The following is a 144,179-nucleotide window of genomic DNA, read 5'->3' as shown; positions in this document are numbered from 1 at the left end:
ATTTTGGCAAGGGTGGTTGGCGAGAAGGCTCCTGAAAACTGTTCCACGTAAGGCTCCTGAAAACTGTTCCACGTTGTTTTGTTACATGGACTCGATAGGCGAGGCACACAGGGCATACGGAGGCCAAGCTTGGCTCCGGTATGACGAGCAGTTTAGACAGAGGAAGGTGGTCCGTCCTTCGATTCGCTGGGATCAGAAGGACATCGGTTTGTGGCTGCGGGTTTATGGCGCCAACGAAATTTGGCCATTCTTTTCAAGGCGGGGCCGGGACTGCCGGCCACTCCGCATCGCAAGGAAGTTTTTCGGGGTCGGGGGGTCAGTCCGGACAATCGGGAGGTCAGAAGCACGATTTGTGCTGGCAGTTTAATGACGGCCAGTGCAAATTCGGAGCTACTTGTAAATTTAAGCACGTGTGCTCGCACTGCAGCGGTTCTTCCCATGGAGCCGCCAAGTGCTTCAAGAAAAAGGGAAAGCCAGAGGGCAATTCAAAAGGGGGAGACGCCAGTGAAGCTGGACGCGATGGTCCCCTATCTAAGTAGGTTCCCGGATAGGGAAAAAGCGGAGTTGTTGTTGTTGGGTTTCAGGGATGGTTTTCCTATACCTGCTCCTCCTTTCGGTATCCCTCGGGTTTTGAAGAACTTGAGATCAGCTGAGTTGCACGAGGCGGTGGTATCGGATAAGTTGCATAAGGAGGTTTCGTTGAGAAGAATGTCTGGTCCTTTTCCTGTTCCGCCGCTAGAGGATTTGATAGTTTCGCCATTGGGTGTGGTGCCGAAGAAGGAACCGAACAAGTTCAGGTTGATTCAGCATTTGTCTTACCCCAAAGGGAGGTCTGTGAACGACGGGATAGACCCGGAGCTTTGCTCCGTGGTTTATTCGTCCTTTGGCGAGGCTGCACGCTGGGTACGTAGTTGTGGGAGGGGCGCGCTGTTAGCTAAGACTGATATTGAGTCGGCTTTTCGTTTATTGCCCGTCCATCCGGACAATGTGAGGCTGTTGGGTTGTTATTGGAACGGTGGATTTTACATGGACAGATGTTTGCCGATGGGTTGCTCGTTGTCTTGCGCATACTTTGAGGCTTTTAGTTCTTTTCTCGAGTGGGTCGTTCGAGAGGTGACGGGTTTGGATTCGGTCATTCACTATTTGGATGACTTTTTGTGCATCGGGCCGAGTCAGTCCGGAAGTTGTGACATGGCCTTGAGGACGGTGATATGGGTAGCGGAACGTTTTGGTGTCCCGCTGGCGCCAGGAAAAACTGAGGGGCCTTGCACGAGTCTTTCGTTCCTGGGCATTATTATTGACTCCGTTAACTGGGAATTTCGGTTGCCTGAAGAGAAGGTGGTTGGATTGAGAAACGAAGTGGCTCGGGCGCGTCGCTTAAAGAAGTTGCCGTTGCGGGAGGTTCAGTCCCTCCTCGGCAAATTGAATTTTGCCTGCAGGATCATCCCGATGGGGAGGGTTTTTTCAAGGAGGCTGGCCAGTGCCACGGCGGGGGTTAAGGCCCCGCATAATTTTGTTCGCCTGTCTAGCGAGCATAAGGCTGATTTGGAGGTGTGGGACAGTTTTTTGGCACGGTACAATGGCCGTTCATTATTGATGGAGGACGTAGTTGGCAACGCTGATTTGGACTTGTTTACTGATGCTTCAGGCGGTGTTGGTTTTGGTGCCTTTTTTGGTGGCAGGTGGTGTGCCACTAGGTGGCCGGATGAGTGGTTCGCGTCCGGGTTGGTGAAGAACGTCACTTTGTTGGAAATCTTTCCTATCCTGGTTGCAGTTTACTTGTGGAAGGAGGATTTGCGCAATCGGAGGGTTCGTTTTAATTGTGACAATATGGCGGTTGTGTGTGTCATAAACGGTTTGACGGCCTCTTCTCCTCCGGTTATCAGGGTTCTCCGTCAGTTGGTGTTGTTCTGCATGTCTATCAATGTGTACATTACGGCGACTCATGTACCCGGAGTGGAGAATTCTGTGGCTGACTCTTTGTCTCGATTTCAGTGGGAACGGTTTCGGTCTCTGGCCCCCGACGCGGAGGAGACGGGTCTGGACTGCCCGCCGGAGCTTTGGAATGTGGTATCCGGGCTGCAGGACCTTTGATTCGCGCGTCTTTGGCACCCAGCACGTGGTCGGCGTATCGGTCGGTATGGTGTGATTGGGAATCTTGGATGGCGTCCTGTGGGGCTACTAACGGGGGCGAGGATCAACTGGGCGCTTTGTTGTTGTGGTTAAGACGCGGCGCGGAAGAAGGGTGGTCGGCTTCAAAGGTGGATAGAGTTCGGGTGGCTTTGGCTTTCGGTTTTCAGCTTCGAGGATTGCAGGATTTGACGAAGTTGTTTTTGGTACGGCAGGCGATAAAAGGTTTTCGTAGAAAGGCGGGGCGAGGTGATCTTCGGCGCCCAGTCTCTTTTGGTGTGTTAGAGCAGGTGGGCATGCGTTTGAGGGACATTTGTTTATCCAATTTTGAGATATCTCTCTTTTGTTTAGCCTTTTCCCTGGCGTTTTTTGGAGCCTTGAGGGTTGGGGAGTTGGTGTCTCCTACCACGTTTAGGCGAGGGGGGCTCTGGGCCAAGGATGTGGTGCTTATTGGGAGTCGTTTACATTTCTGGATATGTCGGTCTAAGACTGACCAGGCGGGAAAAGGGAAAAGGGTTGAGTTGGGCTCGGTTTGTGGTTCGCTCATGTGCCCTGTTCGTTGTTTTCAGGCGTTTGCTAGCCTGCGGCCGGTTTTGGATGGTCCTTTGTTGTGTCACGAGGATGGTTCCTTTTTATCCAAATTTCAGTTTGTTGCTGTTTTTCGAAAAGCTTTGTTGGAGATGGGCTTGGACGCTTCTCGTTTTGCGTCGCACTCATTTCGTATTGGGGCTGCGACTGAAGCGGCTCTCGGGGGATTGGCCCCTGAAGTGGTTCAGAGGATAGGGAGATGGGAGTCTGGGCGTTACAAGAGCTATGTTAGACCATGAAGGCCTTGCATTTGTTTTTATCGTACGCCTGTATTTTGTCGTGTCATTGTTTTGGATTTTAAGTTGTTTGTATTTTCTAGGTTGAACCCCCATGTTGGTTTGGATCGTCGGCCACTCTTTCGTCTATTGGGGCGCAAGGCGAGCGGATGTTCGGCGATACGGACGTCAACTCGGTTTTTCAAGGGACGTGGCCGTGGTCAGGTGGCTGAGTTTTAGGGGTTTGTCTTGGAGTGGCGTTATGCAGGAAGTGCATAAGGGTATTGGGTTGGACAGAACTCCTGACATTTTAGTTCTTCACGTGGGGGGCAACGATTTGGGGGTTCGCCCTTGCCGCGAATTGATCCGGGATATAAAACACGATTTGCTGAGGCTGTGGGTGTCTTTCCAGGATTTGTTAGTTGTGTGGTCAGATATCGTCCCGAGGAGGTGCTGGCGACACGCCAGATCTGTGGAAAGGATCGACAAAGCCAGAATTAAGGTGAATCGGGCTATATCTAGTTTTGTCGTTAGAAACGGTGGTCTGTTCATCCGTCATTTTGAATTGGAAAAAGGGGCAGATGAATTTCTCCTGGGAGATGGTGTTTATTTGAATGCGGTGGGCATCGATTTGTGGGCTCTCGGTTTGCAGAGCGGTATTGAAAGGGCCATAGCGGTCAAGTTTGGGGGGGCCTCGGGTACTTGAGGTGTTCAAGTACCTCTCGTTGTGGCGGTGGGAGGGGTCCTTGGAGTTGGTACTAAATTGGCCTGGGGGATCCGTCGGGATACGGATTCTTCAGTTGGTGTAAAGTTGGTTTCGGGTCTGGTGGTTTGGGGGGATCTTGGCAACGGTGGGCCGGATTCCCAGGTGTCAAGAGCAGGCCGGAGCGAGCCGTCCCCTCCCCCCCACAGACGGCGTACGTGCAGGCCGTCATGACAGAGGTTTGGAGAGGGAGGATAGAAGGGGTGGGAACATGTTTAGGGGAGGGGGATAGTATGCATTAGGGGGGGTTATAGGGCTAGGTAGGGGGTGGGGTTGGCCAGTTCCCGCTCTGGAGGCCAATAGTGAGTTCCCGCCCGCCTGCCCTATTTTTTCCGTTTTTTCTCTTTTGGAGCGTTTTTTTGGGCTAAGTTGCTCCGGGTCATGGTGGCTGGTAGCGGTGGGAGGGGTCCTTGGAGTTGGTACTAAATTGGCCTTTGGGATCCGTCGGGATACGGATTCTTCAGTTGGTGTAAAGTTGGTTTCGGGTCTGGTGGTTTGGGGGGATCTTGGCAACGGTGGGCCGGATTCCCAGGTGTTAGGTGGACAATGGTAGCCCTTTGGGGTATTTTGGTGCTCCCGAGCCAGGTGGTTGCGGCTGGGAGTAAATTATGGTCTGGATTTTCTGTCCACTCTATATATTATGTTTTACCACCAGTTTGGAGCTTCAAGGACCTCCCCACGTTACTTTACCGTTAATGTTTGTATGTTTATAATAAAGGCCACTGTGGCCAATTATTATCCAAGTTTTGAATCCTGTCTTTATTGGGGTTTATTTGGGTACCTGGGAGGGGGCCTGAAGATGGGAGGATCCGACTAAGCTATCGAACAATACCAATGTCATGTACACATTAAATATTTATCTGCAAAAATTGCTATGAAAAAAAGGAAGGTACTTCGCGCATAAATTAGCCAATGTATGTGAGCCCAATTGCCATGTCAAGGCGTTTTTTGTAATTGGGTCCCTGTCCTGTTTTGTCACCTCTCCTGGGCAAAAAAGCCTACAATTTATGGGTCAGGCGTAGACCAGCTAACTACTTAAAATCACATGTGGCTATTGGGAGTGGGAGTGCACATGTCCAAGAAGGCTTGATACAAAAAGAGAACAAGACCAGCACATCCAAGCCAGTGTGAACAGGCGCCAACCCAAAAAAATATACGTTGAAAAACGATAAAGGTTGCATCATTATAAACCACGAATGATTACTCTAGAACATTGAAAATGCATTACTGCCATAGAAAATAGGAAAAAAAGCGCTATATAATGTACACATGAAATACTTATCTGCAAAAATTGCTATGAAAAAAGGAAGGTACTTCGTGCACAAATTGGCCAATGCATGTGAGTCCAATTGCCACATCAAGGCGTCCTTCGTAATTGGGTCCCTGTCCTGTTTTGTCACCTCTCCTGGGCAAAAAAGGTTGGGTATCAGTTAATGTGGGTATAACATTGTTGAATCCACAAATCCAGCTAAACCAACAGTCCTTCTAAGGTTGGGGTCACACTTAACGTATTGAAAATCTGTCCGAGTCTTCCTGCTAAGAGTCGCACAAGTGTTCCCAATATGGTCATCCGTGTGTGATGCGTTTGCAATGCGATAATGCGATTTTCTCACACCAATATACCTGTATGACATCTGTATGACATGAGTATGGCTTTACATTTCTCACTGCTTTTCACTATTGAATTTAATGGCTCAATGGGCTGAAATGAGGAAAATGGTTGTGTATTTCTCACAAGTAGGGTTGAGCGAAACGGATCATTCATTTTCAAAAGTCGCCGACTTTTGGCACAGTCGGGTTTCACGAAACCCGACCCGACCCCTGTGTGGGGTCGGCCATGCGGTACGCGACTTTCGTGCCAAAGTCGCGTTTCAATGACGCTAAAAGCGCCATTTCTCAGCCAATGAAGGTGGACGCAGAGTGTGGGCAGCGTGATGACATAGGTCTTGGTCCCCACCATCTTAGAGAAGGGCATTGCAGTGATTGGCTTGCTGTCTGCGTCACAGGGGCTATAAAGAGGCGTTCCCGCCGACCGCCATCTTACTGCTGCTGATCTGAGCATAGGGAGAGGTTGCTGCCGCTTCGTCAGAAGCAGGGATAGCGTTAGGCAGGGTCCATTAACCACCAAACCGCTTGTGCTGTAGCGATTTCCACTGTCCAGCACCACCTTTTGTTTGCAGGGACAGTGGAAGCTACTTTTTTTTTTTCCTCAGCGCTGTAGCTCATTGGGCTGCCCTAGAAGGCTCCCTGATAGCTGCATTGCTGTGTGTACGCCGCTGTGCAAACCAACTGCTTTTATCAAAGCACAAATCCTGTTGTTCCTTCCTTTCTGCACAGCTATCTTTTTTGCTTGTCCACACTTTTGATGTAATTTGTGCAGCAGTCCACTCCTTCTTATTGCTGCCTGCCATACTTTGCTGAGATTACTGCAGGGAGATAGTAATTGTAGGACAGTCCCTTTTTTTTTTTTTTTTTTAATTCTCCCTAAAAAAAATAAGCTGTTGGAGATTAAGATTGGCATTTCTGCTTGAATGCCAGTCCTGTGCGTGCCATCTCTCTTAAATAGTGGGACATAGAAAGCCTTTTATTTTTTTAATTTGGTATCTAAATTCTCCCTGAAAAAATAAAAAAAAAAGTGGGAGATTAAGATTTGCCTTTCTACTTGTCTGCCAGTCCTGAGTGTGCCATCTCTCTTAAATAGTGGGCCATATAAAGCCTAGTTTGGTTTTTTTAAATTTAGTATCTAAATTCTCCCTGAAAAAAAAAATAAAAACAGTGGGAGATTAATATTAGCCTTTCTGCTTGTCTGCCAGTCCTGAGTGTGCCATCTCTCTTAAATAGTGTGCCATAGAAAGCCTATTTTTTTTTTTTTTTTTAATTTGGTATCTAAATTCTCCCTGAAAAAAAAAACAGTGGGAGATTAATATTGGCCTTTCTGCTTGTCTGCCAGTCCTGAGTGTGCCATCTCTCTTAAATAGTGGGCCATAGAAAGCCTAGTTATTTTTTTTTTAAATTTGGTATCTAAATTCTTCCTGAAAAAAAAAAACCAGTGGGAGATTAATATTGGCCTTTCTGCTTGTCTGCCAGTCCTGAGTGTGCCATCTCTCTTAAATAGTGGGCCATAGAAAGCCTAGTGTTTTTTTTATTTTTTTAAATTTGGTATCTAAATTCTCCCTGAAAAAATAAAAAAAACGTGGGAGATTAATATTGGCCTTTCTGCTTGTCTGCCAGTCCTGAGTGTGCCATCTCTCTTAAATAGTGAGCCATAGAAAGCCTAGTGTTTTTTTATTTTTTTAAATTTGGTATCTAAATTCTCTCTGAAAAAATAAAAAAAAATGTGCGAGATTAATATTGGCCTTTCTGCTTGTCTGCCAGTCCTGACTGTGCCATCTCTCTTAAATAGTGGGCCATAGAAAGCCTAGTTTTCTAAAAAAAAAATTTGGTATCTAAATTCTCCCTGAAAAAAAAATAAAAACAGTGGGAGATTAATATTAGCCTTTCTGCTTGTCTGCCAGTCCTGAGTGTGCCATCTCTCTTAAATAGTGTGCCATAGAAAGCCTTTTTTTAAATTTGGTATCTAAATTCTCCCTGAAAAAAAAAAAAAAAAAACAGTGGGAGATTAATATTGGCCTTTCTGCTTGTCTGCCACTCCTGAGTGTGCCATCTCTCTTAAATAGTGGGCCATAGAAAACCTAGTTATTTTTTTTTTTAATTTGGTATCTAAATTCTCCCTGAAAAAAAAAAACTGGGGGAGATTAATATTGGCCTTTCTGCTTGTCTGCCAGTCCTGAGTGTGCCATCTCTCTTAAATAGTGGGCCATAGAAAGCCTAGTTATTTTTTTTTTAAATTTGGTATCTAAATTCTTCCTGAAAAAAAAAAACCAGTGGGAGATTAATATTGGCCTTTCTGCTTGTCTGCCAGTCCTGAGTGTGCCATCTCTCTTAAATAGTGGGCCATAGAAAGCCTAGTGTTTTTTTTATTTTTTTAAATTTGGTATCTAAATTCTCCCTGAAAAAATAAAAAAAAACGTGGGAGATTAATATTGGCCTTTCTGCTTGTCTGCCAGTCCTAAGTGTGCCATCTCTCTTAAATAGTGGGCCATAGAAAGCCTAGTGTTGTTTTTTTTTTAAATTTGGTATCAAAATTCTCCCTGAAAAACAAAACAGTGGGAGATTAATATTGGCCTTTCTGCTTGTCTGCCAGTCCTGAGTGTGCCATCTCTCTTAAATAGTGGGCCATAGAAAGCCTAGTGTTTTCTTATTTTTTTAAATTTGGTATCTAAATTCTCTCTGAAAAAACAAAAAAAAAACGTGGGAGATTAATATTGGCCTTTCTGCTTGTCTGCCAGTCCTGACTGTGCCATCTCTCTTAAATAGTGGGCCATAGAAAGCCTAGTGGTTTTTTTTTTTAAATTTGGCATCTAAATTCTCCCTGAAACAAAAACTGTGGGAGATTAATATTGGCCTTTCTGCTTGTCTGCCAGTCCTGAGTGTGCCATCTCTCTTAAATAGTGGGCCATATAAAGCCTAGTTTTAAAAAAAAAAATTTGGTATCTACATTCTCCCTGAAAAAAAAAATAAAAACAGTGGGAGATTAATATTGGCCTTTCTGCTTGTCTGCCAGTCCTGAGTGTGCCATCTCTCTTAAATAGTGTGCCATAGAAAGCCTTTTTTTAAATTTGGTATCTAAATTCTCCCTGAAAAAAAAAAAACAGTGGGAGATTAATATTGGCCTTTCTGCTTGTCTGCCACTCCTGAGTGTGCCATCTCTCTTAAATAGTGGGCCATAGAAAACCTAGTTATTTTTTTTTTTTTATTTGGTATCTAAATTCTCCCTGAAAAAAAAAAACTGGGGGAGATTAATATTGGCCTTTCTGCTTGTCTGCCAGTCCTGAGTGTGCCATCTCTCTTAAATAGTGGGCCATAGAAAGCCTAGTGTTTTTTTTATTTTTTTAAATTTGGTATCTAAATTCTCCCTGAAAAAATAAAAAAAAACGTGGGGGATTAATATTGGCCTTTTTGCTTGTCTGCCAGTCCTGAGTGTGCCATCTCTCTTAAATAGTGTGCCATAGAAAGCCTTTTTTTAAAATTTGGTATCTAAATTCTCCCTGAAAAAAAAAACTGTGGGAGATTAATATTGGCCTTTCTGCTTGTCTGCCAGTCCTGAGTGTGCCATCTCTCTTAAATAGTGGGCCATATAAAGCCTAGTTTTTTTTTTTTAAATTTGGTATCTAAATTCTCCCTGAAAAAATTAAAAAAAACGTGGGAGATTAATATTGGCCTTTCTGCTTGTCTGCCAGTCCTGAGTGTGCCATCTCTCTTAAATAGTGGGCCATAGAAAGCCTAGTGGTTTTTTTTTTTAAATTTGGTATCAAAATTCTCCCTGAAAAAAAAAAAAAACAGTGGGAGATTAATATTGGCCTTTCTGCTTGTCTGCCAGTCCTGAGTGTGCCATCTCTCTTAAATAGTGGGCCATAGAAAGCCTAGTGTTTTTTTATTTTTTTAAATTTGGTATCTAAATTCTCCCTGAAAAAATAAAAAAAAACGTGGGAGATTAATATTGGCCTTTCTGCTTGTCTGCCAGTCCTGAGTGTGCCATCTCTCTTAAATAGTGGGCCATAGAAAGCCTAGTGGTTTTTTTTTTTAATTTGGTATCTAAATTCTCCCTGAAAAAAAAAAAACTGTGGGAGATTAATATTGGCCTTTCTGCTTGTCTGCCAGTCCTGAGTGTGCCATCTCTCTTAAATAGTGGGCCATACAAAGCCTAGTTTTTTTTTTTTAATTTGGTATCTAAATTCTCCCTGAAAAAAAAATAAAAACAGTGGGAGATTAATATTAGCCTTTCTGCTTGTCTGCCAGTCCTGAGTGTGCCATCTCTCTTAAATAGTGTGCCATAGAAAGCCTAGTGTTTTTTTTTTTAAATTTGGTATCAAAATTCTCCCTGAAATAAAAAAAACTGTGGGAGATTAATATTGGCCTTTCTGCTTGTCTGCCAGTCCTGAGTGTGCCATCTCTCTTAAATAGTGGGCCATAGAAAGCCTAGTGTTTTTTTATTTTTTTAAATTTGGTATCTAAATTCTCCCTGAAAAAATAAAAAAAAACGTGGGAGATTAATATTGGCCTTTCTGCTTGTCTGCCAGTCCTGAGTGTGCCATCTCTCTTAAATAGTGGGCCATAGAAAGCCTAGTGTTTTTTTTTTTAAATTTGGTATCAAAATTCTCCCTGAAAAAAAAACAGTGGGAGATTAATATTGGCCTTTCTGCTTGTCTGCCAGTCCTGAGTGTGCCATCTCTCTTAAATAGTGGGCCATAGAAAGCCTAGTGTTTTTTTATTTTTTTAAATTTGGTATCTAAATTCTCCCTGAAAAAATAAAAAAAGAACGTGGGAGATTAATATTGGCCTTTCTGCTTGTCTGCCAGTCCTGAGTGTGCCATCTCTCTTAAATAGTGGGCCATAGAAAGCCTAGTGTTTTTTTTTTTTAAATTTGGTATCAAAATTCTCCCTGAAAAAAAAAACAGTGGGAGATTAATATTGGCCTTTCTGCTTGTCTGCCAGTCCTGAGTGTGCCATCTCTCTTAAATAGTGTGCCATAGAAAGCCTAGTGTTTTTTTTTTATTTGGTATCAAAATTCTCCCTGAAAAAAAAAAAAATACAGTGGGAGATTAATATTGGCATTTCTGCTTGTCTGCCAGTCCTGAGTGTGCCATCTCTCTTAAATAGTGGGCCATAGAAAGCCTAGTGTTTTTTTTTTTTAAATTTGGTATCTAAATTCTCCCTGAAAAAAAAAAACAGTGGGAGATTAATATTGGCTTTTCTGCTTGTCTGCCAGTCCTGAGTGTGCCATCTCTCTTAAATAGTGGGCCATAGAAAGCCTAGTGTTTTTTTATTTTTTTAAATTTGGTATCAAAATTTTCCCTGAAAAAAAAAAAAAACTGTGGGAGATTAATATTGGCCTTTCTACTTGTGTGCCAGTCCTGAGTGTGCCATCTCTCTTAAATAGTGGGCCATAGAAAGCCTAGTGTTTTTTTTTTGTTAATTTGGTATCAAAATTCTCCCTGAAAAAAAAAAAAACAGTGGGAGATTAATATTGGCCTTTCTGCTTGTCTGCCAGTCCTGAGTGTGCCATCTCTCTTAAATAGTGGGCCATAGAAAGCCTAGTGTTTTTTTATTTTTTTAAATTTGGTATCAAAATTTTCCCTGAAAAAAAAAAAAACTGTGGGAGATTAATATTGGCCTTTCTGCTTGTCTGCCAGTCCTGAGTGTGCCATCTCTCTTAAATAGTGGGCCATATAAAGCCTAGTTTTTTTTTTTAATTTGGTATCTAAATTCTTCCTGAAAAAAAAAATAAAAACAGTGGGAGATTAATATTAGCCTTTCTGCTTGTCTGCCAGTCCTGAGTGTGCCATCTCTCTTAAATAGTGTGCCATAGAAAGCCTTTTTTTAAAATTTGGTATCTAAATTCTCCCTGAAAAAAAAAAAAACAGTGGGAGATTAATATTGGCCTTTCTGCTTGTCTGCCACTCCTGAGTGTGCCATCTCTCTTAAATAGTGGGCCATAGAAAATCTAGTTGTTGTTTTTTAATTTGGTATCTAAATTCTCCCTGAAAGAAAAAAAAACTGTGGGAGATTAATATTGGCCTTTCTGCTTGTCTGCCAGTCCTGAGTGTGCCATCTCTCTTAAATAGTGGGCCATAGAAAGCCTATTTTTTTTGTTAACAAAATTTGGTATCTAAATTCTCCCTGAAAAAAAAAATAAAAACAGTGGGAGATCAATATTGGCCTTTGTGCTTGAGTGACAGTCCTGCGTGTGTGGCATCTCTCTCATTTGGTGCCACAGAAAACAGAGTGTGTAACATCGTGCCTGATTTTCCTTGCGGTCTCACCCACCTATAAAGGGATATCTAAATCATAAAGAAGTTAGAGTTCACCTTGTAAGTTGTTTGACAGTAACAAATACCGTTAGTTTGGTGACGTTTTTAAAACAATGAGGAAGTCCGGTGGAAGAGGTCGTGGCCGTGGGCGTTCACTGCCAGCTGGTAATGATGGTAGTGGTAGTGGAGCATCGGGTGGTCGTGGGAAAAAGAATATAGCACCTAAGTTTCGAGCTGTGGAGCCAGGTTCGTTGTCTGGCTACACAAGGCCTCGAACGCTCCCTTTTCTGGGAGTAGGAAAACCGCTTTTAAAGCCGGAGCAGCAAGAGCAAGTTTTGGCTTACCTTGCTGACTCAGCCTCTAGCTCTTTTGCCTCCTCTTCTGAAGCTGGTAAATTTAAAATCAGTGCGTCGTTAGTGGATGTTCACGGTCAGGGACAAGTCGCTTCCTTGTCCTCTTCAGCAAAAACAGCAACAGAGAAGGATGCAGCAGGCGACACAACGGGTTACTCCATGGAGCTCTTTACACATACCGTCCCTGGCTTAGAAAGTGAAACAGTTAACAGGCCATGCACATTACAAGTTTAATCCGACATGGAGTGCACTGATGCACAGCCACAGCCAACTACTATGCTGGTCCTTTGACTCAGACCACAACATTGCCCTCGCAGGGTACTGATCCAAAATCAGACCCTGATGAGACTATGTTGCCCCGTCACGAAAGCTATACCACCGACTTACACAGTGACACAGACGAAGTTGCACACGAGCTAGAAGAGGAGGTTATAGATGACCCAGTTGTTGACCCCGATTGGCAGCCATTGGGGGAACAGGGTGCAGGCGGCAGTAGTTCTGAAGCGGAGGAGGAGGGGCCGCAGCAGGCATCAACATCGCAACAGGTTCCATCTGCCGGGCCCGTAGATGGCCCAAAACGTGTGGCAAAGCCAAAACCTGGTATAGGACAGCGTGGCCATCCGGTTAAAGCTCAGTCTGCAATGCCTGAAAAGGGATCCGATGCTAGAAAGAGTGCAGTCTGGCATTTTTTTAAACAACATCCAATTGATCAGCGCAAAGTCATCTGTCAAAAATGTTCAACTATCTTAAGCAGAGGTCAGAATCTGAAAAGTCTAAATACAAGTTGCATGCATAGACATTTAACCACCATGCATTTGCAAGCCTGGACTAACTACCAAACGTCCCTTAAGGTTGTAGCACCCTCGGCCAATGAAGCTAGTCAGCAACGCTACATCCCTTCCGTCAGTGTAAGGCCACCATTTTCCGCACCACCTGCAGTATCTGTGCAGGTTTCTTTGCCAGGCCAAAGCAGTCAGGGTCAGGGAATCACCAGTTTCGTAGTAGGAAACACTGCATCTAGGGCACCGGCGGAAACAATACCGTCTCCAACCGTCTCTCAGTCTGCCATGTCCACCGGCACCCCCGCTAGTTCCACGATCTCCAGCTCTCCAGTCCAGCTCACCCTACATGAGACTATGGTTAGAAAAAGGAAGTACTTAGCCTCGCATCCGCGTACACAGGGTTTGAACGCCCACATAGCTAGACTAATCTCGTTAGAGATGATGCCCTACCGGTTAGTTGAAAGCGAAGCTTTCAAAGCCCTGATGGACTACGCTGTACCACGCTACGAGCTACCCAGTCAACACTTCTTTTCCAGAAAAGCCATCCCAGCCCTCCACCAGCATGTTAAAGAGCGCATCGTCCATGCACTCAGGCAATCTGTGAGTACAAAGGTGCTCCTGACAACAGATGCATGGACCAGTAGGCATGGCCAGGGATGTTACGTGTCCATCACGGCACACTGGGTGAATGTGGTGGATGCAGGGTCCACAGGGGACAGCAATTTTGGGACAGTTCTGCTTAGCCCACGGTCTAGGAAACAGTTGGCTGTAGCATTTCGCACCCCCTCCTCCTCCTCCTCGTCCTCCTGCAGAAGCGAGAGCTCGTCCACAGACCGCAGTCGCCCAACCACTCCATCCGCAGCTGCCACAGTTGCACACCAGTTGTCCCATTATGGGGCAGCTACTGGCAAGCGTCAGCAGGCTGTATTGGCTATGAAGTGTTTGGGCGACAACAGACACACCGCGGAAGTTCTGTCCGAGCTCTTGCAGAAAGAAACGCAGTCGTGGCTGGGCACTGTAGATCTTGAGGCAGGCAAGGTAGTGAGTGATAACGGAAGGAATTTCATGGCTGCCATCTCCCTTTCCCAACTGAAACACATTCCTTGCCTGGCTCACACCTTAAACCTGGTGGTGCAGTGCTTCCTGAAAAGTTATCCAGGGTTATCCGACCTGCTCCTCAAAGTGCACGGACTTTGCTCGCATATCCGCCGTTCGCCCGTACACTCCAGCCGTATGCAGACCTATCAGCGGTCTTTGAACCTTCCCCAGCATCTCCTAATCATAGACGTTGCAACAAGGTGGAACTCAACACTGCACATGCTTCAGAGACTGTGTGAACAGAGGCGTGCTGTTATGTATTTGTGGGAGGATACACATACACGGGCAGGCAGTAGGATGGCAGACATGGAGTTGTCAGGTGTGCAGTGGTCGAAGATACAAGACATGTGTCAAGTCCTTCAGTGTTTTGAGGAATGCACATGGCTGGTTAGTGCAGACAACGCCATAATAAGCATGAGCATCCCCCTAATGCGTCTGCAGATGCAAAGTTTGACGCACATAAAGGAGCAGGCGTCTGCAGCAGAGGAAGAGGAAAGCCTTGATGACAGTCAGCCATTGTCTGGTCAGGGCAGTGTACAGGACGAGGTAGCGGGCGAACAGGAGGACGAGGACGAGGAGGATGATGGGGATGAGTATTTTTTTAATGAGGAAGCTTTTCCGGGGCCACGGGAAATTGGTGGCGTGGCAAGGCCGGGTTCTGGTTTTTTGAGGGACACAAGTGACGTAGATTTGCCTGAAACAGCCCCTCAACCCAGCACAACCGCAGATTTGACAACTGGAACTTTGGCCCACATGGCGGATTATGCCTTACGTATCCTCAAAAGGGACCCACGCATTACTAAAATGATGAACGATGACGATTACTGGTTGGCCTGCCTCCTTGATCCTCGCTATAAAGGCAAATTGCAAAATATTATGCCACATGAGAACTTGGAACTAATATTAGCGACCAAACAATCAACTCTTGTTGACCGTTTGCTTCAGGCATTCCCAGCACACAGCGCCCGTGATCGTTCTCACACGAGCTGCAGGGGCCCGCAGACCAGAGGTGTTAGAGGTGCAGAAATCAGAAGTGGCGTTGGACAGAGGGGTTTTCTGACCAGTTTGTGGAGTGATTTTGCTATGACCGCAGACAAGTCAGGTACTGCAGCATCAATTCAAAGTGACAGGAGACAACATTTGTCCAGTATGGTTACTAACTATTTTTCATCCCTTATCGATGTTCTCCCTCAACCGTCATTCCCATTTGATTACTGGGCATCCAAATTAGACACCTGGCCAGAATTGGCAGAATATGCATTGCAGGAGCTTGCTTGCCCGGCAGCTAGTGTTCTATCAGAAAGAGTATTCAGTGCCGCAGGTTCAATATTAACCGAAAAAAGGACTCGTCTGGCTACCCAAAATGTTGATGATCTAACATTCATTAAAATGAACCACAACTGGATTTCGAATTCTTTTGCCCCACCTTGCCCGGCTGACACCTAGCTTTCCTATGAAAAGGTCTTGCTTGTGGACTACTCTGACTGACTTTTCCAATCGCGTAATTTGCAGCAGCTGATTGTCCAGCATACAACATGTTTACACCTCCCTAAATGGCCAAAATCCCCCCCACGGGGCCGTGGTCTCGCCACTTGGCGCAAGCACCCGTGACAGTGCCGTTTGTCTGAAGAGGTGGGTGTGCCCGCTTTTGGTCGACGGCACTGCCACTGTGTCCCTCATAGTACAATAAAGTGTCTCTGGCGGTGGTGGTGCGCACCCAACGTCAGACACACTGTTGTAACATGAGGGGCCCTGGGCCTGTACCGCCGGCCACAAGAGAGTTCCCCCCCCCAGCTCAAACATTGCTCTACCACTTGCACAATTATCTCTCACAGTTCCACCGATGTTTAGTCTATGCGCTGACATCATTCAATGCCTGGCACTGACAATACCAATGTGTTGACATGTATGATGGTACTTAACATAGTCAGGGGCAGTGTCCTATATTTACACCAGTAAATAATTAGCGCCAAATTACTAGGTCTAAAACTCAGTAGAGGAGCCCACCCCTGTACCTAAGTATTCCACCCTTTTGTGTTTTGGTTTTGTTGTAATGCAAGACATTAACATCTATTTATTTTTTTGGAGTACTAACTGGCAGACACTCATTACAATCGGCCTCCGCTGACAACACCAATGCTGCCTGCGTACCCCTGCAAGAGAATTGCAAGTGCCTACAGCCAAATTTTGTTATGTTAGGCCTACTACGCCTGTCTGCGGTCCCTCCTTCCACTAGTCCTCCAGTGACCTGTCTACTGCTGCCCGTGTACCCCTGGAACCAATTTAAAAGTGCCTACAGCCAAATTTTGTTATGTTAGGCCTACTACGCCTGTCTGCGGTCCCTCCTGCCACTAGTCCTCAAGTGACCTGTCTACTGCTGCCCGTGTACCCCTGGAACCAATTTAAAAGTGCCTACAGCCAAATTTTGTTATGTTAGGCCTACTACGCCTGTCTGCGGTCCCTCCTGCCACTAGTCCTCAAGTGACCTGTCTACTGCTGCCCGTGTACCCCTGGAACCAATTTAAAAGTGCCTACAGCCAAATTTTGTTATGTTAGGCCTACTACGCCTGTCTGCGGTCCCTCCTTCCACTAGTCCTCCACTGACCAGACCACTGCTGCCCGTGTACCTCTGGAACCTATTTTAAATTGCATAGAGCATCCATTTTTTAATAGTAGGCATACAAACTTTGTCTGTGGCCCATAATTGAAATTGTCCTCCACTGAACAGACCAATGCTGCCTGTGTACCCCTGTAACCTTTTTTAAACTGCATTGAGCCAAATGTTGTGTTTAAGGCCTACTACCTGTGTCTGTCTGGGCCACTCAATACAGCTGTCCTCCTTTTATAAAAGCTGAGCGTCAATAGTCTGGTTTTCAGCCTATAGGAATTTGAAAACTGCATTGGGGCTACTACTACTAGTTCGGTAGGGCCTACTAACGGTGTCTGCCGCTCCAAGGTGTTCCCCAGGTTTCCTCTCCATTGCTTCAATCTTAAAGCTCTTGTTTAGTAGTTGTTGAAAACAACACTGCATTCAACCTACAAGTTGGGTCTGGGGTGTAGAGACGGTGTCTTCCGCTCCAAGGTGTTCTCCAGGTTTCCTCTCCATTGCTTCAATCTTAAAGCTCTTGTTTAGTAGTTGTTGAAAACAACACTGCATTCGGCCTACAAGTTGGGTCTGGGGTGTAGAGACGGTGTGTTCCACTCCAAGGTGTTCCCCAGGTTGCCTCTCCATTGCTTCAATCTTAAAGCTCTTCTTAAGTAGTTGTTGAAAACAACACTGCATTCGGCCTACAAGTTGGGTCTGGGGTGTAGAGACGGTGTCTTCCGCTCCAAGGTGTTCCCCAGGTTGCCTCTCCATTGCTTCAATCTTAAAGCTCTTGTTTAGTAGTTGTTGAAAACAACACTGCATTCGGCCTATAAGTTGGGTCTGGGTTGTAGAGACGGTGTCTTCCGCTCCAAGGTGTTCTCCAGGTTTCCTCTCCATTGCTTCAATCTTAAAGCTCTTCTTAAGTAGTTGTTGAAAACAACACTGCATTCGGCCTACAAGTTGGGTCTGGGGTGTAGAGACGGTGTCTTCCACTCCAAGGTGTTTCCCTAGGTTTCCTCTCCATTGCTTCGATCTTCTGGCTCTCGTTTAGTAGTTGTTGAAAACAACACTGCATTAGGCCTACAAGTTGGGTCTGGGGAGTAGAGACGGTGTCTTCCGCTCCAAGGTGTTCTCCAGGTTGCCTCTCCATTGCTTCAATCTTAAAGCTCTTGTTTAGTAGTTGTTGAAAACAACACTGCATTCGGCCTACAAGTTGGGTCTGGGTTGTAGAGACGGTGTCTCCCGCTCCAAGGTGTTCTCCAGGTTTCCTCTCCATTGCTTCAATCTTAAAGCTCTTGTTTAGTAGTTGTTGAAAACAACACTGCATTCGGCCTACAAGTTGGGTCTGGGGTGTAGAGACGGTGTCTTCCGCTCCAAGGTGTTCTCCAGGTTTCCTCTCCATTGCTTCAATCTTAAAGCTCTTCTTAAGTAGTTGTTGAAAACAACACTGCATTCGTCCTACAAGTTGTGTCTGGGGTGTAGAGACGGTGTCTTCCACTCCAAGGTGTTCCCCAGGTTTCCTCTCCATTGCTTCGATCTTCTGGCTCTCGTTTAGTAGTTGTTGAAAACAACACTGCATTAGGCCTACAAGTTGGGTCTGGGGTGTAGAGACGGTGTCTTCCGCTACAAGGTGTTCTCCAGGTTGCCTCTCCATTGCTTCAATCTTAAAGCTCTTGTTTAGTAGTTGTTGAAAACAACACTGCATTCGGCCTACAAGTTGGGTCTGGGGTGTAGAGACGGTGTCGTCCACTCCAAGGTGTTCTCCAGGTTGCCTCTCCATTGCTTCAATCTTAAATCTCTTGTTTAGTAGTTGTTGAAAACAATACTGCATTCGGCCTACAAGTTGGGTCTGGGGTGTAGAGATGGTGTCTTCCACTCCAAGGTTCCCCAGGTTCCCTCTCCATTGCTTCGATCTTCTGGCTCTCGTTTAGTAGTTGTTGAAAACAACACTGCATTAGGCCTACAAGTTGGGTCTGGGGTGTAGAGACGGTGTCTTCCGCTCCAAGGTGTTCTCCAGGTTTCCTCTCCATTGCTTCAATCTTAAAGCTCTTCTTAAGTAGTTGTTGAAAACAACACTGCATTATGCCTACAAGTTGGGTCTGGGGTGTAGAGACGGTGTCTTCCGCTCCAAGGTGTTCTCCAGGTAGCCTCTCAATTGCTTCAATCTTAAAGCTCTTGTTTAGTAGTTGTTGAAAACAACACTGCATTCGGCCTACAAGTTGGGTCTGGGGTGTAGAGACGGTGTGTTCCACTCCAAGGTGTTCCCCAGGTTGCCTCTCCATTGCTTCAATCTTCTGGCTCTTCTTAAGTAGTTGTTGAAAACAACACTGCATTCGGCCTACAAGTTGGGTCTGGGGTGTAGAGACGGTGTCTTCCGCTCCAAGGTGTTCTCCAGGTTGCCTCTCCATTGCTTCAATCTTAAAGATCTTGTTTAGTAGTTGTTGAAAACAACACTGCATTCGGCCTACAAGTTGGGTCTGGGGTGTAGAGATGGTGTCTTCCACTCCAAGGTGTTCCCCAGGTTTCCTCTCCATTGCTTCGATCTTCTGGCTCTCGTTTAGTAGTTGTTGAAAACAACACTGCATTCGGCCTACAAGTTGGGTCTGGGGTGTAGAGACGGTGTCTTCCGCTCCAAGGTGTTCTCCAGGTTTCCTCTCCATTGCTTCAATCTTAAAGCTCTTGTTTAGTAGTTGTTGAAAACAACACTGCATTCGGCCTACAAGTTGGGTCTGGGGTGTAGAGACGGTGTGTTCCACTCCAAGGTGTTCCCCAGGTTGCCTCTCCATTGCTTCAATCTTCTGGCTCTTCTTAAGTAGTTGTTGAAAACAACACTGCATTCAGCCTACAAGTTGGGTCTGGGGTGTAGAGACGGTGTCGTCCGCTCCAAGGTGTTCTCCAGGTTGCCTCTCCATTGCTTCAATCTTAAAGCTCTTGTTTAGTAGTTGTTGAAAACAACACTGCATTCGGCCTACAAGTTGGGTCTGGGGTGTAGAGATGGTGTCTTCCACTCCAAGGTGTTCCCCAGGTTTCCTCTCCATTGCTTCGATCTTCTGGCTCTCATTTAGTAGTTGTTGAAAACAACACTGCATTAGGCCTACAAGTTGGGTCTGGGGTGTAGAGACAGTGTCTTCCGCTCCAAGGTGTTCTCCAGGTTTCCTCTCCATTACTTCAATCTTAAAGCTCTTCTTAAGTAGTTGTTGAAAACAACACTGCATTAGGCCTACAAGTTGGGTCTGGGGTGTAGAGACGGTGTCTTCTGCTCCAAGGTGTTCTCCAGGTAGCCTCTCCATTGCTTCAATCTTAAAGCTCTTGTTTAGTAGTTGTTGAAAATAACACTGCATTCGGCCTACAAGTTGGGTCTGGGTTGTAGAGATGGTGTCTTCCGCTCCAAGGTGTTCTCCAGGTTTCCTCTCCATTGCTTCAATCTTAAAGCTCTTGTTTAGTAGTTGTTGAAAACAACACTGCATTCGGCCTACAAGTTGGGTCTGGGGTGTAGAGACGGTGTGTTCCACTCCAAGGTGTTCCCCAGGTTGCCTCTCCATTGCTTCAATCTTCTGGCTCTTCTTAAGTAGTTGTTGAAAACAACACTGCATTCGGCCTACAAGTTGGGTCTGGGGTGTAGAGACGGTGTCTTCCGCTCCAAGGTGTTCTCCAGGTTGCCTCTCCATTGCTTCAATCTTAAAGCTCTTGTTTAGTAGTTGTTGAAAACAACACTGCATTCGGCCTACAAGTTGGGTCTGGGTTGTAGAGACGGTGTCTTTCGCTCCAAGGTGTTCTCCAGGTTTCCTCTCCATTGCTTCAATCTTAAAGCTCTTGTTTAGTAGTTGTTGAAAACAACACTGCATTCGGCCTACAAGTTGGGTCTGGGGTGTAGAGACAGTGTGTTCCACTCCAAGGTGTTCCCCAGGTTGCCTCTCCATTGCTTCAATCTTCTGACTCTTCTTAAGTAGTTGTTGAAAACAACACTGCATTCGGCCTACAAGTTGGGTCTGGGGTGTAGAGACGGTGTCTTCCGCTCCAAGGTGTTCTCCAGGTTGCCTCTCCATTGCTTCAATCTTAAAGCTGTTGTTTAGTAGTTGTTGAAAACAACACTGCATTCGGCCTACAAGTTGGGTCTGGGGTGTAGAGATGGTGTCTTCCACTCCAAGGTGTTCCCCAGGTTTCCTCTCCATTGCTTCGATCTTCTGGCTCTCGTTTAGTAGTTGTTGAAAACAACACTGCATTAGGCCTACAAGTTGGGTCTGGGGTGTAGAGACGGTTTCTTCCGCTCCAAGGTGTTCTCCAGGTTTCCTCTCCATTGCTTCAATCTTAAAGCTCTTCTTAAGTAGTTGTTGAAAACAACACTGCATTAGGCCTACAAGTTGGGTCTGGGGTGTAGAGACGGTGTCTTCCGCTCCAAGGTGTTCTCCAGGTAGCCTCTCCATTGCTTCAATCTTAAAGCTCTTGTTTAGTAGTTGTTGAAAATAACACTGCATTCGGCCTACAAGTTGGGTCTGGGTTGTAGAGACGGTGTCTTCCGCTCCAAGGTGTTCTCCAGGTTTCCTCTCCATTGCTTCAATCTTAAAGCTCTTGTTTAGTAGTTGTTGAAAACAACACTGCATTCGGCCTACAAGTTGGGTCTGGGGTGTAGAGACGGTGTGTTCCACTCCAAGGTGTTCCCCAGGTTGCCTCTCCATTGCTTCAATCTTCTGGCTCTTCTTAAGTAGTTGTTGAAAACAACACTGCATTCGGCCTACAAGTTGGGTCTGGGGTGTAGAGACGGTGTCTTCCGCTCCAAGGTGTTCTCCAGGTTGCCTCTCCATTGCTTCAATCTTAAAGCTCTTGTTTAGTAGTTGTTGAAAACTACACTGCATTCGGCCTACAAGTTGGGTCTGGGGTGTAGAGATGGTGTCTTCCACTCCAAGGTGTTCCCCAGGTTTCCTCTCCATTGCTTCGATCTTCTGGCTCTCGTTTAGTAGTTGTTGAAAACAACACTGCATTAGGCCTACTAGTTGGGTTGGGGCCTTCTATCTGTGTCTGCCGCTCCTTGCTGTTCTCCTACAGTGAACAAAGCTGTGTCGCCGGTTTACTACTGTTGCCAATTTTGAACTGCATTTAGAATACTTACTGATTTGGGCCTACTCTCTGTGTCAGCCTCTCATTCCAGTTGTCCTCCACTGAACAAAACAATGCCCCCTGGTTAGTCCTGTTACCAATTTTGAACTGCATTTAGCCCACTTTATTCTTTGGGCCCATATCTGTTTCCCCCTCATCCTGCCCATTGCCCAGCCAGTGATAGATGAGTCTGCTGGTACATTGACCCATAATGCAACATTCCCCGTGCACGCTACACTGCAAGATTGTGACCCTGCTGAAAGTCAGGTCCCCCTTCCCGCATACCATACCACCTTACACGGGGACAAAGAGGAAGGTGCAGATGAAGGTGCAGGTTCCTTCATCAAGTGAGGGGAGGAATACTCGTTGGCGACGTCACTGGCACAGGGCCCCTCATAGTACGCAAAAGTGTTGCTGCCGGTGGGAGGCGCCCGCGCCGTGCAAACACACCGCTGTACTTTGAGGGGCCCTGTGCCAGTGCCAATGCCAACGAGTGGGCCCCCCCTGCTTGCTCAGGATCACAGCACTTGCAAAGTTGAAATACTTACCTCTCCCTGCTCCACTGCCGTGACGTGGTCCAGATTTACTGGGCACACTAATTACTTGAACCAGCCCTACCCCCCACAACTTTAGCCAAATGACCCCCAATTTCAAATGCCTTACAATTATTATAAGCTAAATTAAGATTGACAAGCTTCAGTAACAAGAATGTATGTTTTTGCCATTAACATGGGCTCTGTACATGTTTTCCTGGCCTCTACTCACTGCCGACTATGCTCCCCCATTGACTTGCATTGGGTTTCGTGTTTCGGTCGATCCCCGACTTTTCGCAATAATCGGCCGATTCCACTCGACTCGACTTTTGAGATAGTCGGGTTTCGCGAAACCCGACTCGACTCTAAAAAGGTCAAGGTCGCTCAACCCTACTCACAAGTCACACAGATGGTCCATGTGGTGTCCGATTTTTTCTCGCACCCATAGACTTGCATTGGCGACACTCAGGCAACATCATCGCAGCATGCTGGGAGCTGCCCCCTAGATTAACAGTAGTCCGAGTGCTATGCGATATTTTCATAGCACTCGTCAGTTTTCTATGCTAGTGTGACCCCTACCTAAGGACTAATTACGGGGTATATAGATATCAGTGATAGGTAGGCAGGCATTGTATGTGGCTATATACACATCAGTGCTAGGCATGCAGGCAGTGTATTTGTGTATATAGATACCACTGCTAGGCAGGCAGGCATTGCATGTGGCATACTTTAATGCATAATGCAAGAGGGTCCATTCCATTACTGTCTGCTGCTGTCTATTACAAATATTGACCGTATATACATAGCCCCAGGTATCAGTGGCCAACAATAATTTGTTTTTGCATCTTAATCCTGATTATCTTATTTAAAAGCAATCCAGTGCACACATTTTTTTTTCTCCATTTGCTTGTTGGCACTGCAGAATACAGCCAGATCCATTCCATGGACAGTGCTAAAATACAGCTAATTTAACCCCTTTACCCCAAGGGTGGTTTGCACGTTAATGACCAGGCCAATTTTTACAATTCTGACCACTGTCCCTTTATGAGGTTATAACTCTGGAACGCTTCAACTGATCCCAGTGATTCTGACATTGTTTTCTCGAGACATATTGTACTTCATGATAGTGGTAAAATTTATTTGATATTACCTGCGTTTATTTGTGAAAAAAACGGAAGTTTGGCGAAAATTTTGAACATTTCGCAATTTACCATATTTGAATTTTTTATGCCCTTAAATCACAGAGATATGTCACACAAAATACTTAAGAAGTAACATTTCCCACATGTCTACTTTGCATAAGCACAATTTTGGAAACAAAATTTTTTTTTGTTAGGGAGTTATAAGGGTTAAAAGTTGACCAGCAATTTCTCATTTTTACAACACCATTTTCTTTTGGGACCACATCACATTTAAAGTCATTTTGAGGGGTCTATATGATAGAAAATAACCAAGTGTGACACCATTCTAAAAACTGCACCCCTCAAGGTGCTCAAAACCACATTCAATAAGTTTATTAACCTTTCTGGTGCTTCACAGGAATTTTTGGAATGTTTAAAAAAAAATGAACATTTAATTTTTTTTCACAAAAAATTTACTTCAGCTCCAATTTGTTTTATTTTACCAAGGATAACAGGAGAAAATGGACCCCAAAAGTTGTTGTACAATTTGTTCCGAGTACCCCGATACCCCATATGTGGGGGTAAACTACTGTTTGGGCGCATGGCAGAGCTCGGAAGGGAAGGAGCGCCATTTGACTTTTTAGTGCAAAATTGGCTGGAATTGAGATGGAATGCCATGTTGCGTTTGGAGAGCCACTAATGTGCCTAAACTTTGAAACACCCCACAAGTGACACCATTTTGGAAAGTAGACCCCCTAAGGAACTTATCTAGATGTGTGGTGAGCACTTTAACCCATCAAGTGCTTCACAGAAGTTTATAATGTAGAGCCGTAAAAATAAAATATATTTTTTAACAAAAATTAAATTTTCACCCCTAATTTTTTATTTTCCCGAGGGTACCAGAAGAAATTGTACCCCAAAAGCTGTTGTGCAATTTATCCTGAGTACGCTGATACCCCATATGTGGGGATAAACCACTGTTTGGGTGCATGGCAGAGCTCGGAAGGGAAGTAGCGCCGTTTGACTTTTCAATGCAAAATTGGCTGGAATTAAGATGGGACGCCATGTTGCATTTGGACAGCCCCTGATGTGCCTAAACATTGAAACCCCCACAAGTGACACCATTTAGGAAAGTATACCCCCTAAGGATCTTATCTAGATGTGTTGTGAGAGCTTTGAACCCCCAAGTGTTTCACTACTGTTTATGACGCAGAGCCATGGAAATAAAAATGATTTTTTTTTTCACAAAAATTATTTTTTAGCCCCCAGTTTTGTATTTTCCCAAGGGTAACAGGAGAAATTGGATCCCAAACATTGTTGTCCAATTTGTCCTGAGTACGCTGATATCCCATATGTGGGGGTAACCACTGTTTGGGTGCATGGCAGAGCTTGGAAGGGAAGGAGTGCCATTTGGGATGCAGACTTAGATGGAATGGTCGGCAGGCGTCACATTGTGTTTGCAGAGCCCCTAATGTACCTAAACAGTAGAAACCCCCCACAAGTGACCCCATATTAGAAACTAGACCCCCAAGGAACTTATATAGATGTGTTGTGAGAACTTTGAATCCCCAAGTGTTTCACTACAGTTAATAACGCAGAGCCGTGAAAAAAAAATAATTTCTTTTCCACAAAAATTATCTTTAACACCCAGTTTTGTATTTTTTCAAGGGTAACAGGAGAAATTGGTCCCCAAAAGTTGTTGTCCAATTTGTCCTGAGTACGCTGATACCCCATATGTGGGGGGAAACCACCGTTTGGGTGCATGGCAGAGCTTGGAAGGGAAGGAACGCCATTTGGAATGCAGACTTAGATGGAGTGGTCTGCAGGCGTCATGTTGCATTTGCAGAGCCCATGATGTACCTAAACAGTAGAAACCCCCCACAAGTTACCCCATATTGGAACCTAGACCCCCCAAGGAACTTATCTAGATGTGTTGTGAGAACTTTGAACCCCAAGTATTTCACTACAGTTTATAACGTGGAGCCGTGAGAATAAAAAAATCATTTTTTCCTACAAAAATGTTTTTTTAGTCCCCCAAATTTTTATTTTCCCAAGGGTAACAAGAGAAATTGAACCCCAGAAGTTGTTGTCCAATTTGTCCTGAGTACGCTGATACCCCATATGTTGGGGTAAACCCCTGTTTGGGTGCACGGGAGAGCTCGGAAGGGAAGGAGCACTGTTTTACTTTTTCAACGCAGAATTGGCTGGAATTGAGATCGGACATCATGTCGTGTTTGGAGAGCCCTGATGTGCCTAAACAGTGGAAACCCCCAATTCTAACTGAAACCCTAACCGAAACACACCCCTAACCCTTATCCCAACCACACCTCTAACTCTAATCCCAACCATAACCCTAACGACACCCCTAACCCGGACACATCCCTAACCCTAATCCCAACTGTAAATGCAATCCAAACCCTAACCCTAGCCCCAACCCTAACCCCAACCCTAAACGGAAAAAAATACTTTTTTTACATTTTTTTATTTTTCCCTAACTAAGGGGGTGATGAAGGGGGGTTTGATTTAGTTTTATAGTGGTTTGTTAGCAGGTTTTTAATGACTGGCAGCCGTCACATGCTAAAAGCCGCTTTTTATTGCAAAAAAATATTTTTTTGCGTTACCACATTTTGAGAGCTATAAATTTTCCATATTTTGGTCCACAGAGTCATGTGAGATCTTTGCGGGACGAGTTGACGTTTTTATTGGTAACATTTCCGGGCACGTGACATTTTTTTATCGCTTTTTATTCCGATTTTTGTGAGGCAGTATGACCAAAAAACAGCTATTCATTAATTTCTTTTTTTGGGGGGAGGGGCGTTTATACCGTTCCGCGTTTGGTAAAATGGATAAAGCAGTTTTATCCTTCGGGTCAGTATGATTACAGCAATACCTCATTTATATCATTTTTTATGTTTTGGCGCTTTTATTCGATAAAAACTATTTTATAGAAAAAATAATTATTTTTGCATCACTTTATTCTGAGGACTATAACTTTTTTATTTTTTTGCTGATGTTGCTGTATGGGGGCTCATTTTTTGCGGGACAAAATTACATTTTCAGCGGTACCATGGTTATTTATATCAGTTTTTTTGATCGTGTGCTATTCCACTTTTTGTTTAGGGTATGATAATAAAGCATTGTTTTTTGCCTCGTTTTTTTTATTACGGTGTTCACTGAAGGGGGTAAACTAGTGGGACAGTTTTATAGGTTGGGTCGTTACGGACGCGGCGATACTAAATATGTGTACTTTTATTATTTTTTTTTGGATAAAGGAATGTATTTATTGGAACAATATATATATATACAGTAAAGTGACAGAACGCTGATCTGACACTTTGCTGTGCACTGTGTCAGATCAGCGATCTGACGTGCACTGCAGGTAGGCTTCCCGGCGCCTGCTCTGAACAGGCGCTGATAAGCCTCCTCCCTGCAGGACCCGGATGCAGCCCCGCTGCCATTTTGGATCCGGGGCCTGCAGGGAGAAGAAGGTAGGAGACCCTCGGAGCAACGCGATCACATCGCGTTGCTCCGAGTGTCTCAGGGTAGCCCGCAGGGAGCCCCCTCCCTGCGCGATGCCTCCCTATACCACCGGAACACTGCAGGACGGCGTCCTCTTCTTTCCCTATTACTTTCATCTTCAAGGTCAGTTATGCTCTTGCATATCCAGTTTACCAATACCCTTTTGTCATATTTATTGATCCACTGCGAGGCTAACCTCCTCCGCTGTAGCCATCCTTTATTCAGCTGTGTCTAGGGTTGAGCGAAACGGATCAGACAAATTAAAAAAACGTCGACTTCGGCAAAGTCGGGTTTCATGAAACTCGACCCGATCATAGTGTGGGATCGGCCATGAGGTCGGCGATCTTCGCGCCAAAGTCGCGTTCCATATGACGCTTTCAGCGCCATTTTTCAGCCAATGAAGGAGGACGCAGAGTGTGGGCAGCGTGATGACATAGGTCACGGTCCCCTCCATCTTAGAGAAGGGCATGACAGTGATTGGCTTGCTTTCTGCGGCGTCACAGGGGCTATAAAGGGGTGTGCACGCTGACCGCTATCTTGCTTCTGCCGATCGTAGCATAGGGAGAGGTTGCCGCAGCTTCATCAGAAGAAGGGATATACTTAGGGAGGGAAGATTAAGCCCCGAAACTGCTTGTGCTGTAGAGATTTCCACTGTCCAACACCACCATTTGTTTGCAGGGACAGTGGAGTTTATATTTTTGTGCATCAGCTCTGTAGCTTATTAGGCTGCCTTATAAGGCTCCCTGATAGCTGCATTGCTGTTTGCACGCCGCTGTGCAAACCAACTGCTTTTTTAAAAGCAAAAATCCTGTTGCACCTTTCTGCACAGTTATCTTGTTTATTTGTCCACACTTTTGTGTGCAGCAGTGAGATTGAAATTGTACTACAGTCATTGTATTTTTTTCATATATCTTCCAGCCACTTTCTGCCACTTACATTGTGTTGCTTTATGCAATTTTTGGTTCAGTCTCTCCCCCCAAAAAAGTGAGATTCAAATTCTCACAAAGTGGATATACTTCTGTCCTGTTAGTTTGTCGTATATCAGCCAGCCACTTTCTGCCACTTACATTGTGCTGTTTTTTGCACAGGGCCTGATTTTTTGTTCAGTCTCCCCCCCAAAAAAAGGGAGATTTAAAATCTCAACACGTTTATATACACCTTCTACCTTGTTTTACAGTACCATATAACGATTATTATTTTGGTTAGATTTTCCAAAAAATGAAGAAGTCAGGTGGAAGAGGCCGTGGGCGGTGGTTGCGCGCTGGTACTGATGGTGGTGCATCTGGTGGTAGTGGCAAAAGCACAATAGCACCTAAGGCTGGAGGTGTTGAGCCAGCGTCATCCTCTGGCTACACAAGGCCTCGAAGGCTCCCTTATCTGTGTGTAGGAAAACGGCTTTTAAAGCCGGAGCAGCAGGAAAAAGTTTTGGCTTTCCTTGCTGACTCAGCCTCTAGCTCTTTCACCTCCTCTTCAGAAAGTTCTGTTCTGTTTGATGAATCCTGTAATAAATCACACTCTGTGAGTATCTCCAGGCTCTTTATTCACATCATGTCTCAACCTCCATTACATGAATTCAGTGTACAACAACATCCAACAAGTTCCAAACAAAGAATATAGAACACACATAAAAGTAGTGAGACCCCTAGAGGCCACATGAACATATAACATATTGCTCCATCCTTTCTCTTTTAACTAGAGGAACAATGAAAGATACTAAACTAATGTATACTATGACAAAGTTAGAAATTAACCTAGTACGTCCAGTTAGATATAATCTTTGAGGTGCGCCGGCTTTTTGCTAATTCTGCCAGCTCTGGTAATATAAGATGTGTCACTGTCTACATCTGGTACATCTGGTAGTTCTTCTGATATTGTCTGTCTCTGGCCAGAGTCCTCACCCTGATGGTCAGCTGTCACTGTTGGTGCCTGACTTGTACTTGCTGCCTCGTTGTCTTGGGTGTCTGGATACTGTTCAAAAGGCCATGAATCATCTCTTTCTTGCGTTTTCCTCAAATATCTTCGATTCCTCCATAGTCTTCTTCCATCGTCTGTTAGAATTTCATAAGACCGAGGTCCCAGTTTCTGGACAACCTTTGCCTTTTGCCAGTGTTTGTCAAATGTGGTGCTTGGCTGCAGCCGAATGTTGTCATTTCTCTGGAGCTCAGGCAGATCCTTTGCAGATTTATTGTAATAGAAAGCTTGCCTAGCTTGATTCTTCTGTAATTTAGCTTCGATGTTTCCCAGCAGCTTTGGCTCTAACAGATGACACGCAGTTGGTACTAGTGTCTTTGTACGCCTACTCATGAGCCTCTGTGCCGGACTGCTGTCTAGGCCTTGGGTGGGTGTGTTTCTATGATCCAGTATAGACAGATATACAGGTCCTTCTCAAAAAATTAGCATATAGTGTTAAATTTCATTATTTACCATAATGTAATGATTACAATTAAACTTTCATATATTATAGATTCATTATCCACCAACTGAAATTTGTCAGGTTTTTTATTGTTTAAATACTGATGATTTTGGCATACAACTCCTGATAACCCAAAAAACCTGTCTCAAAAAATTAGCATATCAAGAAAAGGTTCTCTAAACGACCTATTACCCTAATCTTCTGAATCAACTAATTAACTCTAAACACATGCAAAAGATACCTGAGGCTTTTATAAACTCCCTGCCTGGTTCATTACTCAAAACCCCCATCATGGGTAAGACTAGCGACCTGACAGATGTCAAGAAGGCCATCATTGACACCCTCAAGCAAGAGGGTAAGACCCAGAAAGAAATTTCTCAACAAATAGGCTGTTCCCAGAGTGCTGTATCAAGGCACCTCAATGGTAAGTCTGTTGGAAGGAAACAATGTGGCAGAAAACGCTGTATAATGAGGAGACCGGACCCTGAGGAAGATTGTGGAGAAGGACCGATTCCAGACCTTGGGGAACCTGAGGAAGCAGTGGACTGAGTCTGGTGTGGAAACATCCAGAGCCACCGTGCACAGGCGTGTGCAGGAAATGGGCTAAAGGTGCCGCATTCCCCAGGTAAAGCCACTTTTGAACCATAAACAGCGGCAGAGGCGCCTGACCTGGGCTACAGAGAAGCAGCACTGGACTGTTGCTAAGTGGTCCCAAGTACTTTTTTCTGATGAAAGCAAATTTTGCATGTCATTCAGAAATCAAGGTGCCAGAGTCTGGAGGAAGACTGGGGAGAAGGAAATGCCAAAATGCCTGAAGTCCAGTGTCAAGTACCCACAGTCAGTGATGGTGTGGGGTGCCTTGTCAGCTGCTGGTGTTGGTCCACTGTGTTTCATCAAGGGCAGGGTCATTCCATCGGCTGCTCACAGTGCCAAAACCACTGGTAAATGGTTTACTGACCATGGTATTACTGTGCTCAATTGCCCGGCCAACTCTCCTGACCTGAACCCCATAGAGAATCTGTGGGATATTGTGAAGAGAAAGTTGAGAGACGCAAGACCCAACACTCTGGATGAGCTTATGGCCGCTATTGAAGCATCCTGGGCCTCCATAACATCTCAGCAGTGTCACAGGCTGATTGCCTCCATGCAACGCCGCATTGAAGCAGTCATTTCTGCCAAAGGATTCCCGACCAAGTATTGAGTGCATAACTGAACATTATTATTTGATGGTTTTTTTGTTTGTTATTAAAAAACACTTTTATTTGATTGGATGGGTGAAATATGCTAATTTTTTGAGACAGGTTTTTTGGGTTATCAGGAGTTGTATGCCAAAATCATCAGTATTTAAACAATAAAAGACCTGACAAATTTCAGTTGGTGGATAATGAATCTATAATATATGAAAGTTTAATTGTAATCATTACATTATGGTAAATAATGAAATTTAACACTATATGCTAATTTTTTGAGAAGGACCTGTACATCAGCACCCGCCTGGTTTGCTTTCTGCATGAGTCTTTTGGCCGTTTTTACTGCTGACTCTGCTTTCCCATTACTCTGAGGATATCTTGGAGAAGACGTCTGGTGTTCAAATTCCCATTTCTTACTGAAAGTTTTGAATTCTTCCGACGTAAACTGTGCCGCATTGTCAGAGAAAACGATATCTGGAATGCCATACCTGGCAAAATGGGCCTTGAGTTTTTTAATCACTGTTCTCGCCCTTGTGTCCTGCACCAAATCAACCTCCCAAAAGTTAGAGAAATAGTCCACTGTAATCAGGTATTCTTTGTCATTCCATGTGAACAAGTCTGTTCCTATTTTTGACCAAGGCCTATGTGGAATTTCATGAGGTTGCAATGTCTCCTTTGGTTGCTTATCATTGCAGGATGCACATATTTCACATTGTGCTATGTAATTTTTTATGTGGTCATTCATTCCTGGCCAATAAACTAATTCTCGTGCACGACGTAGGCATCCTTCCATGCCTAAGTGAGAAGAGTGCAATGTTTTCAATATGTCTCTTCTGAGAACTTCAGGTATAACAGCCCTGTCTCCTTTAAAGATGATTCCTTGCTGCACTGACAATTCATCTCTTATGTGGAAGAATGGTGAGACTTCCCTCGGAGCATGCTGCTTGTATTTTGGCCAGCCCTGCAAGATGACAGTCTTTAAACTCTGGAGACTTTTATCCTTCTCTGTAAACGTCTGGATTTGCTTGACCTTTTCTTTTGACACTGCAAGGTAGTTACACATATTGATGGTTTCAATGTCTTCCTCCTCATCATTTGTGATAGGAAGGTAAGCTCTGCTTAGCGTATCTGCAATCAGTAAGTCTCTTCCTGGACAGTACCCGATGTCAACATCATATTTCTGAAGTCGCAACAGCATGCGCTGTAGTCTCTTTGGGGCATTTAGTAATGGTTTCTTTGTAATGCTCTCCAATGGTTTGTGATCCGACTGCACTGTTACCCGTCGACCGTAGGTGTACTGGTGAAACTTCTCCATCCCAAATACCACAGCCAGTAGTTCCTTCTCAATCTGCGCATATCCCTGCTCTGTTGTTGTAAGGGCTCTGCTTGCAAATGTAATTGGCTGTTTGTTCTGCATTAATGTGGCTCCAAGGCCTTTTCCCGAAGCATCACATTGTACCACCACTTCTCGATCTGGATCGAAATACTTTAGGGTTGCTGTATCTGCAATGGCATTCTTTACTGCTCGGAAAGCAGTCTCCTGGCTTTCTGTCCATTCCCAGCGCACATCTTTGTGGGTTAGCTGTCTCAGTTGCTCACACATGTCTGACAGATGTCTGCAAAATTTTGAGAGATAATTCACCATGCCCAAAAATCGTTGTACTCCAGAAACATCAGTAGGGGTAGGCAAATCTTGTATTGCTCTCACCTTTTCAGGATCCACTTTGACCCCAGTTGAAGTCAGTCGATGACCAATATAGGCCACTTCTGTCATTTTCAATTTGAATTTGTCCAAATTCAGCTTTATGTTTTTTTCTCTGCATCTGTCCAAAAATTGTATCATCTTCTGATCGTGATCCTTGATTGCAGATTCCATATTTTCACCTTCTCCCACTACTAGGATATCATCCGCTATTGACATCACTCCAGTAAGTCCTTCCAAAGCCTGCATCAATTTCCGCTGGAATATCTCTGGAGCAGGTTTTAGTCCCATGGGCATTTTCAGCCATATAAAGCGTCCAAATGGTGAAGAAAATGTTGTCAATAAACTTGAATCTTCAGTCAGGGCCACATGCCAGAATCCATTTTTTACATCACATACAGAAAATATTTTAGCCTTTGATAAATCTGGTAGAACATCATCTTCAGGCTGTGCTTTGTGAGCTCAGCAGCCCTGCAGATTTGCATACATTTCTCTAAAGTCATGCCTTCCTCTCTCAGTAATCTTTCTTTGAGATGACTGTCCTTTATGCCACACACCATTCTGTCCTTGATTAGACTGTCCCTGATCTCTGCAAAGCCACATGTTTCTGCAAGTCTCCTCAGCTCTGTCAGATATCTGTCCACATTTTCACCATCCTCCTGATGTCTTGTGAAAAACTTATATCTTTCCACTGTCTCATTCTTCTTTGGGTCACAGTGTTTATCAAATGCCTGCACAATGTCTACTAGGAGGAGGTTGTCTGTGTCTGGGAGCAAGGTGTGGGCTAATTCTCTGCCATTTTCCCCAATTAGGTAATAAAACAGCTTTACTTTCCGTTTGTCATCAGTGGGGCCCACAGTCAGATCCACATACAGTGTAAACTCTTCCTTCCAATGTCTCCAAGTCTGGGACAGATTACATGAAGTGACATCCAGTCTCTGAGGGGGCTTCAGACCAGTCTCCATTTTTCTGTACTGTCAGGGAATCTGTACTTACAGTTGCAGTGATCTGTGCAGTTCCAGCCTCATATAAGCTCTAAGAATTTGCAGGTTCTGTGCCCGGCTGTCACCATGTTCTGTTTGATGAATCCTGTCATAAATCACACTCTGTGAGTATCTCCAGGCTCTTTATTCACATCATGTCTCAACCTCCATTACATGAATTCAGTGTACAACAACATCCAACAAGTTCCAAACAAAGAATATAGAACACACATAAAAGTAGTGAGACCCCTAGAGGCCACATGAACATATAACATATTGCTACAAGTTCCAAATATAAAAGCAGCGTGTCGTCAGTGGATGCTCCCTGTCAGGAACAAGTTGCTTCCTTGTGTCCTTCACCCAAACCAAAAGTGAAGCATGCGTCAGGCAACACTACAGGTTACTCCATGGAGCTCTTTACACATTACCGTGCCTGGGTTAGAACGGGAAATTGTTAACTGCCCAAGATGAATCGGACATCGAGTGCACTGATGCACAGCCACAGCTAGATTATAATGCTGTTCCATTGACCCAGATCACTACATTGCCCTCGCAGTGTACTGAGCCAGAATCTGACCCTGATGAGACTATGGTGCCCCGTCCCGAACGCTATAGCACCTTATACGGTGACACAGAGGAAGGTGCACATGACATTGAAGAGGAGGTGATAGATGACCCAGTTGTTGACCCAGATTGGCAGCCATTGGGGGAAGAGGGTGCCGCTGCCAGTAGCTCAGAAGCGGAGGAGGATGATCCGCAGCAGCCATCTACATCGCAACAGCTGTCATCTGGCAGGCCCGTATCAGGCCAAAAACATTTGTCAAAAACAAAAACAGTTTTAGGACAGCGTGGCCATCCAGTGAAAGTAGCACAGCGTACAATGCCTGAAAAGGTATTCCATAGTAGGAAGAGTGCAGTGTGGCAATTTTTTAACCAAGATCCGAATGATCAGTCAAAAGTTATCTGTAAGAAATGCTCAAAGACCTTTAGCAGAGGGAAGAATCTTCAAAATTTAAATACAACGTGCATGCTTAGACATTTAACCAGCATGCACTTGCAAGCTTGGACTAACTACCAAACGTCCCGTACCATTGGTGCACCTGCTCAGAATGAAGGTAGTCAGCAATGCTACATTGCTTCCCCCACCGGTTAGGACACCACCAGCAGCAAATGTGGAGGTATCGTCGCAAGGCCAAAGCAGTCAGGGAATCACAAGGTTATTGGTAGAAAACACTGTATGTAGGCCAACATCGAGAATACCATCACCAACCCTCTCTCAATCTGCCATGTCCACCACCACCACCGCTAGTTCCACCATATGCACCTCTCCAGTCCAGTTCACCCTACAGGAGACTCTCGTTAGGAAAAGAAAGTACTCATCCTTTCTTCTGCGTACACAGGGTTTGAACGCCCACATTGCTAGACTAATTCGTTAGAGATGATGCCCTACCGGTTGGTTGAAAGCAAAGCTTTCAAAGCCCTGATGGCCTACGCAGTACCACGCTATGACCTACCCAGTCGACACTTCTTTGTGAGAAAAGCCATCCCAGCCCTCCATCAGTATGTCAAAGACCGCATTGTCCATGCACTGAGGCAATCAGTCAGTAGAAAGGTGCACCTCACAACAGATGCATGGTCCAGTAGGCATGGCCAGGGACGTTACGTGTCCATCACGGCACACTAAGTTAATGTGGTGGATGTAGGGTCCACAGGGGACAGCCATAGTGGGACAGTTCTGCCTAGCCCACGGTCTTGGAAACTGTTGGCTGTAGGCGTTCGCCACCCCTCCTCCTCCTCCTCCGGAAGCGAAAGCTCGTCCACAGAGGGCAGTCGCACGACCACTCCATCTGCAGCTGCCAGTGTTGCACACGAGGTGTCCCATTATTGAACAGCTAGTGGTAAGCGTCAGCAGGCTGTGTTAGAAATGAAGTGTTTGGGCGACAACAGACACACTGCGGAAGTACTGGCCGAGTACTTGCAGCAACAAACTCAGTCATGGCTGGGCAGTGTACATCTTGAGGCAGGCAAGGTAGTCAGTGATAATAGAAGGAATTTTATGGCTGCCATAGCCCTTTCAGAACTTAAACACATACCTTGCCTGGCTCACACCTTGAACCTGGTGGTGCAGTGCTTCCTCAAAAATTATCCGGAGTTACCAGCCCTGCTCCTGACGGTGCGAAGACTTTGCTCGCACATCCGCCGGTCGCCCGTACACTCCAGCGTATGCTGAACCATCAGCGATCGCTGAATCTTCCCCAGCACCGCCTAATAATCGACATTGCAGCAAGGTGGAACTCCACACTGCACATGGTTCAGAGGCTGTGCGAACAGAGGCGAGCTGTAATTAATTTGTGGGAGGATACACATACATGGGCAGGCAGTTGGATGGCAGACATGGAGTTGTCTGGTGTGCAGTGGTCGAAGCTCCAAGACCTCTGTCAAGTCCTTCAGTGTTTTGAGGAATGCACACGGCTGGTAAGTGCAGACGACGCCACCATAAGCATGAGCATCCCACTAATGCATCTGCTGATGCAAAGTTTGACGCACATTAAGGAGCTGGCGTCTGCAGCCGAGGAGAAGGAAAGCCTAGATGACAGTCAGCCATTGTCTGCTCAGGGAACTCTCCTGGATGAGGTGGCGGACGAAGAGGAGGAGGAGGATGATGGGGATGAATATTTATGGTAGGAGGATGCTTCACAGGGGCAATAGAAACTGGTGGCGTTGCAAGGTCAGGTACAGGGTTTTTGCGGGACACAAGTGGTGTTGATTTGCAAGAAAGTGCTCCTCAACCCAGCACAAGCACTGAATTGACACCTGGAACATTGGCCCACATGACTGAGTATGCCTTGCGTATCCTAAAAAGGGACCCCCGCATTATCAAAATGATGACCGATGACGATTACTGGTTGGCCTGCCTCCTGGATCCACGATATAAAGGAAAATTTTAAAATATCATGCCACATGAGAACCTGGTGCAAATATTGGCTACCAAACAAGCAACTCTTGAAGACCGTTTGGTTCAGGCATTCGCAGCACACAGCGGCGGTGATGGTTCTCACACGAGCCGTAGGGGGCAGCATGGCAGAGGTGTTAGAGGTGCACAAATCCGAAATGGCGCTGGACAGAGGGGTTTTATGACCAGATTGTGGAGTGATTTCGCAATGACGGCTGACACGACAGGTAGTGCTGCATCGATTCAAAGTGACAGGAGACAGCATTTGTCCAGTATGGTTACGAACTACTTTTCCTCCCTTATCGATGTTCTCCCTCACAGGTCATTCCCCTTTGATTACTGGGCATCTAAAATAGACACCTGGCCTGAATTGGCAGAATATGCATTACAGGAGCTCGCTTGCCCTGCTTCTAGTGTGCGATCAGAAAGAGTCTTCAGTGCTGCTGGTTCAATACTGACCGAAAAAAGGACACGTCTGGCTACCCAGAATGTTGATGATCTAACCTTCATTAAAATGAATCAATCATGGATTTCAAATTATTTTGCCCCACCTTCTTCTGCTGACACGTAGCTTGCCTGAAAAATGTCTTGCTTTTGGCCTCCTCTTATTGACTTCTCCAATTCCGCCATTTGCAGCTGCTGAATATCCACCAGAGGCCATTTTTATGCCTCCCTAAATGGGCTGACTCCCCCAACAGGGCCGTGGTCACCACCTGGCGCAAGCACCCGTGTGAGTGCCGTTTACCTGGACAGGTGGGTGCGTCCACTCTTGGGCGATGGCACTGGCACAGGGTCCCTCATAGTACAATGCAGTGTCTCTGACGGTGGTGGTGCACAATCAACGTCAGACACATTGTCGTAATTTGAGGGGCCCTGTGCCAGTACAGCCGCCCACGAGAGAGTGTTCCCCCCCAGCTCGAACAGTGCTCTACCACTTGCAATACTTACCTCTCCCTGCTCCACCACTGTGTAGTCTGTGTTGTTAAATCCTTCAATGGCACTGCCAATACAAATTTGTTGAAATGATAGATGATAGTTAAAATATACAGGGGCCCTGGCCTCCATTTTGACCAGTTAATACTTTGCGCCTACTACCACTGTCTGCTACTCAGCAGAGGAGCCCACCCCAGTACCTAGATATGCCGCCTGTTTAGTCCTGTCAGGGCCGCCATCAGGGCATTACAGCCGTTACTGCTGTATCGGGCCCGGTCAGCAGCAGTACACAGAGGGGCCCGCAGATCCGGGGCCCCACTGTTGTGCTTCTACTGATCGGGCCCCATCATGCACTAAAATACTCTGCACTGCGGCGCACATGTCGGCGCTGGGGCCCGGGAGCCGTTTTGGAGCTGTGCAGGCCGTCTCACCTAGTCGGCTGCACAGCTCCTGCTCGGCTGTAGCTAGAATGTATGGGCTCCCTGCAGGTCCTGACTACAGCCTATACATTCTAGCCGTCTCAGTAGTGAATGTGCTAGAATGTAGGGGCTCCTGTCAGGTCCTCTCAGCAGCCCATACATTCTAGCTGCTGCTTCACTGCTGGAAACACTAGACGCCCCGGGAACGACTGAGGTAAGTATAAAAAACATTTTTTGTTTTTTTTTAAATAGGTGAGGTGGGGAGGAGTGAGACTGCAGATGATGAAGTGTGTTTTAGGGAGTACTGCACATGATGAAATAATAGGGGGCTGCAAATGATGAAGTGTATTTGAGGGGGTACTGCACATGAAATGATAGGGGGCTGCAAATGATGACGTAAGGGGGACTGCAGATGAAGTGAAGGGGGGATAGGGGACTGCAAATGATGATGTGGTGGTGATGGGGACTGCAAATGATGATGTGGGGGTGATGGGGACTGCAAATGATGATGTGGGGGTGATGGGGACTGCAAATGATGATGTGGGGGTGATGGGGACTGCAATGATGATGTGGGGGTGATGGGGACTGCAAATGATGTGGGGGTGATGTGGACTGCAAATGATGTGGGGGGACTGCAAATGATGATGTGGGGGTGATGGGGACTGCAAATGATGATGTGGGGGTGATGGGGACTGCAAATGATGTGGGTGTGATGGGGACTGCAAATGATGTGGGTGTGATGGGGACTGCAAATGATGTGGGTGTGATGAGGACTGCAAATGATGTGGGTGTGATGGGGACTGCAAATGATGTGGGTGTGATGGGGACTGCAAATGATGTGGGGGTGATGGGGACTGCAGATGATGTGGGGGTGATGGGGACTGCAAATTATGTGGGGGTGATGGGGACTGCAAATGATGTGGGGGTGATGGGGACTGCAAATGATGATGTGGGGGTGATGGGGACTGCAAATGATGATGTGGGGGTGATGGGGACTGCAAATGATGATGTGGGGGTGATGGGGACTGCAAATGATGTGGGGGTGATGGGGACTGCAAATGATGATGTGGGGGTGATGGGGACTGCAAATGATGTGGGGGTGATGGGGACTGCAAATGATGTGGGGGTGATGGGGACTGCAAATGATGTGGGGGTGATGTGGACTGCAAATGATGTGGGGGGACTGCAAATGATGATGTGGGGGTGATGGGGACTGTAAACGATGATGTGGGGGTGATGGGGACTGCAAATGATGTGGGTGTGATGGGGACTGCAAATGATGTGGGTGTGATGTGGACTGCAAATGATGTGGGTGTGATGGGGACTGCAAATGATGTGGGTGTGATGGGGACTGCAAATGATGTGGGGGTGATGGGGACTGCTAATGATGTGGGGGACTGCAAATGATGATGTGGGGGTGATGGGGACTGCAAATGATGTGGGGGTGATGGGGACTGCAGATGATGTGGGGGTGATGGGGAATGCAAATGATGTGGGGGTGATGGGGACTGCAAATGATGTGGGGGTGATGGGGACTGCAAATGATGATGTGGGGGTGATGGGGACTGCAAATGATGTGGGGGTGATGGGGACTGCAAATGATGTGGGGGTGATGGGGACTGCAAATGATGATGTGGGGGTGATGGGGACTGCAAATGATGTGGGGGTGATGTGGACTGCAAATGATGTGGGGGGACTGCAAATGATGATGTGGGGGTGATGGGGACTGCAAATGATGATGTGGGGGTGATGGGGACTGCAAATGATGTGGGTGTGATGGGGACTGCAAATGATGTGGGTGTGATGGGGACTGCAAATGATGTGGGTGTGATGGGGACTGCAAATGATGTGGGGGTGATGGGGACTGCAAATGATGTGGGGGTGATGGGGACTGCAAATGATGATGTGGGGGTGATGGGGACTGCAAATGATGTGGGGGTGATGGGGACTACAAATGATGATGTGGGGGTGATGGGGACTGCAAATGATGTGGGGGTGATGTGGACTGCAAATGATGTGGGGGGACTGCAAATGATGATGTGGGGGTGATGGGGACTGCAAATGATGATGTGGGGGTGATGGGGATTGCAAATGATGTGGGGGTGATGGGGACTGCAAATGATGTGGGGATAATGGGGACTGCAAATGATGATGTTGGGGTGATGGGAACTGCAAATGATGTGGGGGTGATGGGGACTGCAAATGATGTGGGGGTGATGGGGACTGCAAATGATGATGTGGGGGTGATGGGGACTGCAAATGATGTGGGGGTGATGGGGACTGCAAATGATGTGGGGGGACTGCAAATGATGATGTGGGGGTGATGGGGACTGCAAATGATGTGGGGGTGATGGGGACTGCAAATGATGATGTGGGGGTGATGGGGACTGCAAATGATGTGGGGGTGATGGGGACTGCAAATGATGTGGGGGTGATGGGGACTGCAAATGATGATGTGGGGGTGATGGGGACAGGAAATGATGTGGGAGTGATAGGGACTGCAGATGATGAAGTGTGTTTGAGGGGGTTCTGCACATGATGAAATGATGGGGGCTGCAAATGATGAAGTAAGGGGGACTGCAGATGAAGTGACGGGGGGATAGGGGACTAAATGATGATAGGGGACTAAATGATGAAGTGGGGGGTGATGGGGACTGCACATGAAGTGAGTGTGAGGGACGTGGACAGCAATTGAATTGAAGGTGGGGGTGGGAAGAGCAAATGGTGTATTGAAGTTGGGAAGAGCAAATAATGAATTTTGAGGGTGGGGAAGAGCAATTGATAATGAATAGAGGGTGGGAGAGAGAGAAGACATGGCAATGAATTGAGGCAGAAGGGGCATGTAACTATAATGAATTGGGGTAAGGGTTAGAGCGGGAGGTAAATAGTGGGGGTCGTTGAGGATAAAGTGACTGGTAGGGTTGAGCGAAACGGGTCGAAATTTTTCAAAAGTCGCCGACTTTTGGCAAGGTCGGGTTTCATGAAACCCGACCCGACCCCAGTGTGGGGTCGGCCATGAAGTCGGCGATCTTTTGAATCTAGAATCGGAATTCCGATACCGATTCCCGATATGTTTAAGATATCGGGAATTGGTATCGGAATTCAGATTTAAGTGTAAAATAAAGAATTAAAATAAAAAATATCGCAATACTTACCCTCTGACGCGCCCTGGTACTAACCGGGAACCTTCCTTCCTTAGAATCAGCCTTCCAGGACCCTGCGGTGACGTCGCGGTGACGTCGCGGCTTGTGATTGGCCGCGCGGCCGCCCATGTGACCGCTCGCGCGGCCAATCACAAGCCGCGACGTCACCGAAGGTCCTGGAAGGGCTGATTCTTAGGAAGGAAGGCTGCCGGAAAGAAGCAGGGCACGTCCGAGGGTGAGTATACACCTAATAGGTATCACTTCTTTCTGCCAGGACTCGTCTCTGCATAAAATAACACAGTTATCTAGAGCACCGCTTCCAGAAGACATTCCCCATTTTTTCCCTTTCTTCTACACTACACATCTGACTACAGACGTTCACCCACCATTAATGTATAATTGGTTATTATGCAACCCACCATTCCAAATATAAATTATAATCCGCCACTGTGCCCCCACTATCTGTATATAGCCACTTTCCCCATTTAATATATAAATTAATTTGCACCTGTATTCTTTCTTCCAATTTATTACCAGTCACTAGGGTTGAGCGACCTTTACTTTTATAGGATCGGGTCGGTTTCACGAAACCCGACTTTTGAAAAAGTCGGGTCGAGTGAAATCGGCCGATCCTATAAAAAAGTCGGGGTCGGACGAAACTCGAAACCCAATGCAGTGCATTGGGTTTCCATGGTTCCCAGGGTCTGAAGGAGCGGAAACTCTCCTTCAGGCCCTGCGATCCATATTTTAGTGTAAAATAAAGAATTAAAATAAAAAATATCGCAATACTTACCCTCTGACGCGCCCTGGTACTAACCGGGAACCTTCCTTCCTTAGAATCAGCCTTCCAGGACCCTGCGGTGACGTCGCGGTGACGTCGCGGCTTGTGATTGATTCCTATTAGGTATATACTCACCCTCGGACGCGCCCTGCTTCTTTCCGGCAGCCTTCCTTCCTAAGAATCAGCCCTTCCAGGACCTTCGGTGACGTCGCGGGTGACGTCGCGGCTTGTGATTGGCCGCGCGGCCAATCACAAGCCGCGACGTCACCGCAGGGTCCTGGAAGGCTGATTCTGAGAAAGAAGTGATAGCGGTCTGCGCTGGATTAAAAAGAAACGCAAAGATGAAGGACTTTACCTAGAGACGTCACTGGTGAGTATGTTACCTGTACACTGACACCATACACTGTATACTGTATACAGAGCTCCTGTGTATAATGTCACTGGTGATCACTATATTATCTGTACACTATACACTATATACAGAGCTCCTGTGTATAATGTCACTAGTGATCGCTGTATTACATGTACACTGTATCCTATATACAGAGCTCCTGTGTATAATGTCACTGGTGATCGCTGTATTACATGTACACTGTATCCTATATACAGAGCTCCTGTGTATAATGTCACTTGTGATCCGTGTATTACCTGTACACTGACACTATATAAAGAGCTCTTGTGTATAATGGCATCGGTGACCACTGTATTACCTGTACACACACTGCATACTAAGTACAGATCTCCTGTGTATAATGGCACTTATGGTGATAGTATTTTTTTTTTAATTAATGATCAGTATTGTACTATTCAGTCACAATGTGGTGGTAATATGTTGTCCGGCCATGGTGTAGCGGTATTTGCTCCTTCTATGTGCTATTATTCAGTCACTGTGTGGTGGTAATATGTGGTCTGTTCATGTTGTGTTGTTATTTGTTCCTTGTATGTAGTTGGCCACCATGTGATGGTAATATGTGGTCTGGACATGCTGCGGTGGTATTTGTCCCTTGTATGTGATATTGTTCAGTCACTGTGGTGGTAATATGTGGCCTGCACATGGTGTGGCGGTATTTGTTCCTTGTAGATAGTATTATAGGTTACTATGTGGTGATAATATGGTGTCTGGTCATGGTGTGGTGGTATTTGTCCCTTGTATGTGGTATTATTGGTCATTTGAAAAATTGAAAAATAAATAAAAATACACCTAAATTGTATTGCATATTTTAACAAATGTTTAATAGGTTAGACTAGACTAGGGACTGGCCAAAAGAGTCTACCTTATTGTTGCCTCAGATTAAAAAAACCTTTTGGCCAAAACAAAAGCTGCTGGCTATGTGTTTGATCTGGTGATGGGAACTGTTAATGTGTGATTTGTGAGAAGTGGAGTTTTGGCAAGAAACACCGGTGGGGCTGTGGACAGTTCGAGGGGTGGAGGCGGGGCTGGGGTGGAGCCTGGGCGGAGTCTTAAGGGGGCCCTGAAAACTTTGCCAGTATGGGGCCCTGAAATTTCTAGTGGCAGCCCTGAGTCCTGTTACCAATTTTGAACTGCTTTTAGCCTACTTTTGTATTTGGGCCTACTAACCATGTCTGCGGCACTCATTACAGTTGTCCTCCACTGAACAAAGCTATGCCGCCTGTTTAGTCCTGTTACCAATTTTGAACTGCATTTAGCATACTTTTTTATTTTGGCCCTACTAACTGTGTCTGCGCCACTCATTACAACAGTTGTCCTCCACTTAAAGCTATGCCGCCTGTTTAGTCCTGTTACCAATTTTGAACTGCATTTAGCCTATTTTATTATTTGGGCCTATATCTGTGTTTCCTCCTCATCCTGCCCATTGCCCAGCCACTGCTAGATGAGTCTGCTGGTACATTGACCCAGACCACTACATTCCCCTTGCACTCTACACAGCTTGAATCTGACCCTGCTGAAAGTCAGGTTCCCCTTCCCGCATACTATACCACCTTACACAAGGTGGAAGGTGCAGATGAAAGTGCAGGTTCCTTCTGCAGGTGGGGGGGGGGGGCATACTCGTTGGCACTGGCACAGGGCCCCTTATAGAAAGCAAAGGTATCTCTGGCAGTGGGAGGCACCACCCGCCGTCAAACACACCACCGTACTATGAGGGGCCGTGTGCCAGTGCCAACGAGTGGGCCCCGCCTGCTTGCTCAGGATCACAGCACTTGCAAAGTTGAAATACTTATGTGACGCCCAAGAGACCGGGGTACCCAGCACCGGACCAATGGGGTCTGTCTGTTGAGGGGGGTGTCACGGGTGGCTTGACCCGGTGCTGTGGCCTCAGGCAATGCACAGTGTAAAGGGTATCGTGAGGGAACAGGCACTTACTTGATCAGCAGCAGGTTCTCCCAGCGGTGATGATCCCAATCCTGGATAGATGGCTATTGTCCAAATGAAAGACTGAGGCACTGAAACGTTTAACCAGTTTACTTTAACAAAAAAAGATTTACAACCAGTCCTGTCACCGGAGTCTGTATGGGAACTCTGAGTTACTTTGACCCTGCCGGGGTCTTCGCCTCTTATTGTACGCAATATCTGTGTGGCCCTGCTGCTGTATGTGAACTGGCTGCCGGCCCAATCTGTCCCCTCCGGGTCCTGGTTCGACGGGCAACCCGAGTCCTTTTATCGGCTTACCCCCTCCAGGAGTACCGCTGAACTCTGTGTCTGTTGCTGCGTCCGACCCTAGTGAAGCTGATATCACCTCACGTTTTTCCGGTTGCTGTATTATATGTAATGAATACAGCCACGGATCCGGTATCCGTCTTTGCGCCTGTTCTGGGTAGTGATTAATGCTACCCGGTTCTCACAATGTCCTTTTTCTCTATCCCTCTTCTCCTCAGGCCGGTGATTTAGGCCTGGTAACAGTCACAGGGCTGTTAGAGATTCAACTGTATGACCTCTCACTTTCAGCTCCTTAGCCCAACTGCCAGTTCTTCTCTCAGACCAGAATGGATCAAGGGGAGTCTCTGGAGCTCCCCCTTCTGGCCGGAGGTGGTAGTGCAGTCTTGCTATTTTAGTATTTGCATTTACTGTCAGTAACTATTTTTGTGGCAAATACCCCTAGGGGTGCCACATTCCCCCTTAGTTAAGAACAGTACTCCGGGACTGTGGGACAATAACATTTTGAAATAACAATTAATATGTACAGAGTCTTAAAAATGAAAAGTTACAAAAACCACTCGAGGAAACAAAAATATAGTTCTGTACAAAGTCACTTCAAATAGCGTCCATTAATACAGTTCTATCCTTGAAGGTACTAGGAAAGGCACTGCACTTTGTGTCCAGGAATTTAGTTCCATTTTTCCAACGGAGTTATCAATATAAAGTCTAAAGAAAGTTCAAAAAGAGCGAGGAGCAAAGTTAAAAAAGCAGTCTTTCCGGAGCTTTGATTTAGTGCCTCCGGGCTGATAAAAAGTTAAAGAATATGCAAGAAGTTCATACAGACAAGTCTCTGTAGGCACTGGGCTTAAACGTTGCAGACTGATAACAATGACTATACTACATTTTCTGTTTAACTATATACGGCATAACATATATACAATTCACATTATGAGCTTTATAGTTGGTAATCTGCATACCTGGCCGGTAATTGACCCTGGGTACTACGCTGTGATCTACGTAATAGCGGTGTCTCTTCATGTGGTGTACTACTGTCTACTGCGGATGTAGTATCTGCCCGCTCTGCTAAAGATAATTCCACGACTATGGAGTTGGCAAGTCCACCGTGAATGGGATTACTCTGACCAGGAATCTGTTCTTCCTGGCCTGGAACCTCCTGTAGTACGGGGTCAGCCTCTTCCTGTCTTGGGACTTCTGGTATTGGGTTTGGTGTTGGGTAAAAGGCCACCATGGGAACCACTACTGCACCATGGTATGTTAGTAGGGTTTTGGGAAAGTCTCCTATACAGGTGTGATACACTTCCTCTTCTTTTTCCTTTACTGGTTGAACCTGTATGGGTTGAATAACTTCTGGTTCTGGCTGGACAACGTCTGGCTCTTTCAATGCTTCCGGACATAATTTAAGATTGTCTCTTGACACTAGTACAGATGTTAAGCCTCCGTTTTTGCTAATGAGACACATTTTAGGATTATCCACTCTTGTTGGTAAAACTGTGTAGGGTACGGCTTCCCACTGATTGTCCAGTTTATTGGTTCGACGATTTCTCTTGAGCACTTGGTCACCTGGTCTTAATGGGGTCGCTAGAGCATTCTGGTTGAAAGTTCGCTCTTGTCTTTCTCTAGTTTGCTGAAGGCTTCTTTCCACACTCTCTTGCACTTGGCGATACTGCTTTTGCCGTATGATATCCCAATTGGAGTCTTGGACTTCTGCGTCTGGTTTCAGAATTCCCATTTCTAGATCGATTGGTAATTGGCCGGGTCTTGCACGCATAAGGTAAGCTGGGGTGCAATTGGTGGAACTCACCGGGACATGATTATACAGATCCACCAAGTCAGGCAATTTCTCTGGCCATTGATTCCTTTCTGCCTCAGGTAAAGTCTTTAGTAGTTCTATTACAATATGGTTCATCTTCTCGCATAAGCCGTTTGTTTGTGGATGATAGGCCGTCGTCCGGATCTTTTTGCAACCATACATATTACAGAATTCTCTGAAGATCTCTGATTCAAAGGCTGTACCTTGGTCGGTGAGAACCTGTTCCGGATATCCATGGGGTCTACAAAAGTACGTTTGGAACGCTTTGGCTGCTGTTTTTGCTGTCAGATCTTTTACGGGTACTACTACCAAGAAGCGTGAATAATGGTCCACGATGGTCAAGGCATAGACATAGCCAGACCGGCTTGGTGTCAACTTCACGTGGTCCATGGCTACAAGTTCAAGTGGTTGTTTGGTGATTATGGGCTGCAGTGGTGCTCTTTGGTTCTTTTGATCGTTTCTTCTGAGGTTGCACGGGCCACAATTCTGCACCACTGTTTGATTGATTTTCTCATCCCGACCCAATAAAATCTTTCTCTTAGAAGTACTTCTAACTTTTTCCAACCAAAGTGACCAGCACCATTATGGTAAGCTTCGAGGACCATCTTGACATCTTGTTTAGGCACGATAATCTGCCAAACCAATTCATGTGTTTTCGGATTGGTGTACCTTCTACAGAGCTTCCCTTGATACAGGAACATTTTGCCTCTCTCTTTCCAGAGTTGATGCGTCTCTTCTGGGGCATCCTCATCGGGATATGCACTTTGCTCAGTTAACAGTTCCTTCACCAACTTCACAGCCGGATTGCTGTCTTGGGTGTCAGCCCATCTATGGTGTGCTAACGGATTTAAATTCACCTCTTGTTGTTTCTGATAGGTACTTGACTGATGATGTTTTGCCTTGGGATGATGGAAGGCTGGTAGTTCAATTTCTTCAAGCTCCCCCATTTCTTCTTCTACATCTCTCAAGTGTGGCATCCGGGATAGGGCATCGGCATTTCCATTCTTGCGACCTGCTCGATACTTGATCTTGAAGTTGTAATTAGATAACCGGGCTATCCATCGCTGTTCTAACGCACCTAATTTGGCTGTGTCCAGGTGGGTCAACGGATTGTTGTCAGTATAGACAATAAATTCTGCAGCGGCCAGATAGTGTTTGAAACGTTCAGTCACAGCCCAAACTACTGCCAGTAGTTCCAATTTGAAGGAGCTGTAATTTTCTGAATTTCTTTCAGTAGGCCGGAGCTTTCTACTTGCAAAGGCGATGACTTTCTCCCGACCTTCTTGCTTTTGTGACAGCACCGCTCCTAGTCCCACATTACTGGCATCGGTGTAGAGGATGAAAGGTTGATGGTAATCTGGGTATGCCAGAACCTCTTCTCCGGTTAGTGCCTTCTTTAGTTGTTCAAAGGAGTCTTCCCTTTCGTCGTTCCACTGAAAAGGAGGGTTTCGGTTTGAAGGTTTCTTCGTCTGCCCTACCAAGGTGTCTTGCAAGGGTGCTGCCAACTTGGTAAATCCTTTTATAAATCTGCGATAGTAACCCACCAATCCCAGGAATTGTCTCACTTCTTTTGCGCTGGTAGGTCTTGGCCAATCCCTTATGGCGCTTATTTTCTCGGGATCTGGTGCTACTCCCTCCGAACTCACGATGTGTCCCAGGTACTGTACCTTTGGCTTGAGAAGGTGACATTTGGATGGCTTGACTTTCATGCCATACCTGGATAAGGCTTCGAACACTTCTGCCAGGTCTATTAAGTGTTGTTCGTAAGTCTTTGAGTAGACGATCACATCATCTAGGTACAGGAGGACGGTCTCGAAGTTCTTGTGTCCGAGGCAGCATTCCATCAGCCGCTGGAAGGTACCGGATGCGTTGCAGAGTCCGAACGGCATGCGATTAAATTCACATAGACCCATTGGTGTGGTGAATGCCGTCTTTTCCTTATCTCGCTCAGCCACAGGGACTTGCCAATACCCGCTTGTTAAGTCTAAGGTGGAAAAATAATTAGCAGATTTCAAAGCAGTTAAGGACTCTTCTATCCTAGGCAAGGGGTAGGCGTCTTTATGGGTGATGTTATTAATCTTCCGGTAGTCTACGCACATTCTCATGGTTCCGTCCTTTTTTTTGACAATCACTAGAGGGGCCGCCCAGGGGCTACAGCTGTCTCTTATTACCCCGGCCTGTTTCATCTCCCTCAGCATATCTTTTGCACATTGATAGTGAGCGGGCGGTATGGGTCTATATCTTTCTTTTATTGGGGGATGGTCACTGGTGGGGATTGTGTGTTCTACCCCTTCTATCCGTCCGAAGTCCAATGGGTGTTTACTGAAGACTTGTTCATATTCCGTCACTAGCCTATACACCCCTTGTTTTTGATGGGTAGGTGTTGAATTTATGCCCACGTGTAGCTGTTGGCACCAATCCTCCATTTCTCCATCTGAGCCATTGCCTTCCACCTGACAGGTTGGTTCTAAGGGCTCAATGGTTGTGATGGCATTGTTGTCAACAGTATATAGCTTTGCCATTGTAGCATACCTTGGCAAAGTGACCTCTTCCTCTCCACAGTTCAAAAGTCGTACCGGCACTCGTCCCCGGTGTACCTCGACTATCCCTCGTGCTGTGAGTATAGTGGGCCTGCTGTCGGTGTACACTGGTTCTATTAAGGCTTGATAATCTCGTCCCTTAGTACCAATGGCTGCTCTACACCATACCAGCATTTCTGTTTTTGGTGGGATTACAATAGATGTTGGATCACTTACCCTCACACTGCCGATTTCTCCACCTGCAACTTCTACCTGTTGCCTTAACATCAATACTTTTATTTCCCTCCGGAGAACTCTCTGCTGGCAGGATTGGGCAGTTTCAGCAATTTGCTGTAAGACAGAAATGACTTCGGAAAAGCAGTTCTCTAACACATTCATTCCTATCAATACAGTTGGTTCACAGTTCCGCCGGTCAACATCAACAACAATTATACCCTGTTTCTTCAATTCTACTTTACCAATCTTTATGGTCATCTCCCTGAATCTTAGTTTCGGTACCAACTTACCATTACTGGCCCATATATCTAGTTCAACATCAGAGGGCCCTTTATCAATATCTGCATCAGCCCAGTACCTCTTATAAAGGATATACGGTATAGATGAAATCTGGGAACCTGTGTCCAGCAAAGCGTTGAGGGGAATTCCGTCCAGCACGATAGGGATAATGGGTCGTCCTCCGATGTACCTGTCGTGCCAGGGTGTTGGGCCTTGAAAGTTCATTCCTGCGAAGCGGCCCGCATTCCCAGGGGATTCCCGTTTAAATCACAATCTCGTGCAAAGTGGCCTGGCTGCTGGCAACGGCGGCAAATGGGCTGTCCATCCGGTTGGTAGCGGTCGCGGGGTCGTCCTCTCCATGTCGGGTATCTCCCGGGTCTCATCCATGGAACACCTTCTCTACGGTTTGACAACTCCATCTTGGGTCCTCTCATCTCCTGCATGGTTTTAGCCATTGAAGCAACAACATCAGTTAAAGCAAAAAAAAGGTCAAAGGGCTGTCAAAGGACTCCTGATATTAGCAGCAAACCACATATATATATATATATATATAAATAAAAAGGAAAAAATATACTTATATATTATAATGGAGCCACAGAGAGGTAAGTCAAATAAAAAGGCCTTTATTATAATAGCATGGCAAACATCAGCACAAAAGTGCATGTGCTTGGGAATAATTACACGCAGGTATACAGGTATAGAATAATACGAAAAAAAAAAAATATATATATATATACAAACAATCTCACAATTATAAGCGCATGTATGAAATAAATATATTATTATGTGCATCCAGGTATATAAACTAGTGAAAAAAGTGCTAAAAATACATAAAAATAATAATAATAAGTTATCAATAAAAGAGCACCCCGACGCGCGTTTCGGTGATTCCTTCGTCACCCCCTGACGAAGGAATCACCGAAACGCGCGTCGGGGTGCTCTGTGCTTGGGCACGCAGGACCGGCAGGTATATATACGGCTATATTCTCTTATATCCCCCATTCATCTCACAGCAGACATTGGATGCATGTATGACAGTATAGTGCGGAAGGGGACATATTAGCACATTGTAGACTCAGTCTCTTTTTTTTCCCTCTTATTTGCAAATTTTGCACATTATACTCTGGCACCTTTTTGCACCTTTTTATACAATATGTACAACTAGATTTTATTGATAACTTATTATTATTATTTTTATGTATTTTTAGCACTTTTTTCACTAGTTTATATACCTGGATGCACATAATAATATATTTATTTCATACATGCGCTTATAATTGTGAGATTGTTTGTATATATATATATATTTTTTTTTTTCGTATTATTCTATACCTGTATACCTGCGTGTAATTATTCCCAAGCACATGCACTTTTGTGCTGATGTTTGCCATGCTATTATAATAAAGGCCTTTTTATTTGACTTACCTCTCTGTGGCTCCATTATAATATATAAGTATATTTTTTCCTTTTTATTTATATATATATATATATGTGGTTTGCTGCTAATATCAGGAGTCCTTTGACAGCCCTTTGACCTTTTTTTTGCCAAACCCGGGTGGTCTGCCACTTCTTTTCCTTACTTTATAGCAACAAGTGATTTGTGTATACATTTATATATATTTTTTTAATATAGTTTTATTTGTTATTTTAAATATACTAAATACCTATTGTTGTTATTACGTTCTTTTAACATCAGTTAAAGAGTCAAGCTTTTGTTGAAGAGCCTCATTAGTACTGGGCCCCAGGGGCTTAGCAATGGCCCTGGACATAGCTGATGTCACTGGTACTCCCTGTTGTTGAGGTGCCTCTGCCATGGGTTGCGCAGGATCCTGATCCCGAGGTGCCTCTGCCAGCTGGAGACGTATAACGCTCTCCTTTAATTGGGCAAATGTCAATTCAGGGTTCTTAAAAACAAGCATGCTCACATGCCCCCGGTGAGAAGGGGTGTAGAGTCCCTCAATAAATTGATCTCTTAGCAGTTTATCCGCTCCGGTGTTAAAAATGGGTTCAGCCAGTGTAAGTGATTTAAGGGCTTCCTGCAGGTTTAAGGCAAAGTCTCTCACGCCCTCATTAACTTTTTGTTTGCAATTAAAGAATCGTATTTTAGCTTTGCTGCTGGCAGTGGTTTCAAATGTAGCTTTTAATCCAGCAAATATGCGTTCAACAGTGCCTTTTAGATCAGCTGCCCATGCTGTGACTTCTCGCTTAGCATGGCCACTTAACTGCATCATCAGGAGACTAACACGCTGAACTTCACCCACAGGGAACATGTCAAAATGGGCCAGCATCTTTTCTCTGAAATCGTCAAGGGTATTAGGCTCACCTTCATACATTGGAAGCCATGGGCCACCCGGGGTATATGGCATCAGCACCGGCATGATGGGCGCCACTCCTTGCACCGCTGCGCTACCGGACTCTCTATCGACACTCTGTCTTTCAGCTGCATTAGCATCGCCGGGTGCTGCGGCGTCTCCGTGCTGCGACATACTGTGCCCCCTTAGTTAATCCGGACCCTTCCGGTCCTCCGCTTCCGTCGGGATAGTGTAGATTCGTTCCGCTGTGCAGCAGGATCGATTTTCCCCTTGCTCTGATGTCAGAGCGCTCAGCTTGGTGCCGCCCACAATGACACGCCCCCTGCTGCTCCCACCCACCGCGCTCTGTAATGGCGGATTCTGAAGTTTTTCAGTTAGACTGGGGCTCAGGTGATGGCGTAGCTCAATTAACAGTCTCGTGCCTAACGGTTATGAAGTGATTACCTCAGGGGATGGCGGCCATCTTTACTCCATTATAACCAATGGGGAAAAGTCACTTTCAATAGTTTTCAATGGAGAATGGATTTTTCTTTAATAAAGTCAATTTTCAAGATTTTTCATCCAAGTTTTCACAGTTTTGGGCTCCAATCACGGCACACAATACCCGGTATACGGGCTGGCTAGATCCTGTTCGTGACGCCAATTGTGACGCCCAAGAGACCGGGGTACCCAGCACCGGACCAATGGGGTCTGTCTGTTGAGGGGGGTGTCACGGGTGGCTTGACCCGGTGCTGTGGCCTCAGGCAATGCACAGTGTAAAGGGTATCGTGAGGGAACAGGCACTTACTTGATCAGCAGCAGGTTCTCCCAGCGGTGATGATCCCAATCCTGGATAGATGGCTATTGTCCAAATGAAAGACTGAGGCACTGAAACGTTTAACCAGTTTACTTTAACAAAAAAAGATTTACAACCAGTCCTGTCACCGGAGTCTGTATGGGAACTCTGAGTTACTTTGACCCTGCCGGGGTCTTCGCCTCTTATTGTACGCAATATCTGTGTGGCCCTGCTGCTGTATGTGAACTGGCTGCCGGCCCAATCTGTCCCCTCCGGGTCCTGGTTCGACGGGCAACCCGAGTCCTTTTATCGGCTTACCCCCTCCAGGAGTACCGCTGAACTCTGTGTCTGTTGCTGCGTCCGACCCTAGTGAAGCTGATATCACCTCACGTTTTTCCAGTTGCTGTATTATATGTAATGAATACAGCCACGGATCCGGTATCCGTCTTTGCGCCTGTTCTGGGTAGTGATTAATGCTACCCGGTTCTCACAATGTCCTTTTTCTCTATCCCTCTTCTCCTCAGGCCGGTGATTTAGGCCTGGTAACAGTCACAGGGCTGTTAGAGATTCAACTGTATGACCTCTCACTTTCAGCTCCTTAGCCCAACTGCCAGTTCTTCTCTCAGACCAGAATGGATCAAGGGGAGTCTCTGGAGCTCCCCCTTCTGGCCGGAGGTGGTAGTGCAGTCTTGCTATTTTAGTATTTGCATTTACTGTCAGTAACTATTTTTGTGGCAAATACCCCTAGGGGTGCCACATTTACCTCTCCCTGCTCCACCGCCGTGACGTTTTCCACGTTTCCTGGGCCCACGAAAATCTTGAGCCAGCCCTACCCCCCCACAACTCTAGCCAAATGACCCCCTGTTTTCAATGCCTAACTATTATTATAAAGTAAATTAAGATTGACAGGCTTAAGAAATAAGAATTTATGTTTTTGGCATTAAAATGGACACTGTAGCTGTTTTCCTGTCCTCCACTCACTGCCGACTTTGTTTCCCCATTGGCTTGCATTGGGTTTCCTTTTTCGGTCGGCCCCCGACTTTTCGAAATAATCGGCCGATTTCACCCGACCCGACTTTTGACAAAGTCGGGTTTCGCGAAACCCGACTCGATCCTAAAGAAGTAAAAGTCACTCAACTCTAGTCGTGTCGATTCCGTTTACTCTATACCCTCCATGGGCATTTTCTGTATATGTGCTCATTTTTGTACATTATTGATTGTACATATGTTTATCTTCTGGCCTTTGCTTTTATTGTATATATACACCCGACATCAGACGCTCACCTGGTGCAAATGTACCTTATTTGTGTACTATGGTTGTATAATTTGTATTGCTGTGCTTTCCTTGGCCACACGATCTCTAAAATGTTGTATTTCTATGTTTTTTTCAGTGAGGCTTGATAAAGACCCATCAAGGAGTCGAAAGGTTACCGCAACACTTTTACTAATTACTGTGGTGTTCATCAATAAAATTTCACATATATGACGCATTCTAAATTTATCCTTTGAATGCGGTTGTTTCTTCTAATACATGAGCCTACTGAATCAAGTCCAGGTTCAGCCTGCACCAGCTTCATACCCCCAGAGTGCACGCCTTTCTCCTTAGTACTATTGGGTAAAGATGACAGATGGTGTAGTTACATAGTTATTAAGGTTGAAGGAAGACTATAAGTCCATCTAGTTCAACCCATAGCCTAACCTAACATGCCCTAACATGTTGATCCAGAGGGAGGCAAAAAAAAAACCATGTGGCAAAGAGTAAGCTCCACATTGGGGAAAAAAATTCCTTCCCGACTCCACATACGGCAATCAGACAAGTTCCCTGGATCAACGCCCTATCAAGAAATCTAGTGTATATACCCTGTAACATTATACTTTTCCAGAAAGGTATCCAGTCCCCTCTTAAATTTAAGTAATGAATCACTCATTACAACATCATACGGCAGACAGTTCCATAGTCTCACTGCTCTTACAGTAAAGAATCCGCGTTTGTTATTATGCTTAAACCTTTTTTCCTCCAAACGCAGAGGATGCCCCTTTGTCCCTGTTTCAGGTCTATGATTAAAAAGATCATCAGAAAGATCTTTGTACTGTCCCCTCATATATTTATACATTAACATAAGATCACCCCTTAGTCTTCGTTTTTCCAAACTAAATAGCCCCAAGTGTAATAACCTATCTTGGTATTGCAGACCCCCCAGTCCTCTAATAACCTTGGTCGCTCTTCTCTGCACCCGCTCTAGTTCAGCTATGTCTTTCTTATACACCGGAGACCAGAACTGTGCGCAGTATTCTAAGTGTGGTTGAACTAGTGACTTGTATAGAGGTAAAATTATATTCTCCTCATGAGCATCTATGCCTCTTTTAATGCATCCCATTATTTTATTTGCCTTTGTAGCAGCTGCCTGACACTGGCCACTGAATATGAGTTTGTCATCCACCCATACACCCAGGTCTTTTTCATTGACGGTTTTGCCCAGAGTTTTAGAATTAAGCACATAATTATACATCTTATTACTTCTACCCAAGTGCATGACCTTACATTTATCCCCATTAAAGCTCATTTGCCATTTATCAGCAAAAGCTTCTAGTTTACATAAATCATCCTGTAATATAAAATTGTCCTCCTCTGTATTGATTACCCTGCAGAGTTTAGTGTTATCTGCAAATATTGAAATTGTACTCTGAATGTCCCCTACAAGGTCATTAATAAATATGTGCCGGAAAGAACTGGAGGACACAAGGTTGCAGTCTCTTTACCTTTTTACTGGTAGTATGCAGGCACAGTCCAGGGTACTGGTAACAGGTGATGGTGTGGTTCGGCCAGCCTGGAAGCGATTCGGAATCCCCCTAGCCAGGTGGGGTTGGAAGCCTTCCTTACTGCTCTGTGTTTTAAGTTCCTTGCTGTCTGAGCCTTAACAAAAGGTCCTCTCTTTCTTTCTGTCCCTTTTAGATGGACATTACCCGCATGACAGGCAACTCGAGCCGTTTTACAGGTGTCCCTTCTCGTGGCGACTCTGGGCTCTATATCTGCTGCTGTGCATTCTGCTGTAATGGTGGCCAGGAGACTTGGAATCTCCTGCCCACCGGTTTCTGCTGTGGACTCAAACAAAAAAGGCAGCACTCGGTGGCGCCATAGCATGCAAATATGAAAAATTAAAATTGAATTGCATTGCTGCATTAGAAATATGAAAAACTGAGAGAGCTTAGCGCATAAATTGGCCAATTCATGTGTACCTGGAAGCCACGTTAAGGTGTTTCTCGATCCCAGGACCTAACAATGCCATTCCTCTCTTAGAATAAAGTCTTCAACTGTATGGGAACCTAAAGTGTGTCCTATCTTAGACTAAAATCTATCTCTCTGTGGAGGGGTAGTGGTCCTGTTGTAATTAAAAACAGCTGTGGCTAAAAGGCGGAGCTTTCTCAGTTTTTCATATTTCTAATGCAGCAATGCAATTCAATTTTCATATTTCATATTTGCATGCTATGGCAGCACAGAGTGCTGCCTTTTTTGTTTGAGTGTATAGGAGTTGGTGACTCTAGGATAGCACCTGTTCACACTTAGTTTACGTTTGGATGTGAAGGTCAGTTTTGTAAATTTGGTTTCTGCTGTGGGACATACAGTTATCCTCTCGTAGCTCCACTCCCAGTATCTGTCCTCTTCTTTGCCTCTTCTCCCCTCACAGTTTTTCAATATGACAATGATCCAAAGCACACCGCCAGGGCAACGAAGGAGTGGCTTCGTAAGAAGCATTTCAAGGTCCTGGAGTGGCCTAGCCAGTCTCCAGATCTCAACCCTATAGAAAACCTTTGGAGGGAGTTGAAAGTCCGTGTTGCCAAGCGAAAAGCCAAAAACATCACTGCTCTAGAGGAGATCTGCATGGAGGAATGGGCCAACATACCAACAACAGTGTGTGGCAACCTTGTGAAGACTTACAGAAAACGTTTGACCTCTGTCATTGCCAACAAAGGATATATTACAAAGTATTGAGATGAAATTTTGTTTCTGACCAAATACTTATTTTCCACCATAATATGCAAAATAAAATGTTAAAAAAACAGACAATGTGATTTTCTGGATTTTTTTTTCTCAGTTTGTCTCCCATAGTTGAGGTCTACCTATGATGTAAATTACAGACGCCTCTCATCTTTTTAAGTGGTGGAACTTGCACTATTGCTGACTGACTAAATACTTTTTTGCCCCACTGTATACCCATCATACACATCCTCCATCCCATAGTCTCGTGCCCATATACCCATCATACATACCCTCCATCCCATAGTTTCATGCACATATTCCCATAATGACATCATCTTCGCCATGGCAACCATTCTGACATCCTCATTGCCATGGTAACTTATGACATCACCGTCACCATAGCAACCTTTATGATATCATCGCCGCCATGGCAACCATTATGACATCATCGTTTATACACACACACACACATATATATATATATATATATATATATATATATATACACACAGTCATGGCCAAAAGTATTGACACCCCTGCAATTCTGTCAGATAATACTCATTTTCTTCAGTTGACATGGATTAAAATTGACTCAACCTCTGTTCTGTATCCTTGTGTATACCACATTGAGCATGGAGAAAAGAAAGAAGACCAAAGACATGTCTGAGGACTTGAGAAACCAAATTGTGAGGAAGCATGAGCAATATCAAGGCTACAAGTCCATCTCCAAAGACCTGAATGTTCCTGTGTCTACCATGCGCAGTGTCATCAAGAAGTTTAAAGCCCATGGCACTGTGGCTAACCTCCCTAGCTGTGGACCAAAAAGAAAAATTGACAAGAGATTTCAATGCAAGATTGTGCGGATGTTGGATAAAGAACCTCAACTAACATCTAAACAAGTTCAAGCTGCCCTGTAGTCCGAGGGTACAACAGTGTCAACCCGTACTATCCGTCGCCGTCTGAATGAAAAGGGACTGTATGGTAGGAGACCCAGGAAGACCCCACTTCTTACCCCGAGACATAAAGCCAGGCTGGAGTTTTCCAAAACTTACCTGAAAAAGCCTAAAACATTTTGGAAGAATATTCTCTGGTCAGATGAGACAAAAGTAGAGCTTTTTGGGCAAAGGCATCAACATAGAGTTTACAAGAGAAAAAAAAGAGGCATTCAAAGAAAAGAACACGGTCCCTACAGTCAAACATGACAGAGGTTCCCTGATGTTTTGGGGTTGCTTTGCTGCCTCTGGCACTGGACTGCTTGACCGTGTGCATGGCATTATGAAGTCTGAAGACTACCAACAAATTTTGCAGCATAATGTAGGGCCCAGTGTGAGAAAGCTGGGGCTCCCTCAGAGGTCATGGGTCTTCCAGCAGGACAATGACCCAAAACACACTTCAAAAAGCACTAGAAAATGGTTTGAGAGAAAGCACTGCAGACTTCTAAAGGTGGCCAGCAATGAGTCCAGACCTGAATCCCATAGAACACCTGTGGAGAGATCTAAAAATGGCAGTTTGGAGAAGGCACCCTTCAAATCAGGGACCTGGAGCAGTTTGCCAAAGAAGAATGGTCTAAAATTCCAGCAGAGCATTGTAAGAAACTCATTGATGGTTACCGGAAGCTGTTGGTGGCAGTTATTTTGGCTAAAGGTTGTGCAATGAAGTATTAGGCTGAGGGTGCCAATACTTTTGTCTAGCCCATTTTTGGAGTTTTGTGTGAAATGATCAATGTTTTGCTTTTTTCTTCATTCTCTTTTGTGTTTTTTCATTTAAGACAAAAATTAAATGAAGATAATAACAAAGAATTTGTGTTTGCAATCATTTTCAGGAAGAAACTGAGTATTAACTGACAGAATTGCAGGGGTGTCAATACTTTTGGCCATGACTGTATATATATATATATATATATATATTATAGATTAAAGACACTTGGTGAGGTCCTCGAAGCTACCACAGTCTGGTATGGTGATTCTTTTCCTTGGCATTGTCCCTTCCCTCCCAGCCTTACTTCCAGCCGCATTTTTCTAGGCTCGGAAGCACCGTGAACCGAGGGAAGAGGTTGCCTCCACACCGCTAACATGTACCCAACTTCCATCGTCGGGTACCCAAAACATTGTTACCATGCACCTGACTTCCATCGTCAGGTGCCCCCGTATCTCATACCAGTGTGACCGTGACTTCCATCACAGGGTATCACCCAAGTCTCTTCAGACCACCACCAACACATAACCATCCAATGAAGGAGGATACTTGCAATGTAAGAATCCCCAATGTCACAATTTGTACCAGCTTCGAGTACCCACCAACGCTCAAAATATTAATTAATCCAATGTCGCAGAACCTTTGGCTCACAAAGTCATCCGACAACACTCAGGAGGAAAAAAACCCTGTGGGGGAAACCTCCAGGGAACCATGGCTGATGAATTGCCCTTCCCCTGGGCTTAGAAGGTAACTGCCAGAATAACTCCACATGTAAATTGTATTATTAATGCCGCTGATGATCACCACTGTGACCCGGTAGTAGTTCTTCTCCTCCTCGGGTGGGTGGGACTTGCTGTCCGGACATCCTTGGTCAAAGAGGACAAATTGCCCTCGCCACATCCTTTTGTTGCAAAACCCCCACCTCTGCCTATGTAACTTCCTACCCGCCCCCCAGCTCGCCTCTCGTCCACCTCCCCGTCACCCCCCGCTTTTTCCCCCAATTTCCCCATCTTGTCATTTGCTCCCTGCCAGTGTCATGCCCACCTCCTTCAAACCCTCCGTGTCGCGTCTGGCAGCTACTTGACTCTGGAAAGGTCGACTTCCCGTGACTTACCAACCCCCAACACACCTCCCCCTTTGCCTGGCGTTCCCTCCCCCTTTTTCCCAAATAAAGGACAAGCCACAACCATTAGTTTTTGGATAAGAATGGCCAGAGCAGCCAATTTTATTAATAATTAAAGACGCTTGATGGGGTCCTTGAAGCTAACACAGTCTAGTGTGGTGATTATTTTCCTTGGCATTGCCGCTTCCCTCCCAGCCTTACTTCCAGCCACATTTTTCCAGGCTCGGAAGCACCGTGAACCGAGGAAGGAGGTTGCCTCCACACCGTTGACATATACCCGACTTCCGTCGTTGGGTACACAAAACATCGTTACCATGCACCCGACAGTGTGACCCAGACTTCCATCGCCAGGTATCACCCAAGTCTCACCATACCACCACCAACACAACCATCCAATGAAGGGGATCCCTGCAATGCATGAATCCCCAATTCCACAATTTTTACCAGCTTCGAGGACCCATCAACGCCACACCGAGATTCCTTGACCCCCTCAAGTGCTCGAGACCCCACCAACCAGCAATGCTGTGGCCCCCTGTATCCCCTCCTGCAACCCCCAGATCCACAAATCCGTCCCCACAGCGTTCAGGTGCATCCCATCTGCCAACCAATAATCTTTCTCCGTAGAATCTAGCTCTGCATGGCATATTGCCACTCCCATTCCACACAACAAATTTGGATACCTCTTTGTTGACCGTAATACGGGCCTTGTTAATCCTTTGAACTGATCATGCCCCCTGCCATTTTTTTCTAGGAACCATGTCAGACTACACCACTTTCATATTTGCGAAAGTCAACTCCAGTTGCCTTAAATCTTTTTTGATGCCGATAGTCAAACCCTTTCCAGAGCTGGATCCCAGATCATTGCCCCCCACATGTAAGACTGCTATATCTGGGGCTCCATAGAGGTACACTGCCTGATGAAACTCGTGAAGTACCCGACCCCATGTCAAACCTCTATACCCCAGCCACCTAATTAATGCCACCACCCTTGCATAACCTGTCTCCCGACCGTCCGTCTGCTCGCCGTGCTCCCCAGAAAACATAAGAATGTCCTAAAATCCACATTAGGATTGGAACTTGTCCTGTAACAAAACCAAACATAAGTTAGTGAGATATTCTATTCACTATCAGCAAGATTGGCTCCCTCATATCCATGAGGTCGTATGTAGGACCTGTATCGTTACGACTTCCACCGGCCAATCCTCACAATTTTGGAGCTCAGATCTCCTACCGCTGCCTCAGTCGCAGCTCCGATGCAGAAAGAATGGCCCGCATAATTGCCTTGTTCAACGCCCACCCTCGCCAAGCATTTCTGGAACACTCTAATGAACTGATACTTGGACAAGAACGACCCATCCTCATGACATAACGGTCCACTCTGCTGAGGCCTGGAGACCATGAGTCCCTCAAAACATCTCAAAGGGCACATGACAGAACCTTTCACCTTTCCTAATAGTACCCTTTTTCCTTTCCCCACCTGATCTGTTTTCGACCTTCTGATCCAAAATTCTAACCCCTTCTGAGTAGTCATGATGTCTCTGGCTAAAATGCCCCAACCTGCCTGGTGCTACCAATTCCCCTATCCTCATAGCCCCGAAAAAATGAAAACGTCAACCTAAACAACCTTATCTCGAAACGTGACCTGCAAACCGCTTCTAATTGTAATCCTAAATTCTCCAATAACCCAAATGACACAGGCCGCCTGTTATCCCCTCTGGCATTTTCCTTTCTGAAAACCCTTAGGCTAGGTTCCCATTGCGTTAATGGGACTGCGCTAACGGACAGCGTTGCACGGCGAAATTAACGCCGTGCAACACGTCCGTTAGCACACCCATTGGCAGCAATGTTAACGCGCATCGCTAGCGCGTGCCATTTTCGGCAAGCGCTAGCGATGTGCTGTTCTTTTGTGACGCGCCTCGGATGCTGCTTGCAGCGTCCGAGGTGCGCCCGCGGTCCGTTCCCCGTTCTCGCAGATCGGGGATCTGCGCTAGCGGGGACGTTAAACGTGACCCCCCCAAAAAAAAAAAAATCTTTGTCAAATCAGTTTTGTTCCTCAGTTTAAACCCGAACGCTAACCCTGTAATGAATTGATTTATCTTCGCTGCCGACCACTTACCATCCGCAGCTTGCCTAATTCCCATCAATAGCATCCCCATCTGCTCTTCCTCTTTCAAATGCTCCTTCCCTTGTCCTAACCACTGTTCCCACAGCTCCCATGTCCGTAGATAAGCTGCCCAAGTGCTACTTGCTAAAGATGACTTGATCAGTGGCTTGACAGCCCTGATGTCACACTGCAGAGTCTGGGAGGGCAGAGTAGGGCCTCTTCATCTGCCTCCGGGGGCCAACGCCCGAAACCGCTCCCACTGAAAACTAGAAAGTGCGTCAGCAATTGAGTTATATTCGCCCGGGACATGAGATGCGGTAAAATGGGCATTAATGGACAAGCATTCTAACACCAACTGGCGCAACACTAATTACTGACGGGGAGGACGTGGTGATATTATTTATGGCCATCACCACACCCATGTTATCACATTTGAACCAAACTTTTGTTTTTTAGCCATCCCTTCCATAGTGTCACTGCTACTAGGATAGCGAAAATCTCCAGTAATGCCGTGTTCCTGACCAGCCCCGAATGCACCCATTCATCCGGCCATTTGGCCGCAATCCAATGTGCTTGAAAGTACGCTTCAAAACCAGAACTGCCTGCTGCATCCGTGTATAAGTCAATGTCCGAATTACAACATACTCCCTCCATCATCAAGGATCGCCCATTATACTTTTTAAAGAATGTGCCCCAAACTGCCAGGTCCGCTTTATTTTCCACCAATAACCACACATAATGATGAGGCGACTTCACACCTGCCGTTGCACCCGCCAATCTCCTTGAGAAAACTTTGCCCATAGGCATGACCTGGCATGCAAAGTTTAAGCTGCCTAGCAAAGACTGAACATCCCGCAGCCTCAGTTTTTTAAGCCTCAATGGCCTGCCTATTTCTGCTTTTAGTGCTGACAACTTATCTTCCAAGAACCGACATTCCCATTGAATTGTATTGATCACAATACCCAGAAAGGAAATACACGACGTTGGCCTAACCGTTTTAACAGGAGCTAATGTGACCCCGAACTCCTTTGCAACCCACTCCAGGCTCTTTAAAATGGTAACACAAACATGCGATTGGGGGCCTACACACCAAAAATCATCTAAGTAGTGGATGAACGAGTCCAGCCCTGTAATGTCTTACTACCCACTCCTGAAAGGTGCTAAAGGCCTCAAACAATGAACACGACAAAGAGCATCCCATAGGTAAGCACCTGTCAATAAAGTACTCTCCCCCCCCAACAGCAACCGAGCAAACGCTGACTAACCGGATGTACAGGCAATAACCGAAACACTGATTTCACGTCAGTTTTTGCCATCGGAGCACCCCTCACAGGCAAGTCCAAGGACAGCTTTCAGGGGGCCTAGTCTGCTAGGGCCTTTTCTTCCCCCCAGGCATATCCCTTGACAACCCGCTACCTTGCGATTTTTTAACAGCCGCCCATGCCTCGCGGCTTCACAGCTCAGCCGGGGACCCACCGCTCTGCTCTCTGGCCGGATGTGCGGTGGAGCATGCAGCATCTGCCAGCCTCCCACCTGAAGACCGCCGACCCAGTATGGCACCGCTCACTGTGGGGGGACACCTCCGCCTGCTGTGTGGTGGAGCATGCAGCATCCACCGGCGGCCACCCACCCGAAGACCACCAACCTTGTACGACACCGCTCTCTGTGGGGGACACCTCCACCCGCCTCCTATGGGACCCTGCAGCCTGTCTCCTCTGGGACCCCTATCCTGACCTCCTTGCAACCGCCGGAGGGCCCGCGCTGAGATTACCACCGCTACCCGCCAGGATACCATCTAATGCGTTCTCCAGCCATCCTGGAGGGTTAGCGCTGGCTGCTGTCTGCAGTCTGGCGACGAGGACGTCCATGCCGTTAAGGAGGGAGGTGAAGCAGAGTCTGCTGGGGCCTGTCTGGTAGGGAGCGTGAGGGGATATGGTTAGGGTCTTGCTGTCCGGACGTCCTTGGTCAAAGAGGGCAAATCGCCCTCGCCGTATCCTTTGATTGCAAAACCCCACCTCTGCCTTTGTCACTTCCTTCCTACCCCCCCGGCTTGCTTTTTGTCCACCACCCCCCACTGCTTTTTCCCCAACTCGTCACTTGCTCCCTGCCAGTGTCATGCCCGCTTCCCTCAAACCCTCCGCGTCGCATCCGGCGGCTACTTGATGTATAGCAGAGGGAACATGTAACCGGAAGTGACGAGGCCGTGCATCTCGCCGTGGAACGCACCACCAGTCATGATGTAAAGCAGAGGGAGCATGTGACAGGAAGAGACACAGCCATGTGTTTCACGACGGAACGCACCACCAGACATAATGTATAGCAGAGGGAACATGGAAACATAAGTTACGGGTCAGTGTGTCTCACTGTGGCGCGCACCACCAGAAATGATGCATAGTAGAGGGAGTAAGTGACCGGAAGTGACGTGGCCGTGTGTCTCACTGTGGAACTTACCACCAGACATGATGTATAGCAGAGGTAGAATGTAACTGGAAGCGACACGGCCATGCGTCTCACTATGGAGCGCACCACCAGACATGATGTATAGCAGAGGGAGTTTGTGACCGGAACTGATGCAGCCATGTATCTCAAGGTGGAACGCACCAGAAGACATGATGTATAGCAGAGGGAGCAAGTGACCAGAACCGATGCTGCCTTGTGTCTCACTGTGGAACACACCAGAAGACATGATGTATAGCAGAGGGAGCAAGTAACTGGAAGTGACGTAGCCATGGTCTCACTGTGGAACATGCCACCAGACATGATGGATAGCAGAGGGAGTACGTAACCGCAAGTGACGCGGCCGTGTGTTCTGTGATGGAACTCACCCCGAGATCAGTGACCACTCTTCTTGCCAGACGACACACACAATCACTCTCGTCAGTGTCTAGTGTTGAGTTCCAATGAGAAGGTTCACTGCTGCTTGAGAACTTTCCAACCGTAGATGACGGGGGCAGTAGTGATCACATAACAGTAGATGACGGGGGGGGGGGGGGGGGGAAGGAAGGAGAAAGTAGTGGTCACATCATCGGTTTATCGGCAAACTGCCCCTTCAGAGAAAAAAACGACTAACTCTATAATGGCACCTGTTGGAAGTAGCGATCCCACAAGTCACAATCAACCCTTTAACAAGTCTTGCAATATGATTTAGGATAAAAGCCAAATCAGTATCTCAATTCACAGACACGGTGTTTCGGGCTGTTGGCCCTCGTCAGTGCGAAGCATGAGAACTGATTTGGCTAGGTGAGAGGCAGTGGACTGAGGTCTAAGGGGTGAGGTTTCTCTTTGTGGAGAGTGACACACCAGCTCTGGCTTGTCAAGGTAAGGAGGGTTATTCGCTGTGCAATGCTCCTTTGGGAAATTTAATATGCAAATTGCCTCTTCAGGGAAAAAGAGGACTTGACCTCTATAGTGCCACCTGTTGGAAGTACTGATGTTGGAGTACCAGTACCTGTTGGAGATACTGATTTGGCTTTTATACTAAGTCATATTGCAAGACTCGTTAAAGGGTTGATTGTGACTTGTAGGATCGCTACTTTCAACAGGTGGCGCCATAGAGTGCAAGTCCTCTTTCTCTCTGAAGAGGCAATTTGCATATTAAATTTCCCAGAGGAGCATTGCACGGCGAATAAGTCTCCTTACCTTGACAAGCCAGAGCTGGTATGTCATTCTCCACAAGAAAAAAACCTTACCCCTTAAATCTCTTTATCGGCGCTCTTTCCCCCAATCAGCATCATTGCGGCTGCACAGAGAAGACGGCAGCTGCGATTGCTGATCCCTCCATTATGACGGACCCCCAGAGCCTCCAGTAATCAGACGAGTCTTAGCTTCACTTGTTTTATTTTTCCATTAGCCTTCATTATAAAAGCAAAATAATTAAATAATGGGATTTCCCTTCACACCAGTGTACGAGTTCAAGTAAAATGTCACATAGGAAGGCACGCTCCCTGCTCCCCCCTCCCGCCACAGCTCGCCCTCAGGGGGTCATCTGATTAGTGCAAGAACAGACACAACTCCCCCTGGAATGTGGGCTGTGCACCCCCTGGCGGGTGAAGTGTGCTCAGGACAGAAGGGGGGGGGTTGTCACATTGGTCCCCGCTGCAGAGTAGTCACTCACACATCTGTCAATCATCCATCGAGCGCTCTGCTGGGTGAGAGCTGTGGCGCTGTGTGCTGGGGGTCTGCGTATCAGGGGCCCCAGAACTGGATTGGGGTGTCAGGCTAACACACAGACCTCAATTATAGGGCCACCACCACCCAGCAGAGTGTACAATGGTCCTGCATATCACGATCCGTGCAGCCAGGTACAGCGGGGGACTGTGCAGACATGGTCGCGGGGGAGCAGGCAGGTCGCAGTCGCTGCTGTTATGGCTTTGGAATTTGCAGTTAATTTAATTCAGACCCAAAAACCTTCAAACAAACGCACACGCACCAGTGTACAGGGGGCAGCACCCTCGCTTCACCCACGCAAATCAGCACCCCTACGTGTCCCCTATGTATTAGCATCCACAACCCTATCCTGAAGCATCAGCATCATAGACTCCACCACCGAGCAGCACCTCACCATCCACTACACCCCAGAGCACAACACCATTCTGCTCCCGAGAAGCGGATCTCTCTCCACTCTGCCATCAAGCAGCAGCTCAAATACTCCACCCTGCCCCTGAGCAACAGCTCTCCCTCCACTCTGCCCTCCGCACAGCGGCTCAAATCCTCCACTCTGCCCTCCGCACAGCGGCTCAAATACTCCACTCTGCCCTCCGCACAGCGGCTCAAATACTCCACTCTGCCCTCCGAGCAGATGGCTCGCACTCCACTCTGCCCTCCGAGCAGACGGCTCGCCCTCCACTCTGCCCCCGAGCTGCGGCTCACATCCTCCACACTCTGCCCCCAAGCAGCAGCTCTCCTTCCACTCTGGCACAAATACACTAACCACCTCCCAGAACTGATTTCCATGACTCTGTCCCCAAGGAGCAGCACACACAGGAAACATGAGCAGGAGGTGTCTCTTTGGTATACAGAACAACTGTAGCGGAGGCTGAACTACTACCCCCTGGGTAGAATGCCGTCATGATAGAGGCAGAGATTATGGGGGTATTTGTGCACAATGGATGCCTCCATCTGCCCTAGTGCTTCCAGCAGTGCTATCTGCAAGAGTTACGGAACTGTACTTTCTCAGTTTCTGTATAGCTTGAACATTAGGTATTCAGGAAGGAGAATGGGGGGTTATACTTCCTGTAAACAACCCGGGCACAGCAGAGGGGTCGCACAGCAGTAAACACACTGTTGCCCCCCGCTTACAATCTATTCCAGTGGAATATTGGTCCGAAACATAAAATATGGAGCGGCCCGTACCGACTGACAGTGGAATGACTGAAGAGCAAGACTCTACCCTCCCCGGCCACCATTGTCATGCACCTGCTCTAGTAAAAAACTATTAGTCTGCCTGGACCCCTTCTGTGCCAGGACAGCATGGGAACAGCTTCCCACGTAGGGCCTGAGCGGACGGTAAGGTCCGAGGCACCCTGTACCTGGCACTGCCCCAAAGGGACAGAGAGAAGCACAATCACTTTAGAATAATTTAAATTTAATGTACAAATGATAATCCAGCTCCCGTGTCCTGCACCGGGCCCCCAGCACCCTAAATCCTTCCCAGGGGTCTCCAACCAACCCAAGCTTTAGTTCCTCACTTCTAGCATCTACAAAAAGCGCATAACATGAAAAGCAGCAGCGCAACCGGTCATTGGGGTACCTCCATAATAATGACTCCGACCTCAGGAAAAAAACAGAACCACGACTGCTGAAACCACAGCCCCACCACAGGCCAGGAGAGGGACTGCAGGCAAGTGAGGTATCAGGAGCAATGGCATTTCAGATACTGTAGAGTTCCTCCAAGGGCCCCAAAGACCGAACACACACACACAGGAGAGGGGCTGGGGACAAGACACTCATACATTCTCAGAAGGCACAGCACCGTAAAGCGAGCAAGAAGTGGGGTCCATAGCATTCCCTCCAGTATTGCAGAGCCCCAGCATACACGAGTTATTGCTTGTCTGGGTGGTCTCGCCCTCTCTCTCTCTCTCTCTCTCTATATATAGATATATACTCAGTAATATACATCTCTTTCTAGAAGCGTCATTTCTATATACAGACAGTATATATTATAGATCTCACACAATACAAAATATCGCTGTCATCACAGTCCCGAAACGCGAGCCTCGTCTGGGAGAGGCCGGCGCTAAATGATCCCTGAGGCTTCGAAACAGCACCCCCTGTTGTCCTGTGCACCGTCTCTCACACTCCGCCCCCCGGATTTAGAGTCTTCTTAGACTTTAGAGGACAGTTCATTCTGGGTATGTGTAGGCGAAGGGGCGGATGAGAAGAAGAGGTACCCCACTACTAAGTGCATACAGTCGGGAGCTGGAGGTTGTCTGTTGGGGGAAGCAGAAGTGCTCTTATGGACTAAAACCTGCAAATCTCCTTTGCAGGCACAGGGGGTTCACGGTCAAGAGGACGCTAAGAATTGTCTATAACCAGGGGCCCCTCGGGGCTGCCATCTCCAGAAGGAGGGTGCGGAAGAGGCCAGAATCGCAACATGGACAGGCGCATCTCATCCATTTTACCATTGGTCAGATCCAGGCCGGGGGTGGGAACAATCCGCGGCACAGGAGGGTCTTCTTTGCGTCGTCTACGAGTACGCACTTCCAAACAATTCTGCCCCTTCATGTGGCGCTGCAGGTGGTCTTCTTTAGCAAAGGCCTTGTGGCAAAGGGAGCATTCGTAGGGGCGGTCGCCAGTATGAAGGTGCATGTGATTCTTCAGGTCATAGCTGTGCAGGAAACGGGCGCTGCAGTGCTCACAGCAATATGGACGCTCGCCCGTGTGCTTCCGCATGTGGATCTTCAGCTTGTCGTTCCTGGGGGGAGATGAGAACGAAGAGATCAAGGACAAATGTATACAAGAGCCTCTAGGGGGCACTATACTACAGTACTACATACAGGGGGCAGATCTACAGTATTCAGCCACTAGGGGGCGCTACACTACAGCACTACATACAGGAGGCAGATCTACAGTATTCAGCCTCTAGGGGGCACTACACTACAGCACTACATACAGGAGGCAGATCTGCTGTATTCAGCCTCTAGGGGGCGCTACACTACAGCACTACATACAGGAGGCAGATCTGCTGTATTCAGCCTCTAGGGGGCGCTACACTACAGCACTACATACAGGGGACAGATCTACAGTATTCAGCCTCTAGGGGGCACTACACTACAGCACGACATACAGGAGGCAGATCTGCTGTATTCAGCCTCTAGGGGGCGCTACACTACAGCACTACATACAGGAGGCAGATCTACAGTATTCAGCCTCTAGGGGGCACTACACTACAGCACTACATACAGGAGGCAGATCTGCTGTATTCAGCCTCTAGGGGGCGCTACACTACAGCACTACATACAGGAGGCAGATCTGCTGTATTCAGCCTCTAGGGGGCGCTACACTACAGCACTACATACAGGGGACAGATCTACAGTATTCAGCCTCTAGGGGGCACTACACTACAGCACTACATACAGGGGACAGATCTACAGTATTCAGCCTCTAGGGGGCGCTACACTACAGCACTACATACAGGGGGCAGATCTGCTGTATTCAGCCTCTAGGGGGCGCTACACTATAGCACTACATACAGGGGGCAGATCTGCTGTATTCAGCCTCTAGGGGGCGCTACACTACAGCACTACATACAGGGAGCAGATCTGCTGTATTGAGCCTCTAGGGGGCACTACACTAAAGCACTACATACAGGGGGCAGATCTGCTGTATTCAGCCTCTAGGGGGTGCTACACTACAGCACTACATACAGGGGGCAGATCTGCTGTATTCAGCCTCTAGGGGGCACTACACTACAGCACTACATACAGGGGGCAGATCTGCTGTATTCAGCCTCTAGGGGGCGCTACACTACAGCACTACATACAGGGGACAGATCTGCTGTATTCAGCCTCTAGGGGGCGCTACACAACAGCACTACATACAGGGGGCAGATCTGCTGTATTCAGCCTCTAGGGGGCACTACACTACAGCACTACATACAGGGGACAGATCTGCTGTATTCAGCCTCTAGGGGGCACTACACTACAGCACTACATACAGGGGACAGATCTGCTGTATTCAGCCTCTAGGGGGCGCTACACAACAGCACTACATACAGGGGGCAGATCTGCTGTATTCAGCCTCTAGGGGGCGCTACACTACAGCATTACATACAGGGGGCAGATCTGCTGTATTCAGCCTCTAGGGGGCGCTACACAACAGCACTACATACAGGGGACAGATCTGCTGTCTTCAGCCTCTAGGGGGCACTACACTACAGCACTACATACAGGGGACAGATCTGCTTTATTCAGCCTCTAGGGGGCGCTACACTACAGCACTACATACAGGGGACAGATCTGCTGTATTCAGCCTCTAGGGGGCACTACACTACAGCACTACATACAGGGGACAGATCTGCTGTATTCAGCCTCTAGGGGGCGCTACACTACAGCACTACATACAGGGGACAGATCTGCTGTATTCAGCCTCTAGGGGGCGCTACACTACAGCACTACATACAGGGGGCAGATCTACAGTATTCAGCCTCTAGGGGGCGCTACACTACAGCACTACATACAGGGGACAGATCTGCTGTATTCAGCCTCTAGGGGGCACTACACTACAGCACTACATACAGGGGACAGATCTGCTGTATTCAGCCTCTAGGGGGCGCTACACTACAGCACTACATACAGGGGACAGATCTGCTGTATTCAGCCTCTAGGGGGCACTACACTACAGCACTACATACAGGGGGCAGGTCTGCTGTATTCAGCCTCTAGGGGGCGCTACACTACAGCACTACATACAGGGGGCAGATCTACAGTATTCAGCCTCTAGGGGGCACTACACTACAGCACTACATACAAGGGACAGACCTACAGTATTCAGCCTCTAGGGGGCGCTACACTACAGCACTACATACAGGGGACAGATCTGCTGTATTCAGCCTCTAGGGGGCACTATACTACAGCACTACATACAGGAGGCAGATCTGCTGTATTCAGCCACTAGGGGGCACTACACTACAGCACTACATACAGGGGGCAGATCTACAGTATTCAGCCTCTAGGGGGCGCTACATTACAGCACTACATACAGGGGTAGATCTGCTGTATTCAGCCTCTAGGGGGCGCTACACTACAGCACTACATACAGGGGGCAGATCTGCTATATTCAGCCTCTAGGGGGCACTACACTACAGCATTACATACAGGGGACAGATCTGCTGTATTCATCCTATAGGGGGCGCTACACTACAGCATTACATACAGGGGGCAGATCTGCTATATTCAGCCTCTAGGGGGCACTACACTACAGCACTACATACAAGGGACAGATCTACAGTATTCAGCCTCTAGGGGGCACTACACTACAGCATTACATACAGGGGGCAGATCTGCTGTATTCAGCCTCTAGGGGGCACTACACTACAGCACTACATACAGGGGAGCAGATCTGCTGTATTCAGCCACTAGGGGGCAATACACTACAGCACTACATACAGGGGGCAGATCTACAGTATTCAGCCTCTAGGGGGCACTACACTACAGCACTACATACAGGGGGCAGATCTACAGTATTCAGCCTCTAGGGGGCGCTACATTACAGCACTACATACAGGGGGCAGATCTGCTGTATTCAGCCTCTAGGGGGCGCTACATTACAGCACTACATACAGGGGGCAGATCTACAGTATTCAGCCACTAGGGGGCAATACACTACAGCACTACATACAGGGGGCAGATCTACAGTATTCAGCCTCTAGGGGGCACTACACTACAGCACTACATACAGGGGGCAGATCTACAGTATTCAGCCTCTAGGGGGCGCTACATTACAGCACTACATACAGGGGGCAGATCTGCTGTATTCAGCCTCTAGGGGGCGCTACATTACAGCACTACATACAGGGGGCAGATCTACAGTATTCAGCCTCTAGGGGGCGCTACACTACAGCACTACATACAGGGGGCAGATCTACAGTATTCAGCCTCTAGGGGGCGCTACGTTACAGCACTACATACAGGGGGCTGATCTGCTGTATTCAGCCTCTAGGGGGCGCTACACTACAGCACTACATACAGGGGGCAGATCTGCTATATTCAGCCTCTAGGGGGCACTACACTACAGCATTACATACAGGGGACAGATCTGCTGTATTCATCCTATAGGGGGCGCTACACTACAGCATTACATACAGGGGGCAGATCTGCTATATTCAGCCTCTAGGGGGCACTACACTACAGCACTACATACAAGGGACAGATCTACAGTATTCAGCCTCTAGGGGGCGCTACACTACAGCACTACATACAGGGAGCAGATCTGCTGTATTCAGCCTCTAGGGGGCGCTACACTACAGCACTACATACAGGACGCAGATCTGCTGTATTCAGCCTCTAGGGGGCGCTACACTACAGCACGACATACAGGGGGCAGATCTACAGTATTCAGCCTCTAGGGGGCGCTACACTACAGCACTACATACAAGGGACAGATTTGCTGTATTCAGCCTCTAGGGGGCACTACACTACAGCACTACATACAGGGGGCAGATCTGCTGTATTCAGCCTCTAGGGGGCGCTACACTACAGCACTACATACAGGGGGCAGATCTGCTGTATTCAGCCTCTAGGGGGCGCTACACTACAGCACTACATACAGGACGCAGATCTGCTGTATTCAGCCTCTAGGGGGCGCTACACTACAGCACGACATACAGGGGGCAGATCTACAGTATTCAGCCTCTAGGGGGCGCTACACTACAGCACTACATACAAGGGACAGATTTGCTGTATTCAGCCTCTAGGGGGCACTACACTACAGCACTACATACAGGGGGCAGATCTGCTGTATTCAGCCTCTAGGGGGCGCTACACTACAGCACTACATACAGGGGGCAGATCTGCTGTATTCAGCCTCTAGGGGGCGCTACACTACAGCACTACATACAGGAGGCAGATCTGCTGTATTCAGCCTCTAGGGGGCGCTACACTACAGCACTACATACAGGGGCAGATCTGCTGTATTCAGCCTCTAGGGGGCGCTACACTACAGCACTACATACAGGGGGCAGATCTGCTGTATTCAGCCTCTAGGGGGCACTATACTACAGCACTACATACAGGGGACAGATCTACAGTATTCAGCCTCTAGGGGGCGCTACACTACAGCACTACATACAAGGGACAGATCTGCTGTATTCATCCTATAGGGGGCACTACACTACAGCATTACATACAGGGGGCAGATCTGCTGTATTCAGCCTCTAGGGGGCGCTACACTACAGCACTACATACAGGAGGCAGATCTGCTGTATTCAGCCTCTAGGGGGTGCTACACTACAGCATTACATACAGGGGGCAGATCTGCTGTATTCAGCCTCTAGGGGGCGCTACACTACAGCACTACATACAGGGGGCAGATCTGCTGTATTCAGCCTCTAGGGGGCACTACACTACAGCACTACATACAGGACGCAGATCTGCTGTATTCAGCCTCTAGGGGGCGCTACACTACAGCACGACATACAGGGGGCAGATCTACAGTATTCAGCCTCTAGGGGGCGCTACACTACAGCACTACATACAAGGGACATTTGCTGTATTCAGCCTCTAGGGGGCACTACACTACAGCATTACATACAGGGGACAGATCTGCTGTATTCATCCTATAGGGGGCGCTACACTACAGCATTACATACAGGGGGCAGATCTGCTGTATTCAGCCTCTAGGGGGCGCTACACTACAGCACTACATACAGGGGACAGATCTGCTGTATTCAGCCTCTAGGGGGCACTACACTACAGCTCTACATACAAGGGACAGATTTGCTGTATTCAGCCTCTAGGGGGCGCTACACTACAGCACTACATACAGGGGACAGATCTGCTGTATTCAGCCTCTAGGGGGCGCTACACTACAGCACTACATACAAGGGACAGATTTGCTGTATTCAGCCTCTAGGGGGCACTACACTACAGCACTACATACAGGGGACAGATCTGCTGTATTCAGCCTCTAGGGGGCGCTACACTACAGCACTACATACAGGGGACAGATCTGCTGTATTCAGCCTCTAGGGGGCACTACACTACAGCTCTACATACAGGGGGCAGATCTGCTGTATTTAGCCTCTAGGGGGCACTACATACAGGGGGCAGATCTGCTGTATTCAGCCTCTAGGGGGCGCTACACTACAGTACTACATACAGGGGGCAGATCTGCTGTATTCAGCCTCTAGGGGGCACTACACTACAGCACTACATACAGGGGGCAGATCTGCTGTATTCAGCCTCTAGGGGGCGCTACACTACAGCACTACATACAGGGGGCAGATCTGCTGTATTCAGCCTCTAGGGGGCACTACACTACAGCACTACATACAGGGGGCAGATCTGCTGTATTCAGCCTCTAGGGGGCGCTACACAACAGCACTACATACAGGAGGCAGATCTGCTGTATTCAGCCTCTAGGGGGCGCTACACTACAGCACTACATACAGGGGGCAGATCTGCTGTATTCAGTCTCCAGGGGGCGCTACACTACAGCACTACATACAGGGGGCAGATCTGCTATATTCAGTCTCCAGGGGGCGCTACACTACAGCACTACATACAGGGGGGAGATCTGCTGTATTCAGCCTCTAGGGGCGCTACACTACAGCACTACATACAGGGGACAGATCTGCTGTATTCAGCCTCTAGGGGGCACTATACTACAGCACTACATACAGGAGGCAGATCTGCTGTATTCAGCCTCTAGGGGGCACTACACTACAGCACTACATACAGGGGGCAGATCTGCTGTATTCAGCCTCTAGGGGGAACTACACTACAGCACTACATACAGGGGGCAGATCTGCTGTATTCAGCCTCTAGGGGGCACTACACTACAGCACTACATACAGGGGGCAGATCTGCTGTATTCAGCCTCTAGGGGGCGCTACACTACAGCACTACATACAGGGGGCAGATCTGCTGTATTCAGCCTCTAGGGGGCACTACACTACAGCACTACATACAGGGGGCAGATCTGCTGTATTCAGCCTCTAGGGGGAACTACACTACAGCACTACATACAGGGGGCAGATCTGCTGTATTCAGCCTCTAGGGGGCGCTACACTACAGCACTACATACAGGGGGCAGATCTGCTGTATTCAGCCTCTAGGGGGTGCTACACTACAGCACTACATACAGGGGGCAGATCTGCTGTATTCAGCCTCTAGGGGGTGCTACACTACAGCACTACATACAGGGGGCAGATCTGCTGTATTCAGCCTCTAGGGGGCGCTACACTACAGCATTACATACAGGGGACAGATCTGCTGTATTCATCCTATAGGGGGCGCTACACTACAGCATTACATACAGGGGGCAGATCTGCTGTATTCAGCCTCTAGGGGGCACTACAATACAGCATTACATACAGGAGGCAGATCTGCTGTATTCAGCCTATAGGGGGCGCTACACTACAGCATTACATACAGGGGGCAGATCTGCTGTATTCAGCCTCTAGGGGGCACTACACTACAGCATTACATACAGGAGGCAGATCTGCTGTATTCAGCCTCTAGGGGGCGCTACACTACAGCACTACATACAGGAGGCAGATCTGCTGTATTCAGCCTCTAGGGGGAACTACACTACAGCACTACATACAGGGGGCAGATCTGCTGTATTCAGCCTCTAGGGGGCACTACACTACAGCACTACATACAGGGGGCAGATCTGCTGTATTCAGCCTCTAGGGGGCGCTACACTACAGCACTACATACAGGGGGCAGATCTGCTATTTTCAGTCTCCAGGAGGCGCTACACTACAGCACTACATACAGGGGGGAGATCTGCTGTATTCAGCCTCTAGGGGGCGCTACACTACAGCACTACATACAGGAGGCAGATCTGCTGTATTCAGCCTCTAGGGGGCGCTACACTACAGCATTACATACAGGGGACAGATCTGCTGTATTCAGCCTCTAGGGGGCACTACACTACAGCACTACATACAGGGGGCAGATCTGCTATATTCAGTCTCCAGGGGGCGCTACACTACAGCACTACATACAGGGGGCAGATATGCTGTATTCAGCCTCTAGGGGGCGCTACACTACAGCACGACATACAGGGGGCAGATCTACTGTATTCAGCCTCTAGGGGGCGCTACACTACAGCATTACATACAGGGGACAGATCTGCAGTATCCATCCTATAGGGGGCGCTACACTACAGCATTACATACAGGGGGCAGATCTGTGCTGTATTCAGCCTCTAGGGGGCACTACACTACAGCATTACATACAGGGGGCAGATCTGCTGTATTCAGCCTCTAGGGGGCACTACACTACAGCACTACATACAGGAGGCAGATCTGCTGTACTCAGCCCAGGGGGCACTACACTACAGCACTACATACAGGGGGCTGATCTGCTGTATTCAGCCTCTAGGAGGCGCTACACTACAGCACTACATACAGGGGGGAGATCTGCTGTATTCAGCCTCTAGGGGGCAATACACTACAACACTACATACAGGGGGCAGATCTGCTGTATTCAGCCTCTAGGGGGCAATACACTACAACACTACATACAGGGGGCAGATCTGCTTTATTCAGCCTCTAGGGGGCACTACACTACAGCACTACATACAAGGGACAGATATGCTGTATTCATCCTATAGTGAGCCCTACACTATAGCACTACATACAGGGGGCAGATCTGCTGTATTCAGCCTCTAGGGGGCGCTACACTACAGCACTACATACAGGGGGCAGATCTGCTGTATTAAGCCTCTAGGGGGCACTACACTACAGCACTACATACAGGGGGCAGATCTGCTATATTCAGTCTCCAGGGGGCGCTACACTACAGCACTACATACAGGGGGCAGATATGCTGTATTCAGCCTCTAGGGGGCGCTACACTACAGCACGACATACAGGGGGCAGATCTACTGTATTCAGCCTCTAGGGGGCGCTACACTACAGCATTACATACAGGGGACAGATCTGCAGTATCCATCCTATAGGGGGCGCTACACTACAGCATTACATACAGGGGGCAGATCTGTGCTGTATTCAGCCTCTAGGGGGCACTACACTACAGCATTACATACAGGGGGCAGATCTGCTGTATTCAGCCTCTAGGGGGCACTACACTACAGCACTACATACAGGAGGCAGATCTGCTGTACTCAGCCCAGGGGGCACTACACTACAGCACTACATACAGGGGGCTGATCTGCTGTATTCAGCCTCTAGGAGGCGCTACACTACAGCACTACATACAGGGGGGAGATCTGCTGTATTCAGCCTCTAGGGGGCAATACACTACAACACTACATACAGGGGGCAGATCTGCTGTATTCAGCCTCTAGGGGGCAATACACTACAACACTACATACAGGGGGCAGATCTGCTTTATTCAGCCTCTAGGGGGCACTACACTACAGCACTACATACAAGGGACAGATATGCTGTATTCATCCTATAGTGAGCCCTACACTATAGCACTACATACAGGGGGCAGATCTGCTGTATTCAGCCTCTAGGGGGCGCTACACTACAGCACTACATACAGGGGGCAGATCTGCTGTATTAAGCCTCTAGGGGGCACTACACTACAGCATGACATACAAGGGGCAGATCTGCTGTATTCAGACTCTAGGGGGGGCACAATATTACAGTACTACATATTGAGAGGAGATATAGTGCCAACAGGCTGACCTCTAGGAGGCGTTCTACTACAGCCTAACATACAGAGGCACCCAAAGGTAACAGAGACTGCACTACTGGATACTGAGATCGCATGTACACCATCCGCTTACCTTGTAAATCTGACACCGCAGACCTGACAGACGAAGGGCTTCTCTCCGGTGTGAGTGCGCATGTGGCGGGGCAACTTCCCGGCACCATGGATTATTTTGTGGCACACAGGGCACTCCTGGGGCATCTGTGATCGCCGTTTCCTCACAAGCTTGTCAGCACCATCTGGAGAAACAGACAGGGACTCTGGGTTGTCGATGTCCAGTGAGGTGGGATACATCATTTCAGGGGGCTCCTCGTCAGATAAGAGGTCTTCAGGGGGAGATGGGGGTACAAAGATGTGCTGTCCCCCCAGGCCGAGGTCAGGAGTGAAACGACCATAGCTGCCATCACTAGGAACCAATTCAGAAGGTGATGGCGCCTCTGCCGGGCTATTAGCTCGCTCCATGGACTCATCCTCCACCAGATAGGGACCCCCATTTTGGTTCCTCTGGCTGGGGTTCACCTGTAGGAACTTCCTCCTGTGCTTCCGGGGGATCAGCTGCACGGGCTTCTGTGGCTGTGGCATGGAATGGATGGGTGGAGGAGGGCTGTCAACCTCCGGAGGCGGGGTGGCATCCTCACCATTCTCCTGAGCACCAAAGAAGTCTAGATACTGGCGAGCACGTATGAAGCCTTCCAGGTCCTCTGTATCTCCTCCCATCTCCTCCCAACTGGTGCCGTTACAGCGCAGGATCTCCATGCAGGCGTCCACCACACAAGGTATCTCCAGGAGACGGGCGGCGCGCAGCACATCGCGCATGCTAGAATTACTGATTGTGAGCGTAGCCGTGTAAGCAAAGTCCAGCAGTGCCCCCAGGGCATCCGGCTTCAGAAAGTCCAGCTGGCACACGTCCCGGAAAGTTTTACTAGAACCCTGCGCCCCAGTAAAGAGCTTACGAAAGTAGTGGCTGCAAGCAGCCAGCACGGCACGGTGGGTGCGGTACTCCAGCCCCTGCGTTTTGATAGTGATGTCACACAATACTCCGCGGAGCCGTTGCTCGTTCAGGTTGCTCAAGAGGTCGCTGCTGTGCTCAGGGAATGGGATCCCAATGAGCTCATCTTCAGAGCTTGCCATCACCACCTGCCAAGGAAGAGAAACCAGCAGTCAATGACTGAGGACACTAAGAACTCACCCACCCCAGGTAAAGATCTGCAGCCAGACCAACTACTGAATAATGTCATGGATAGATAATTATCACCCATTAAGCAGGCTGACCCATGAGAGGAAGCGAGAGAAGCAGGCTGACCCATGGGAGGGAGGGAAGCAGGCTGACGCATGAGAAAGAAAGAGAGAAAGAAGCAGGCTGACCCATGGGAGGGTGGGAGGGGAGCAGGCTGACCCGTGGGAGGGTGGGAGGGGAGCAGGCTGACCCGTGGGAGGGTGGGAGGGGAGCAGGCTGACCCGTGGGAGGGAAGCAGGCTGACCCATTTGAGCAGGCTGACCTATGGGAGGGAAGCAGGCTGACCCATGGGAGGGTGGGAGGGAAGCAGGCTGACCCATGGGAGGGTGGGAGGGAAGCAGGCTGACCCATGGGAGGGTGGGAGGGAAGCAGGCTGACCCATGGGAGGGTGGGAGGGAAGCAGGCTGACCCATGGGAGGGAGGGTGGGAGGGAAGCAGGCTGACCCATGGGAGGGAGGGAGGAAGGGAAGCAGGCTGACCCATGAGAGGGAGGGAGGGAAGCAGGCTGACCCATGAGAGGGAGGGAGGGAAGCAGGCTGACCCATGAGAGGGAGGGAGGGAGGGAAGCAGGCTGACCCATGAGAGGGAGGGAGGGAAGCAGGCTGACCCATGAGAGGGAGGGAGGGAAGCAGGCTGACCCATGAGAGGGAGGGAGGGAAGCAGGCTGACCCATGAGAGGGAGGGAGGGAAGCAGGCTGACCCATGAGAGGGAGGGAGGGAAGCAGGCTGACCCATGAGAGGGAGGGAGGGAAGCAGGCTGACCAATGAGAGGGAGGGAAGCAAGCTGACCAATGAGAGGGAGGGAGGGAAGCAGGCTGACCCATGAGAGGGAGGGAAGCAGGTTGACCGATGAGAGGGAGGGAGGGAAGCAGGTTGACCCATGAGAGGAAGGGAAGCAGGCTCACCCATGGGAGGGAGGAAAGCAGGACGACCCAAGGGAGAAAGGGAGGGAGGGAAGCAGGACGACCCAAGGGAGGGAGGGAAGGGAAGCAGGACGACCCAAGGGAGGGAAGCAGGACGACCCAAGGGAGGGAGGGAAGCAGGACGACCCAAGGGAGGGAGGGAGGGAAGCAGGCTGACCCATGGGAGGGAGAGAGGGAAGCAGGCTGACCCATGGGAGGGAGAGAGGGAAGCAGGCTGACCCATGGGAGGGAGAGAGGGAAGCAGGCTGACCCATGGGAGGGAGAGAGGGAAGCAGGCTGACCCATGGGAGGGAGAGAGGGAAGCAGGCTGACCCATGGGAGGGAGAGAGGGAAGCAGGCTGACCCATGGGAGGGAGAGAGGGAAGCAGGCTGACCCATGGGAGGGAGAGAGGGAAGCAGGCTGACCCATGGGAGGGAGAGAGGGAAGCAGGCTGACCCATGGGAGGGAGAGAGGGAAGCAGGCTGACCCATGGGAGGGAGAGAGGGAAGCAGGCTGACCCATGGGAGGGAGAGAGGGAAGCAGGCTGACCCATGGGAGGGAGAGAGGGAAGCAGGCTGACCCATGGGAGGGAGAGAGGGAAGCAGGCTGACCCATGGGAGGGAGAGAGGGAAGCAGGCTGACCCATGGGAGGGAGAGAGGGAAGCAGGCTGACCCATGGGAGGGAGAGAGGGAAGCAGGCTGACCCATGGGAGGGAGAGAGGGAAGCAGGCTGACCCATGGGAGGGAGAGAGGGAAGCAGGCTGACCCATGGGAGGGAGAGAGGGAAGCAGGCTGACCCATGGGAGGGAGAGAGGGAAGCAGGCTGACCCATGGGAGGGAGAGAGGGAAGCAGGCTGACCCATGGGAGGGAGAGAGGGAAGCAGGCTGACCCATGGGAGGGAGAGAGGGAAGCAGGCTGACCCATGGGAGGGAGAGAGGGAAGCAGGCTGACCCATGGGAGGGAGAGAGGGAAGCAGGCTGACCCATGGGAGGGAGAGAGGGAAGCAGGCTGACCCATGGGAGGGAGAGAGGGAAGCAGGCTGACCCATGGGAGGGAGAGAGGGAAGCAGGCTGACCCATGGGAGGGAGAGAGGGAAGCAGGCTGACCCATGGGAGGGAGAGAGGGAAGCAGGCTGACCCATGGGAGGGAGAGAGGGAAGCAGGCTGACCCATGGGAGGGAGAGAGGGAAGCAGGCTGACCCATGGGAGGGAGAGAGGGAAGCAGGCTGACCCATGGGAGGGAGAGAGGGAAGCAGGCTGACCCATGGGAGGGAGAGAGGGAAGCAGGCTGACCCATGGGAGGGAGAGAGGGAAGCAGGCTGACCCATGGGAGGGAGAGAGGGAAGCAGGCTGACCCATGGGAGGGAGAGAGGGAAGCAGGCTGACCCATGGGAGGGAGAGAGGGAAGCAGGCTGACCCATGGGAGGGAGAGAGGGAAGCAGGCTGACCCATGGGAGGGAGAGAGGGAAGCAGGCTGACCCATGGGAGGGAGAGAGGGAAGCAGGCTGACCCATGGGAGGGAGAGAGGGAAGCAGGCTGACCCATGGGAGGGAGAGAGGGAAGCAGGCTGACCCATGGGAGGGAGAGAGGGAAGCAGGCTGACCCATGGGAGGGAGAGAGGGAAGCAGGCTGACCCATGGGAGGGAGAGAGGGAAGCAGGCTGACCCATGGGAGGGAGAGAGGGAAGCAGGCTGACCCATGGGAGGGAGAGAGGGAAGCAGGCTGACCCATGGGAGGGAGAGAGGGAAGCAGGCTGACCCATGGGAGGGAGAGAGGGAAGCAGGCTGACCCATGGGAGGGAGAGAGGGAAGCAGGCTGACCCATGGGAGGGAAAGAGGGAAGCAGCCTGACCCATGGAAAGGAGACGGAAGCAGGCTGACCCATGGGAGGGAGAGGGAAGCAGGCTGACCCATGGGAGGGAGAGGGAAGCAGGCTGACCCATGGGAGGGAGAGGGAAGCAGGCTGACCCATGGGAGGGAGAGGGAAGCAGGCTGACCCATGGGAGGGAGAGGGAAGCAGGCTGACCCATGGGAGGGAGAGGGAAGCAGGCTGACCCATGGGAGGGAGAGGGAAGCAGGCTGACCCATGGGAGGGAGAGGGAAGCAGGCTGACCCATGGGAGGGAGAGGGAAGCAGGCTGACCCATGGGAGGGAGAGGGAAGCAGGCTGACCCATGGGAGGGAGGGAAAGAGCAAGAGGGAAGCAGGCTGACCCATGGGAGGGAGAGAAGGAAGCAGGCTGACCCATGGGAGGGAGAGAAGGAAGCAGGCTGACCCATGGGAGGGAGAAGCAGGCTGACCCATGGGAGGGAGTGAAATAGCCAGAGGGAAGCAGGCTGACCCATGGGAGGGAAGGAGAAAGAGGGAAGCAGGCTGACCCATGGGAGGGAGATGCAACGAGGCTTACCCATGGGAGGGAGGGGCAATGAGTTAACCATGGGAGGGAGGGAGAGAGGCAAGGAGTCCATGGTCCATGAGAGAGAGAGAGAGAGAGAGAAAGAGAGGGGGAAGCAGGCTGACCTATGGGAGGGAGAGGGAAGCAGGCTGACCCATAGGAGGGAGGGAGAGAGAGGGAAGCAGACTGGCCTATGGGAGGGCACTTCGCGCACTTAGGGGTCCACCCGGAGCTACGCTACTGTAAACTGCGGTGCACTCATACAGATACACTCTGCGGCAGAGCAGGGAGACTCGATCCCCCTGCACTGCCAGCCGGCCGCAATGGGGCCTGTGAGCGGGGGAAACTCAGTGCAGCTCGTCATAGCAAGTTCAACTGTACTGTCTGGATGCTGATACAGTTGGAAGCAGTGATGAGAGAGTGAGCGTCGTGCTCCTCTTCTTATCATTCACTGACGTTACTGATGCAGACACAAACAGCAGGCGCGATGACAATATTACTTGGCACCAGCTGTGCTGAGATGTGCGGGCGCTCGGAGCAGCAGGGAACCGAGTCAAGTATTGTAATTTATTTATGGGGAATGCATTATTTTGCATGGAGGTCTATGCGGAGTGCAATATACTATACGAATGCCTATGGGGAGTACATTATACTATATAGAGGCTTATTGGGAGTGCATTATACTATACAGAGAAGGCCAATGGGGAGTGCATTATACTATATAGAGGAGGCCAAAGGGGAGTGTATTATACTATATAGAGGAGACCAATGGGGAATGCATTATACTATATAGAGGAGGCCAATGGGGAATGCATTATACTATATAGAGGAGGCCAATGGGGAATGCATTATACTATATAGATGAGGCCAATTGAGAGTGCATTATACTATATAGAGGAGGTCAATGGAAAGTGCATTATACTATATAGAGGCCTATGGGGAGTGCATTATACTATATAGAGGAGGCTTGTGAGGAGTGTATTATACTATATAGAAGCCTATGGGGAGTGCATTACACTATATATAGAGGCCTATGGGGAGTGCATTATACTATATATAGAGGCCTATGGGGAGTGCATTATACTATATAGAGGAGGCTTGTGAGGAGTGCATTATACTATATAGAAGCCTATGGGGAGTGCATTACACTATATATAGAGGCCTATGGGTAGTGCATTATACTATATATAGAGGCCTATGGGGTGTGCATTATACTATATAGTTAAGACCAACGGGGAGTGCATAATACTATATAGAGCAGGCCAATGTGGAGTGCATTATACTATATAGAGGAAGCCAATGGGGTGTGCATTATACTATACATAGAGGCCTAAGGGGAGTGCTTTATACTATATAGAGGATGCTTGGGAGGAGTGCATTATACTATATAGAGGCTTATGGGGAGTGCATTATACTATATAGAGGCCTATGGGGAGTGCATTATACTATATAGAGGCCTATGGGCGGTGCATTATACTATATATAGAGGCCCATGGGGAGTGCATTATACTACATATAGATGCCTATGCTGAGTGCATTATACAATATGAAGGACTATGGTGAGTGCATAATACTATATGAAGAACTATTGGGAATGCATTATACTATATGGAAGCTATTGAGGGGGCCAACACACGGTGTGGGGATTACAGTGTGGGGGCCATCATACTGCGCTGGAGGTTAACAGCTTGGGGGCTATTAACGGGTCAGTATACTGTGTGGGGGATACTATACAGTGAGGGGGCATTATACTGTGCATAAGAAAGCATCATAGGCTAGGGTCACATTGCGTTAGCAGCAGCCCGTTCAGCACATACGCTAACGGGCTGCTGCTAACGCAAGTGCCAGCGCTACATTACGCTAGCGCAGATGGAGCTTCTGCTAGCTCCATCTGCGCTAGCAGTGATGGACCTGGAAACGCTGCAGCCAGCGTCTCGGGTCCGTCACTGAATGACGGCGCATCACTAGCGCACGTCCATTCTGGGTGTGCGCTAGGCGATGCGTCCGGCATTGCATTCAATGGTGGCGTTAACGGAGTACATTACACCGCGTTATGCCGCGGTGTAACGTACTCCATTTAACGTTGCCCAATGTGAACCAAGCCATACTGTGTAGAGGGAGGCTTTACAGGTGGGAGACTTGGAACATTATTAAATGCTACATGGGCACTTATTGTTATAGGGACATGCTGGTTATTGTGACTGTCAAAGGACAACACAGAAACCATTATTACTTTCTTGAGGTTTGTTTAACCATCTTGAGGGCCCGCAAAACCACACATTAGGTGCAGTGATAGGGGGCACATACAGCAGAAGGCTCAGAATTGTGGCATCAGTAGGATGAGGAGTTACTGCAGGTTAAGCCATTCTGGAAATGCGAAAAGTCAATTGTGACTTCCTTGTAATCTTCCAGCCAGGACTCAGCTGCAGAGAAGTTGTCACGTTGGTCTGGGCCCGATGGAAAACATGGGAAAAGTGAATGATTCTATCAGAAAGGTGGTCATCTGTAAATTAATAAATATAATCGCACTGTAATCTCCTATATATTCTGCAGGACTTGTATCTACCACTATATGGTATCCATATGGCAGTAATATCAATGTTGGTCTTTGTATACAGATTATTTAAGGATGACCCACGGGAGGCCGAGAAAGGGAACCAGGCTGACGCGTGGAAGGGCGAGAGGAAACAAGGCTGACGCGGGGTAGGGCGAGAGATGGAACCAGGCTGACAAGTGGCAGGGCGAGAGAGGGAACCAGCTTGATGCGTGGTAGGGCGAGAGAGGGAACCAGCTTGACGCGTGGAAGGGCGAGAGAGGGAACCAAGCTGACTCGTGGAAGGGCGAGAGAGGGAACCAGGCTGACGCATGGAAGATAAGAGGGAACCAGACTGATGCAAGGACGGGTGAGAGGGGGAACCAGGCTGAACCATGAGAGGGTGAGATGAGTAAACCAGGCTGACCTGTGGGAGGGTGAGAGTAAACCAGGCTGACCTGTGGGAGGGTGAGAGAGTAAACCAGGCTGACTTTTGGGATGGTGAGAGAGGGAACCAGGCTGACCTGTGGGAGGGTGAGAGAGGGAACCAGGCTGACCCAAGGGAGGGAAAGAAGGGGAACTAGGCTGAGTCAAGGAAGGTAATCAGAGGGAACCAGGTTGACACAAGGGAGAGAGTGAGAGGGAACCAGGCTGACCCATGGGAGGGCAAGAAGGGGAACCAGGCTGAGCCAAGGAAGGTAGTGAGAGGGAACCAGGTTGACACAAGGGAGAGAGTGAGAGGGAACCAGGCTGACCCATGGGAGGGCAAGAAGGGGAACCAGGTTGAGCCAAGGAAGGTAGTGAGAGGGAACCAGGCTGACAAGGGAAAGAGAGTGAGGGAACCAGACTAAACCATGGTAGGAAGAGAGAAAGGGAACTATGATGACCCATAAGAGGGTGAGAGAGGGAACCAGGCTGACCTCTGAGAGGGTGAGAGAAAGGAGCTGGAGCGGTATAACAGAACATTCTCTTATCTGGTTAGAAAAAATGATCAGATACAGAGACGCACTTCCTCTCAGTGTCGGTATAGCAAGTGTGCGGGGAGAGCGGATACAGGGGATAAAGAGTTAACAAGTACTATCTGCACATCAATGAACAAAGCGAGTTATAACCAGGATTATAGTACTATGTGTATACCGGATTACCACACCATGTACAGTGGGGAACATCAGTATTTGATACACTGCCTATTTTGCAAGCTTCAATCCAGAAAATCACATTGTATGATTTTTACATAATTAAATTGCATTTTATTCAATGAAATAACTATTTGATCACCTATAGTGAGGAGCCAACGTTCTCGGATAAGGCGTCATCTGAGCATGCTCGTGTGCTAACGGAATGTCTTTGGTGTTATCTTGTGGCTGTTTGTCAGCTGTTAGGTAATCCCGACATGTGTTGCAGCTGTCAAACAGCCACGAGATATGCAGCAGCAGGGACTAGGACATATTTCAACCAACCAGTAAGAATTCTGGCTCTCATAGACCTGTTAGTTTTTCTTTAAGAAGCCCCCCTACTCTGACATCATTACCTGTATTTATTGCACCTGATTGATCTTGTTACCTGTATAAAAGACACCTGTCCACACTCTCAATCACACTCCAACCTCTCCACCATGGAAAAGACCAAAGATATGTCTAAGGACACCAGTGACAAACATGTAGGGTATGTGCACACGTTACAGATTTGTGTGCGGATTTTTCCGCGCAGATTCTAAAAAAATCCGCAAGTAAAAAGCAGGATTTATCATGGTATTTTGAGCGGACTTCACATGCGTTTTCACATTTGCGGATTACAATTATGGAACAGGTGTAAAATGTTGCGGAATCCGCACAGAGAGAGGAGATGCTGCGGAAAATAAACTGCAGCGTTTCCGCACGGTATTTTCCGCACGGTATTTTCCGCAGCATGTGCACTGCGGATTTGGTTTTCCATAGGTTTACATGGTACTGTACAACGCATGGAAAACTCGTCATATCCACTGCGGATCCACAGCCAAATCCGCAACGTGTTCACAGACCCGTAGACCTTCACAGGCTGGGATAGGCTACAGGACAATAGGCAAGCAGCTTGGTGAGAAGGCAACAACTGTTGGCTCAATTATAAGAAAATGGAAGAAACAAGATGACTGTCAATCTTCCTAGGTCTGGGGCTCTGTAATGATATTACGAATATGTTCATATTCAACACACCCTCCTAGAATTTTTCCATTGCTTTACCAGCATATACATGCTTCCCTTCCCCCCCATTAGGTCTGTGTAAAGAGCACAAAGTAGCTCTTTTCATTGCCAGCTCCTCCCTCCCCCTGCATACAGCTGTAATATGAAACCAGCATGCTGTGAGCAAGCCTACTCAAACTTGTGTAAAAAGCATGGTCGGTGGGGCATTCCCTTTGTTCTCTTAACACCTTACCGACCTCCGCTGTACTAGTACTGCAGAGGTTGCATCTCTTCCTTTAATGCAGGTTCCGGCGGTGAGCCTGTATCAAAGCGGGGACATGTCAACTGTTTTGAACAGCTGACATGTGCCCGCAATAGCGGCGAACTCGTGGAAATGCTCACAGCGACATTTAACTAGTGTTACCGGCCATCGGGCCGGAAATGAGCGCATTGCTGACCCACGTCAAGTGATTGGGGGTCAGCGATGTGTCGGCATAACAACCAGATGTCTCCTTGAGACCTTTATGGTTGTTGATGTCAGATTGCTATGAGCGCCACCCTGTGCTCGGCACTCATAGCAATGCAGTAAATCTACTACATAGGAGAGATCTGAGCTTCGCTCCTATATAGCAGAGCCGATCGATTTCTAGCCTCCCTAGGCTATTGAAGCATGGCAAAAGTTATAAAAAAAAAAAAAAAAAAGTTTTAAAAAAAATATGAAAAAAAAATATATATAAGAGGTTTAAATCACCCCCTTTTCACCCCATTCAATATAAAACAAAAAATGAAACCTACAAATATCTGGTATCGCCAAGTTCAAAATCGCCTGATCTATCAAAAAAAAGGATTAATCTGCTAAACGGCGTAGCGAGAAAAAAAAATTCAAAACGCCAGAATTACGTTTTTTTGGTCGCTGCAACACTGCATTAAAACGCAATAACGGGGGCGATCAAAAGAACATATCTGCACCAAAATGTTATCATTAAAAACGTCACCTCGGCACGCAAAAAATAAGCCCTCACCTGACCTTAGATCATGAAAAATGGAGACGCTACAGGTATCGAAAAATTGTGCCTTTTTTTTTTTTAAGCAAAGTTTGGAATTTTTTTGACCACTTTGATAAAAGAAAACCTAGACATGCTTGGTGTCTCTGAACACGTAATGACCTGGAGAATTAAAATGGCTGGTCAGTTTTAGCATTTAGTGAACCTAGCAAAAAAGGCAAACAAAAAAACAAGTGTGGGATTGCACTTTTTTTTTGCAATTTCACCACACTTGGAATTTGTTTCCTGTTTTCTAGTACACGACATGCTAAATCCAATGATGTCGTTCAAAAGTACAACTTGTCCCGCAAAAAACAAGCCCTCACATGGCCATATTGACCAAAAAATAAAAAAGTTATGACTCTGGGAAGGAGGGGAGAGAAAAATCAAAACAAAAATGGAAAAGGGCAAGGTCTTGAAGGGGTTAAACTGGCATATCAATGCGCAGATTAGGTCTGGAAGCAGGACAAATACATTTTTGTCTTCTGCTTCATCCGGGCCATCACACAGTGCTTTTTCTAAGCTCAGCGCCTGGCAGAATCTGAGAAACGCATTACTGCTTACCCGAGTCACATAGCCAAGCCATGTTTAGACTTACATGTAGGCTAATTTTGTGAGAAGTCATATAATACGCTCGTCGTCCTTCCATGAGCTTTTCCCCCAAGAGATATGAGTAATAGAAGATTTGACATAACTTCCAAAAGGGGAGGGCATTCCATGGAGCAGCACACTCAGTGAGGTCATCAAGCAGAGCATATACATTTAGGAGCTGAGTTAAGAAGAGTAGTCTTTGCCCAGGAAGTCAGCTTACAAACTCTGCAATTTGCTCTGATACATTGCGATGTGTCGCCCTTCCCCCAGACGCATGGCCAGCCATGATATGAGAGAACTTTAGGTGTTTTTCTTCAACTTTAATACCTTTTATTTTGTAATCGCTCTGTACATACTATAATTGTTTAATTTTGGTAATATCTTTGCATACTCTTTGTAAACACTGCCTATTTCTTTTTGGAGTAAAAGTTGTAATATTTACTAGCTTTGTTTTCCTTGCTCTAAACTTATCTCCAACGTCCTCTGAAGTAAATTACGCTACTGATTGGGTTGGCTCCTGACCCGCTATTAACAGAAATAGGAGCTGGTGGCAGCAGAGCATACTGAGCAGTGACGGAAAGGGGTTTGTAAGAGTATTGCCGGGCTGCGGCGGGGGATAGGTATATCACCCTCACTGAAGCGTGCCCAAAAGAAAGTACACGATCGGGCAGCTTTTCTGGCGACTAATTATCCTAGGTGCAGTTCCTTGACTGACCTGAGGGTAAGGGGGCCTCCAGAGAGCTGCAAGTTCCAAATAGGGAAGATGGATATAAATAAAATCCCTGAAGAAAGAACTGGGGCAACCAAAACACCCCCGATTCATGACATTGGTGGCAGAGCGGTAGGATAATAGAGCATTAGTGACCTGGTAAGAGCAATCATTCCTCTCACTAAAAACTCGCATGGTTCTTGCGAGGACCCGGTGCAAAAAATTTGGGAGAATGAGCTCAGTTTTTACTAGTTCTGAGACGATACCGTGTGTACTTTCGATTACCCCCTCCCTTTCTCTTTGTTTTTCTATCCTATCTTTTATTTGGCAATGATGGCTACGCTTGGAGAAGGCTGGTATAAGCAGCATAACAAGGACACTCTTATTGCCCTTTGCGGGTTGAGACAAATTAACGCCACAGGCAAAAACAAAAGCCAACTGGTCACAGCTCTGGTACAACTGGAAATTGCTCAGAGCCCAGTGGATGCAGAAGCTGATCCAAGTGCAAATGGTGCTGCAGGAGAGGTCCAACCACTGAATGCCGATCCTACTTTCAACCACGGCGATTTGGACCCCCACCTGCAGGTGGCCTTGGAACAACTACCTGCCGACGACTGTGATGGACGTCTGAGGCTGATCCAGCAATACCAAGCGAAGCAGTGGGGACAGAGCGCCCAGCGGGAGACAGAGCCTTTGAGAAAGCCTGCAGACAGTACCAGCTGCCTGTGGAAGAATGGGCCCGATACCTGACCCCATGGCTCAAAGGCAAAGCTCTGGAGGTGTTTGCTTCTCTCCCGTCAGACCAGGATGGAGAATATGAGACCATCAAGCAGGCCCTGATAAAGAAGTACCAGCTCACTCCTGAGGTTTACTGTAAAAAGTTCCAGAGCCTCCAACGTGGCCCACACGACAGTTAAAGCGATGTGGTGCATGGACCCAGGACCCACTTTGACAAGTGGATCCAAGGACTGTCAGTGACCACTTCTGAGCAGCTGAGGGAACTGATGATCAAAGCCCAGTTTCTACAATCCCTGGCAAAAATTATGGAATCACCGGCCAAGGAGGATGTTCATTCAGTTGTTTAATTTTGTAGAAAAAAAAGCAGATCACAGACATGGCATAAAACTAAAGTAATTTCAAATGGCAACTTTCTGTCTTTAAGAAACACTAAAACAAAACAAAAAATGTGGTAGTCAGTAATGGTTACTTTTTTAACCAAGCATAGGGAAAAAATTATGGAATCATGAAAAACACCAAAAAAAACACTCCAAAACATCACTAGTATTTTGTTGCACCACCTATGGCTTTTATAACAGCTTGCAGTCTCTGAGGCATGGACTTAATGAGTGTCAAACAGTATTCTTCATCAATCTGGCTCCAACTTTCTCTGATTTCTGTTGTCAGATCAGCTTTGTAGGTTGGAGCCTTGTCATGGACCATTTTCTTCAACTTCCACCAAATATTTTCAATTGGATTGAGATCCGGACTATTTGCAGGCCATGACATTGATCTTCTGTGTCTTTTTTCAAGGAATGTTTTCACAGTTTTTGTTCTATGGCAGGATGCATCATCATCTTGAAAAATGATTTCATCATCCTCAAGCATCCTTTCAATTGATAGGATAAGAAGTCTCCAAAATATCAACATAAACGTGTGCATTTATTGAAGATGTAATAACAGCCATCTCCCCAGTGCCTTTACCTGACATGCAGCCCCATATCATCAATGACTGTGGAAATTTGCATGTTCTCTTCAGGCAGTCATCTTTATAAATCTCATTGGAATAGCACAAAACAAAAGTTCCAGCATCAACACCTTGCCCAATGCAGATTCGCGATTCATCACTAAATATGACTTTCATCCAGTCATCCACAGCCCACGATTGCTTTTCCTTAGCCCATTGTAACCTTGTTTTTTCTGTTTAGGTGTTAATTATGACTTTCAATTAGCTTTTCTGTAAGTAAATCCCATTTCCTTTAGGCGGTTTCTTGCAGTTCGGTCACAGACGTTGACTCCAGTTTCCACCCATTCATTCCTCATTTGTTTTGTTGTGCACCTCCTGTTTTAGAGACATATTGCATTAAGTTTCCGGTCTTGACGCTTTGATGTCTTCCTTGGTCTACCAGTATGTTTGCTTTTAACAACCTTCCCATGTTGTTTGTATTTGTTCCAGATTTTAGACACAGCTGACAGAACAACCAACATCTTTTTCAACATTGCGTGATGAATTACCCTATATTAAGAGTTTGATAATCCTCTCCTTTGTTTCAATTGACATCTCTCGTGTTGGAGCCATGATTCATGTCAGTCCACTTGGTGCAACATCTCTCCAAGGTGTGATCACTCCATTTTAGATACAGACTAACGGGCAGATCTAATTTGATGCAGGTGTTATTTTTGGGAAAGAAAATTTACAGGGCGATTCCATAATTTTTTCCTCAGAATTGAGTGATTCCATAATTTTTCCACATTTTTTGTTCTTGATTTCTCTTAGTGTTTCTTAACCCCTTTCTGACCTCGGACGGGATAGTACGTCCGAGGTCAGAAGCCCCGCTTTGATGCGGGCTCCGGCGGTGAGCCCGCATCAAAGCCGGGACATGTCAGCTGTTTTGAACAGCTGACATGTGCCCGTAATAGGCACGGGCAGAATCGCGATCTGCCCGCGCCTATTAACTAGTTAAATGCCGCTGTCAAATGCAGACAGCGGCATTTAACTACCGCTTACGGCCGGACGGCCGGAAATGATCGCATCGCCGACCCCCGTCACATGATCGGAGGTCGGCGATGCTTCTGAATAGTAACCATAGAGGTCCTTGAGACCTCTATGGTTACTGATCGCCGGTAGCTGTGAGCGCCACCCTGTGGTCGGCGCTCACAGCACACCCGCATTTCTGATACATAGCAGCGAACATCAGATCAGGGGTGAGTTGTTGCGGATTGCCCATGAGATCCAACTCGCTGGATACTTGGGGATCAGCAAAACTAAGGCCCGGCTACCTCAACAATTCTATTGGCCCAAGATGGGGACAGATGTGACAAACTACTGCCGTTCCTGTATCAATTGTTAGGGTGCCGAAGGCAGGGCCTGCTTTTAAGTCTCCCCTGATCCCTTTGCCAGTGAGAGGAGCCTTTCCAGAGGAGCGCAGTGGACATTGTGGGCCCCCCCTGCAGCTCTGGAAAGCAATACGTCCTCACTGTGGTACACTACGATACCCGGTACCCAGAAGCAGTAGCTCTGTCCACAACTAGGGCGGATAAGTTAACGAATGCACTGTTGGCCATCTTTTCTAAGGTAGGATTTCTCTCAAGGAGATGCTTACCGACCAAGGGACCCAATTCATATCTTGCCTCATGGAGGCTACCTCTAAGAAAATGTAGGTAAAACGTCTGATATCGAGTGCGTATCACCCCCAGACCAATTGTTTGTGTGAGCGCTTCAAAGGTACCCTCAAACAGATGCTACGCATGCTGGTTGAGACCCAAGGACGCGACTGGCTGCGGTACCTCCCACACCTGCTATTCACTTACAGAGAGATTCTGCAGGCTTCGATGGGGTTCTCGCCCTTCCAGCTCCTGTAAGGCAGGCCAGTACGGGGACCCCTTGGGTTGGTAAGGGGAACCCTTCTGAACCATCGTGGAGTATCTCATGTGCTTCCGTGACAAAATGCAGACCTTGACGCGGTTGGCGTATGACAACATGGCGCAAGCCCAGACTGATCAGAAGAACTGGTAAGACCAGAACGCCAGGCAGCGGACCTACCAGGTGGGTCAGAAGGTGTGGGTGCTGGTCCCCGTACCGAAGGATAAGCTTCAGGCAGCCTGGGAAGGCCCGTACATCGTCCACCAGCAGCTCAACTCAGTCACCTACGTGGTCACGCTTGACCATGCTTGGGGTAGGCCAAAGGCCTTTCACGCCAATATGATGAAGGCTCGTAACGAATGAAGCCTGCATCTTACCAGTCTGCAACCTGCCCGAAGATGAGGAGGAAGACCCCCTCCTGGACACGCTGGCCCAAGCCAAGGCCGGTGGGTCCATCGATGACGTGGAAGTAAGCGCCTTGCTATCTGAACCCCAGCGGTCGCAGTTGCAAACCAGGCAACCTTCTGGTCCGTGTTCACCAACAAACCTAGAAAGACCGAGTCAGCAGTCCATGAGGTGGACACCAGGAATCATGCCCCACTATGGCGAACACCCTATCGTATCTATCTCCGACGAGGTGCAGCAGGTTATGCGCCAGGAGATCGATGAAATGTTACAGCTGGGGGTGATTCAATGGTCCAAAAGCGAGTGGGCCTCACCTGTAGTCCTGGTGCCAAAGAAGGATCGGACCACTTCTGTGTGGACTACAGGGGGCTCAATGCAGTCAAAGCCTCTGAAGCGCACCCAATGCTGTGCATCGAGAAGCTGCTTGTGCAGTTAGCTGGCGCAAAAGATTTGTCCATTATGGATTTGAGCCGGGGATATTGGAAGATTCCCCTGAGCCCCAAGGCGCAGGAGAAGTCTGCCTTTATCACCCCCTTCGGACTGTACGAGTCCACGGTCATGCCATTTGGCATGAAGAATGTCCCTGCCACTTTCTAGCAGATGGTCAACCACCTGCTTCTGGGTCTGGAGAAGGACGAGGAGGCATACCTGGATGACATTGAAGTTTTCAGTTCCTCCTGGGAGGAACACCTGCAGCATATCCATCTCCGGGAGATGCTCAGGCAAATTCACCAAGCAGGCCTGACCATTAAGCCAGGAAATTGCCAGATAGGCATGAGCGAGGTTCACTACCTGGGAGACCAGGTAGGCGGGGGCTCCATGAGGCCAGAGCCTGGCAAAGTGGACGCTATCACGTCCTGGCCCACCCCCAGGTCCAAGAAGCAGGTGATGTCCTTCCTGGGAACTGCAGGGTACTATAGGCGCTTTGAACAGAACTATAGCAGCCTTGCAAAAGCCTTGATGACATCACCAGAAGCTACCCCAAACAGTCGACTGGACAGAAGGCTGTGAGGTGGCTTTCCGGGCTTTGAAAACAGCCCTGAGCAGTTCTCCAATGCTAAAAGCTGGCGAAAGTCAGTCGGACGTTCCTGGTACAGACCAACGCCAGCGAGTTTGGCCTCAGTGCTGTGCTCAGCCAGTTGGACTCGGGGAACCAAGAGCACCCCGTGTTGTACCTGAGCTGGAAGCTTCTGCCGAGGGAAGTGGCCTATTCCACCATCGAGAAGGAGAGCCTGACCATGGTCTGGGCCTTGTCACGTTTGCAGCCCTACCTGTACGGACGCACCTTCAGCGTGGTGACCGACCACAACTTGCCCTCCAGCAGTACAATTTATAGTGAAGCACAAAAAGGGCAGTGAGCATGGCAACGCAGATGGGTTGTCCCGCCGGGGCAAACCTGCAGAGGTGCGCATAGAAGAGTACCAAGAGGTCCTGTTGCCATTGCTTTACCAGCATATACACGCTTACCTTCCGCCCTTTAGGTCTGTGTAAAGAGCACAAAGTAGCTCTTTTCACTGTCAGCTCCTCCCTCCCCAGCACACAGCTGTAATGTGAAACCAGTGTGCTGTGAGCAGGCCTACTCAGCCTTGTGCAAAAAGCATGGTCGGTGGGGTATTTCCTTTGCTCTCTTAAACTGGTATATAATCGTGCAGATTAGGTCTGGAAGCAGGACAAATATTTTTGACCTCTACTACGGCCGGGCCATCACACAGTGTTTTTCTAAGCTCAGCGCCTGGCAGAATCTAAGAAACGCATTACTGCTTACCTGAGTCGTATAGCCAAGCCATGTTTAGACTTGTATGTAATCTAATTTTGTGAGAAGTCATATAATGTCATAATTGTCGTCCTTCCACGAGCTTCTCACCAAGAGATATGAGTAATAGAAGATTTGACATAACTTCCAGAAGGGAAGGGCATTCCAGGGAGCAGCCCACTCAGTGAGGTCATCAAGCAGAGCATATACATTTAGAAGCCGAGTTAGAAGAAGTAGTCTATGTCCAGGAAGTCAGCTAACAGAAACTCCGCAATTTGCTCTGATGCATTTGGATGTGTCGCCCTTCCCTGTTGTGAATTCTGTGGCTGAGTTCACTTCTGTGGTCACAAGTGGTATTGCAGTCTCTGGGCTTCCTCCCTCAGGTGTTTTGGTGAGCTCGTTGGCTGCCTTGCTATTTAGCTCCACCTGAGTCTGTCTTCCTTGCTCCTTGTCAATGTTCCAGTGTTGGATCTGAGCTACTGCATCTTTCCTTGGGCCTGCTGCTCTGCTAGATAAGTGCTTCTAGTTTGTTTTCTGTTTTTTCTGTCCAGCTTGCTATTAACTTTTGCTGGAAGCTCTGAGAAGCAAAGGGGTGCACCGCCGTGCTGTTAGTTCGGCACGGTGGGTCTTTTTGCCCCTTTGCGTGGTTTTCGTTTTAGGGTTTTTTGTAGACTGCATAGTTCTCTTTGCTATCCTCGCTCTGTCTAGAATATCGGGCCTCACTTTGCTGAATCTATTTCATTCCTACGTTTGTCTTTTCATCTTGCTAACAGTCATTATATGTGGGGTGCTGCCTATTCCTTTGGGGTATTTCTCTGAGGTAAGTCAGGCTTGTATTTCTATCTTCAGGCTAGTCAGCTCCTCAGGCAGTGCCGAGTTGCATAGGTAGTGATAGGCGCAATCCACTGCTGCTTATAGTTGTGTGAGGATAGATCAGGTACTTCAGTCTACAGAGATTCCACGTCTCAGAGCTCGTCCTATTGTTTTTGGTTATTGCCAGATCTCTGTATGTGCGCTGATTACTGCACGCTGTGTTGCCTGATTGCCAGCCATAACAGTACAAGGAGCCCCACACCAATGATTCCCAATAGAGGGAAAAAAGAAATCCTGACATCATTTTTTTTTCTTAGCTCTGTCTTCAGTCTTTTTTTTCCCCTAGACATTAGAGTGCTTCAGGACACAGCTGTGGACATGGATATTCAGGCTCTGTGCTCCTCAATGGATAATCTCGTTGTAAATGTACAAAAGATTCAAGATACTATTGATCAGAAATCGATGCTAGAACCAAGAATTCCGATTCCTGATTTGTTTTTTGGTGACAGAACTAAGTTCCTGAGCTTCAGAAATAATTGTAAGCTATTTTTGGCCTTGAAACCTCATTCTTCTGGTAATCCTATTCAACAGGTTTTGATTATTATTTCATTTTTGCGCGGCGACCCACAGGACTGGGCGTTTTCTCTTGCACCAGGAGATTCTGCATTGAGTAATGTTGATGCATTTTTCCAGGCGCTGGGATTGCTTTACGATGAGCCTAATTCAGTGGATCAGGCTGAGAAAAATCTGCTGGCTTTATGCCAGGGTCAGGATGATGTAGAAGTATATTGTCAGAAATTTAGGAAGTGGTCAGTACTCACTCTGTGGAATGAATCTGCACTAGCGGCTTTGTTCAGAAAGGGTCTCTCTGAAGCTCTTAAGGATGTAATGGTGGGATTTCCTATGCCTGCTGGTTTGAATGAGTCTATGTCCTTGGCCATTCAGATCGGTCGTCGCTTGCGCGAGCGTAAATCTGTGCACCATCTGGCGGTATTGTCTGAGAGTAAACCTGAGCCTATGCAGTGCGACAGGACTATGACTAAAGTAGAACGGCAAGAACACAGACGTCTGAACAGACTGTGTTTCTATTGTGGTGATTCTACTCATGCTATTTCTAATTGTCCTAAACGCACTAGGCGGTTCGATAGCTCTGCCGTTATTGGTACTGTACAGTCCAAATTCCTTTTGTCCATTACCTTAATGTGCTCTTTGTCATCGTATTCTGTCATGGCGTTTGTGGATTCAGGCGCTGCCCTGAATCTGATGGATTTGGATTATGCTAAACGTTGTGGATTTTTCTTGGAGCCTTTGCGGTGTCCTATTCCGTTGAGAGGAATTGATGCTACACCTTTGGCCAAGAATAAGCCTCAGTACTGGGCCCAGCTGACCATGTGCATTGCTCCTGCACATCAGGAAGTTATTCGCTTTCTGGTACTGCATAATTTGCATGATGTGGTCGTGTTGGGGTTGCCATGGCTACAAACCCATAATCCAGTATTGGATTGGAACTCTATGTCGGTAACCAGCTGGGGTTGTCAGGGAGTACATGGTGATGTTCCATTTTTGTCTATTTCGTCATCCATTCCTTCTGACATCCCAGAGTTCTTGTCGGACTTTCAGGATGTATTTGAAGAGTCCAAGTCTGATGCCCTACCTCCGCATAGGAATTGTGATTGTGCTATCGATTTGATTCCTGGTAGTAAATTCCCTAAGGGTCGTTTATTTAATTTGTCCGTACCTGAACACACCGCTATGCGCAGTTATGTGAAGGAGTCCCTGGAGAAGGGACATATTCGCCCATCGTCGTCACCATTGGGAGCAGGGTTCTTTTTTGTAGACAAGAAGGATGGTTCGCTAAGACCGTGTATTGATTACCGCCTTCTTAATAAGATCACTGTTAAGTTTCAGTATCCCTTGCCATTGATTTCTGACTTGTTTGCTCGGATTAAGGGGGCTAGTTGGTTTACTAAGATTGATCTTCGTGGTGCGTATAATCTGGTGAGAATCAGGCAGGGAGATGAATGGAAAACGGCATTTAATACGCCCGAGGGTCATTTTGAGTATCTGGTGATGCCGTTCGGACTTGCCAATGCTCCATCTGTTTTTCAGTCTTTTATGCATGACATTTTCCGTGAGTATCTGGATAAATTCTTGATTGTTTACTTGGATGACATTTTGATCTTCTCAGATGATTGGGAGTCTCATGTGAAGCAAGTCAGAATGGTTTTCCAGGTACTGCGTGCTAATTCCTTGTTCGTGAAGGGATCAAAGTGTCTCTTCAGTGTGCAGAAAGTTTCATTTTTGGGGTTCATCTTTTCCCCTTCTACTATCGAGATGGATCCGGTTAAGGTTCAGGCCATCCAGGATTGGACTCAGCCGACATCTCTGAAGGGTCTGCAGAAATTCCTGGGCTTTGCTAATTTTTATCGTCGCTTCATCTGTAATTTTTCTAGCATTGCCAGACCATTGACCGATTTGACCAAGAAGGGTGCTGATTTGGTTAATTGGTCTTCTGCTGCCGTGGAAGCTTTTCAGGAGTTGAAGCGTCGTTTTTGCTGTGCCCCTGTGTTGTGTCAACCTGATGTTTCTCTTCCGTTCCAGGTCGAGGTTGATGCTTCTGAGATTGGTGCAGGGGCGGTTTTGTCACAGAGAGGTTCTGGTTGCTCAGTGTTCAAACCATGTGCTTTCTTTTCCAGGAAATTTTCTGCTGCTGAGCGTAATTATGATGTGGGCAACCGAGAGTTGCTGGCCATGAAGTGGGCATTCGAGGAGTGGCGTCATTGGCTTGAGGGTGCTAAGCATCGCGTGGTGGTATTGACTGATCATAAGAACCTTACTTATCTTGAGTCTGCCAAGCGCTTGAATCCTAGACAGGCCCGTTGGTCGTTATTTTTTGCTCGTTTTGATTTTGTGATTTCATACCTTCCGGGCTCTAAAAATGTGAAGGCGGATGCTCTGTCTAGGAGTTTTGTGCCCGACTCTCCGGGGTTATCTGAGCCGGCGAGTATCCTCAAGGAAGGAGTCATTGTGTCTGCCATCTCCCCTGATTTGCGGAGAGTGTTGCAGAAATTTCAGGCTAATAAACCTGATCGTTGTCCGGCCGAGAAACTGTTCGTCCCTGATAGGTGGACTAGTAAAGTTATCTCTGAACTTCATTGTTCGGTGCTGGCCGGTCATCCAGGAATCTTTGGTACCAGGGAGTTGGTTGCTAGATCCTTCTGGTGGCCATCTCTGTCACGGGATGTGCGTGCTTTTGTGCAGTCCTGTGGAATTTGTGCTAGGGCTAAGCCCTGCTGTTCACGTGCCAGTGGGTTGCTTTTGCCCTTGCCGGTCCCGAAGAGGCCTTGGACACATATTTCGATGGATTTCATTTCTGACCTTCCCGTTTCTCAAAAAATGTCGGTCATTTGGGTGGTCTGTGATCGCTTTTCTAAAATGGTCCATCTGGTGCCCTTGGTTAAATTGCCTTCCTCCTCTGATTTGGTGCCTTTGTTCTTCCAGCATGTGGTTCGTTTACATGGCATTCCTGAGAATATTGTTTCTGACAGAGGTTCCCAGTTTGTCTCGAGGTTCTGGCGAGCCTTTTGTGGTAGGATGGGCATTGACCTATCTTTCTCCTCGGCCTTCCATCCTCAGACTAATGGCCAGACCGAACGAACCAATCAGACCTTGGAAACATATCTGAGATGTTTTGTTTCCGCTGACCAGGATGATTGGGTGTCATTTTTGCCGTTGGCTGAGTTCGCCCTTAATAATCGGGCCAGCTCGGCTACCTTGGTCTCTCCATTTTTCTGCAATTCTGGGTTCCATCCTCGTTTCTCTTCAGGACAGGTTGAGTCTTCGGACTGTCCTGGTGTGGATTCTGTGGTGGACAGGTTGCAGCAGATCTGGATTCAGGTAGTGGACAATTTGACCTTGTCCCAGGAGAAGGCTCAGCTTTTCGCTAATTGCAGACGCCGTGTGGGACCCCGACTTCGTGTTGGGGATCTGGTTTGGTTATCTTCTCGTCATATTCCTATGAAGGTTTCCTCTCCTAAATTTAAACCTCGTTTTATTGGTCCGTATAGGATTTCTGAGATTCTCAATCCGGTGTCTTTTCGTCTGACCCTCCCAGACTCCTTTTCCATACATAATGTATTCCATAGGTCGTTGTTGAGGAGATACGTGGCACCTATGGTTCCATCTGTGGAGCCTCCTGCCCCTGTTTTGGTGGAGGGGGAATTGGAGTATATTGTGGAGAAGATTTTGGATTCTCGTGTCTCTAGACGGAAACTCCAGTATCTGGTCAAATGGAAGGGTTATGCTCAGGAAGATAATTCCTGGGTTTTTGCCTCTGATGTCCATGCCCCAGATCTTGTTCGTGCCTTTCATGTGGCTCATCCTGGTCGGCCTGGGGGTTCTGGTGAGGGTTCGGTGACCCCTCCTCAAGGGGGGGGTACTGTTGTGAATTCTGTGGCTGAGTTCACTTCTGTGGTCACAAGTGGTATTGCAGTCTCTGGGCTTCCTCCCTCAGGTGTTTTGGTGAACTCGTTGGCTGCCTTGCTATTTAGCTCCACCTGAGTCTGTCTTCCTTGCTCCTTGTCAATGTTCCAGTGTTGGATCTGAGCTACTGCATCTTTCCTTGGGCCTGCTGCTCTGCTAGATAAGTGCTTCTAGTTTGTTTTCTGTTTTTTCTGTCCAGCTTGCTATTAACTTTTGCTGGAAGCTCTGAGAAGCAAAGGGGTGCACCGCCGTGCTGTTAGTTCGGCACGGTGGGTCTTTTTGCCCCTTTGCGTGGTTTTCGTTTTAGGGTTTTTTGTAGACTGCATAGTTCTCTTTGCTATCCTCGCTCTGTCTAGAATATCGGGCCTCACTTTGCTGAATCTATTTTATTCCTACGTTTGTCTTTTCATCTTGCTAACAGTCATTATATGTGGGGTGCTGCCTATTCCTTTGGGGTATTTCTCTGAGGTAAGTCAGGCTTGTATTTCTATCTTCAGGCTAGTCAGCTCCTCAGGCAGTGCCGAGTTGCATAGGTAGTGATAGGCGCAATCCACTGCTGCTTATAGTTGTGTGAGGATAGATCAGGTACTGCAGTCTACAGAGATTCCACGTCTCAGAGCTCGTCCTATTGTTTTTGGTTATTGCCAGATCTCTGTATGTGTGCTGATTACTGCACGCTGTGTTGCCTGATTGCCAGCCATAACACTTCCCCCAGCTGCATGGCCAGCCATGATATGAGAGAACTTTAGGTGTTTTTCTTCAACTTGAATCCCTTTTATTTTGTAATCGTTCTGTACATACTATAATTGTTTCATTTTGGTAATATCTTTTTATACCCTCTGTAACCACTGCCTATTTCTTTTTGGAGTAAAAGTTATAGTATTTACTTGCTTCGTTTTTCTTGCTCTAAAAAGTACCTCCAACATTCTCTGAAGTAAATTATGCTACTGATTGGGTTGGCTCCTGACCCGCTATTAATCATAGGGATAGGAGCTGGTGGCGGCAGAGCGTACTGAGCTTGTGGGGTATAGCTGGCAGTGACGGAAAGGGGTTTATAACAGTATTGCCTGGCTGCGGCGGGGGATAGGTATATCACCCTCACTGCAGCGTGCCCAATAGCCAGTGCACGACCGGGCAGCCTTTCTGGCAACTAATCATCCTAGGTGCAGTTCCCTGACTGACCTGAGAGTAAGGGGGCCAGCAGAGTGCTGCAAGTTTCAAACAGGAACTGGTATGTGGGATATAAATAAATCCCTGAAGAAAGAACTGGAGCAACCAAACCCCCGGCTCATGACAGGCTCCATGCAAGATCTCACATCGTGGGGTAAGGATGATCCTGAGAAAGGTCAGGAATCAGCCCAGAACTACACAGGAGGACTTGGTCAACGACCTGAAGAAAGCTGGGACCACAGTCTTAAACTTTACTGCTAGTAACACTACGCCATCATGGATTAAAATCCTGCAGGGCACGCAAGGTCCCCCTGGTCACACCAGCACATGTCAGGCCTGTTTGAATTTTACCAATGACAATCAGGATAATCCAGAGGAGGCATGGGAGAAGGTTATGTAGTCCGATGAGCCCAAAACACAGCTTTTTGGTATCAACTCCACTTGCCCTGTTTGGAAGAAGGATGAGCACAACCACAAGACATCGTCCCAACTGTGAAGCATGGTAGGATAAACATCATACTTTGGGGGTGTTTTTCTGCAAGGGGGACAGGACGACTGCATTGAAAGCAGGATGGATGGGTTCATGTATCATGAGATTTTGGCCAACAACCTCCTTCCCTCAGTAAGAGAAAAAAGGGTAGTGGCCACGTCTTCCAGAATGACAATGACCAAAAACAACTAAGGAGTGGATCTGTTAGAAACATTTCAAGGTCCTGGACTTGCCTACCCAGTCTCCAGACCTGACTTCAATAGAAAATATTTGGAGGGAGCTGAAACTCAATGTTTCCCAGTGAAATCCCCGAAACCTCAAAGATCTGTAGAAGATCTGTATGGAGGAGTGGACCAAAATCGCTGCTGCAGTGTGTGTAAACTTGGTCAAGAACTACAGGAGATGTCTCACCTTTGTACCTGCAAACAAAGGTTTCTGGACCAAATATTAAGTTCTGTTTTTCTATTGTATCATATACTTATGTCATGCAATAAAATGCAAATTAATTATCTAAAAATCATACAATGTGATTTTCTGGATTTTAATTTTAGATGCTGTCTCTCACAGGTGAAGTGTACCTACGATAAAAATTGCAGACCTCTCCACTCATTGTAGGTGGGAAAACTTGCAAAATAGAGAGAGTGTATCAAAATACGGTACTTATTTTCCCACTGTGTATTACACTACACCATGCAAACACCTCAGTCATTACATGTGACACTGTATACATCGGAACTATATAGATGTGTATAAATTGTGTAACAGCAAAGATAATCACAGTTCACTGTACATACAAAAGGATTACAGCACTACACCATATATACACAAGGATTATCACAGTGCACTATGTATACACCATTATCGCACTACACTATACCATGCATATATCAGAATTATCACACTACACTAAATAAGACAGTATTATCACACTAGACCAGGGATTATCTCACTATACTGTAAACCATGTAATAAACCTGGATATATATACTATATACACACATACAGTATATACATACATACGTATATATACATACATATACACACATGAATACCATGTAATAACAGATAATCTCAATATCATGTATATACTGCGTATTAACTGGTGTTATGTAATTACACACACAATATAATAACCAGGATTGTCACTACACAGAGCATACACCACTTGAAACCAAGATTCTCTCACTTCACCATGTAAAGCTGTGCTCAATAGTTTAGATACCCCGGCAGAAGTTTTGCTTTCTTGGCCTTTTTTCAGATTATATGACTGATAACACCAAAATATTTTCTCCACTCATGGTTAACCCCTCTGTGACCTTAGACGTACTATCCCGTCGAGGTGCCCTGGGCTTATCTGACCCTGGACGGGATAGTACGTCATAGCCGATCGGCCGCGCTCACGGGGGGAGCGCGGCCGATCGCGGCCGGGTGTCAGCTGCTTATCGCAGCTGACATCCGGCACTATGTGCCAGGAGCGGTCACGGACCGCCCCCGGCACATTAACCCCTGGCACACCGCGATCAAAGATGATCGCGATGTGCCGGCGGTGCAGGGAAGCACCGCGCAGGGAGGGAGCAACCCCCTGCGAGGGTCTCCTCACCTCCCTCCCTGCTCGAGCCCCGGATCCAAGATGGCCGCGGATCCGGGTCCTGCAGGGAGGGAGGTGGCTTCACAGAGCCTGCTCAGAGCAGGCACTGTGAAGGCTGCAGCACTGTAAGTCAGATCAGTGATCTGACAGAGTGCTGTGCAAACTGTCAGATCACTGATCTGTGATGTCCCCCCCTGGGACAAAGTAAAAAAGTAAAAAAAAAAATTTCCAAATGTGTAAAAAAAATAAAAAAAAATATTCCAAAATAATGAAAAAAAAAAAAAAAATATTATTCCCATAAATACATTTCTTCATCTAAATAAAAAAAAAAAAAACAAAAGTACACATATTTAGTATCGCCGCGTCCGTAACGACCCATAAAACTGTCCCACTAGTTAACCCCTTCAGTAAACACCGTAAGGAAAAAAAAAAAAAACGAGGCAAAAAACAACGCTTTATTATCATACCGCCGAACAAAAAGTGGAATAACACGCGATCAAAAGGACAGATATAAATAACCATGGTACCGCTGAAAGCGTCATATTGTCCCGCAAAAAAAGAGCCGCCATACAGCATCATCAGCAAAAAAATAAAAAAGTTATAGTCCTGAGAATAAAGCGATGCAAAAATAATTATTTTTTCTGTAAAATAGTTTTTATCGTATAAAAGCACCAAACCATAAAAAAATGATATAAATGAGGTATCGCTGTAATCGTACTGACCCGAAGAATAAAACTGATTTATCAATTTTACCAAACGCGGAACGGTATAAACGCCTCCCCCAATAGAAATTCATGAATAGCTGGCTTTTGGTCATTCTTCCTCACAAAAATCGGAATAAAAAGCGATAAAAAAATGTCACGTGCCCAAAAATGTTTTCAATAAAAACGTCAACTTGTCCCGCAAAAAACAAGACCTCACATGACTCTGTGGACCAAAATATGGAAAAATTATAGCTCTCAAAATGTGGTATTGCAAAAAATATTTTTTGCAATAAAAAGGGTCTTTCAGTGTGTGACGGCTGCCAATCATAAAAATCCGCTAAAAAACTCGCTATAAAAGTAAATCAAACCCCCCTTCATCACCCCCTTAGTTAGGGAAAAATAAAAAAAAATGTATTTATTTCCATTTTCCCATTAGGGCTAGGGTTAGGGCTAGGGTTAGGGCTAGGGCTAGGGTTAGGGCTAGGGTTAGGGCTAGGGTTAGGGCTAGGGTTAGGGCTAGGGTTAGGGCTAGGGTTAGGGCTAGGGTTAGGGCTAGGGCTAGGGCTAGGGCTAGGGTTAGGGCTAGGGCTAGGGTTAGGGTTTAGATTACATTTACAGTTGGGAATAGGGTTGGGATTAGGGTTAGGGGTGTGTCAGGGTTAGAGGTGTGGTTAGGGTTACCGTTGGAATTAGGGTTAGGGGTGTGTTTAGATTAGGGTTTCAGTTATAATTGGGGGGTTTCCACTGTTTCGGCACATCAGGGGCTCTCCAAACACGACATGGCGTCCGATCTCAATTCCAGCCAATTCTGCGTTGAAAAAGTAAAACAGTGCTCCTTCCCTTCCGAGCTCTCCTGTGTGCCCAAACAGGGGTTTACCCCAACATATGGGGTATCAGCGTACTCAGGACAAATAGGACAACAGGTGGGGTCAGAACAGTTAATAATTTAAGAAATAGAAGTACAGAGAGGAACATAAAGTGCATGTATACTAATGCCAGAAGCCTCGCCAACAAAATGGACGAATTAGAACTAATGTTGTTGGAGCATAATTATGACATGGTGGGGATATCTGAAACGTGGCTGGATGAGAGCCATGACTGGGCTGTTAACTTGCAGGGCTATAGCCTGTTCAGAAATGACCGTACAGATAAGCGAGGGGGAGGGGTGTGTCTGTATGTAAAATCATCCTTAAAACCCATCCTGCGCGATAATATAGGTGAATTTAATGAAAATGTAGAATCCCTGTGGGTGGAGATAAGGGGAGGGGGAAAAAATAATAAATTACTGATAGGGGTTTGTTATAAATCTCCAAAAATAATGGAAGCAATGGAGAATATCCTCGTAAAGCAAATAGATGAAGCTGCGACTCAAGGAGAAGTCATTATTATGGGGGACTTCAACTACCCTGAAATAGATTGGGGAACAGAAACCTGCAGTTCCAGCAAAGGTAATCGGTTTTTGACAATTATGAGAGACAATTACCTTTCACAACTGGTTCAGGACCCAACAAGAAGGGGGGCACTGCTAGACCTAATATTAACCAACAGGCCAGACCGCATATCAAATATAAGGGTTGGGGGTTACTTGGGAAATAGCGATCACAAAATAATAAGTTTTCATGTATCCTTTAAAAAGATGTGTAGTAGAGGGGTTACAAGGACACTAAACTTCAGGAGGGCAAATTTCCAACGGATGAGAGAGGATCTTGGTGCAATTAACTGGGACGATATCCTGAGACACAAAAATACACAGAGAAAATGGGAGACGTTTATTAGCATCCTGGATAGGACCTGTGCACAGTATATACCGTATGGGAATAAACATACTAGAAATAGGAGGAAACCAATATGGCTAAATAGAGCTGTAAGGGGCGCAATAAGGGACAAAAAGAAAGCATTTAGAGAATTAAAGGAAGTAGGTAGTGAGGAGGCATTAAATAAATACAGAAAATTAAATAAATTCTGTAAAAAGCAAATCAAGGCAGCAAAGATTGAGACAGAGAGACTCATTGCCAGAGAGAGTAAAAATAATCCTAAAATATTCTTTAACTACATAAATAGTAAGAAACTAAAAAATGATAGTGTTGGCCCCCTTAAAAATAGTCTGGGTGAGATGGTGGATGAGGATGAGGAAAAAGCCAATATGCTAAATGACTTTTTTTCATCAGTATTTACACAAGAAAATCCCATGGCAGACAAAATGTCTAGTGATAAAAATTCCCAATTAAATGTCACCTGCTTAACCCAGCAGGAAGTGCGGCGGCGTCTAAAAATCACTAAAATTGACAAATCTCCGGGCCCGGATGGGATACACCCTCGAGTACTGCAGGAATTAAGTACAGTCATTGATAGACCATTATTTTTAATATTTAAAGACTCCATAATAACAGGGTCTGTGCCACAGGACTGGCGTATAGCAAATGTGGTGCCAATATTCAAAAAGGGAACAAAAACTGAACTCGGAAACTATAGGCCAGTAAGCTTAACCTCTACTGTGGGTAAAATCCTGGAGGGCATTCTAAGGGACGCTATACTGGAGTATCTGAATAGGAATAACCTCATGACCGAGTATCAGCACGGGTTTACTAGGGACCGTTCATGTCAGACTAATTTGATCAGTTTCTATGAAGAGGTAAGTTCCGGATTGGACCAAGGGAACCCAGTGGATGTAGTGTATATGGACTTTTCAAAAGCTTTTGATACGGTGCCACACAAAAGGTTGATACATAAAATGAGAATAATGGGGATAGGGGAAAATATGTGCAAGTGGGTTGAGAGCTGGCTCAGGGATAGGAAACAAAGGGTGGTTATTAATGGAGCACACTCGGACTGGGTAGCGGTTAGCAGTGGGGTACCACAGGGGTCAGTATTGGGCCCTCTTCTTTTTAACATATTTATTAATGACCTTGTAGGGGGCATTCAGAGTAGAATTTCAATATTTGCAGATGACACTAAACTCTGCAGGGTAATCAATACAGAGGAGGACAATTTTATATTACAGGATGATTTATGTAAACTAGAAGCTTGGGCTGATAAATGGCAAATGAGCTTTAATGGGGATAAATGTAAGGTCATGCACTTGGGTAGAAGTAATAAGATGTATACTTATGTGCTTAATTCTAAAACTCTGGGCAAAACCGTCAATGAAAAAGACCTGGGTGTATGGGTGGATGACAAACTTAAATTCAGTGGCCAGTGTCAGGCAGCTGCTACAAAGGCAAATAAAATAATGGGATGCATTAAAAGAGGCATAGATGCTCATGAGGAGAATATAATTTTACCTCTATACAAGTCACTAGTTCGACCACACTTAGAATACTGTGCACAGTTCTGGTCTCCGGTGTATAAGAAAGACATAGCTGAACTGGAGCGGGTGCAGAGAAGAGCGACCAAGGTTATTAGAGGACTGGGGGGTCTGCAATACCAAGATAGGTTATTACACTTGGGACTATTTAGTTTGGAAAAACAAAGATTAAGGGGTGATCTCATTTTAATGTATAAATATATGAGGGGACAGTACAAAGACCTTTCTGATGATCTTTTTAATCATAGACCTGAAACAGGGACAAGGGGGCATCCTCTGCGGTTGGAGGAAAAAAGGTTTAAGCATAATAACAGACACGGATTCTTTACTGTAAGAGCAGTGAGACTATGGAACTCTCTGCCGTATGATGTTGTAATGAGTGATTCATTACTTAAATTTAAGAGGGGACTGGATACCTTTCTGGAAAAGTATAATGTTACAGGGTATATACACTAGATTCCTTGATAGGGCGTTGATCCAGGGAACTAGTCTGATTGCCGTATGTGGAGTCGGGAAGGAATTTTTTTCCCCAATGTGGAGCTTACTCTTTGCACATGGGGTTTTTTTGCCTTCCTCTGGATCAACATGTTAGGGCATGTTAGGTTAGGCTATGGGTTGAACTAGATGGACATATAGTCTTCCTTCAACCTTAATAACTATGTAACTATGTAACTATGTAACAACTTTTGTGGACCAATTTCTCCTGTTACCCTTGGGAAAATACAAAACTGGGGGCTAAAAAATAATTTTTGTGGGAAAACAAAAAGATTTTTTATTTTCACGGCTCTGCGTTATAAACTGTAGTGAAACACTTGGGGGTTCAAAGTTCTCACAACACATCTAGATAAGTTCATTGAGGGGTCTAGTTTCCATTATGGGGTCACTTGTGGGGGGTTTCTACTGTTTAGGTACATTAGGGGCTCTGCAAACGCAATGTGACGCCTGCAGACCAATCCATCTAAGTCTGCATTCCAAATGATGCTCCTTCCCTTCCGAGCCCTCCCATGCGCCCAAACGGTGGTTCCCCCCCACATATCGGGTATCAGCGTACTCAGGACAAATTGGACAACAACATTTAGGGTCCAATTTCTCCTGCTAACCTTGGAAAAATACAAAACTGGGGGCTAAAATATAGTTTTTGTGGAAAAAAAAATATTTTTTATTTGCATGGCTCTGCGTTATAAACTGTAGTGAAATACTTGGGGGTTCAAAGCTCTCACAACACATCAAGATGAGTTCCTTAGGGGGTCTACTTTCCAAAATGGTGTCACTTGTGGGGGGTTTCTACTGTTTAGGTACATTAGGGGCTCTGCAAACGCAATGTGACGCCTGCAGACCATTCCATCTAAGTCTGCATTCCAAATGGCGCTCCTTCCCTTCCGAACCCTCCCATGCGCCCAAACGGTGGTTCCCCCCCACATATGGGGTATCAGCGTACTCAGGACAAATTGGACAACAACTTTTGGGGTCCAATTTCTCCTGTTACCCTAGGGAAAATACAAAACTGGGGGCTAAAAAATAATTTTTGTGGGAAAAAAATTTTGTTTTATTTTTATGGCTCTGCATTATAAACTTCTGTGAAGCCCTTGGTGGGTCAAAGTGCTCACCACACATCCAGATAAGTTCCTTAGGGGGTCTACTTTCCAAAATGGTGTCACTTGTGGGGGGTTTCAATGTTTAGGCACATCAGTGGCTCTCCAAACGCAACATGGCGTCCCATCTCAATTCCTGTCAATTTTGCATTGAAAAGTCAAATAGCGCTCCTTCCCTTCCGAGCTCTCCCATGCGCCCAAACAGTGGTTTACTGCCACATATGGGGTATCAGCGTACTCAGGACAAATTGGACAACAACTTTTTGGGTCCAATTTCTCCTGTTACCCTTGGTAAAATAAAACAAATTGGAGCTGAAGTAAATTTTTTGTGTAAAAAAGTTAAATGTTCATTTTTATTTAAACATTCCAAAAATTCCTATTAAACACCTGAAGGGTTAATAAACTTCTTGAATGTGGTTTTGAGCACCTTGAGGGGTGCAGTTTTTAGAATGGTGTCACACTTGGGCATTTTCTATCATATAGACCCCTCAAAATGACTTCAAATGAGACGTGGTCCCTAAAAAAAAATGGTGTTGTAAAAATGAGAAATTGCTGGTCAACTTTTAACCCTTATAACTCCCTAACAAAAAAAAAAATTGGTTCCAAAATTGTGCTGATGTAAAGTAGACATGTGGGAAATGTTACTTATTAAGTATTTTGTGTGACATATCTCTGTGATTTAATTGCATAAAAATTCAAAGTTTGAAAATTGCGAAATTTTCAAAATTTTCGCCAAATTTCCGTTTTTTTCACAAATAAACGCAGGTACTATCAAAGAAATTTTACCACTATCATGAAGTACAATATGTCACGAGAAAACAATGTCAGAATCACCAGGATCCGTTGAAGCGTTTCGGAGTTATAACCTCATAAAGGGACAGTGGTCAGAATTGTAAAAATTGGCCTGGTCATTAACGTGCAAACCACCCTTGGGGGTAAAGGGGTTAATGGTTCGGTGAAGCCATTTATTCTCAAACTACTGTCTTTTCTCTTTTTAACCCCTTCATGACCCAGCCTATTTTGACCTTAATGACCTGGCCGTTTTTTGTAATTCTGACCAGTGTCCCTTTATGAGGTAATAACTCAGGAACGCTTCAACGGATCCTAGCGGTTCTGAGATTGTTTTTTCGTGACATATTGGGCTTCATGTTAGTGGTAAATTTAGGTCAATAAATTCTGTGTTTATTTTTGATAAAAACGGAAATTTGGCGAAAATTTTGAAAATTTCGCAATTTTCACATTTTGAATTTGTATTCTGTTAAACCAGAGAGTTATGTGACACAAAATAGTTAATAAATAACATTTCCCACATGTCTACTTTACATCAGCACAATTTTGGAAACAAAATTTTTTTTGCTAGGAAGTTATAAGGGTTAAAATTTGACCAGCGATTTCTCATTTTTACAACGAAATTTACAAAACCATTTTTTTTTAGGGACCAGCTCACATTTGAAGTCAGTTTGAGGGGTCTATATGGCTGAAAATACCCAAAAAAGTTACACCATTCTAAAAACTGCACCCCTCAAGGTGCACAAAACCACATTCAAGAAGTTTATTAACCCTTCAGGTGCTTCACAGCAGCAGAAGCAACATGGAAAGAAAAAATGAACATTTAACTTTTAAGTCACAAAAATGATCTTTTAGCAACAATTTTTTTATTTTTCCAATGGTAAAAGGAGAAACTGAACCACGAAAGTTGTTGTCCAATTTGTCCTGAGTACGCCGATACCTCATGTGGGGGTAAACCACTGTTTGGGCGCACGGCAGGGCTTGGAAGGGAAGGAGCGCCATTTGACTTTTTGAATGAAAAATTGGCTCCACTCTTTAGAGGACACCATGTCACGTTTGGAGAGCCCCCGTGTGCCTAAAAATTGGAGTTCCCCCAAAAGCAACCCCATTTTGGAAACTAGACGCCCCAACGAACTTATCTAGATGCATAGTGAGCACTTTAAACCCCCAGGCGCTTCACAGAAGTTTATAACGCAGAGCCATGAGCAGGGCTCGGAAGGGAAGGCACGCCATTTGGCTTTTTAAATGGAAAATGAGCTCCAATCATTAGCGGACACCATGTCGCGTTTGGAGAGCCCCTGTGTGCCTAAACATTGGAGATCCCCCACAAATGACCCCATTTTGGAAACTAGACCCCCAAAGGAACTAATCTAGATGTGTAGTGAGCACTTTGAACCCCCAAGTGTTTCACAGAAGTTTATAACGCAGAGGCATGAAAATAAAAATAAAAATTTATTTTCTCAAAAATGATTTTTTAGCCCGCAATTTTTTATTTTCCCAAGGGTAACAGGAGAAATTTGACCCCAAAAGTTGTTGTCCAGTTTCTCCTGAGTACGCTGATACCCCATATGTGGGGGTATACCACTGTTTGGGCACATGCCGGGGCTCGGAAGTGAAGTAGTGACGTTTTGAAATGCAGACTTTGATGGAATGGTCTGCGGGCGTCACGTTGCGTTTGCAGAGCCCCTGATGTGGCTAAACAGTAGAAACCCCCCACAAGTGACCCCATTGTGGAAACTAGACCCCCAAAGGAACTTATCTAGATGTGTGGTGAGCACTTTGAACCCCCAAGTGCTTCACAGAAGTTTATAACGCAGAGCCGTGATGGAATCAATGGTGGCGCCATGTTGCGTTTGGAGACCCCTGATGTGCCTAAAAAGTGGTAACCCCTCAATTCTACCTCCAACACACCCCTAACCCTAATCCCAACTGTAGCCATAACCCTAATCACACCCCTAACCACAACCCTAATTCCAACCCTAACCCTAAGGCTATGTGCCCACGTTGCGGATTCGTGTGAGATTTTTCAGCACCATTTTTGAAAAATCCGCGGGTAAAAGGCACTGCGTTTTACCTGCAGATTTACCGTGGTTTACAGGTGTAAAACGCTGCGGAATCCGCACAAAGAATTGACATGCTGTGGAAAATACAACGCAGCGTTTCCGCGCGGTATTTTCTGCACCATGGGCACAGCGGATTTGGTTTTCCATAGGTTTACGTGGCACTGTAAACCTGATGGAACACTGCTGCGGATCCGCAGCAGCCAATACACTGCGGATCCGCAGCCAAATCCGCACCATGTGCACATAGCCTAATTCTAAAGGTATGTGCACACGCTGCAGAAAGCGCTGGGCATCCGCAGCAGTTTCCCATGAGTTTACATTTCAATGTAAACCTATGGGAAACAAAAATCGCTGTACACATGCTGCAGAAAAACTGCACGGAAACGCAGTGGTTTACATTCCGCAGCATGTCACTTCTTTCTGCGGATTCCGCAGCGGTTTTACAACTGCTCCAATAGAAAATCGCAGTTGTAAAACCGCAGTGAAATGCGCAGAAAAACTGCGGTAAATCCGCAGCGGTTTAGCACTGCGGATTTATAAAATCCGCAGAGGACCAGAATACGTGTGCACATACCGAAACCCTAACCCTAGCCCTTACCCCAACCTTAGTGGAGAAAAAAAAAAATTCTTTATTTTATTATTGTCCCTAACTATGGGGGTGACAAAGGGGAAGGGGGTCATTTACTATTTTTTTTTATTTTGATCACTGTGATAAAACCTATCACAGTGATCAAAATGCACATTGTAACGAATCTGCCGGTCGGCAGATTCGGCAGGCGCACTGCGCATGCGCCCGCCATTTTGGAAGATGGTGGCGCCCATGGAGAAGACTGACAGACCGCGGGAGGCTCGTTAAGTATAATGGGGTGGATCGGAGCATGGGGGGGGTAAATCGGAGTGCAGGGGGTTGGATTGGAGCACGGGGGGTGGGATTGGAGCACGGGGGGGGAGGGAGCGGACAGGAGGACGGAGGGGAGCAGAGCAGTGTGCAGGACTGATCGGAGGACTGGGGGGGGGGGGGGGGGGGGCAAAATCGGTGGCGGTGGGGGGCAGACCAGTGTTTCCAGCCATGGCCGATGATATTGCAGCTTCGGCCATGGCTGGATTGTAATATTTCACCAGTTTTAATAGGTGAAATATTACAAGTCGCTCTGATTGGCAGTTTCACTTTCAACAGCCAATCAGAGCGATCGCAGCCACAGGGGGGGGGGGGGGGGGGGGGTCGGGTGAAGCCACTGGGCTGTACTACCACTCGCCCTGTCCCTGCAGATCGGGTGTAATTGGAGTTAACCCTTTCACCCGATCTGCAGGGACGCGATCATTCTGCAACACAGCATATGCGTCACAGGTCGGATTGGCACTGACTTTCATGACGCATACGCTGTGTCACAGGTCGGGAAGGGGTTAAATCATAATGACAACCCAAAACATCCAAATAACCTGATCAAAAGTTCACATACCCCATTTCTTAAAACCGTGTATTGCCCTCTCTAACATCAATGACAGCTTGAACTAGTCTTTTGTGGTAGTTGTGGATGAGGTTATTTTTTCAGATGGTAAAAGATGCCCACTCTTCTTGGCAAAAAGCCTCCAGTTCCTGTAAATTCCTGGGCTGTCTAGCATGAACTGTGTGCTTGAGATCTCCCCAGAGTGGCTCAATGATATTGAGGTCAGAAGACTGAGAATTCCACTCCAGAACCTTCACTTTGTGCTGCTGTAGCCAATGACAGGTCGAATTGGCCTTTTGTTTTGGATCGTTGTCATGTTGGAACATCCAAGTACGTCCCATGCACAGCTTCCTGGCTAACGAGTGCAAATTTGCCTCCAGTATTTGCTGATAACGTGCTGCATTCATCTTTCCTTCAAATTTGACCAAGTTTCCTGTGCCTTTGTAGCTTACACATCCCCAAAACATCAATGATCCACCTCTGTGCTTTACAGTAGGAATGGTGTTCCTTTCATCATAGGCTTTGTTGACCTCTCTCCAAATGTAACGTTTATGGTTGTGGCCAAATAGTTCAATTTTGGTCTCATCGCTCCAAATTACCTTGTTCCAGACGTTTTGAGGCTTGTCTCTGTGCTGTTTCGCGTATTTTAGGCATTGTGCACATTTGTGCAGTAATGGCTTTCTTCTGGCGACTCGACCATAAAGCCCATTTTTCTTCAAGTGCCTCCTTATTCTGCATCATGAAACAGCCACACAACTAGTTTTCAGAGAGTTATGCATTTCAGCTGATGTTATTTGTGGGTTTTTATTTGTATCCTGAACAATTTTCCTGGCATTTGTGGATGACATTTTTGTTGGTCTACCTGACCGTGGTTTTGTTTTTACAGAGCCCCTGATTTTCCCTTTGTTAATCACAGTTTGAACGCTGCTGACTGGCATTATCAATTGGATATCTTTTTGTATCCCTTTCCTGTTTTATACAGTTTAACTACCTTTTCCTGTAGATCCGTTGACAATTCTTTTGCTTTCTCCATTATTCACAATCTAGAAACATCAGTGGCTGGATGAAAGATGCAAGAGTCTGTCTGAATCCCAGAAACTCACTCAGCTTTTATGCGCACACAATGATTACAAGCAAACAGGTCACAGGTGAGGATGTTACCTTTAGTAGCCATTCAAACCAATTTGTGTCAACTTCTGTGCATTTTATCAGGCTAAAATCACTAGGGTATGTGAACTTTTGATCGGGGTCATTTGGAGGTTTTGGGTTTTCATTATGATTTAAAAAGTAATTTTACTGCTAACACAGTAGTTTGACAATAAATGGCTTCACCCAACCTCCAACCATGAATGGAGAAAAAGTGCCTTTTTTCAGAGAATATGAATAACCCCTACAGAGAAAGCAAAAATTCTGCCGGGGTATATAAACTTTTGAGCACAACTGTATAGACTAATAACAGGGATTATTTTACTAAACTGTACATACACTGTGATAATCCAAGATCCCACTATGCTGTTCATACATTGCATAAAAACTTACTAAACCATGTACACAGCACTCACTCTCTCTACACCGTGTATACACTTCAATCAGGATTATCTCTTTACTTCACACAATATCCAGGATTCTCTCACTATTCTGGGTATACACTGCGTGATAACCGAGATTCTCTCACTATACTGGGTATATACCACGTGAATACCGAGAATCTCTCACTATACTAGGTATACACTGTGTGATAACAGAGTTTCTCTCACTATACTAGGTGTACACTGTGTGATAACAGAGATTCTCTCACTATACTAGGTATACACCGCGTGATAACCGGGATTCTGTCACTATACTGGGTATACACATCGTGATAACCGGGATTCTCTTTCTATACTGGGTATTCACTGCATAATAACTGGGATTCTCTCACTATACTGGGTATACACTGTGTGATAAATGATTCTTTTACTATACTAGGTATACACCATGCAATAACCGGGATTCTCTCACTATACTAGGTATACACCGTGGAATAACCGGGATTCTCTCACTATACTTTGAATATACCACATGATAACCGAGATTCTCTCACTATACTAGGGATACACCTTGTGATAACCAGGATTCTCTCACTTTACTGGGTTTACACCACGTAAACCGAGATGCTCTCACTATACTAGGCAAACACCACCTAATAACAGAGATTCTCTCACTATATCGGATATACATCGAGTAACAACCAGGATTCTCTCACTGTACTGGGTATATACACTGAGAAATAACCAGGATTCTCTCACTATACTGGGTATACACCGCGTAATAACCAGCAATCTCTCACTATACACTATGTGATAATTGGGATTCTCTCACTACAACGGTATACACCACATAAATCGGGATTCTCTCACTACACCGGGTATACAAAGGATAACCACCGGGATTCTCTGACTACACCGGGTATACACCCCGTAATAATCGGGAATCACTCACTACACCCTGTACACACCGAGCAGTAACTGGCAAGCTGGGTATACACAGCATAAGAACTGGTATTCTCTTACTACACCCTGTACACACCAAGTAATAACCGGGATTCCCTCAAAATACTGGGTATACACCGGAAAATCACCGGGAATCTCTCACTGCACCGGGTACACACGGATAACCATCGTGATTCTCTAACTACACACCGCGTAACAACTGTGAATCTTCCACTACACCAGGTATATACAGATAACCACCGTAATTCTCTCACTACACTGGGTATACACCGGTTAATATCCGGGAATCTCTTACTACTCTGAGTATACACTGGATAACCACCAGGATTCTATCACTACATCGAGTATATACCAGATAACCACCAGGACTCTCTCACTACGACGGATGACCACTGGGATTCTCTCACTACAATGGGTATACACAGCGTAATAACGGGTATTCTTTCACTACACTGAGTATACACCGGATAACAACTGTGATTCTCTCACTACACTGGGTATACACCGTGTAATAACTAGCATTCTCTCACTACATATACGGGTATTCTTTCACTACACTGGGTATATACCAGATAACCACCAGGACTCTCGCACTACACCAGGTACATATATCGAGTAACCACCAGGATAATCTCACTAGATCGGGTATACAAGGATAGCCATCGTGATTCTCTCACTACACTGGGTATACACCGCTTAATATCTGGGAATCTCTCACTACACTGAGTATACACTGGATAACCACCAAGATTCTATCACTACATCAAGTATATACCAGATAACCACCAGGACACTCTCACTACACCAGGTATACATCGAATAACCACCAGGATTCTCTCACTAGATCGGGTATACACAGATAACCACCATAATTCTCTCACTACACTGGGTATACGCCGCGTAATAACCGGGAATCTCTCACTACACCGGGTGTGCAAGGATAACCACCATGATTCGCTCACAACACTGGGTATACACCGCGTAATAACTGGGAATCTCTCACTACACCCTGTACACACCGAGTAATAACTAGCATTCTCTCACTACACTGGGTATACACAGCGTAACAACTGGTATTTTATCACTACACCCTGTACACATCGTATAGTAGTAGGGATTCTCTCACTACACCAGGTACACATGGATAACCACTGGGATTCTCTCACTACACTGGGTATACACCACATAATAACCGGTAATCTCTCACTACACTGGGTATACACTGGAAAACCACCGTGATTCTCAAACTACACTGGTTATACGCCTCGTAATAACCGGTCCTCTCCCACTACACCGGGTATACATGGATAACCACCGTGATTCTCACTACACTGGGTATACACCGCGTAATAACCGGTAATCTCTCACTACACCGGGTACACACGGATAACCACCGTGATTCTCTGACTACACTGGGTATACACAGCTTAATATCGGGAATCTCACACTACACTGAGTATACACTGGATAACCACCAGGATTCTATCACTACATCGAGAATATACCAGATAACCACCGGGATTCTCTCACTACACTGGGTATACGCAGGATAACCACCGGGATTCTCTCACTACACCGGGTATACGCCGGATAACCACCGGGATTCTCTCACTACACTGGGTATACACCGGATAACCACCGGGATTCTCTCACTACACTGGGTATACGCCGGATAACCACCAGGATTCTCTCACTACACCGGGTATACGCCGGATAACCACCGGGATTCTCTCACTACACTGGGTATACGCCGGATAACCACCGGGATTCTCTCACTACACTGGGTATACGCCGGATAACCACCAGGATTCTCTCACTACACCGGGTATACGCCGGATAACCACCGGGATTCTCTCACTACAGTTGGTATACACAGCATAATAACGGGTATTCGTTCACAACACTGGCTATACACCAGATAACCAAAAGGATTCTCTCACTGCACCGAGCATACATTGCGTAATAACTGTGAATCTCTCACTACACCGGGTATACACAGATAACCACCGGGATTCTCTCACTACACTGGGTATACACCGCGTAATAACCGGGAACCTCTCACTACACCGGGTATACACTGGATAGCCACCAGGATTCTATCACTACACCCGTTAACCAACATGATTCTCTCACTGCACAGGGGATATATCGCGTAATAACCGATTAACCGTGAATGTCTCACTACACCGGGTATACCCGGATAACCACTGGGATTCTCTCACTACACTGGGTACACACCGCGTACTAACCAGGAATCTCTCACTACACAGTATACACTGAGTAGTAACCGGGATTCTCTCACTACACAAGGTACACACAGCGTAATAACCAGTAACCTCTCACTACTCCGGGTATACACAGCATAACGGGTATTCTCTCGCTACACCCGGTATACACTGAGTAGTAACCGCAAATGTCTGATTACACCAGGCATACACCAGATAACTATCAGGATTCTCTCACTATATCGGGTATACACCGAGCAGTTACCAGGATTGTCTCACTACATCGGGTATATGTGGTACAACACATCTCTCACTCAAGATCCTCTACACACACACAATCACCATGAACGGCACAGGACCCAAGTGACCCACACACAGGACTCGGGCAACCCAGGCGGCACAGACCCAGCAGCACTCCGCACACACTGTGGCACACCGTACTATCAGACATGGCTCCGCTGCAAACAAACCACAGGAGTGTCACAAAATGATGAATGCGCCAGTGTGTCATCCGGTGGCCAAAACATGGCGTCCTGACACATGTAAAGCAGGAAGGACTCCGCCTGGTACCTGTGGGGTGCGCCTTGTCCACCGTCTTGGCAGCCACGAGCTCCTCACCTCCCCGATCACTGTGAATGAGACAAAAACGATAGGTTAATGTAACCCCAAAAATGTTCCTGACACACAGGCGGCCGCCCACAGACTTCCCAGCAGTGTGAGAGGAGGACGCGCTGCTCCCCCTTTGATGTTGGGGTGAGTGGGGGTGGAAGGGCGGCGCCTGCTGTGTGCAGAGAACTCTGTTCCTCCTGCTTATCCTCAGTCCTGTGCCCCAGGGGCAGACAAGAAGATAGCGACCAGCTGGTAAGAGGCTCCAGCCTGCGCATCACATATTGTGCCATCCCCCCAGGAGCCGCTGCGGACCCCGGCTGCCACCTGCATGACACCGCCAGCATCTGGGTCAGGGAGGCTCCAGCTGAGCTGGTATGAAGGGCATAGGACAGAGGGCTCCGTCCCAGAATCACCGGGAAGGAATGTTAATGACCAGAACCTGCCCTGTAATTATAGGAGGGGGCACCGCAGGGCGAGAATGGGGATACCAAATCTGGGGAACGCCCTCCATTCAAAGCTGTGAAAAATGCCAAGCAGGCAGAGGGTATTAAACGAATCCTGGGGAGGTGCCAGCTGGCAGGCGTCCAGGCACCGCTCAGGTGCTGCGTAACCTGGCTTAACCCCATCACTGCCAGACCAAGAGTGCCACCCGAGTAACATGACGCCAGAGAGCAGGCACTCGCTCACCCATATCCCGGGGCACCCAGAGTGCTGGAACCGCAGAGGGCCTCACTGTTTGGGCACAGAAGGGTTAATAAGGCGACACTTCTCAATGCCACCACTGGGGGGCACCAGTGCCAGGTGTGCACAGACCCCCTCCCCAACCTGACAGGAGCAGGTCTGCAGGTGGGCGGGCAGGCAGGTGGGGCGCCCTGTTTTATGGTCGCAGCTTAAAGGACTTTGGTCTGATTGTCCTGCCGCTCCCATCCAGGGGCTCAGAACAACCCCCCCACAGCATGCAACCAGATAAACAGCCGCCCTTCCCCCACCTACACCGAGGGTCCGAGGGTCATCCACTGCAGGGGCGCAAAGTGCCCAAGAGGAGCGGGTGTCTATAGTGACCCCTGTACTGAATAGAAGCCAACAGGATGAGAGGATCTTCCACATCCCCCACATGGGAAAGGACCCCCACACCCGACAAGTGAGAGGACCCCCCGCATCCTCCGCAACATGGGAGAGGACCCCCAGAAACCCCCCCAACATGAGGAGTCCCACACGCTGAGTGAGAAGACCCCCGCACCCTCCCCAACATGGCATAACATGGGAGAGGACCCCTTGCATCCTCCCCAACATGGGAGAGGACCCCCCCCTTGCACACCGAGGGTCAGCCCTGCACCCGATGAGTGAGTAAACCCCCCCCGCTCTTGATGAGTGTACCACCCGCACCTGCCAACAAGGGAGAGGACCCTCGCTTCCTCCCCAACATGGGGGATGACCGCCCCCTCACCCCCAAAATGGTAGACCACCCTCAACATGGGAATAGACCTCAGCAGCCCCCAACATGAGAGGATGCCCCCGCACCTCAACAAGTGAGAAGAACTCCCACACACTCAACATGGGAGAGGACCCCCCCGACACGGGAGGGGACCCCCCCGACACGGGAGGGGACCCCCCCCAAAACACGGGAGGGGACCCCCCCCAAAACACGGGAGAGGACACTCCCAAAACACGGGAGAGGACACCCCCCCTCGAAATGGGAAAGGACACCCGCACCCCAACGAGTCACAAGACTCCACGCACCCTCACAAACATGGGAGAGGACCCCCGCGCATCCCCAACAAGAGAGGAACCCAATGTACCGCCCCCAACACGGGAGAGGAACCCCGGCACCCTCCCCAACACGGGAGAGGAACCCCGCAACCTTCCCCAACACGGGAGAGGAACCCCGGCACCCTCCCCAACCTGGGAGAGGAACCCCGGCACACCCCCCCCCAAACACGGGAGAGAAACCCTGACCCCTCCCCAAACACGGGAGAGGACCCCCCCAAAACACGGGAGAGGACACCCCCCCAAAACACGGGAGAGGACACCCCCCCAAAACACGGGAGAGGACACCCCTCGAAATGGGAAAGGACACCCCGCACCCCAACGAGTCACAAGACTCCACGCACCCTCACAAACATGGGAGAGGACCCCCCAAAACATGGGAGAGGACCCCCCAAAACATGGGAGAGGACACCCCCAAAACATGGGAGAGGACACCCCCAAAACATGGGAGAGGACACCCCCAAAACATGGGAGAGGACACCCCCTCGAAATGGGAAAGGGCACCCCAACGAGTCAGAAGACTCCACGCACCCTGCCCCCAACACGGGAGAGGAACCCCGACACCCTCCCCCCAACACGGGAGAGGAACCCCCCAAAACACGGGAGAGGACACCCCCCCAAAACACGGGAGAGGACACCCCTCGAAATGGGAAAGGACACCCCGCACCCCAACGAGTCACAAGACTCCACGCACCCTCACAAACATGGGAGAGGACCCCCCCAACACATGGGAGAGGACCCCCCCAAAACATGGGAGAGGACACCCCCAACACATGGGAGAGGACACCCCCAAAACATGGGAGAGGACACCCCCAAAACATGGGAGAGGACACCCCCAAAACATGGGAGGACCCCCCCTCGAAATGGGAAAGGGCACCCCAACGAGTCAGAAGACTCCACGCACCCTCCCCCCAACAGGGGAGAGGAGCCCCCGACACCCTCCCCCCAACAGGGGAGAGGAGCCCCCGACACCCTCCCCCCAACAGGGGAGAGGAGCCCCCGACACCCTCCCCCCAACAGGGGAGAGGAGCCCCCGACACCCTCCCCCCAACAGGGGAGAGGAGCCCCCGACACCCTCCCCCCAACAGGGGAGAGGAGCCCCCGACACCCTCCCCCCAACAGGGGAGAGGAGCCCCCGACACCCTCCCCCCAACAGGGGAGAGGAGCCCCCGACACCCTCCCCCCAACAGGGGAGAGGAGCCCCCGACACCCTCCCCCCAACAGGGGAGAGGAGCCCCCGACACCCTCCCCCCAACAGGGGAGAGGAGCCCCCGACACCCTCCCCCCAACAGGGGAGAGGAGCCCCGACACCCTCCCCCCAACAGGGGAGAGGAGCCCCGACACCCTCCCCCCAACAGGGGAGAGGAGCCCCGACACCCTCCCCCCAACAGGGGAGAGGAGCCCCGACACCCTCCCCCCAACAGGGGAGAGGAGCCCCGACACCCTCCCCCCAACACGGGAGAGGAACCCCGACACCCTCCCCCCAACACGGGAGAGGAACCCCGACACCCTCCCCCCAACACGGGAGAGGAACCCCGACACCCTCCCCCCCAACACGGGAGAGGATCCCCGACACCCTCCCCAACACGGGAGAGGATCCCCGACACCCTCCCCAACACGGGAGAGGAAACTTGCACCAAACGAGGGAGGGCACCCCACACCCTCCCAAACATGGGAGAGGACCCTTCGCAACCTCCCCAACATGAGGACCGCCCGTACCCTCCTCAACGAGAGAGGACCCCCGCACCATCCCCAACATGAGAGGACCCCACGCACCCTCCCCCATGAGGACACCCAGTCCCTACCCAACATGAGAGGACCCCTCATACCCTCCCCAACATGAGTATCCACCGCACCCTCGCCAACATGGGAGAGGACCTCCACACCCTGACATGTGACCCTATTACAGTAATGTCCCCCGTACCCTGACGTGTGACGCTATTACAGTGATGTTCCCCTTACCCTGACATGTCACCCTATTACAGTGATTTTCCCTCGTACCCAGACATGTGACCCTATTACAGTGAAGTTCCCCCGTACCCAGACATGTGACCCTATTACAGTCATGTCCCCCCGTACCCTGACATATGACCCTATTACAGTCATGTCCAGCCGTACCCTGACATGTGACCCTATTACAGTCATGTCCCCCTGTACCCTGACATGTGACCCTATTACAGTTATGTCCCCCTGTACCCTGACATGTGACCCTATTACAGTGATGTCCCCCGTACCCTGACATGTGACCCTATTACAGTGATGGCCCCCGTACCGACATATGACCCTATTACGTTCCCCCTCTACGCGTACATGTGACCCTATTACGGTGATGTCCCCCCGTACCCTGACATGTGACCCTATTCCAGTGATGTCCTCCCGTACCCTGACATATGACCCAATTACAGTGATGTTCCCCCTGTACGCGGACATGTGATCCTATTACGGTGATGTCCCCTATCCCATGTTGTCCGGTATGCGGGGGGGCACAGCAGTGGAGATATGATCTGATTCCTGCAGCAACCCCCTTCCCGCATGTCGCCCTGGCACAGGATGAGGGGTGCAGGTAGGCTGAGCGCACAAACCGCCCTGCTGGCATGGATCACCCGGATACTGGCAGCCCCCCAGGCTGGCACCCATCCACAAGAAAACGTATGTTTACCCACAAGAGACAAAGAGGTGAAGGGGGAGGCGGAGGGCTGACACCACCCCACCACCACAGCCTGACAACCCCCAGACTGCCACGTCACTGGGAGCAGAAAAGGGAAATGTGACCGCACTCGCTCCACTAGATTGCAAGCTCTGCAGCCGGGGGGGTTGAGGTGGGTGCGATGATAAGACTGGCAGGGAGGGGCGCCACGTCAGGGTATTGGGGAAAGTAGATCCTGGGTGTGGGTGATAGAAAGAGGCTGAGGAGAAGATACCACAAAGAGGACCCTGCATCCCCAAAGCATAGCGCACCACTGCCTGAGTCACAGCCCAGGTGTCCGCACACGGGGTCTCCAAGCGTCCAAAGCTAGGGGTCTCCGGGAAGAGGAGCGAACGAGCCAGCAAACCAGCAGATGAGAGGGGCCGCCACTGGACCACCCAGCACCCCCAGACATGGCCTGGACCCAGCACATAAGAGGGTTAATGTGATCACAGAGGAAATCAACAAACCCTTATCCAGGGCCACGTCCACCACGCAGGGCTGCACGCCCCGATCCAGGGCCACGTCCGCCACGCCCCGATTCGTCCCGATCCGGGGTCACGTCCGCCACACAGGGCCGCATGCCCCGATCCAGGGCCACGTCCGCCACACAGGGCCGCAAACCCTTGATCTGGGGCCCATTCCACCACGCAGGGACGCACATCCCGATCTGGGGCCACGTACACATGCAGAGCTATACACCCAGATCCCAGGACCACACCACGCACGTCTGCACACCCCAATGCGGGGCCACATACACCACACAGGTCCACGCACCCTGATGCTGAGAAAAGTCCACCACGGAGGGCTGCACACCTCGATCTGGGGCTGCGTCCACCACGGAGGGCTGCACACCTCGATCCGGGGCCGCGTCCACCACGGAGGGCTGCACAACCCAACATTTGCCCAGAATCAAATCAATATACAGCCACAGTGCCAGTAATGCACCAAAACACTGGGAGGGCATTAAAGGCAGAGACGCCAGGGGTGAGCGGGTCTCGGCAGCGGACAGCGACACCGGGGTGATGGGGTCTTGGCAGTGGAGCGTGACGCTGGGCTGAGGGGGTCTCGGCAGTGGAAATTGATGTGGGGCTGAGGCAGTGAGCCGCAGACTGCATGCTCGGGGGCTTCTGGTGTGAAGTGGAGGGGCAGGCAAAGGGTTACTTCGGTGAGGCTGGCAGGTGGTACGTGGCCTCCACCCTCCGCCGGCCGCACCCCGCTACACTGAACAGACTGGTTCTCACATCGTCCTGACAATCCTGCAGGGCCGCCCTGCTAAGTAGGACAGGTGGGCACACAACCCTCCCCCGCCCTCCTAGTAACGGCGGCCCCTCCACGCCCTGCTCACCATCAGCTCACATAGGACACTGCTCTAATGCCATGCCCCACAATGCACTTGGAGGAGGCCGCTGCCACAGGATTGCCAGCAGGACCACCCAAATAATATGTATGTCCCCCACCATTGCATGCGGCGGTGCGGGGGCCAGTCACCCCCCCTCCACTGTATAAGGTACAGGGGCACTCACCCTCCCACTGTATAAGGTACAGGGGACAGTCACACTCCCATTGCATAAAGGTACGAGGGTCTGTCGACCCTGGTATTATTACGTATACAGAAATATATTTTATATATATATCCCGGGGGAGGTCTCAGTAATGGAGGAAGCTCATGAAATATGCAGGTGGCGGAGGTCCGCGCTCTGGCCATTCTGATATCCTGGTGACCAGGAAAGGAATCATCTGTTCTGTACACTCACATCAAACCGGGCAGATCCGGGGACGTAGTACAAGCTACTGGCCCGGTCACCACCACATCCAAGGAAATCTAAGCCATACACGTTCCTGCCCAGTGCGCTATGCCCTTATAAAGGAGACAACTAATCCCTACCAGGGTCACCACAAAGAAAAGGGTCAGACAAATATCAGAGACGCTGCAAAGAGAGGGTTTTTTACCACTACCAGGGTCAACACATGGAGGTCTTACAACTACCAGGGGACACACCACTACAAGGGTTCCACCACTACCAGGAGTCCTGCAACTACTGGGGTCACCACCGAGGGGTGTCCTATCACTATCAGGGGGTCCCACCACATAGATGTGAGCCCTCGCGGGCAGCGTCCACTCTCCTCATGTACCAGTTGTGACTTGTATTGATTAAGATTATTGTACTTGTTTTTTACTATGTATACCCCTCCTCACATGTAAAGCACTATGGAATAAACGGCGTAACAATAATAGCAGCACGGTGGCGCAGTGGTTAGCACTGCAGCCTTGCAGCGCTGGAGTCCTGGGTTCTAATCCCGCCCAGGATAACATCTGCAAAGAGTTTGTATGTTCTCTCCGTGTTTGCGTGGGTTTCCTCCGGGCACTCCGGTTTCCTCCCACATTCCAAAGACTTACTGATAGGGATTCTAGATTGTGAGCCCCAACAGGGACAGTGATGATAATGTGTGTAAAACTGTAAAGCGCTGCGGAATATGTTAGCGCTATATAAAAATAAAGATTATTATTATTAATAATAGTAGTAGAGGGAGTCATACCACTAAAGGATGTCCTACCACTATCGGGAATCCCACCGCTACCAGGATCACCACATAGAGGGAGGTTCTACCACTTACAGGGTCACCACTTACCAGTCCTACTGGGAACACAACATAAAACGCAGGTCTTACCACTTCTAGGAGTCCTATACCACTCCTGGGACCACAAACATAGCAGGAGGTCCTACCACTACTGAGGTCACCACGTAGCTGGAGGTCCTACCACTACTAGAAAACCTACCACCTCTGTGTTCACCACATAGAGGGGAAGTCCTACAACTACCAGGGTAACCACACCAAGAGGCTCCTACCACTACTGGAGTTACCACACAGAGGGGAGGTCCTACCACTATTGGGGTCACACCATTAGTGGACTCATCACATAGAGGCAGTCCTTCAAATACCAAGGTCATTATATAGAGGGAGGACCACTACCGAAGGTCTAAGCCCTTCTGTGGTCACCACATAGTTGGAGGTCCTACCATAGTTGAAGTTTCTATCACATCCAGGGTCACCACATAGAGAGGACATACTACAACTGTCGTGGTCACCACGTAGAGAGAGATCCTACAACTACTGGGGGTTCTACCACTAGCAGGGTAACCACATAGGTGGTCCTACCAATCCAGGGGTCATCACACAGAGGGTTCTACAACTACCGAAGTTACCACAAAGAGAGGAGCTCCTACCACTATTAGGATCCTAACACACAGGAGGGAGGGCCTCCAAAATACAGGGGTCGGAAAACGGAGAAAGGTATTACAATTTATAGGGTCACCACAAAGAGGAAGGTATTACTACTACTTGGGTCACCACATAGTGGGCGCCACCTCCATCTATATGGCATTACTCCAGGAGGGTGGAGTGGGATTGCTTGCGAGTGGCCAATGCAGTAAGAGGCAGCGGCCAGCACTGCACTTGGCAGAGTGGCCGGAGCGGCAGGTGGCAGAGAGTGGCCGGAGCGGCAGGTGGCAGAGAGTGGCCAGAGCGGCAGGTGGCAGAGAGTGGCGAGAGCGGCAGGTGGCAGAGAGTGGCCGGAGCGGCAGGTGGCAGAGAGTGGCCAGAGCGGCAGGTGGCGCAGAGTGTGGCCGGAGCGGCAGGTGGCGCAGAGTGACCGGAGAGGCAGGTGGCGCAGAGTGGCCGGAGTGGAAGGTGGCAGAGTGTGGCCGGAGCGGCAGGTGGCAGAGAGTGGCCAGAGCGGCAGGTGGCAGAGAGTGGCCGGAGAGGCAGGTGGCAGAGAGTGGCCGGAGCGGCAGGTGGCAGAGAGTGGCCAGAGCGGCAGGTGGCAGAGTGGCCGAAGAAGCAGGTGGCAGAGTGTGGCCGGAGCGGCAGGTGGCAGAGAGTGGCCGGAGCGGCAGGTGGCAGAGAGTGGCCGGAGAGGCAGAGAGTGGCCGGAGCGGCAGGTGGCAGAGTGTGGTCGGAGCGGCAGGTGGCAGAGAGTGGCCGGAGAGGCAGAGAGTGGCCGGAGCGGCAGGTGGCAGAGAGTGGCCGGAGAGGCAGAGAGTGGCCGGAGCGGCAGGTGGCAGAGTGTGGTCGGAGCGGCAGGTGGCAGAGAGTGGCCGGAGAGGCAGAGAGTGGCCGGAGCGGCAGGTGGCAGAGAGTGGCCAGAGCGGCAGGTGGCAGAGAGTGGCCGGAGCGGCAGGTGGCAGAGAGTGGCCAGAGCGGCAGGTGGCAGAGAGTGGCCGGAGAGGCAGGTGGCAGAGAGTGGCCGGAGCGGCAGGTGGCAGAGAGTGGCCGGAGCGGCAGGTGGCAGAGTGGCCGAAGAAGCAGGTGGCAGAGTGTGGCCGGAGCGGCAGGTGGCAGAGAGTGGCCGGAGCGGCAGGTGGCAGAGAGTGGCCGGAGAGGCAGAGAGTGGCCGGAGCGGCAGGTGGCAGAGTGTGGTCGGAGCGGCAGGTGGCAGAGAGTGGCCGGAGAGGCAGAGAGTGGCCGGAGCGGCAGGTGGCAGAGAGTGGCCGGAGAGGCAGAGAGTGGCCGGAGCGGCAGGTGGCAGAGTGTGGTCGGAGCGGCAGGTGGCAGAGAGTGGCCGGAGAGGCAGAGAGTGGCCGGAGCGGCAGGTGGCAGAGAGTGGCCAGAGCGGCAGGTGGCAGAGAGTGGCCGGAGAGGCAGGTGGCAGAGAGTGGCCGGAGCGGCAGGTGGCAGAGAGTGGCCAGAGCGGCAGGTGGCAGAGTGGCCGAAGAAGCAGGTGGCAGAGTGTGGCCGGAGCGGCAGGTGGCAGAGAGTGGCCGGAGCGGCAGGTGGCAGAGAGTGGCCGGAGAGGCAGAGAGTGGCCGGAGCGGCAGGTGGCAGAGTGTGGTCGGAGCGGCAGGTGGCAGAGAGTGGCCGGAGAGGCAGAGAGTGGCCGGAGCGGCAGGTGGCAGAGAGTGGCCGGAGAGGCAGAGAGTGGCCGGAGCGGCAGGTGGCAGAGTGTGGTCGGAGCGGCAGGTGGCAGAGAGTGGCCGGAGAGGCAGAGAGTGGCCGGAGCGGCAGGTGGCAGAGAGTGGCCAGAGCGGCAGGTGGCAGAGAGTGGCCGGAGAGGCAGGTGGCAGAGAGTGGCCGGAGCGGCAGGTGGCAGAGAGTGGCCAGAGCGGCAGGTGGCAGAGTGGCCGAAGAAGCAGGTGGCAGAGTGTGGCCGGAGCGGCAGGTGGCAGAGAGTGGCCGGAGCGGCAGGTGGCAGAGAGTGGCCGGAGAGGCAGAGAGTGGCCGGAGCGGCAGGTGGCAGAGTGTGGTCGGAGCGGCAGGTGGCAGAGAGTGGCCGGAGAGGCAGAGAGTGGCCGGAGCGGCAGGTGGCAGAGAGTGGCCGGAGAGGCAGAGAGTGGCCGGAGCGGCAGGTGGCAGAGTGTGGTCGGAGCGGCAGGTGGCAGAGAGTGGCCGGAGAGGCAGAGAGTGGCCGGAGCGGCAGGTGGCAGAGAGTGGCCAGAGCGGCAGGTGGCAGAGAGTGGCCGGAGAGGCAGGTGGCAGAGAGTGGCCGGAGCGGCAGGTGGCAGAGAGTGGCCAGAGCGGCAGGTGGCAGAGTGGCCGAAGAAGCAGGTGGCAGAGTGTGGCCGGAGCGGCAGGTGGCAGAGAGTGGCCGGAGCGGCAGGTGGCAGAGAGTGGCCGGAGAGGCAGAGAGTGGCCGGAGCGGCAGGTGGCAGAGTGTGGTCGGAGCGGCAGGTGGCAGAGAGTGGCCGGAGAGGCAGAGAGTGGCCGGAGCGGCAGGTGGCAGAGAGTGGCCGGAGAGGCAGAGAGTGGCCGGAGCGGCAGGTGGCAGAGTGTGGTCGGAGCGGCAGGTGGCAGAGAGTGGCCGGAGAGGCAGAGAGTGGCCGGAGCGGCAGGTGGCAGAGAGTGGCCAGAGCGGCAGGTGGCAGAGAGTGGCCGGAGAGGCAGGTGGCAGAGAGTGGCCGGAGCGGCAGGTGGCAGAGAGTGGCCAGAGCGGCAGGTGGCAGAGTGGCCGAAGAAGCAGGTGGCAGAGTGTGGCCGGAGCGGCAGGTGGCAGAGAGTGGCCGGAGCGGCAGGTGGCAGAGAGTGGCCGGAGAGGCAGAGAGTGGCCGGAGCGGCAGGTGGCAGAGTGTGGTCGGAGCGGCAGGTGGCAGAGAGTGGCCGGAGAGGCAGAGAGTGGCCGGAGCGGCAGGTGGCAGAGAGTGGCCGGAGAGGCAGAGAGTGGCCGGAGCGGCAGGTGGCAGAGTGTGGTCGGAGCGGCAGGTGGCAGAGAGTGGCCGGAGAGGCAGAGAGTGGCCGGAGCGGCAGGTGGCAGAGAGTGGCCAGAGCGGCAGGTGGCAGAGAGTGGCCGGAGAGGCAGGTGGCAGAGAGTGGCCGGAGCGGCAGGTGGCAGAGAGTGGCCAGAGCGGCAGGTGGCAGAGTGGCCGAAGAAGCAGGTGGCAGAGTGTGGCCGGAGCGGCAGGTGGCAGAGAGTGGCCGGAGCGGCAGGTGGCAGAGAGTGGCCGGAGAGGCAGAGAGTGGCCGGAGCGGCAGGTGGCAGAGTGTGGTCGGAGCGACAGGTGGCAGAGAGTGGCCAGAGCGGCAGGTGGCAGAGTGGCCGAAGAAGCAGGTGGCAGAGTGTGGCCGGAGCGGCAGGTGGCAGAGAGTGGCCGGAGCGGCAGGTGGCAGAGAGTGGCCGGAGAGGCAGAGAGTGGCCGGAGCGGCAGGTGGCAGAGTGTGGTCGGAGCGACAGGTGGCAGAGAGTGGCCGGAGCGGCAGGTGGCAGTAGCTGAGTAGCGCACAGCTTCTCATGCAATACTTGCGCGGTGCCGAATCAGCTGGAGGTCCCCAGGCCCCAGTATGATGAGAGCACCTCCTGAAGTTCAGCGATTTCTGTCTCATTTCATCATCTGTAATCTCCTGTCCCCCAGGGACCCCGACACATTCGACCAGGTCTCAAGATGAAGACCCCAGGGTTTTCACACACAGGACATGGCAGTGCATGTCATAGTGCAACCTCTGGCTCTCCAGCATTAACCCCTTCCTGGCTAACAGACTGCAATCCTCTGCTCATCCTGAGAGCCTCCTCCTTAATGAACCGAATGGCTGAAGAGCAGTGAGGACTGACACCTGAGCACAGTGTAATGATGGCAGGCTGCACAGATCCACACGCCCTCCACCCTAATCCCAGAAGTGAGGACACTGACACCAGATCACCTGGAATGTGCAGCATCAGAATGTGAACCATCCGGTCCACGTAATCACTGCCTGCGCTGCATGTCCCCACGCTCCAGCCACAGAGGGGCATCCCGGGCCCTAGAGCTGACACTTTACCAACAAGATGAGTCAGCAGGTGGAGCCGCAAGGAAATGAGGCTGGAGAGGTGGATATGCCCTGTAATCATCAGCCACTCGCTCGTTATCTGTACACAGCCCTGTCACAGCAGCCGCTCACACGGGTCTACACAGCATAACCTGAGGGCAAAGCCCACCGAGCCCAGGGACACGCAGGATGCTGTGCCTTTAAGACGCCTGTCAGTTGGAAACTTCCTTATCTGAGGGCTGGAGGGGGTGAGGGGCCCCGTGTGCACCAAGCCTAGATAGCCCCCACCCCGTGTGCACCAGGCATAGATAGCCCCTCCCCGTGTGCACCAGGCATAGATAGCCCCCACCCCGTGTGCACCAGGCATAGATAGCCCCCACCCCGTGTGCACCAGGCATAGATAGCCCCTCCCCGTGTGCACCAGGCATAGATAGCCCCCACCCCGTGTGCACCAGGCATAGATAGCCCCCACCCCGTGTGCACCAGGCATAGATAGCCCCCACCCCGTGTGCACCAGGCATAGATAGCCCCTCCCCGTGTGCACCAGGCATAGATAGCCCCCACCCCGTGTGCACCAGGCATAGATAGCCCCTCCCCGTGTGCACCAGGCATAGATAGCCCCCACCCCGTGTGCACCAGGCATAGATAGCCCCTCCCCGTGTGCACCAGGCATAGATAGCCCCCACCCCGTGTGCACCAGGCATAGATAGCCCCTCCCCGTGTGCACCAGGCATAGATAGCCCCTCCCCGTGTGCACCAGGCATAGATAGCCCCCACCCCGTGTGCACCAGGCATAGATAGCCCCTCCCCGTGTGCACCAGGCATAGATAGCCCCCACCCCGTGTGCACCAGGCATAGATAGCCCCTCCCCGTGTGCACCAGGCATAGATAGCCCCCACCCCGTGTGCACCAGGCATAGATAGCCCCTCCCCGTGTGCACCGGCCCTAGGGAGCTCCTCCCCGTGTGCACCAGCCCTAGGGAGCCCCCCGTGTCCACCAAGCCTAGATAAGCCCCCCCCCCCCCCCCATGTGCACCAGGCATAGATAGCCCCTCCCCGTGTGCACCGGCCCTAGGGAGCCGCCCCCCCTGTGTGGCATAGATAGCCCCTCCCCGTGTGCACCGGCCCTAGGGAGCCCCCCCTTTGTGGGGCATAGATGGCCCCTCCCTGTGTGCACCGGCCCTAGGGAGCTCACCCCGTGTGCACCAGCCCTAGGGAGCCCCCCCCCGCTCTCCCCGAGAGAGAGAGAACACATTTGTGTACTAGTAAAGACAAGTACTTGTGAACCCATTTGTCCCGGCTCGTGCACACCAAACAGGGCAATGCAAACTGTACATTCAGACTGAAGGCATCAAAACTGTGAATTAACACATGTGGAATTATATACTTAACAAAAAAGTGTGAAACAACTGAAATTATGTCTTATATTCTAGGTTCTTCAAAGTAGCCACCTTTTGCTTTGATGACTGCTTTGCACACTCTTGGCATTCTCTTGATGAGCTTCAAGAGGTAGTCACCGGGAATGGTCTTCCAACAATCTTGAAGGAGTTCCCAGAGATGCTTAGCACTTGTTGGCCTTTTTGCCTTCACTCTGCGGTCCAGCTCACCCCAAACCATCTCGATTGGGTTCAGGTCTGGTGACTGTGGAGGCCAGGTCCTCTGGCGTAGCACCATATCACTCTCCTTCTTGGTCAAATAGCCCTTACACAGCCTGGAGGTGTGTTTGGGGTCATTGTCCTGTTGAAAAATAAATGATGGTCCAACTAAATGCAAACCGGATGGAATAGCATGCCACTGCAAGATGCTGTGGTAGCCATGCTGGTTCAGTATGCCTCCAGTTATGAATAAATCCCCAACAGTGTCCCCAGCAAAGCACCCCCACACCATCACACCTCCTCCTCCATGCTTCACGGTGGGAACCAGGCATGTAGAGTCCATCCGTTCACCTTTTCTGCGTCGCACAAAGACATGGTGGTTGGAACCAAAGCTCTCAAATTTGGCCTCATCAGACCAAAGCACAGATTTCCATTGGTCTAATGTCCATTCATTGTGTTCTTTAGCCCAAACAAGTCTCTTCTTCTTGTTACTTGTCCTTAGCAGTGGTTTCCTAGCAGCTATTTTAACATGAAGGCCTGCTGCACAAAGTCTCCTCTTAACAGTTGTTGTAGAGATGTGTCTGCTGCTAGAACTCTGTGTGGCATTGACTTGGTCTCTAATTTGAGCTGCTGTTAACCTGCGATTTCTGAGGCTGGTGACTCGGATAAACTTATCCTCAGAAGCAGAGGTGACTCTTGGTCTTCTTTTCCTGGGGCGGTCATCATGTGAGCCAGTTTCTTCTTAGCGTTTGATGGTTTTTGCCATTTCACTTGGGGACACTTGCAAAGTTTTCCCAATTTTTCGGACTGACTGACCTTCATTTCTTAAAGTAATGATGGTCACTCGTTTTTCTTTACTTAGCTGCCTTTTTCCTGCCATAATACAAATTCTAACAGTCTATTCAGTAGGACTATCAGCTGTGTATCCACCAAACTTCTGCACAACACAACTGATGGTCCCAACCCTATTTATAAGGCAAGAAATCCCACTTATTAAACCTGACAGGGCACACCTGTGAAGTGAAAACCATTTCCGGTGACTACCTCTTGAAGCTCATCAAGAGAATGCCAAGAGTGTGCAAAGCAGTCATCAAAGCAAACGGGGGCTACTTTGAAGAACCTAGAATATAAGACAAATTCAGTTGTTTCACACTTTTTTGTTAAGTATATAATTCCACATGTGTTAAGGCTACGTTCACATTTGCGTTGTGCGGTGCTGCGTCGGCGACGCAACGCACTACGCATGCAAAAAACGCATGCAAAACGCAGCTTTTTGTGACGCATGCGTTCATTTTTGCATGATTTTTGGCGCAGAAAAAACTGCATCATGCAGCGTTTTCTGTTGCGCCAAAATGACGCATGCGTCACAAAACGCAAGACAACGCATGTCCATGCGCCCCCCATGTTAAATATAGGGGCGCATGACGCATGCGTCGCCGCGGCTGCGCCCGACGCAGCCCCGCAAGACGCTAATGTGAACGTAGCCTTAATTCATAGTTTTGATGCCTTCAGTGTGAATGTACAATTTTCATAGTCATGAAAATACAGAAAAATCTTTAAATGAGGTGTATCCAAACTTTGTCTGTACACGTACACCCACACACTCGCACCTGCACATACACACACATGCGCACCTACAGGTATGAACACACACATGCGCACACACACTCGCATCTACACGTATGCATACACACTCGCATCTACACGTATGCACACACCCTCGCACCTACACATATGCACACACACTGATGAGCAAAAGGGTAACAATGTTCTGACCTTCTGACTCTCAGGCTCCATATCTCACCATCCACTACTGCTTTGATTGCGAGACTATCATGATTTTATGGATAATCATCTTGGATAATACTTAAATGTGACTTGCCGCTATTTAGCATATGATTAGTTATGCAGATTATCATCATGTCACTGCATTGTTACGGTTTTGCTCTTGGTGGTGGAAATATATTTTTCTTCCTGAATACTGCACATTACAACCTGTTCTCACATTCCCTAATATCTCAGTGTGTTATCAGGACGGATGATTCTCAAGTGAAAGGTCACTGCATCACACGAGTCCGTCCATCTATTCAACAGCCAAGAGGTGGACGTCCAGGAAAAAATCATTCACCAATTCGGCTCCTCACAATGTCTATCCATTCTGGAGCAACATTAAAAGGGGTTAATGGATTGAGAAATTGAAGGAAATGTCAAGTTTGGTGGAGCAAGCCTGATTTTTATAGGGTTGTTTCACAACAAAGGTGTCGGATACTTTACCAGGATCGGTGGTGGTCTCAATGCGGAATTGAGTATCCTACAAGGAGTTACTTCATACACTCAAGTACCATGGGTATGACAAGGACGACAGTGTTCCAACAGGACAACGATCAAAAGCATACAGTGAGATTGGCGAAGAAATGGTTCAATAACAATGAAGTAGAGGTGCTGGATTGTCCCCACAGTCCCCAGACCTCAACCCAACCAAACACTTGGTAGAGGAGAAGAAAAAGCTGTATACACACCCCAGTGAGGCGACCAGTGAGCACCTCCTCTGGGAACTTGTTGAAGAGACCTCAGAGCATATTTAGGAAGAGATATGCTAGAATCTGATAGAGAGCAGCCCAGAAGGATTCAGGCCGTGGTGAAAGCCAAAGGTAGATTTACAAAATAATTTTAAAAAAATTTAAATTTTTGAGCAAAAACAGTAACAATGCAGTGACATGACGAGAATCTGCAGAACTAATTATATGCTAAATGGCTGCAAGTCACATACAGTTACATGAAAAAGTTTGGGCACCCCTATTAATCTTAAGCTTAATGTTTTATAAAAAATGTTTTTTTTTGCAACAGCTATTTCAGTTTCATGTATCTAATAACTGTTGGACACAGTAATGTTTCTGCCTTGAAATGAGGTTTATTGTACTAACAGAAAATGTGCAATCTGCATTCAAACTAAATTTGACAGGTGCATAAGTATGGGCACCCCACCAGAAAAGTGATATTAATATTTATAGATCCTCCTTTTGCAAAAATAACAGTCTCTAGTCGCTACCTGTAGCTTTTAATGAGTTCCTGGATCCTGGATGAAGGTATTTTTGACCATTCCTCTTTACAAAACAATTCCAGTTCAGTTAAGTTTGATGGTCGCCGAGCATGGACAGCCCTCTTCAAATGATCCCACAGATGTTCAATGATATTCAGGTCTGGGGACTGGGATGGCCATTCCAGAACAGTGTAATTGTTCCTCTGCATGAATGCCTGAGTAGATTTGGAGCGGTGTTTTGGATCCTTGTGTTGCTGAAAGATCCATCCCCTGCGTAACTTCAACTTTGTCACTGATTCATGAACATTATTGTCAAGAATCTGCTGATACTGAGAGGAATCCATGCGTCCCTCAACTTTAACAAGATTCCCGTTGCCGGCATTGTCCACACAGCCCCAAAGCATGATGGAACCTCCACCAAATTTTACTGTGGGTAACAAGTGTATTTCTTGGAATGCTGTGTTTTTTGGCCGCCATGCATAATGCCTTTTTGTATGACCAAACAACTCAATCTTGGTTTCATCAGTCCACAGGACCTTCTTCCAAAAAGAAATTGGTTTCTCCAAATGTGCTTTTGCATACCTCAGCCGACTGTTTGTGGCGTGCTTGCAGAAACGGCTTCTTTCGCATCACTCTCCCATACAGCTTCTCCTTGTGCAAAGTGCGTTGTATAGTTGACCGATGCACAGTGACACCATCTGCAGCAAGTTGATGCTGCAGCTCTCTGGAGGTGGTCCGAGGATTGTCCTTGACTGATCTCACCATTCTTCTTCTCTGCCTTTCTGATGTTTTCTTGGCCTGCCACTTCTGGCCTTAACAAGAACTGTACCTGTGTTCTTCCATTTCCTTACTATGTTTCTTCCAGTGGAAATGGCAGGTTAAATCTCTGAGACAGCTTTTTGTATCCTTCCCCTGAACAACTATGTTGAATAATCTTTGTTTTCAGATCATTAGACAGTTGTTTTGAAGAGCCCATGAATCTTCAGAGGAGATTCAAACAGGAGAACAACTTGCAAGTGGCCACTTTAAGTAGCTTTTCTCATGATTGCATACACCTGGCTATGAAGTTCAAAGCTCAATGAGGTTAGAAAACCAAAAAAAAGTGCTTTAGTAAGTCAGTAAAAAGTAGGTAGGAGTATTTAAAACAAGAAAATGATAAGGGTGCCCATACTTATGCACCTGTCAAATTTTGTTTGAATGCAGATTGCACATTTTCTGTTAGTACAATAAACCTCATTTCAAGGCAGAAACATTACTGTGTCCAAGAGTTATTAAATATATGAAACTGAAATAGCTGTTGCAAAAAAAAAAACACTTTTATAAAACATTAAGCTTAAGATTAATAGGGGTGCCCAAACTTTTTCATATAACTGTATATGTACGAGATAGTCAAGATGACGGTCTATAAAATGATGGTAGTCTCATGTTGGAAGCAGAGGTATATGGTGAGATATGGAGTCAGAAGGTCAAAACAATATTACCCTTTTGCCCGTCGGTGTACCTGCATGCAGACATCCTCATACACACACATCTGTACTCACATGGCTAAACTATAATATTCATACCTACACGTATGTTTATACCATCAGTGCAGAAGTGGGTATAGTCATAACCGAAAGTGTTGGCACTAGTGATGAGTGAATATACTCGTTACTTGAGATTTCCCGAACACGCTCGGGTGTCCTCCGAGTATTTGTTAATGTTCGGAGATTTAGTTTCTATCGCCGCAGCTGAATGATTTACAGCTACTAGCCAGCATAAGTACATGTGGGGGTTGCCTGGTTGCTAGGGAATCCCCACATGTAATCAAGCTGGCTAACAGATGTAAATCATTCAGCTGCTGCAAGGAAAACAATCTCCGAGCACTAAAAAATACTCGGGGGACACCTGAGCATGCTCAAGAAATCTCGAGTACCGAGTATATTCGCTCATCACTAGTTGGCACCCTTGAAATTGTGCCCGAAAATAATTGCAATTACACAGGTATTCTTATACGCGTTTATTTCCTTTGTATGTATTGGAACACCTCAAAAGAAAAAAACAAAAAAAAAAAAAGGAAAATTTGGACATAATTTCACACAAAATTGTTGGCAGCTTCATAAAAATTGTGGGTAAATAACTGTTTCCAGCATGTGATGCTTCTTCACACTCACCTGTGGCAAGTAGCAAGTGTGGGCAACATTAAATTCACACCTGAAACCAGATAAAAAGGGGAGAAGTTGACTCAATCTTTGAATTGTGAGTCTGAGTGCCACAATAAGCATGGAGAACAGAAAGAGGAGAAAAGAACTGTGTCTGTGGACTTCAGTTCCAAAATTGTTAAACAATATCAACAATCTCAAGGTTACAAGTCCATCTCCAGAGATCTTGATGTTCCTTTGTCCATGGTGCACAACATAATCAAGAAACCCATGGCACTGTAGCTAATCTCCCTGGACGTGAAAGGCAGAGAAAAATTGATGTGAAGTTGAAACGCAGGGTCAGATGGTAGATAAGCCCCAATCATGTTCCAAAGAAATTCAAGCTGTCTATAGGCTCAACGTGCATCAGTGTCAGCACGAGCCATACGTCAACATGTGAATAAAATTAAATGCTATGGCAGGAGACTCATAAGGACCCCACTGCTGAAAGAGGCATAAAAAAGCTAGACTGCAGTTTGCCACAAACTACATGAGAAAGCCAAAATGCTCCAGTGAAAGGGTCTTGTGGACAGATGAGACAAAGATAGAGCTTTTTGATAAAGCACATTATTATACTATTTATTGAAATCGGAATGAAGCCTACAAAGAAAAGAACAAAGTACCTACAGCCAGATATGGTGGAGGATCACAGATGTTTTGGGCCTGTTTTGCTGCCTCAGGCACTTGGTTAGCCTTGACTGTGTGCAAGGCATCATGAAATCTGAGGATTCCAAAAGGATTTTGGGTCATAATGTGGTTGCCCAGGGTCAGAAAGCTGGCTTTGCGTCCTAGGTCATGTGTTTTCCAGCAGGACAATGACCCCAAACATACTTCAAGAAGCCCCTAGAAACGGATGGAAACAAAGTACTGGAAAGTCCTGAAGTGGTAGCAATGAGTCTGGATCTAAATCCCTTTGATCACCTGTGTAAGATCTTAAAGAGAACCTGTCACCCCCAAAATCGAAGGTGAGCTAAGCCCACCGGCATCAGGAGCTTATCTACAGCATTCTGTAATGCTGTAGCTAAGCCCCCGATGTATCCTGAAAGATGAGAAAAAGAGGTTAGATTATACTCACCCAGGGGCGGTCCCGCTGCGGTCCGGTCCAATGGGAGTTGCGGTCCGGTCCGGGGCCTCCCATCTTCTTACAATGACGTCCTCTTCTTGTCTTCATGCTGCGGCTCCGGCGCAGTCGTACTTTGTCTGCCATGTTGAGGGCAGAGCAAAGTAATGCAGTGCGCAGGCGCCGGGAAAGGTCAGAGAGGCCCGGCGCCTGTGCACTGTAGTACTTTGCTCTGCCCTCAACAGGGCAGACAAAGTACGCCTGCGCCGGAGTGTGAAGACAAGAAGAGGATGTCATCGTAAGAAGATAGGAGGCCCCCCGGACTGGACCGTGACACCCATCGGATCGGAACGCCCGCCCAGGTGAGTATAATCTAACCTCTTTTTCTCATCTTTCAGGATACATCGGGGGCTTATCTACAGCATTACAGAATGCTGTAGATAAGCCCCTGATGCCGGTGGGCTTAGCTCACCTTCGATTTTGGGAGTGACAGGTTCCCTTTAAAATTGCTTTTAGAAGAATACGCCCATCAAACTTCAAGGGTGCCAACACTTTTGGCCATGACTGATTGTATGAGAATAGACTTGAGTATAGATATATGCATGTGCATATTAATTTATTTTGCTGACTGATACAACATTATTACTTCCACAGCGCTGTGTAGACATCATCATCACTGCCCACGTTGAGGATCACCACCTACATTCTCCATCACTATGTGTACTAGTACAGACAGTACACAATACTATAGATGTATGAGCTCAGATACACGCATGTACAAGTATAGGCCAATCAGGTGTGAGCATGGACTTATTACAGACATACAGTACATGTGTGTGACCTATCAGTAGAGACCTACAGAGTATATAGAAATATAGTCCTGATAGGTATACACTCACACACTTACCATTACAATAATGTCCATACACACACACACCTCTATACTAACTGATATCACACATACACACAAATATAAATACACTCATACCTCAGCAGTCACATGTCTATATTCACACACACAACCATCTATACCAATGTGCAGGAGTATATTGCTTGGACGTAGAGGAGTGTGTTGCAGCATGTACATATCAGGCCCATATTCATACTGAACGTATATACTGTACATGTATGACCCTGGTAGGTATATACTCATACAATGCCCATAGACACATGTACTCGTACATTCTTACTAACATGCTACCCAGCGACACCCTATTTCTGATTCTCCTATTCAGATTCCTGGGTTACCAACTTTCTATTGCTAGTTAGATATTGTGGTCAGAGCCACCTCGCTAGTTGAATCTGAGCAGATGAGGAATATCCGTTGTCTTACTGATAATGGATTTTGTTGCACACTTTGGAATTGGATCCCTCTATTTTTGTCCTAGCCCCTTTTCTAATTTTAATTTTGCTTAATAAATTATATTTTAACATTTATTTTTTGTACTTCACTTTATTTACCTTAGATTTATATTTTCATTGTGGGTAAATAGGGTTGGTATATCAGCGATCAGCGACGGGTACTACACAGGGATAAGTCAGCATCGGTGACGGACATTACTCAGGGCTATCGCTCACGACTCTGGGACAAGAAGCTTGCACTCAGTCAGTGATGTCACATGAGTGTCTCTGTCCTCCCCCCTAAATCCACATCGACCTCCATAATTACGGACCCCACGGGCTGCCGTCAGCAAGGAAAGCCGGGATTAGTAAGAGCAGGTTTAACCGCACAGGGAGGGGTGGCCATTCAAAGGTGACGAGGGGGGGCTTCATTAACTCTTTCTGCAGCCCTCACCTGCTGTCACATTGACCCTGGCTCCACTTACGCTTTCTATACAGTCCAGCCAACCAAGGGTTGATCCCCCCCAAGACGCCCAGATCCCGCAAATACCAGACAGTCCCAGCCTGAGAGAAGACAGAGACCCCTCAGATACAAGACAGTACACGGACTGAGAGGGGATAGAGACCCCACAGATGTCCCCTGTCATGGACTGTCTGGTTCCTGTATATGACATGACACGACGTGGGGGGGCTCCTGTATATGACACGACGTGGGGGGCTCTCCTGTATATGACATGAAGGGGGGGTTCTCCTGTATATGACATGACGGGGGGCTCTCCTGTATATGACATGACACGACGTGGGGGGGGCTCTCCTGTATATGACATGACACGACGTGGGGGGGGCTCTCCTGTATATGACATGACACGACGTGGGGGGGCTCTCCTGTATATGACATGACACGACGTGGGGGGGGCTCTCCTGTATATGACATGACACGACGTGGGGGGGGCTCTCCTGTATATGACATGACACGACGTGGGGGGGCTCCTGTATATGACATGACACGACGTGGGGGGGCTCCTGTATATGACATGAAGGGGGGGCTCTCCTGTATATGACATGACGGGGGGGGCTCTCCTGTATATGACATGACGGGGGGGGGCTCTCCTGTATATGACATGACGGGGGGGGCTCTCCTGTATATGACATGACACGACGTGGGGGGGCTCCTGTATATGACATGACACGACGTGGGGGGGCTCCTGTATATGACATGAAGGGGGGGGCTCTCCTGTATATGACATGACGGGGGGGGCTCTCCTGTATATGACATGACGGGGGGGGCTCTCCTGTATATGACATGACGGGGGGGGCTCTCCTGTATATGACATGACGGGGGGGGCTCTCCTGTATATGACATGACGGGGGGGGCTCTCCTGTATATGACATGACGGGGGGGGCTCTCCTGTATATGACATGACGGGGGGGGCTCTCCTGTATATGACATGACACGACGTGGGGGGGGCTCTCCTGTATATGACATGACACGACGTGGGGGGGGGGCTCTCCTGTATATGACATGACACGACGTGGGGGGGGGGCTCTCCTGTATATGACATGACACGACGTGGGGGGGGCTCTCCTGTATATGACATGACACGACGTGGGGGGGGGCTCTCCTGTATATGACATGACACGACGTGGGGGGGGCTCTCCTGTATATGACATGACACGACGTGGGGGGGGGGCTCTCCTGTATATGACATGACACGACGTGGGGGGGGCTCTCCTGTATATGACATGACACGACGTGGGGGGGGCTCTCCTGTATATGACATGACACGACGTGGGGGGGGCTCTCCTGTATATGACATGACACGACGTGGGGGGGCTCTCCTGTATATGACATGACACGACGGGGGGGGGGCTCTCCTGTATATGACATGACACGACGTGGGGGGGGCTCTCCTGTATATGACATGACACGACGTGGGGGGGGCTCTCCTGTATATGACATGACACGACGGGGGGGGGGGCTCTCCTGTATATGACATGACACGACGGGGGGGGGGCTCTCCTGTATATGACATGACACGACGTGGGGGGGGCTCTCCTGTATATGACATGACACGACGTGGGGGGGGCTCTCCTATATATGACATGACACGACGGGGGGGGGGCTCTCCTGTATATGACATGACACGACGTGGGGGGGGCTCTCCTGTATATGACATGACACGACGTGGGGGGGGCTCTCCTGTATATGACATGACACGACGTGGGGGGGGCTCTCCTATATATGACATGACACGACGGGGGGGGGGCTCTCCTGTATATGACATGACACGACGTGGGGGGCTCTCCTGTATATGACATGACGGGGGGCTCTCCTGTATATGACATGACGGGGGGCTCTCCTGTATATGACATGACGGGGGGCTCTCCTGTATATGACATGACGGGGGGCTCTCCTGTATATGACATGACGGGGGGCTCTCCTGTATATGACATGACGGGGGGCTCTCCTGTATATGACATGACGGGGGGGCTCTCCTGTATATGACATGACGGGGGGGCTCTCCTGTATATGACATGACGGGGGGGCTCTCCTGTATATGACATGACGGGGGGGCTCTCCTGTATATGACATGACGGGGGGGCTCTCCTGTATATGACATGACGGGGGGGCTCTCCTATATATGACATGAAGGGGGGGGGCTCTCCTGTATATGACATGAAGGGGGGGGGCTCTCCTGTATATGACATGACGGGGGGGGGCTCTCCTGTATATGACATGACGGGGGGCTCTCCTGTATATGACACGACGTGGGGGGGCTCTCCTGTATATGACATGACGGGGGGCTCTCCTGTATATGACATGACACGACGTGGGGGGGCTCTCCTGTATATGACATGACGGGGGGGGCTCCTGTATATGACATGACACGATGGGGGGGCTCTCCTGTATATGACATGACACGATGGGGGGGGCTCTCCTGTATATGACATGACACGATGGGGGGGCTCTCCTGTATATGACATGACACGATGGGGGGGGCTCTCCTGTATATGACATGACACGACGGGGGGGGGGCTCTCCTGTATATGACATGACACGACGGGGGGGGGGCTCCTGTATATGATATGATGGGGGGGAAGCAGTCGCACTCACCTGTTCTGCAGTGTCAGATGTTGTCCTGTCTCTTTGGGTCTCGGTGGGCCGTGATTAGTTTTGTGGCTCGATGCCGTCTTGCCCTGTTTGTGTGTGCCCCAGCTCGTGCCCTCAGGTAATGGCTCTTGGGGTCCCAGCTTAGTGCCCACAGGTCCTTGCTCTCAGGGTCCCAGCTCGATGGCCTCTGGGGGTCCCGACTGTTGTGCCTCCTGGCTCTTGGGGTCCCGGCTTGGTGCCCTCTGGCTCTCGGGGTCCTGGCTCAGTACCCTCAGGTGGTGGCTTTCAGGGTCCTGGCTCGGTGCCCTCTGGCTCTCGGGGTCCTGGCTCAGTACCCTCAGGTGGTGGCTCTCAGGGTCCCGGCTCAGTGCCCTCTGGCTCTCGGCTCGGTGCCCTCTGGCTCTCAGGGTCCCGGCTCGGTGCCCTCAGGTGGTGGCTCTCAGGGTCCCGGCTCAGTGCCCTCAGATGGTGGCCCTCAGGGTCCCGGCTCGGTGTCCTTAGGTGGTGGCCCTCAGGGTCCCGGCTCGGTGTCCTTAGGTGGTGGCCCTCAGGGTCCCGGCTCGGTGTCCTTAGGTGGTGGCCCTCAGGGTCCCGGCTCGGTGTCCTTAGGTGGTGGCCCTCAGGGTCCCGGCTCGGTGTCCTTAGGTGGTGGCCCTCAGGGTCCCGGCTCGGTGTCCTTAGGTGGTGGCCCTCAGGGTCCCGGCTCGGTGTCCTTAGGTGGTGGCCCTCAGGGTCCCGGCTCGGTGTCCTTAGGTGGTGGCTCTCAGGGTCCCGGCTAGGTGCCCTCAGGTGGTGGCTCTCGGGGTCCCGGCTCGGTGTCCTTTGGTGGTGGCTCTCAGGGTCCCGGATCGGTGCCCTCAGGTGGTGGCTCTCAGGGTCCCGGCTAGGTGCCCTCAGGTGGTGGCTCCCGGGGTCCAGGCTCAGTGCCCTCTCGTCCTCTCCTGGTGACTGGCTGGGTGGGCTCTGCTGCAGGAAGCTGCCTGTCCTCCTCCTCTCCAGCCTGTCACACCTGTGCTGTCCCCTCCCAGCCTCACCTGTCCCTGGCTACGGCTCCGCCCTGCCGCCACTTCCGGGACCCCCCTGTACCTGGTGCCCCCCCTCCCCACCTGCCACAGGTTGTCACTGGCTCCGCCCTGCTACCTTTAATCTCTGCCCAGCTGCCATCCTCATGGGGCCACCTTAACTGACAACCAGGAAGTGCTCTTCAACCCGGAGCGCGCTGATTCGACGAGACAGGGGACAGACCGGAAAAATACCGCTCCACGGTTGGCAGGGCCAGCTGACTGTCAGTGTGAGGGGGCGGGGCCACCAGGATGATGACGAGAAAGCTTCTCTTCACTCTTAAAGCGGCAATAGGAAGAAATTTGACAGGAGGACGGAGGCGGGAGCCTGAGCGGGGCACGGGGGCCACCAGTGTGATACCCAGGGGCCACACAGCAGACAGCCTGGGCACGGGGGCCACCAGTGTGATACCCAGGGGCCACACAGCAAACAGCCTGGGCACAGGGCCCCCAGTGTGATACCCAGGGGCCACACAGCAAACAGCCTGGGCACAGGGCCCCCAGTGTGATATCCAAGGGCTACACAGCAGACAGCCTGGGCACAGGGACCCCAGTGTGATACCCAGGGGCCACACAGCAGACAGCCTGGGCACAGGGACCCCAGTGTGATACCCAGGGGCCACACAGCAGACAGCCTGGGCACAGGGCCCCCAGTGTGATACCCAGGGGCCACACAGCAGACAGCCTGGGCACAGGGCCCCCAGTGTGCTATCCAAGGGCTACACAGCAGACAGCCTGGGCACAGGGACCCCAGTGTGATACCCAGGGGCCACACAGCAGACCGCCTGGGCACAGGGCCCCCAGTGTGATATCCAAGGGCTACACAGCAGACAGCCTGGGCACAGGGCCCCCAGTGTGATACCCAGGGGCCACACAGCACACAGCCTGGGCACAGGGCCCCCAGTGTGATACCCAGGGGCCACACAGCAGACAGCCTGGGCACAGGGCCCCCAGTGTGATACCCAGGGGCCACACAGCAAACAGCCTGGGCATGGGGCCCCCAGTGTGATACCCAGGGGCTACACAGCAGACAGCCTGGGCACAGGGCCCCCAGTGTGATACCCAGGGGCCACACAGCAAACAGCCTGGGCACAGGGCCCCCAGTCTGATATCCAAGGGCTACACAGCAGACAGCCTGGGCACAGGGCCCCCAGTGTGATACCCAGGGGCCACACAGCAAACAGCCTGGGCACAGGGCCCCCAGTGTGATATCCAAGGGCTACACAGCAGACAGCCTGGGCACGGGGCCCCCAGTGTGATACCCAGGGGCCACACAGCAGACAGCCTGGGCACAGGGCCCCCAGTGTGATACCCAGGGGCCACACAGCAGACAGCCTGGGCACAGGGCCCCCAGTGTGATACCCAGGGGCCACACAGCAAACAGCCTAGGCACAGGGCCCCCAGTGTGATACCCAGGGGCCACACAGCAGACAGCCTGGGCACAGGGCCCCCAGTGTGATACCCAGGGGCCACACAGCAAACAGCCTGGGCACGGGGCCCCCAGTGTGATACCCAGGGGCCACACAGCAAACAG

General features: G+C 48.6%; 1 protein-coding gene across 2 annotated transcripts; it reads right to left on the bottom strand.

Annotated features, from left to right (window-relative positions):
* Positions 1 to 64,462: 64,462 nt before the first annotated feature.
* ZBTB7B (zinc finger and BTB domain containing 7B) lies at positions 64,463 to 142,797 on the bottom strand. Of its 2 annotated transcripts, none has more exons than XM_069768798.1 (4): positions 141,588 to 142,797; positions 117,530 to 117,588; positions 76,570 to 77,630; positions 64,463 to 67,555 (listed from the first exon to the last, which is right to left on the bottom strand). In XM_069768798.1, the coding sequence occupies exons 3-4, from the start codon at positions 77,622 to 77,624 to the stop codon at positions 67,156 to 67,158; spliced, it is 1,455 nt and encodes a 484-aa protein (XP_069624899.1). In that variant the 5' UTR covers positions 77,625 to 77,630; positions 117,530 to 117,588; positions 141,588 to 142,797; the 3' UTR covers positions 64,463 to 67,155. The 2 variants fall into 2 exon arrangements, with proteins under 2 accessions (XP_069624899.1, XP_069624890.1); XM_069768789.1 differs by lacking the exon at positions 141,588 to 142,797 and adding an exon at positions 128,759 to 129,022.
* Positions 142,798 to 144,179: the final 1,382 nt, after the last annotated feature.

The sequence above is a fragment of the Ranitomeya imitator genome, chromosome 1 (genome assembly GCF_032444005.1).
Source record: "Ranitomeya imitator isolate aRanImi1 chromosome 1, aRanImi1.pri, whole genome shotgun sequence".
NCBI classification, from domain to species: Eukaryota; Metazoa; Chordata; class Amphibia; order Anura; family Dendrobatidae; genus Ranitomeya; species Ranitomeya imitator.
Note: the sequence above shows the minus strand (reverse complement) of the source record. Positions and strands in the feature narration are given on the sequence as shown.

Bases quoted from the DNA above. Each gene is read 5' to 3' on its own strand.
- ZBTB7B (XM_069768789.1), bottom strand. From the start codon at position 128,837: ATGAGACAGAAATCGCTGAACTTCAGGAGGTGCTCTCATCATACTGGG. The intron at 77,631-117,529 runs GTACCAGGCGGA...CTTCCTTGGCAG, and splicing joins GGACAAGGCGCACCCCACAG to GTGGTGATGGCAAGCTCTGA. The intron at 67,556-76,569 runs GTAAGCGGATGG...ATCTCCCCCCAG, and splicing joins TGCGGTGTCAGATTTACAAG to GAACGACAAGCTGAAGATCC.